General features: G+C 38.3%; 3 protein-coding genes and 1 long non-coding RNA gene across 8 annotated transcripts; all 4 read left to right on the top strand.

Annotated features, from left to right (window-relative positions):
* Nucleotides 1-16,714: 16,714 nt before the first annotated feature.
* On the top strand, nucleotides 16,715-33,638 carry LOC148132890 (uncharacterized). Its single transcript, XR_015746964.1, has 3 exons — nucleotides 16,715-17,113; nucleotides 31,367-31,469; nucleotides 33,122-33,638. It is a non-coding gene; the product is annotated as an uncharacterized LOC148132890 (long non-coding RNA).
* Nucleotides 33,639-38,642: 5,004 nt separating this feature from the next.
* On the top strand, nucleotides 38,643-103,985 carry RGS17 (regulator of G protein signaling 17). Of its 4 annotated transcripts, XM_087969914.1 has the most exons (6): nucleotides 38,672-38,772; nucleotides 55,158-55,224; nucleotides 74,264-74,407; nucleotides 93,675-93,764; nucleotides 100,265-100,499; nucleotides 102,317-103,985. In XM_087969914.1, the coding sequence occupies exons 3-6, from the start codon at nucleotides 74,289-74,291 to the stop codon at nucleotides 102,503-102,505; spliced, it is 633 nt and encodes a 210-aa protein (XP_087826040.1). In that variant the 5' UTR covers nucleotides 38,672-38,772; nucleotides 55,158-55,224; nucleotides 74,264-74,288; the 3' UTR covers nucleotides 102,506-103,985. The 4 variants fall into 4 exon arrangements, with proteins under 4 accessions (XP_087826028.1, XP_087826044.1, XP_087826033.1 ...); XM_087969902.1 differs by lacking the exon at nucleotides 55,158-55,224 and having other exon boundaries at nucleotides 38,643-38,768; XM_087969918.1 differs by lacking the exon at nucleotides 55,158-55,224 and having other exon boundaries at nucleotides 38,643-38,768; nucleotides 93,687-93,764.
* A 12,960-nt stretch (nucleotides 103,986-116,945) lies between these two features.
* MTRF1L (mitochondrial translation release factor 1 like) lies at nucleotides 116,946-130,413 on the top strand. Of its 2 annotated transcripts, none has more exons than XM_026680306.2 (7): nucleotides 116,946-117,323; nucleotides 119,905-119,984; nucleotides 120,558-120,741; nucleotides 121,385-121,548; nucleotides 121,773-121,890; nucleotides 122,781-122,917; nucleotides 124,179-126,207. In XM_026680306.2, exons 1-7 carry the CDS (start codon nucleotides 117,029-117,031, stop codon nucleotides 124,392-124,394), a joined length of 1,194 nt encoding a protein of 397 aa, XP_026536091.1. In that variant the 5' UTR covers nucleotides 116,946-117,028; the 3' UTR covers nucleotides 124,395-126,207. The 2 variants fall into 2 exon arrangements, with proteins under 2 accessions (XP_026536091.1, XP_087826012.1); XM_087969886.1 differs by lacking the exon at nucleotides 124,179-126,207 and adding an exon at nucleotides 130,307-130,413 and having other exon boundaries at nucleotides 116,969-117,323.
* On the top strand, nucleotides 130,340-134,752 carry FBXO5 (F-box protein 5). Its single transcript, XM_026680309.2, has 4 exons — nucleotides 130,340-130,980; nucleotides 131,740-131,830; nucleotides 132,487-132,672; nucleotides 133,891-134,752. The coding sequence occupies exons 1-4, from the start codon at nucleotides 130,340-130,342 to the stop codon at nucleotides 134,140-134,142; spliced, it is 1,170 nt and encodes a 389-aa protein (XP_026536094.2). The 3' UTR covers nucleotides 134,143-134,752.
* The last annotated feature ends 9,427 nt before the right edge of the window (nucleotides 134,753-144,179 follow it).

Consider the following 144,179-nt stretch of genomic DNA (forward strand, 5'->3'; position numbering starts at 1 on the left):
GTCTAGTAAAGAGAAGAACCAGGGGAGACATGATAGCAGTCTTCCAATATTTGAGGGACTGCCACAGAGAGGAAGGGAAGCTATTTTCTAAAGCTCCTGTAGGCCAGACAAGGCCAGACAATGGATGGAAATTGAACAAGGAGAGATTTAACCTGGAAATAAGGAGAAACTTTCTGACAGTGAGAACAATCAACCAATGGAACACCTTGCCCTTAGAAGTTGTGGGAGCACCATCACTTAAGACTTTCAAGAAGAGATTGGACTGCCATATGTCAGAAATGGTGTAGGGTCTCCCGCTTGGGCGGGGGTTTGGACTAGATGACCTATAAGGTCCCTTCCAATTCTGATTATCTGTTAAATCTGTTAAATTCACAGAATTCCCCAGTCAGCCATGCTGGCTAGGGAATTCTGGGAAATGAAGTCTACTCATGTAGTAAAGTAGTGATAATGTAGTACACACTCATGTAGTGTTGATGTAGTGAATGTCTAGAATTTTACAGTTTATAGTAGCCCTGGCAGCAGTGGTGGAATTCAAATAATTTAACAACCAGTCTCTGCCCTAATCATTTCTTCCAACAACCAGTTCACCAAACTGCTCAGAAAGTTAACAACTGGTTCTCAACAAGTGGTGTGAACTGGTTGAATTCCACCACTGCCTGGCAATTATTTTTTAAAAAAGGTTCCTTAAACCAGTTTCAACAAGAACAGCAGGGAAAATTGGCATACATATTGACAATGGAAAATAGGAGGATCCGGGGTTTTTGAAACCACAATTATCCTTCTGAATTACAATAAAAAGGTTTTAAAAAATGATTCATTATTAGGTCTTGTCAACTATATTTCCCTTTCAGCTTCAAATTACAAGACATGTAATTCAGTCTTTGTGGGAAAATACAGCACTTAAACATTGAAATATAATGTGGAATTATATAGCTAAAATGTGGCATTGGAAAGAAATTTTACACAGAAGGGGAAAAACTGCTAAGGAATGAAGTCAGAATAAGTGTTTGTTATCAATTTTTTAACTAAAGAGAAGATGGAGCAATATATTTTTATGGTCAAGATTTAATGGTAAATTTGAATTTATCTTAAATTAACATTATACAGATCTTTTTCTGTATAGTTCTGTATAGTTTCTTCCTCTTCTTTACTAATTTACTTTATATTCAGTTTACTTTAATCACCCTAATGCCTGCAATCTTTTTACTGAATAACACTAATGTAGCATTTTTCTTTTATTTGTTACACTTCACATTGATAAATTTTAAAAAAAATAACATTCAAGCTGTAAAACTTAGAAGACCAGCATCATACTAACAAATAAACAATTCTAGATGTGCAAAAAGCATGTATTTTTCTGAAGGAGAGAACTGTCTTAAGGGATAAAATTGAAATGAAGTTATCACCTATTCTTTGCAGATCCAAAGCAACTTTAGTTTGGCTCTAGAAGTTGGAGAGAGAGAGAGGGGGAGGGAGGGAGGGAGGGAGGGAGGGAGGGAGGGAGAGAGAGAGAGAGAGAGAGAGAGAGAGAGAGAGAGAGAGATCTTTTACATCCCTGCGTGGACCAAGGATCACTGAAATATGTGTGCCTTTCCCAGGAGTGTAGCTGAGAAGAACAATTCTATCGGGTCTATGACAATTTGTTGCAGCCAACTCTCCATGGCCAACTCACCACAGCCAACTCACCATGGCCGACTTGCCAAGGCCAACTTGCCACTACCAACTCACTGCAGGACAACTTGCCATGGTCAACTGGCCACAGGACAACTCACTGCAAGACAAGAGTTAGACTAATATTAAAGAAATGGTGGGATAGAATCATTAATGAAAGGATGCAAAAGGCTGTTAGGGATAACATTGTTTACCTAACTTAGTTTGGGTAAAATAATATATAAACTATGTTAGTGAGTTTAAGTGTTTGTATCACTTTAAACTGTAAACCAAGTTTTTGGGTGCGGTAGTAAAATCACCATAAGAGGGAGAAAGAGAGCTCACTGTTTCCCTGGCTTTTACTGGAATGCTGACAAACTGGATTGATGGTGATAACTGCGTGTTTGCTGAAAGAAGAAAAGGGGTTTGATTTTTCTTCATATCTCTGACTGCAAAAGAGATATATCACTGGACTGATTGATTGTAAGTTTAATGAACTCTTTTTCGACACTGGATTTTGCAAACTGAATAACCCCCGGACTGACTGAACTTGGTGTATGACATATGGACCGTTTGACTATGCTATAACTCTTGCTGGAATAAAAACTATTTAACTTGCACAGTGTATCTGTCTTACTGAGTGTAAGCTACTACAACATTTTGTCTCACATATCTGCCTGTCTGCTAGACTGCCATTGCACGTTCTGCTAGGGTGTATATCCCTAACAAAGGCGGGACAGAATGAAATGTGAATGGCACAAATTGTTTTTTATATTTATTTTAAATAATTAAATATACAGTAATTGTTAAATTGTCCGGCAATGAGTTGTCACCTGGCAAGTTGGCCAGCAGCGAGTTGGCAATAGTCTGCTGCTTGTGATGAATTGGCAAGTTGTCCTTTTCTCATTTCAATTCTCACTTAATCATCTCCAACCCTGAGATCTGCGACGTAGGATTGCTTCCAAAATATAAAATCAGTACACAGTTTTTAAAAATCCTAAAATATACCAAGTGCTATAATCCTAAGAATCAGGAAATATGTGGTTTTGCTATTTATTCATTGGTAAGTATGCAAAAGGTAGTTTAGAATGTCAAACATTGAAATGCAATATAGGTATTTTAGGTGGCTATAAGGCAGCAACATAAAAGCTTCTATCTGAGAGTAATTTCAAAATACGTATCAATGATAATTCCCTCTACATAAAATTCCTATTTGATCTGTAGCTTAAATAGGAATTACTGTGGGTATAATAAACAAGTTGTATTACAGTAAAAGATGGGAAATATAAATCAGATCCCCTTTTGTGTTTCATTTTTATGAGTTTACACTGCACCTAAGTAAATATTATTCTTTTGCTTAGAGAGATCTGTGACGATTTGGTCTGAAACAGTAAATTCTGGTGATGGAACAACAGCAAGAAAGCTATGATAAGAGATGCTTTTAGATATGCCATTTAGTTCCCATGCTTAAATTGGGGTCTTGGGCTGCCAAACTCCATTGCAATTTTAAAACAAACATAAGCATTTTGCACATCTACAGAGTTGCAAATTAAAAGCAGAATTTACAGGAGAAAGTTAGACAGGCTTTGGCTTGCTTATAATTTACAGGTCATGTTAGCTATGTAACACAATGAAAAAGGCACATATAAATATGGAATGCATATTTCTGGTCTTTGCATGCACTCTTTCCATTTCTCTCAAGGTTTCTATCACATTATACTTTTGCAAGAATGTAATAGTCCATGGACTATTTTTAGCAGTCAAGTACCTCAGAATTTATGGGTCAGCAAATTTCTCATGTAAGTAATTGGATTTTTAATTAGTTCTTTCAAGTTTCTTATTCTGGAATTTCCAGCAAACAAGCCCTTGTAATGCAGGCATTGTGATTGAAGAAAGCAAGTCATAATTATGAACATTTCTGACTCTCCTCGCTAGGATCATGGTCCACTTCCTAGCCTCTTTATTCACCTTTGGAGATTACAGAAATAATGCAGGTCATCATGTTCAATCAGTATTAAAGACTTGGTTAATGAAATATTCAAAGCCTTCCATTTGTAAAGAGAGGAGCCACTATTTAAGACCATCTTCATTGCACCATTTCTTTTGGTTATGCATGAGGGACACACATCCCCAAATAATGATGGGTGAACATGAATTGTGTAATCAGTAAAATAACGAACTGAAACAACACAAACTGAGAGGATAATTATGGGTCTGCTTGCTCCACTGTACAGCTTTTCATACCTGATGGACAACTTCAAAAGTGCTGGCTTTTCTTAGGATTGTCCACGTTTAACACTGTTGGACAAGGACTACTCTTCAAGATGAGAACTTTCCTCTTTAAAGTTCAGCATATGGATCCCCAAATGCAGACACGAAGATCTGTGAAACAGTATTCTGACCTCTACTTAATTAGCATCTGATTGGAGTGATAATTAAATGACATTTGTTTTGTTTTTTAAAAAAAAATTCATTATACTATGGAAGAATACGAGAATATTGGGGTACACTGTAAGAATGTTCAAGTAATAGACCAATCTTTAATCTCTTTGAAGGATGGTAGTGTTTCAGGCTTGTCTCCCCCCCCCCCCTCTTCTAGAGTTCTAGTTGAACCAATCTAAAGGTTTCTTCATAATGGTACTGTGGAAATCAGACAGGCATTGTCACTTCCTGGCCTTTGATGTTTATCTAGCTGTTCTGACCTAGGCTTCCTTAGAAAGCATAAAACACAATCTTAATCCCGGCAAAACCTCTTTTATTTCCACAGCTGTGAATTACGTTCATTCACAGCTGGCCAGGCTTCACAAACAGTCTTTCAGGGGAATGTTTATAAACACCCATCTTATCACACTTGGAGTGCGGCCAGAGAACTAATTGCCAGATGCAGGGCAAGGCCAAACTTGACACAGAGTCAGACAGAACTTTTCAAAGCTTGAACCGACCAGATGAACGAATTGCTTCCTGCAAAAGCTCACGTCCCGTTCTCTCCTCTTTTATGACCTATGGGAGGGGCCAATCATATCCAAGGTATGGCCTTACTCCTGAGTTGACCATGCTCTCTCAATTGTTCTTGTCTTCTGCTAGCTCTGTGCATACGCAGGCTGGGAACCAGTTCCAGAAGCTCTCCAGCATCACTGCTGTCCAAACACGAAGGCAGCTGCTGACTGCCAGCCTGCCCTGGCCCCATCTCTGCCTCTGATGCAGAGCCCTCCTCCGGGTCTTCCTCAGCCTCCAGACCTGGCCCAGGATCTTCCCCAACTTCCTCACTACTGTCTTACTCTGCTGCCGGCTCCGTCAGCTGCCGGCAAGCCACAACACTAGCAGCAACTTCTCCTCTATCTAATTAATGAAGAAATCAAATTTCATTTGTTAATGCAACCAGTGTAGGAAATGCTCAAACAATACAGTTCTTGTTCTATTGCTTTCCTCCAATGCATTGTTGCTAGTTTTTTATTTATTTATTTTATTTATTTACTTTGATTTGTCAATCGCTTACAAGATAGTAGGTATAAGTAAAAACATAGTTATGAATACATGAAATGGGTACATATAAGAAAAATAAAAGAAACAATAGGACAGGGACGGTAGGCACGTTGGTGTGCTTATGCACGCCCCCTACAGACCTCTTAGGAAAGGGGTGAGGTCAATAGTAGACAGTCTAAGGTTAAAGTTTTTGAGGTTTGGGGAAGAAACCACAGAGTCAGGTAGAGTATTCCAGACATTGACCACTCTGTTGCTGAAGTCGTATTTCCTACAATCAAGTTTGGTGCAGTTAACCTTGAGTTTGTATCTATTGTGTGTTCTTGTGTTGTTATGGTTGACGCTGAAGTATTCATTGACAGGTAGGACATTGCAATGTATGACTTTATATACCATACTTAGATCGGACCAAAGGCGGCGTAGTTGTAGGTTTTCTAGGTCTAGAATTTCTAGTCTGGTGGCATAAGGTATTCTACAATGAGTAGAGGAGTGGAGAACTCTTCTTGTGAAATATTTCTGGACTTTCTCAACTGTTCTAATATCAGATACGTAATGTGGGTTCCAGACTGATGAGCTGTATTCGAGTATTGGTCTAGCAAATGTTTTGTATGCTCTAGTTAGTAGTGTGATATTACCAGAGAAAAAGCTACATAGGATTAGGTTAACAACTCTTAATGCCTTTTTGGCTATGTAGTTACAGCGGGCTCTAGCACTTAGATCATTAGAGATGAGTATTCCAAGGTCCTTTACAGAGCTTGGATCATCAACAAGGTCTTGACTATTCAGCTTGTATTTTATTTTCTGATTATTATTTTTTTGCCAATATGTAAGACAGAGCATTTATTTGTTGAGCTTTGAAGTTGCCATTTGTTTGACCATTCTGTTGTCCCTTACCTCTCTGGTTTGGCTGTTCCTTCCCGAATTAAGGTCTGGAATCGGAGTCCATTGATCAGTCAAGGCACAAATTCCCATAGAATATAGGACATATATATTAATACCTGCCAATGCAGCTTGCAAGCCCCATACTTTTTAGACACCACAATTTTCCAAATGGAAAGAAGCAGGAAACACTTGTGCTGATAACTTATCTGGATATTATATGTTTTCTAATACTAATTGTAATAATAGCTTCAATTAATTGAAAAGAAGCACAGATGATTACTTATAACATTAAAAAGTCACAATCTGGTATCATTAAACTTTTTTGCAAAGGGGTCTCAATATCATCAAACAATAATACCCTGCATATTTTAACTCATCTAATTTGACCTATCTTACAGCTTACCCAATCAATGTATCAATTTGTAATACCCAGTTGCTTCCATATTCATTCATTCATTATATTCATATAATGTATTCATTCCATATATTGAATTATATTCATTCCATATAAAGGTAAAACTAATTTGTTATTGTGGATTTGTTTAACTTGCTTTCTTGTAAAGAATAAGGGTACTGGGCAATAAGGGTGTTCTATCCAGAAGAAAATAAATAATGTAGCAAAATAATTAAGCTAAATAATGTAGTCTTATGGTTCCCGCCCCCCCTTGCTAAAAGATAGGGAGACCGCAAAGTTTACCATGAAATAATTAGCTCCATACTACATAAACCTGAAATCAGACTAGGAAGCAGGTCAGCATTTCAAAAAAGTTTAATTGCAGAACTGAATAAGATGGCCTTGTTCTATCATAAAAGATTATATTAACACTGCCTTATTTGAGTTTTCATAAATTAGGATTACAATCCTTTCTTTAACCTCAGGAATTATCTGAACATTTATCAACAGGAAAAAAAATGCTATGGAATATGGAATTCTATTAAGCTCCATTTAAAAAGAGCTAATCATGTTCATATTTTTTAAAACATAACAAAATAATTTGAAATAGTTTAATAAGGAACTTCAGTTGTGCTAACTTCCCACAACTCACCAAAACAATTGTTTTATTGTTCTCTCCTATCCACAAGCTTTATGTTCTGCAAGAAAACAAAAAACAAACAAGTACAATGCAATATTATTTCAGGAGGAAGCAACTCGGAAACCACAGCAAAAAAGGAAAATAAACACCGAAAGCCTCTGAGAAACTGAACAAAAATGCTAAACATGGAAACAGAAAAAAGATGTGCCAGAAGAAACTGAAAGGGTGTTTTTGTTTTAATGTGGTTATTATATTCTTGTCCAACTTAATCACATTTGCAATGGGACACTTGAAGGGCATGTGCTTACACGTTTAGTATTTTATTATCATTCATATATTGTCCAATACTGAATGTTAGTTTTGCAACTTGATATATGCAATATGGCAAGAGTGGGCAGCCTAAGGCCTCAGGATGAATTGTAACCTGTGAAGGTGCTTCTTGCAATCCTTGATGCCCCCTGATCAAAACTGACAGGAATTGGGGCAATGCAGATTAGGGCAATGCAGGGTTCCCCACAGTGATCATTAACAACCCTCAAGAGTCAATGGGACCGTCTAAGCGGTTGTTAAATGGCTGAGGGACAAAAAGGGATCAGTAGGTGATTGATAATTGATGGAATGTTGAAAGGTGGATGGAAATTAATTTATCTTTTGAGGTTTCTGTAGAGCTCCATGGCAGTTCCTGGTTCTGAAGGTGAGGTGGCTAGCAGAAAGACAAGTGTTACCCAGGGCTGGATAGTTAGACACAAGTGAGAGCAGCCATGATTTTCCTCTATTTTTATGGTTGCACAGTAAGCCAGATGTTTAGACTGGATTTGGTGTTTTTGGCCACCTATCAAGTAGATTTATTAAATTATTTTCATATAATAAATGTTTTGGAGTCAGTGAACATCCACAGCTTCATGAAGGCATAAATGAGTTTAGGGACCCTTGGTTTAAGGTCTAAAATTGGTTTAATATGATTTATTAAAGAAAAATAAAACTTTAGACCTGCCCCTAAAACTGCAGATGGGGAAAAAAGTGGAAATAGTGGCTCCTCCTATTAATATTGTTTTTACAAAATCTCTTTTACTACACCATCACTGAGCCATGGTGGTGGTTAGAATACAATATTGCAGGATAATTCTGCTGACTGCCAGCAGCTCGATCCTGACTGGCTCAAGGTTGACTCAGCCTTATATCCTTCTGAGGTTGGTAAAATGAGAGCCTAGATTGTATGGGGCAATAGGCTGAGTTTGTAAACCTCTTAGAGAGGGCTGTAAAGCATTATTAAGCAGTATATAAGTCTAAGTGCTATTGCTGCATTCCTCTTCTTCCTCAAAAAATATTCAGGATTCATGTCTGGGAATCAAAAGGCTGTTTAGTTCTTCTAAATAGTAATATATTAACATGGGGAAAGGGAACAGAATCTGTAATTTGCTCTTCTATCCCAGTGCTGGACAACCAGGAAGAGGTCAAGGAATATACTTGTTCGTTTGTTTCCTAGCTAAAGGTTGGTGACCCCAAAAGTTAAAGAAATTCTGATGCAATAACCTGGGTATGGCCAGGAAAAGACAATAAACTATTTTTTAAAATATTTTTTCCTCTTCAAAATTCTGAAAAGGTAAAACTTCTAAAGAAAAGCCTTTAACACCGAATCAATTAAAATATTACTACGGGTATTTAAAAAGCCACTCTGTCTTTCAACTCGAGCAGGAGGAGGAGGAGGAGGAAGAGGAGGAGGAGGAGGAGGAGGAGGAGGAGGAGGAGGAGGAAGTGCTTCTGGGGGCTACCCTCAAAACTTCATGAGGCCCAGGAGCCACATATAATCTAAGAACCACAGATCACTGAACATCTCTCTTGTTCCCTTCTGCTCTCATCATCTCAACTATTAATAAAAATATCATGGAAAATCAGGAAGCAAAAATTATTTTTAGAATTCCAGATTTACTTACCATACCCAGTTCTTAATCAAGAACTTGTAGTCAGTAATGTCTCAGTGCAATTTCATTACCTAAACAAATTTCAACAGCTGAAGCCATGTACCATGAATTCCTTCATCAAAATAGAAATTTTGGCAAGTGCTATGTACGCAAATAGACAAAATGCTAACTGTACAATAAACAGAAAATCTAGATGAATATACAGGAGTATGGGAAATAGATTGTAAAAATAACAGAGATTCTAAGCAGCAGTGAAACATGTGGAATGAAGACTAATTAAAATTGGTCAAACTGGTCAAAATAAGGGAAAATAAAAAATAATGTTCAAGTAGTAAGTACCTCTCTCTTCTTTAGACATCAACCCTATCTACAATAACTCTGGTGTGCTGCCAGAGATTTGTGGAAAATGTGGTCTCTTATAAAATGACACAGAAATGGCAGATTATTAAAGTATTGAAATGGATTAGAGAATAGCAAGGTAATGGTATCCCCAAAATTGCACTCTTGAGTTTGATTAGCAAACAGAAGCATCCCTGTTAAAGAAGTGGGCACAGAGATCTGACTTTTGACAGAATACTAGAACAGGCACTTCTGGAACATTTCAGAAGAGAAAATAAATGACCGGTAAATGTTGTAAGATAAATTGCAGCATTATTACATATAGAAATAAAGATAACATAGAACGACAAGTAAAGAACATTAGGACAAAGAATCAGGTACCCAATCTTCAGGGCAATCATGCATGAGCATCAAACGATTCCAACCACATCACAGGATCAAAACTCTCCCAGATGAAACTGATTTCTGACAACTCCTTACATGTTATACAGGTAGTCCTCGACTTACAACAGTTCACTGTCTATTCAAAGTTGCAACATCCAAAGTGACTTATGACCGTTTTCCACACAACCATTGCAGCATCCCTGTGGTCAGAGGTGGCATTCAGCAGGTTCTGACCAGTTTTGGAGAACCGGTAGCGTAAATTTTAGTAGTTCGGAGAACCGGCAAATACCACCTCTGACTGGCCCCACCCCCATCTATTCTCTGCCTCCTGAGTCCCAGCTGATCGGCTGGGTCTTCTTTTGTTGCCCCACATAGGAAAACAGAGCTGGAAACAAGTTAGTTGGGTAGGGAGGGATTTTGCAGTAACCTTCCTGTTCTGACCCAAACCTTGTTCTAAGGAAACAAACATGAAACAGAGGTAATAGCAAAACTTTTTAATGATTCTTTATGAATTCCGTTCCTTCATGGTTAAAAGTCTGTTTCAAATTAATTATCTCTGATAAGAACGAGCCTTGACAAGGTTGTGTAAGACTGCCAAGAATACTAGATAAAGTTACTAAGAAATATTTCAAACACAAAGAGTCTCCAAACACCAACCAAGATACTCCGAATGTCCACAAGGCTTGAGTGCAAAAACTTCTTTGCTTCCTGCAAAGAACTCGTTTCTCAGCTGGCTTTTATCTCTTAAGGAAAGGGCCATTACCTTGCAGCCTTGCTCCTGAGTCACCCATGCTGCTGCAGCTGCTCTTTCCTTCAAGCAGCCCTGCGCGCACGGGCACTGGGCACAGGCTCCTCAGGGACCTCATCATCACTGCTGACAGCCTCCACAAGCTCCGAAGGCAGCACCCCACTCTCCGATAGTCCTGGCCCCGTCCCTGCATCACACACAGGCCCCTCGTCCTCGCTCTCTGAGACCTCAGCCATCCACACCTGCTGCCAGCAAACCACAACACTTCCCCTGCCATGCCCACCAAGCCACACCCACTAAGGCATGCCACACCCACTAAGCCACGCCCATTGAACCGGTGGTAAAAAAAAAATTGCGTCCCACTACTGACTGTGGTCATGTGATTAAAATTTGGACACTTGGCAAGTGGTTCTTATTTATGACAGTGGCTGTGTCCTGGGACCGTGTGATCCCCTTTTGTGACCTTCTGACAAGCAAAGCCAATGGAGAAAGCCAGATTCACTTAACAACCGTGTCATTAACTTAATAACGGCAGCGATTCTCTTGACAACTGTGGCGAGAAAGATGGTAAAATGGGGCAAAACTCACTTAACAAGCGTCTCATTGAGCAACATAAATTTTGGGCTCAATTGCAGTCGTAAGTTGAGGACTACCTGTATTATGGATCGTTACCATGGTTTCAGTGAGTGCTTCCAAGGTTCAAAATATATATTATAGCTTAGGCTAAGATTTGGGTGACATCCAATGAAACATCAGCAGTCTTCTGCTCACATCATGGGGCTTCCCCATCGTCTCGTCTCAGGCAATATTTATCTTCTCAAAATACCTGAGATAAGGAGTTAAACACTTACAAAGGCTTCCATACGAAGTTTCTTTATTGGATTATATCAGGCATCCTCAATGTATAACTCACAGATATGTTGAGATTCATCTAATGTCCAATCTTTGCATTGTCGTCTTCATCGTGTGAAAAGATAAGTTATCTTCCTCCCATCATGATACAGCAAAGGAAGACTCCAGCACGATGCTGGGATCCAGGTAGGGATGAACAAAATTCCCCCCAACCCAACCAGAGGTCAATTCAGTGACCATTCAGGAGTACAGATGTGACCACATGACATGAACTACATCTCCCATGAGGCATTAACTACATTTCCCATGAGGCATTCCCTTAAGGGAACATCTCTCATTCCCAAACTAACTATATACTGTCTAGACCAGGGATCCCCAACCTTTTCGACGCCGCGGCCCGGTTCCGGCGTCAGCTGGGCGCCGCGGCCCGGTTCCGGCGTCAGCTGGGCGCCGCCATCTTAAATTTTGACGAAAAATCACTTCCGGTGAGCGTCTGAATGGCTTTCTACCCGGAAAAGCTCACCGGAAGCGCTGGCGCCGCCATCTTTTTGACGAAAAATTGCTTTTTTACCAAAAAGATGGCGGCGCCCAGCAACCAGCGGCCCGGTAAGGCTTGTTCCGCGGCCCGGTACCGGTCCGCGGACCGGCGGTTGGGGACCCCTGGTCTAGACAGCACACCCATACTCTCCTCCTGCTAGCCCACCACTCCATGGGTGAACATGCCGTTTCATCAGCAGCCAGTGCTAGAAAAAAACACGCAGGGTTCGCTCAGGCCTATGCAAACATCCCTTGCTGTTTCATTATGAGACTACTGGCTTTGAAAGACAATGTGTTCCAGATGACTTTAAGAGAAACAGGCAGTTTATCTGTGGAGAATAATCAGGAATGGTTTGCTATGCGGATAGGAATTGTTCCTCGATTCTACCACCCACTCTGAGGAAAAATGCTTACAAACTGAGCCCAGGCCAGCTGAACCGGTTCAAAACCCGTTCAGTTCAGAGACTAGACCTCTCTAGACATTTTTTTTTCTTTAAAAAAAATGTAACAATTTGTGCAGGGCATCAAAGACTGGCAAATTGCAGCCATTGCTGAAAATCAAAAATGTTAATAGCAGAAAAGCGACTGATTGTTGGATCACTTTTAATTCTTAGAGAGAAGCAGCAGCTGAAAGTCTGACTATCTAGACACCAAAAGGGAAAAGTGTTGTTATTTGGTGCAAGAAAAAGAACTGTATCATAAAGGATGCATTTAATGCTACTCCCTCTTGGATAAACTGAATAATCCATGGTATTTTTTTTACTGTGGGGATCTGGCTGTTATCATGCCTAATTCATTTAAGTGTTCTAGCTTTCATTAGTTTTTCCAAAGTAATTTTGACCAAAAGAATAGACTGTTGTTGCTTTGCCCTTGACATGTTGTCTGAAACAAAAACAAAATAAAATTGTTTACCATTTGCAAAGGTTTATTTTGCTTTTTTTAAAAAAATAAAACTGTTCCCATCCTAAGTGAATAAAATGTAAAACCAGACTTCATTCCTAGGGTTAAAATCAATGAACCACAGAATGTGGTGATAGGGAATAAATTTACCAAGATTTGACCTAGAGTACTAGCAATCTCTGATTATTAAACGTTCTCATTAGCTTCCTGGACCGAATGCCTGAAGCAAAACTATCTCTAATATTTGCCCTAGGAGCACAATTACTCCATCCTGCTCCACTGAGCACTGTTTGCTCTTGGGCTGAAACCTAAACTCTTTCTCCTATTGTGATTACTTTTTATGCAAAAGACTCTTAAGCTTTCCTGAGGACATTTATTTGTGCTTTTAACTAGCAGGAAAAAAATGAGTACAAGTATTTTAAAAAATAAAAATAAAATAAAACCCATAGATTGTGTGTTTCTCCCAAAATAAGACCCAGACGGAAAATAAGCCATAGCATGATTTTTCTCGAAATATAAACCCTACCCCAAAATAAGGTTCAGTTAAGATTGTTAGCCAGACAGATGCATTTCATACCATATTTCCCTAAAAATAAGTCCTAGCATGATTTTTTCAGGATGCTTGAAGCATAAGCCCTACCCAAAAAACAAGTCCTAATTAAGATTGTCAGCCAGACAGATGCATTTAGTACCATATTTCTCCCCCAAATAAGGCTTAATGTGACTTTTGGAGCAAAAATTAATATAAGAATCTCTGATTTCTGAATGAGAATGGAGAATTTGGTTGGAACGCTGACACCAGTCTTATTTTTGGGGAAACATGGTATGATAACCATTCGTGTTTGTTGATTAGGAGGCTCTATACCTTGGCCAGACTGGTGTTTTGAAGGTTTGCTGCGTTTGAGTTCTATTTGGAGGACAGGTCCCCATTCCCCTGGGTCCTGCTTTTGTAACACTCCACAAGGTTGCATCCTTTCATCTTTATGCTCAGTGTGTATGTGCAGCTACTCAAAGTTAACCGCACCAAACTTGATTGCAGGAAATACGACTTCAGCAATAGAGTGGTCAATGTCTGGAATACTCTACCCGACTCTGTAGTTTCTTCCCCAAACCCCAAAAACTTTAACCTTAGACTGTCTACTATTGACCTCACCCCTTTCCTAAGAGGTCTGTAGGGGGCGTGCATAAGCGCACCAACGTGCCTACCGTCCCTGTCCTATTGTTTCTTATTCTTCTTTTATTTTTCTTATATGTACCCATTTCATGTATTCACAACTATGTATACACTTATACTTATTATCTTGTAAACAATTGGCTAAATAAATAAATAAATAAATGTAGTATGTATTGAAAAATACATATGCTGATGACACCCAGCTATATATTACGTAAAGGTAGTAGTCAGTGTTGTTTGCAGAAATTATAGAAGGCAACTTAATTGAATCTGATTGATTTAGAAGTGGCAAAATATACCAACTGAGATTTTTTTTTCTTGTGACACTTTTCAATGTCTTGGATTTCCTGGACAAGTGGGATTGGTGGCCAGCTTGAGTCATTTTCTGGACTTAGAGATTTGAATAAGTTCCTGAACATCCCACTAAAAAAGTACATAAAGTCCATATCGTACGACCAGGGCTTGAAACTCTCAACACTCTTTTGGAAGATCACAAGAGTGGGGTTCCATCTCATCTTGGGGGGGTAAGATGTTTCAGATGGTGGAGGCAACAGCAAAGAAGGTTCTCTTCCTGGATCCTGCCACTCAAACTTCTTTAACTGATGGGGCTTGCAACATACCCTCCCTGCCTGACCATGTGGTCAGATCTGATTAAGATAAGACAGTTCTTTAGGTAATCTGGTCCCATGCCATAAATGTCTTTAAAGGTGATAACCAACACCTCTTACTTCTTACATACAGTACTAAGCATTGGCATTTTAGGGCAGCAATGCCACCTAGATATCTGCCCAAGCATCTTTACTGAAAACAAGCCACTTTGGGTTGGTGGTCTTATTTTTCACATGAAATTTCCATCTTTTGGGCCAGTTTTATGATCATTCTACATGCTATGGTCAACTCAGAGGTGGTATTCAGCAGGTTTTGACCAGTTCTGGAGAACCGGTAGTGGAAATTTTGAGTAGTTTGGAGAACCAGCAATACCACCTCTGACTAGAGATTTTACAGTATCCTTCCCCTGCCACGCCCACCAAGCCACACCCACAGAACTGGTAATTAAAAAAAATTGAATCCCACCACTGGGTCAACTGCATATTCTGCATATTACTGTCAGGAAATAGTTCACTTTTCTCTCTCCATTTGAAAGTTAGCCCCCATAGAAGTGCACTGAATGAACTAGCCTCAGCCATAAAATCTGTAAAAAAAAAAATCTTATTGAAAATAGAACTACTTCCTCGTTGCTCTGTACTCCATGATCACAAACGATGTTACTAAATTGTTTCACTTCTACTTCCTTGTTCAGGTGTTCCACAATCTCTACTACCTTGCTTTTTCATACTACATTATTAAATTATCAACATAATGGTTCATGCTTTTTTTTTTTTAAAAAAAAAAAAAAGCTTGAATGTAGAGAAAATTCTGCCTTGCTGAAGCTCCCCTTTAAGCAACATTTGATTTAGCTTTTCATCCCACATTCTGGCGGCCTTTTTCTTTTTTTTTTAAATCCCTAAAGACTTTTCTGTACTTGACCCAGGAGCCTTGTCAGCTTGACAGAACCCAGGTGGCTGTTCCATGTAAATGTCTTCCTCTAAAAAGGAAGACAGTAATTGTTACTATCAGATGGTCAGTTTTCCCACCTCCTCCTCCTGCTTTGGGTTAAGACCGTTGTTCTGGGGCAAAGGTTTCTCAGATTTCTGGAAGAATCCCTTGCTAATAACTTTATAGTATCTGCATGGTTTCATCATCTGCATGGCCTTGAAAATCCCTCCATTTCTTATAGGAGATTATAAATTGCCAAGTCTTTTTTTTTTTTTTAACACTCTCTCTCCATATGTTATTTCTTTCTATTTCTCAACTCCATGAACCTGCACCTCCTTGTGATTCTGGCTCTTTTCCTCTCAGCTACGAATGACAGCCTGGTCTGGTAAGTATCTCTTCCTTAAGTCTGTATGGTTTTAACTGTGGCTCAGGCTCAACTGCGGTTTGTTGCAAATTTCCTTTTGCAATCTGCCCCATCTCAACTATTATTAGCCATTTCTAAAAACTGGCTGTGATATTGATTTAAAACCAGAGATAGGGAATAAGTGTGTAATATTGCCTGCTGGGGGTTACTGTCTATAGATCTTTACTACACTTTCATCAAAATAAGCCATGCTCATTTAATTCTTCGTATGATTGAATTTTGTATCCTATGCCTCTTTGTGCTAATTGTGTAACCTATCATGATGCTTTGTTCAACTCCATAGTCTACTTTCTTTTCCTTTGGAAATGTAACCATATGTTTTAGCTCCCAACATTCTAACATAATTTATACTGTATTTTTCACTGAAAAATAAATAATTCAATAGGAATGCCTTTTTGACTTCTGTTGATAAACTGTTCTGAATGTAATTAATCATTGAAATAGTTTCTCTTAATAACCTTTGTTTCTGCTTCACACATTATCCAACAAGGGATGATTGTCTCTTTCCCCTAATTAATTTTGTTTTGATGTAAAAGAAATAGATTTCTTATACATAATCTCCTTTACTCTAAATAATCCAAAATCTGCCCGTTGAAAAAATCCCGTTCAATTGTCAGAGTGCAAAATTGGTGGCTTTCTTCCAGCTTTATTCTTTCCATAAGCAACAAACCATTGGATTTGGCCAAACACTTCATTCCAGCATCTTATCAGACGTAAACTTTAAAAATAAGAAGTTGGCTCTGAATAACTTATAGAAAGTCTTCCCATTTGATTCAACGGGGAGAGATCAGAAGTCAGTGTGGATTTTTTTAACCCAGTAGATATTGTTTTTCTGTGCTTTTTACATTTTCCATGTTTCTGATCATTTTTATACTATGTGTTACTCTTGAGCACATTTCTCATATAAACGCACAAAACTGGCACTGACTGGAACATTTGCAGTTTGCAATTCTGAAATGCATAGTGAGCTATTTCCTTTGCATTTGCTAGATTTGCTCTGTGATTCAAATGGCTTAATTTCCTGTGCCAAGATTCAGTGCAATTTCTCTATTTACGTTCATTTGCTAGCTTTACAACTCATCTGATTTTCTTTTATCAGAGAATTCACAACTCATGTGGAGAATCCACTCTGAAAAGTCCAGATTCTCCATCCTTGTTACTGAGCAACCTCTATCAGTAACCACCGTATGTCTCCTTTTTTTACTAATCGCATGAGTAACACTTGGCAAGTCGAGAATTTAAATGTGGAGAGTAAGTATATATATAAATTGTTTCTTATTCATTTCAGATTGCATGTTATTATAACATCTTCAGTCCTTTGGAAGCTTATCTGTTTTTCACTTACCATTATGATCTGCCCTTTGTAAGTCAAATTAAGTTTAAGAAAGGAATCTTTACTTTTTACACATTAGAGCTGTTGTCCCACTGTCCAAATAATGTGAACAAAGCTTGCCATCTTTGGTGTTCTCACAGTGCAACATTTTTCTGATGTTTCCTTCTCTTTCCCAGAATGCATTATTTCTTCCTTTTTAGATTTAGTTCCGTTTCTTCTTTAGCCTTGTCCTATTTTATTGTCTCATGGTTTTTTTTATCTTCAGTCTGGATATGGTCTGGAGAACCCTTCAAGTTGAAAAATGGGCTTTTATACTGAAATCCTGTTCAGGCCTCCAGCCAACCAGGAAGCCTTGTCCTCCTGCAGTAGTATCCCATTCCATTTTTCTTCTTCGGTTCCGTGGCTGCAAAACATGTTCAGTCTTCATTGGGTTGGTCTCTTGCATTTTTATAACCTTAGCTTTTGCTTTTTAAAGATAGTTTTTCTACTTCAGCCACTGTTGGAAGTTCCTCTTTTTTCTTTTTCAGCATCTCGCATTTCATTTATAAATTTGCCAGTGTTGGTCTCCTAAAGTGTTTAATGAGAAAACCATTTAACCAAGCCTTCCTTCCCATTAAAAAAGAACTTTGAAGGCCAGTTTTGTTTTGGGGGTTAGCTGTTCATTTTTTCTTTTAAATGAATAGCTGGACAACTGATTTCCACATTGGTAACCTTTTTCTTCCTGTAACATAGTATTTTTTTAATAAACATAGATGGGAAAACAATAACTAGTTGTAGATGTGTTATGCAAGGGAAGAGAGAATGTATCAAATATTTTAGATGAATTTTCAGCATTAAATCAGAGTGGACATTTTATGTTGATTGTTAATGTTCATGGTATATTTGTTATTTGTTCTACACACATTTTTATGACTGTTTTTTATTTCATTGGGTGTTTTGTTTGTACTCGATGTCTTCTTTTTTCTTTTTATTCTTTATTTTAATGTTGGAGATAAATTTAAAAAAATATTGCAGGTTCCAATTTGGATCAGTCACTGGAACCAGAAGCTTACACTTTCAAACGTTCAGACTCATGCTCAGGGAATTTCTCTCTACTGGAATGTGTGCTTTGGGCTATTTTATGCATCAGATTTATGTGGTGCCTGGCTGGGTGTGGCTTCCTATTGGTTGATTGGTGTTATGATGACCGACTAGTGGCTGTTATTTCCTTGTGCAACCAAGTCCTCAGGCATAAGTACCTGATAAGCTGATGCAAATCAACACTCCTATTGACTGACAAGAGGCCCATTTCCCTGGCTTCAATGATTTCTCTGGCTATCTTTGTACCTGCTCAGCGAGGTAGCTGGTAAATTGAATGTATGCCTGTGTTCACTGCAACATGAGGCTATAAAAATAATGATTAAAGGGACTTCCGGGTTGAGCCCTCCTTGCTGATGGACCGTAGATCATGACTGTCCCCGGCTATGGTCCGTGCTCTTTCATCGGAAAGCCCGATCATTGCGATTAGGAGCTGAAGCTGCCTTGGAGGGGCAGTGGAGTAAGGGGAAGCTGCAAGCCAGGTTGAGGGGAGCTGCATCTCCCCTCCTGGGCTTGGTCTTTTCCCCCCCAAAGACGACTGAAGCGGTGGTCTAAAATGGCCACCCCGAAGAGGAGGACTCAGCTGGATTAAGATTTGCACAGGAGGGAAGAAAGAAGTGGACAACATCTGAACCGGGACAATTGGGCAAAACAATTAAACAAAAAGTACCCCGGGATTAAGGTAACATTGAACTTTTAAGAAAAGAAAAGTGAGTGGCGGAAATACAAAGGGACAGGGAAAAAAATAAGGAAATAATTTTGACAGCTAAGCGGGGCTTCGAATCGGGAAAGGAAGAAGCCAGAACTAAAGACTTAATTAAATTGGACTAAAATATTTCGGCAATAAACAGGCATAAAAAAAGCTGGACTTAAGATTGTCAAAAATAATAATAATAATAATAAAATTTACAAATTGGAGATTGGATTGTGCTGGAATATTGAGGTTCGAAAAACCCTAAATAAAAAAATAGGGGAAAAAGGTGAGGACTTTGTATAACGGAGAGTGCCATCTTCTGACAAATAACTTAAACTCAAACAAAAGGGAAAGCATCCTGTTTCTGTATGAACTTGAGTTGATATAATGTTAAAGAAATATTGAAACAAAGTAAGAATCTTAGAAAGTGAAAGCTGAACCAGAATAAAGAAAGAAGCAAGGAAAGACTAGTTGTGGGATTGATTGACGTTTTTGGTATAGGCCCTGGGCTGGAACAACTGAGAACTTTAGAAAACTGGAAGAAGAAAGAAGAAGAAAGTGTTTTTTGTGGACTTCAAAGATTATAAAATATAAGAGTGTGAAATGATGATATCTCTTCGTGAATTAAAAATGGAACTTAAAAATATGAGAGAACTACTACAGGAAAGAGGCGAATCACTTTCCTCTTCCATTTGAAGAAATGGAAATGCCGACTGAAGAACAAAAAGAAAGAACCTTAGAGGAGGAGGAGTCGATTCAAGGAAAAGCCATCTTAAATAGAAAATTAACACAAAGAACACTACAAAGACTAGGGGAAAGAAGGAAGGCTAAAAAGTTGAGATTTAAGAAGGTAATTAAAAAGCGGAATACCTGTGAAACTAGGAGAGGTAGAAAGATCCAGCAGAAAAGGGGAAAGGAAGATATCAAGAAAGAGAGGGATATAAACTGGAATGAGAAAAGATATGGGAAAAAGAGAGGGAGGAGAGGCAGTAAGAAACAGGTGCATGAAATAAAGAACTAGGGAAATAGTAAAATGATGAAAAGAAAATCATTTTTTCAGAAATAATGGTTGATGAATTAAAAAGGGGATTCTGCAGGGTGACAAGGGGTAACACGAATATATTTGCAATTAAAAAAATACTTAGAAAATAGGGTAATATAGATTATTAAAGGAGGGATAGATATTGATAACTCTTATTAGATGAATATATATTTTTATTTTTATTCTCAAAAGAAAAGTTAAGGCTTATTGAAGAAATTGTAATAATTGAAATGGATGTGAAGATGTCTAAAAATGAGGTTAATATCAGTGACTAGAAATTGAATAGTCAATTTTTTCCCTTTTACTTCTTTTGAAATTAGAAATAAAATTAGGGGGGGGGAAATATGTTGTGGAATCCAAATGAAAAGATGTAATGATTATTATTGTAACTACTTAAAAACAATGGTTTATTGGGAATTAAGATGAGGGAATAAAGGTATATTTTAACCACTGAGGTGCCACACTCAAAGCAGTAAAAGGGGGGAAACCTATACTTTTTTTTTCTCTGTTAAAACTTGTATTAACCTAGAATCTATAGAAAGAATGTCTGATGGAAAGAAAATATGACAGATTAAAGAACTACTTAAATTAATAAACTAATACAGACTATTAAAAGGATGGAGAGACATTGGTAACTTTTTTTTATTAGGCAAACATATATTGTTACTTTTATTTTTAAAATAAATATTAAAGGATTATATTTGAAATAATTGAAATGAAACGAAAAGATGTTTTGATTGAGATTAATGTAAGAGACTAGGATTAATTTGCTTGTTTCTCTCCTTTCTGAAAGTTTGAAATGGAAAAGGTAATAATAGAATTAAGTATGCATATATGAATGTATAACTACTGTCATATTTGTATGTAAAAGTGATGACCTGGAAACGTGTTGTCCACTACAAAGAGCTTTTTGTTTTTATGTGAAAAATTGAATAAAATTTGTTTAAAATAATAATAATGATTTAAAAAAAGATTGATCCAATAGTTGGAAGAAATATCCTTCTGGGTTCAGTTCCAAGTGGGGAGAAAGACACTGGAAACATGGTGACTGCTTGGAAAGATGGTTTAATGGTGGACTGGATCACATGCCTAGGAGCTCCTGGGTGAAAAAGGGAAGAGATGCTGAGAGTCCCTGGGTTTTATGTCCTCTCTAGCCTTTGAACTTGCTTCCTGTTCCTGTGGCAAGAAATGTATCCTGATTGGTTGGCAGACTCCCACGGGGCCATGCAAAGCTTGCTTGAATCTTTTTGGGTGATGCAACCCTCCCAGGTGCCGTGTGGTGAGATGGGTAGAGGGCTAATCCCATCACCCTGGTGCTGAAGTGGGGGCAGGGACCTGCAGGAAACTGCTTTGTCTTTAAAGACATGTTTCTCCTTTTCTCATCCAGGGAAATATAATATTCTGCCTTTTTAATATTTCCTAGAATATTTCATTCTTCTAGGAGAGGTGTGGGTTAGCACCCACTTTCTACACATCTTTCCTCAAATCTTCAGTGCTTATTCTCCTTGCAAATCCCCATAATGTTATTTCAGTCTTTTTTGAGGTGGCATTTCTGCCAGATTTGTCCATATTTCTCTTCCCCCTGCTTACATCTTGCTTCTCTATTCATTTGCAGCAATCATTGTGGTTTATAAAGGTTTCTTTGTAGGTAAAATGCCTCCCCCATAACTGCAGTATTTAGCATTCAGAATATTTCAAATGAATAAAATTTAGAAAAAGATGGTAACCGGCCTACTTGGCCCATTGGCTCTACCAACTTTAATTAATGTAGAAGATTGTTTAAATTGTTGATAGTGCTACATATAAAAAGCAGATTTCTAGATGAATTTCATAAATTTTTGATTGTCTTGAATGTCTTCTCCAGTCCAGCCCCTTATTATATGACCTATACTTAATTATATATTTCAGGGGCCATCCTAGCACAATGACTCTGAGTAGCTTAAAAATGTAAGAAATAAAACAGAATGGCTTCTAACAACATAAAGAATATCCATATACATAAGATCATTTCAGTAATAATGATCTCTGTGTTCCCCCAACAGCATGAAATAGAAATAAGAGGGTTCAGAAGGTGTAGCAAAATAATAAATATCTAGCACCCCAAATTTCATTGATACTGAATCATCTCCCCATCAAATTATTCTTGAGGGACTATGGCCCTTGATAAATAAATAGTTGCATACCCCTGATTTATTTCTGTGTATTCCTTTGATGAATGTTAATATTTGTGAAGAAAGAAGATAATTCCTCTTTTGAGCTAAGTGTCTGAAAATGGACAGGCCCTTGGGAATATCAAAATTCTCAGCATGGTAGAACCCCAAAGCCATAAATCATGAGTTCACTGTAGGTTTCTATCAACATTGTGAGTTGAAATGTTTTTTTAGACTGGATGCAGTCCAACTGGGAGCTAAATCAGCTTCCTGCCTCTTCTTACACATAGCTTTTCTCAGTGTATCAGTATATAGTATGAGCTCATTGCTTGCATCTTCCCCTGTTGACCCATGCTTGATTTCTACCAAGTGTTTCAATTTTGGTCACAGTACTACAAAAATCAAAATTTACAATCTCTACGTAATAACCTACAATTGGTCTCAGAAAGACAAGCGAAAACATTTTTTTTAAAAGCAGAAGATAAAAGCAATATTATTTATCAGCTCACAAAATGGATGGGTGTGAATGCACCACCGAAGAATTGTCATTAGAGATCTTTCAAAATAGGCAGGACAAAAAGACTTGGGTTTTCACATTTTATGTATGTTTTTAATCTATGCTTTAAGCAAGTTCACTAACATAAGGAAGAATTGGAGCAATAACTTTTAAGACTTGGCTGGCCTCAAGAACTAACTCAAGACTATGGGTTAAACTGGGAATTTAACTAAAACTTCCTTGGCTTACACATACTATAGCCTTTTAACTTTACCGAATAGGGTTGCTGAATCCAAATTTGCACCATGTATCTGAAGCTATCACTTAATATTCCAAACACACAATTAAGATATTAGGATCTTTTGTACATTAAGTTGACCCTCTCATTCATTCTCTCCACACACCCCCACACACACCAAGGATGTTGTCTATTTGACAGCTGCCCACCAAGATCTCTTTTCCAAGCCTGCTACTTCATCTCTTTTAGAGAATTGCAATAGATTTAGAAAGGGAAAACCTGTGTTCTACCAACAAGAATATTTTGCCTGAAATGTAAAGTGACATCTGATCTAGTCGTAAGCATGATTAACACCTAGCTTCTCTTGGGCAGGGCAACATTTGTTTAAGTGGTCTATCCAACATGTAAACTTTTGGAGCGTACAAGTTGTGCTCTGAGTCTTAACAGTCTCAACAGACAAACGGAGGCTATAATTCATAGTGATTGTTCACCACCAATGCTTAATGCTACAAGGTTTGTATAAGAAAGATTATGTACCATTGTTTTCCCTGGAGCTCTACATTAGTTGGTCAAATATTATGGTCTCACGGCTACTTAAACACAATTAGCCCATCAGATTTCAGAAAAACATCTCATAGGACTAAAAAGTCACAGGGTTGAACTGTGGGGTCCTTCGTGCTTACCGATTTGGTTGTTTTCTTGCAGGCATTTCATTACACAGCTAGGTAAGATTATCAGTGCTAATCTCCTAGCACTGATACTATTACACAGATGATGTTACCTAGATGGGTAATGAAATGTCTGGTATAGGTTATTGGAACTCCTTCAGTTCATCCCAATTGTACTGTATAATCAAAGAGGCATCAGATAAGCAATCATTTCTTAGCCTACTCTCTGCAATATATCTGCAAATCCAGCTGCATCACCAGTCTGGCACTGCATTATCATTCTTTCCTGCCTGCCAGATTCAATGAGAGAAGATGAATAGCTTAATTTACTATTATGAAGTGCATTTTTTGGAATGCACTTTCCACTATAAATCATTTTCTTGATAGATCAGATCCTGATATTGTATGGTAAGTTTTGATAGGTATGTTGCCCAACTCTAACAGAATTTTGGACAAAAATTATACCTGCTTATGAAGATTTGAATTTAGTGCTTGTTAATTCATAGCTGCATTATTGGTCAATATCTTGCATTGTGTTACACTCTTTATTTAGTTAGATGGGGTCTTGTGTTTTTGTTTTTTATTGTAGTTGCCATGGCATTCTGACTAAGACAATTAAACAAATCTATTCTAGTAACTGAATCACAATCTGTTGAATCTGTGCTTTGGTGTGAGACAGGAAACCTAATTTTATTATTTGTAGACTGACACTTCAAAAATTAAAATGGATTTTCTATTAGAAATACTAGTTTGGGATTTTCAGACCAAAACTTGTGTAATTAACTGTTTGCCACCCTAGCTCATGACAGATTGTAGCTTTCTTTTAGATTGGTTGGGGGTTTTTTCCCTAACAATCCAAGGGAGATTTAATAAATAAACAGGAGACTTGTCAAGATGACTACACATCCTTCTGTTTTCTGCTTTTTTCCACAAACCTTTTGTGTGTATGCTTTTCCCTACAGTTGGTATGATCTTGCACCAGTACTCTTAGAGAACTGCCATTATCTTCACAAATTTGAACTGAATTATTTCTTAGCAAAATAAGGATTAGTCTCTCTTCAGGAGATCCCACCTCTGTAGAACCAACTAGAGGTAAATGAGGATTACTCTGTCCTTTATAGTGGAATTTGAAGAAATTTTCCAAACCTTATTTACGCTCTGTGCATTTGGGCCTAACAGGGGAGTGGGATGGAGAGGTAATTCTCATACTTCTGTATTTTTTTTCACGCAAGGGCCAAAAACAATATGTATGTAGTCCTCAACCTACATCCACTGAACAATTGTTCAAAGTTAGGACAATGCTGACAAAAGCGACTTATAGTACAACTGTAGCTTCCCCACGGTGAGCAAAATCCAGGCTCTTGGAAACCGGCATGTATTTACAAGAGTTGGCGCACTCCAAGATCACATGGTTGCCCTTTGCAATTTTCCCAGGGGGCTTCTGATTCCAGAGTCAATGGGGGAAACCAGATTGGCTTAACTACTGCATTATTTGTTTAATGACCATGATGATTTTCTTAACGACTACGGCAAAAAAGACTGTAAAATTGAGAATGACTCATTTAACAACCACATTATCAAGTTCCAGTCCCAATTGTGATTGTAAATCAAGGATTGCCTGCAGGTTACTTGGACTCTTTCCTTTTCATTCCACTCTCCTCACTTCTCTACAGAGATAGTGTGAATACCTTAACTTTCTAGGAAGGGCCTGGAAACATTAACTCAAAGGCATCTGAATTCAAACACCCCACCTCTGCATTTCAAGGTGTTTATTCCTCTTATCTGGCTATTCATGGCTTTTGTATTTGCTCTTCTTCAATGGCTATTGCTAGAAATAATTATTATAAAATTGTTCCCCATACTTTGAAATGCCTCACAAATTTGCTGTGCATAAACTATTTTATATATGACAATATATTGTGTAAGCTGAATCCTTATTTTTCTACATACAGGGCATACAACTTTTGATTTTGGTATTATTGTCTGAATTTACATCATAATGCAAAATATTTTTATATTCATTGCTACAAAAAAGGTAATTCCCTTCTGAACTTCCCTTTGTCATGAGAAACCCACAAAAACTGTGCTTTCAATTAATTTATTTCTATGGTTTTTATTTCTTAAAAGAGTTAGATAAAATTTGGAAGCCAATCTAAGAGAATAAAGCTGAGGATCTTCTGAAATATAAATATGCAGCTGGGTAATATCCTCCTTTAAGTGTGGATGAAATAATTAACTTTTATAAATTTTTGACAGAATGATATGCACGTCTGCTCATTTTATGGCTATTCTGTCACATTTCTGTTGAATTGGTACTGGGAATTTTGTGTAAGGGAACTTTTTATGGTTTGGAGATGAATAAATCTATTTATCTGAAAACGGCCGACATTGCAGATGTGTCTTATGATTGAAAAATGTGCCAAATAACAGAAAGAGAAACATGGAAGCTTTTGCCAGTGAACTTGGTTTGGGATGAGAGGGATGGCACCAAAAAAATCAACTTCTCCCACTCTCAAACTAAAGTGACATGAGCTGCTAGTTAAATGCAGCTAGCAAGCTGTTTCACAGACTGTCACAGCAAGAAAGAAAAAATCTGGAATTTGAATTGGAAAGCTATTACAAAGGAAAAATCCCAAGCAGGGCTATCCACAAACATAAGTTTCATTTATGTCTATGGTTTTAAGTTTGGTGAGAGACAAGAGAAACCTTGTGTCAAGCACACACACACACAAAAAAAAACCCACTTAACTAAATATGGACTTTTTCATGAGAAATGGAGATAAAGGAAGACTGGCAAACAAAAACAACCTGATGCAACTTTAAACTTCTTTAGATTGGAACTTTCCCAGCATAATTTCCCTCATACCCATCCAAATGTTTTGAACCCAATAAGGGAGTAGGAGGGTTCTATACAAACAAACTAAACAAACTATTTTTCAAAATGAAAATCAAGACTGTCCAAGCAAAGGAATTAATTCACAAATCCAGAGTCAATCTCCTCACCTGTCATATGCCCAGCAATGAGCTTCCATGGGCAAGAAGACCACTTTCCCCAGTTAATAAATTTTGAAGATTGGGAGTTGGTTTGATGTCTAAAACAAATTGTGTGGTCTAGAACAAAGGTGAAAATTACAAGAGATCTGTTCCAAATCTTACCCTTTGCAAGAGGGAGCAGGGGAACACTCTGTCCATGATGTCATGTAAATGCTGTGACTTACATCTTTGTACAAGAACTCAGAATGCTAATAATAATAGTGAAATGCGCATGAAGACACGATTACATGCATCATTCAGTCAGTGCTGTAGACACTGCTGACTGGAGTGGGCTTACTTGCACTGAGCAGATGCAAAGCAATCCAAATAAGAACTTATAAGCATAAAAAAAAACATAGCAACAGCATATAACACAGCAAGGATGGCACTCATTTTCTTTGCCTTGGAATACCGTTGCCATACAAGCTCCTTATATACATGGTATATTAAATTATCTTGTTATGTTGCGTTACTGTCTGGTCTGGAAGCATTACTGCTTCAGACAGGAACGTGATGCAGAGAATGGTGAGGATGGTAGAAAAGATCATTGGTAATTCACTACCTTCTATCCAGGACATGGCATATAAGCGACGGTTGAGCAGGATCCACAGGATTGTTTGAGACACAACACATCCTCTTCACGACCTGTTTTCCTTGTTACCTTCAGGGAGGCGGCTTCGTGGTATCCAAAGCAGAGTATCTAGATTCAATCACATTTTTGTTCCATATAGCAGGGGTCTTCAAACTTGACAGCTCTAAGACTTGTGGAGTTCAACTCCCAGAATTCCTCCTCCAGTCATGTTAGCTCAGGAATTCTGGGAGTTGAACTCCACAAGTCTTAAACTTGCCAAGTTTGAAGACCCTTGCATATAGTATCAACCTTGTGAACTCTCAAGTTTCCTCTTTTCATTATGTATTCAAAATGGGTGTGGGTGTGTTGCAGATATATATTTATGTATGTATATTGCATATGTATATGTATATATTTGGGTAGATATATGCTTTCTCTTGAGAGGAGGCATTAAAATTAAAATTTTCATTTTTAATGTGGGCCGGTGTGCTTGCAGTAAAAAAAATGACAATAAAGTTGTCTGTCTTTCTATCTATCTATCTATCTATCTATCTATCTATCTATCTATCTATCTATCTATCTATCATCTATCTATGATAGTCAAACCTTAAATCCCTTCTCAGATACAGTCACTCAATAGAGATAGACACTGTATACAGCAGACAAGAAGACTTTTGCTGGGGTGGAGTGGGAAGAACTAAAAGAAAGACTAATTAAAAGGAAGGAACTGTGATTAGAGAGCCATAAGCAAAACCTGGAGATTAGGTCAGAGTGAGACAGGATTTTAATAAGATGTAGACTTGGAAAAAGATATGATCGCACATAAGACAAAACCAAGAAGGTAAAAGCTACAGAGGATTATAATTCTTCTTTGTCCTCTCCCCCCACCACTCCAGGCTGAATAAAATGCAGAGAAAGAAAATCCTAGTAGGTGGAATGAAAAAAGATAAGGGAGAAGAGAGAAACTGGGGGGGGGGAGGGATTCTGATAGGCAGGAACTCAATCAAGTGATAAAGCTTATTGGCCAGCTACTCAAGTGAATGATGCAAGGCATATTATACCACTCAGCTTGCTCCTAGCCTTCTCCATCTGGGTACCAGGGATGCAACACAGTATCCTGTCTATCAAAATCTAGCAAGAAACAACACAATAGCACTGAATCCTCAAAGCATTTCTGAGCCACCTGATTGAATTTGTTGCTTTGAAGCAGCGCCTGCTTTAATTCAGAGATCCAGTTTGAAAGGATCCGTTCATTTAAGCTTTATTGACCTAGATTAGCCATATAAAGTTAGCATAGGCAGGAAAGACCATGAAAAAAAAGATATGGAGGCCTTCATGACTATTTCAATATTAAAGAGATGAATTGGGTAATTCATAATCTTCTTCATTTACCATATTCTTTCCAAAGGCAGCATCTTTGTTTATGGTTGAAAGCCAAAGTCATTATACAAATACCCATAACACAGAATACAATTAAAACTGAGTACTTTATGTAACAGCACTGATTTAAAAAACCCGCTAATTCTGGCACTAGATCCAGGTCTTCCTTACGATAGTTACCACCAAGCAAAACTTGGCAACCTTCTGAGATAACAGATAACAGATAATAACAGATAACAGATAATCAGAGTTGGAAGGGACCTTATAGGTCATCTAGTCCAATTCCCCGCCCAAGCGGGAGATCCTACACCATTTCTGACAAATGGCAGTCCAATCTCTTCTTGAAAGTCTCAAGTGATGGCGCTCCCACAACTTCCGGGGGCAAGCTGTTTCATTGGTCAATTCAAGAGAGTCATGTGCTTACAAGAAACAAACTTCTTCCTCATTCTGCTAACCCTATCAGTCAGCCAATGGCTTCCATATTAATGTAGAGTGTCAAAACTAATAACTGAAACACTACCACGAGCTATTGATCTGTTTAGACAAGGATACTTCCTTACCTAGATGTATTTTGTTTTGACCATATGAAGGACCAAGAGTTACAGTGGGATATGCTAAAGTTCACCTTGCAGTGAAAGGATGAGCCTACAGAATAAGAGGCTGGAGGGTACAAACCTCCTCTCATGGAGTTTGTCTGTATCAGAGTATATTCATGAACTGGAATAGAGCTTAGTAACAAGATCAGCCAATGAGAGCAGAATTGAGGGCTGAAACTTAAAGAGAGAATCTGGGATTGGTTTATCTCTGTTCTGTGCTCAGCTGTAAAGTGAAAGAGAAACTAATTTGCTTGCTTGCCTTCTGAACTAAAGTGAAACTGATGTACAACGGGGCCCCTTCTCATAGGGCAGACGACCCCCCTTGGGCTTAGGAAAGCATCCACACGCGGAAACGGAGTGAACAGGGATCTGGTAATTCTTGGACACCCCGCTTTCCCCAACCAAAGCCACCAAATGCTGAGAGCAGCCGCTTCTCGGTGGCACCCCCCTTTCTTGGCCCGTGGCGATCCTTTTTCAGGGAAAAAAAAAAAAAAAAAAACTGAAAAACAGTCGAGTGTTTCATCTTCACCTCCCAACTTTTCTCAAGGGGCCCCACTGATTCATTAATTATTTCAGAGAGAGGGGGGGGGGGAGGGGGGGGGGAAATCTTCTTCCCTGGCTTTTTCCTCGTTTTCCTTTGGTGTGGTGCTTCTACAGGAGGGATAATAAACCCCGCTTGGGAGAAAGCAAAGGATGTCATTCCGCTCCTCCGCCTGTCCGGCCGCACGAGCGGAGTGGGTGGGTGGTGGGTGGGGGAGGAGGAGGAAGAGAGACTCCGGCTGGGCTTGAAGGGGCTTCGCAAGTTGCGGAGCTCCGCCTCCCGTCGCTTCTTGCACCCGAGTGACAACAACGTATTTGCCGGCGTATAAGACGACCTTTGTTATATACTGTATAAGACGCACCCCCCACTTGGAGGCATGTTTTTCAGGGCAAAAAGTCGTCTTATACGCCGGCAAATACGGTATGTTTCTGAGCTCCCGAGTTGCTGTTCTGCTCTGAATCTGTAACATGTCTACTTCTGTTTGAGTTTGCTCCATGTTGGAGGAATCTATAACTGGTATTGTAAAATTTACTTTATATGTTTATAAAGAAGTTAAATGAAGCCTCAGCCATCTGTATTTAATTTTCTGGTGCTGAATTTATGCTGCAATACTCTGAACAGTCTGGATCAATGCATCTTGACTTGCTTCCCACCTTGGTTTAATTGTTGGTGATTACTCCTGTGACCAACTACCTTTCAGGTGGTCCTTCAACTAACATAGATAAGGCTCCCGTACTTTGTCCTGTCCTTTGGACAAATGAAAGTCTACATGAAAGGAGTTAAATGAATGGATATAAACAAAATTAAACTTTGGAAAAAAAACAAGATTGAAATATAAGATATATGAAATTTGATATGCAATGGTAAATGCAGTAGTTTTGGCAAACCATAATATGATGCGTGCCCTCTATAATTAATGAGCTAGGCAGGATCTCTGCTTCCAAATTAAATTCTAGAGCACAAGAATTTAATAAATGCCAAAAAAAATCTTTGCCGTATCCAAACATTACTCAGAATACTCTTAACTGTGCAGAGAAAAAACAAAAACTCAAGGGACAGTAAGATATAACTAGCACATGTACACACACACACAAAGATTAAAATGTTCACTGTCCTGGCTAAACATGATTACTTCCTAAACAAAGCCCTTTCAAAGCAAATATTTTCTTCTTATTCTCCTGGATCTTCTTAGGCTTCTTGAGGAAAACTCCAGCCATCAGTCTGAGCTATGAGGGCATGGTACCCTTTCCCATTTCAGGCACAGCAATGTGTTACTCCATTTCTCTTCACGTTCTTAAAAGAACACTTTTTTTTTAACCCAGGCCTACATGGCAACACCATCTCTCCTGCCTGAGGGACAAAGGACAAATTTCCTTCTTAAATGTGGATTGTAGTTCAAATGCTGGCTGCTGGCCAGACAACCCATCAATAAAAGTGGGGTTGCAGCATGTGCATATGTAACATGTGTGTTACATGTGGACACTGAACCCACACGTAGGTGACAAATTGGTGTTTCTCAAAGTTGGTGTATGGAGTCATTCCCGAAGAGCTGAATTCCACATCTTAGAGTGGCCAAGTTTAAGAAATACTAATTTAAATAAAGGTATTTCATTTATTGCTTTCTAAGCCTTTCAAATTCAACAAAAAATACTTCTTATATTTACATCATGTTCTTTCCTTTGGAGCTCTAGATGGCATGCGTGATCTCTGTTACTTTTATCCGTATTATTCTCTGAGGGAATTTGGATGGAAAGAAAGTGTCTTCAGCAAAGTCATCCAGTGATGAAGGTAAACATATATTTCTTATGTCAAGGCCCAAAGCTACAACCACTATTTGATGTTGGTAGTGTGTATTACAGATATCTTTCCAAATATATTTAAAAGGTATGTGAACAGTGATGAATGATGCCCTTGCCTGCAATTAGTTTTCTGTAACAAGGGCCTTTGGGAAAAAAAAAAAAAAAAGACTGACCTTCAGGGAAGAAATGGAAAACTGATTAAGGCTCTGCTAGAAGCAATGCAGCAGTTTCCAATGGATTTAGAGTACTGGGAGATGGGGAAACAGCAATTGTGCTCAAACCATAGTTGGGTTCTTTGAAAGCCCCCTGAGTTCATATATTTCCTTTTCTAAGCACTTGTGATTTAAAATGTTGGTCCAGAAAGTTTAGTAATGGACTATGGGTCCATAATAAATTTGAAATAAGATTTTGGAATTGACTATAAAGAATCCTCCCCATGGGAAAATGCTTTTGTTTTGAATTCTTAAGAAGACTTTAAAAATTGAACACTAGAGGGAACTAGAAGGACTTAAAGGTTACAATTAAAGAAGAAAAACAAAGTTAACTTACAAATACAGAATGAAGAAAAATATTTCAACCTTAAGCATGTTGAAGAATATGTTTAAATAATGGACCCAGAAGTTAATTTTAAGAGTGTCTGTCTCTATTGATACGTTGTATTTAAAAGATATTAAGGAAGAGGAACATATTTTACCTGAGAAGATTTAGACTGATTTGAAAGTGGATTTTAAAATAACAGTCTAGAAGAAAACATAGAAAAAGATGTTATACTGTACATTCAAAGGGAATTGATTGATGTTTTAATAATTAAAAAGGATATAGAAATAACATAAAAGAAGAATATAACCTGGATAATTTTCCTAAATTGGATTTATCAAAGCTTACTTACTTAAAGCTTTGAAGAATTTTATGAGATGGGACAAAAAAAATGAAAAGAAATCAAATTCTAGAAAATTATTTTTGAGAGACTAATATCAAGATTGGAAGAAGTAAAAGGAAAGAATATAAAGTTGGCTTATCTGATTAAGGTTAAAATAGATCTGTTGTTATCTCTGGTAATCTTAATGAACATTTGCTGACATCAGAACTAATGAGAGATGGGATATGGGAAAAGGAGACCATTTGTATATTTTAAGATGATAACTTACTAAAATTGTTTCTGTTTGTTTGATGATCAAGGGAGAAGTCATTTCTTTATATATTTCTTTTTTTCTTTTCTACACTTTTGATTTTTCTTTCTTTTCTATTTTTTCTATTGTTTTCCTTTTTATCTTTTCTGCACCTTTTATTTTTTGTTTGTGTTACTTTTTATTGTTGCAATTGCAATTTTAATAATAATATTATAATAACAACTCACCAACATGTGGTGCCTAGGAAGAAATTCCCATTTCAGATTATTAACATTACTTTTTATTCCATCCTTCCCATGCAAACATCATTTTAATCTGCACAACAACACTGAATGGCTGAGCTATGGTTTGAACTCAAGAGGAACTAAATTTCCTCCCAGATTAACATTAATGGTTATACTACAGGACTCAGAATTAGTAATATAAAATTATTCTACATGAAAAACATTGTAACAAAGTGTTTTTCTGTTTGTTTGTTTTTTTAAAAATCCTGTCTCAGGTACATTTTAAGGCACATTAGTCAATTGATCTTTGCTCCATTTGAAATTCTGCAAGTATGATGAAGCTTGATGATGGAGACTTAAATACTAGAGGGAAAAAGGAAAGCTGGAGAAGCAACTTCAGAAAACAGGACAGTAGAATCCAATTACCTTCACTGTTTTGTCCTTCCATTCTGAGAATCAACGATTTGTTTACAGCCATCTTTGATTGCTAAGAAACTGATCCAATATCTTTCCAAATGATGTTGTTATTTATAACTCCAAAAATAAGTGGGTACGCTTGGAAGATTAAATGCTCATTTTCCTACTCAATAGAGTAGTTCTGAAACAATAGTTTGGTTCTGAAACACCAGTAAACATTTGTTATTCCTTCTTGCTGCATTTAAATCTTTGCATCACAAATACAATGGAAGATAAGCACATGACTGACATATGCAAATGACCAAAAATCTCAGAATTACTTACTTACTTATTTACTTACTTATCATGATTCAAGACTGCCCATTTCCCTCAAAAAGAGAGTTCTTCAGTTGCCATTTATTCTTAGTGGAAGGCACTAAATTTGTATCCATTTATTCTTAGTGGAAGGCACTAAATTTGAACCATCATAGCAATATTGCAGGCTAATATTACAAGAGATATTGTCTTTAGAAAAAAAAAAAAATGATGTTCCTTCATATAATAAAGCAACAATACCCAGCCTAGCATCTTCCCAATGAACCACACTATAATCCCCCTTATCCAACTACCCCACCTCACAGGCAATAATCGATCTTCATTCATATATAACTTCAATCTAGGGCTAGGCTTTCAACCTATCCTTAATGTCATGGCTGTATGATAGACATCAGTTGTCCATGCTATGGTCATAGCAGCCTCAAAACTTTGCCTAGAGCACGAGGAATTAATGTTTGCTTCTTTTCTCTTTATACAAGTTAGATAAGAGATCTTCCCCAAACATTAGGCCAAGGGTCTGCAACCTTAAAACACTCAAAGAGCCATTTGGATCCATTTCCCACAGAAAATACCAGGAGCCAATAATTTAACAACCAGCGTGACTGGGTGGGCGTGGCCAATTCAGCATCACTCACTCCCACCCAGTCACTCCCTGCTGTGGAATATGGAGTTATTTCCACCCTCTGCCATCATCATTATCTTCTCAGGCCAGGTGAGAAGAGACAGGGAGGGGAAGAATGGGGCCAGCCAGTGGTGGGATTAGCCAACAGGGAGCCACAGTAGAGGGCCGAAGGAGCTGCATGCTGCTCCAGAGCCACAGGTTGCACACCCCTACACTAGGCAATATGGATCCAGTGGGGAGGTGTGGGGAGAGTAGAATGAGTTCCTTTTTGCTGAATGAGACCGCAGCAGTCTAGGATGGGGTTAAAATATTATGTTAAACCATTTTAGTTTGAGGCTAGTGAACACTAGAGAAGCACTATGGTTTATAAACCATGGTTGTTGGCTTAACAATAAACCAGAAGTAATCAAACCATCATTAGCATGTGTTAATCTTGTCTACAAAAGAGTAAAAGTGCAAACACAAGGCAGAGCTTCAAAACACAAACTACTGAATTCTTGAAATCATTCTAAAGCCTGCCTTAGTCGTTTTTACTTAGCCTGCACACAGTCATTTTAAGTATTAAATGAAATGTGGATTATGAAAATGTTATGGTTACAATTACAGTCACATATAAGTAGTTGCTTGATTATATCACTTTGGTCTTGCAAATAAAGCATCAGCGGATGTTGTAAACTCATCCTCACACTCAGGTACTTCTAATTTTAAAGCTAATTCACATGTGATAACAGTAGATGATATGAAAGTTCATTTGGTTTCCTGTGCTTGGGTCAAATGGACAATAAATTAATTATCTTGGAAACTAAAAAATTAAGTCAGTTCTTGGAGAAGTATTCTTAATCTTAATGTGCAATTTAATTCTTTTAGAATGTAAGACCACGCCGGTATTAAAATTACATGATTATTGCCTTCAGAAATTGTAAGTGCTTCATCACTGGAGGTTTTTAAGAAAAGACTGGACAGCCACTTGTCTGAGTGGTATTTTATGTGATGATCGGGGTGGGATTCTACCGGTTCTATCCAGCTCTGTAGAAAACCGGTAGCTCTGAAGAGCAGCAGACATAGAACCGGTTCTATGTCTGCTGCTGTTTTGGCCCACCCACCTGCCTGGGCTCTTACCTGACCTTTATTTCCTGATTTTTCAACCGCAGCTGCTTTGTGCAGCACAGCTGCGGTTGAAAAAGCAAGAAAAAAGTGTTTTTTCAACCACTGCGCACCTACGCGCGGCGCTGCTCAGCTGTCCAGGCAGCAAGTCGTAAATCACCAAACCAGTAGTTACACTGGTCGGACTCCACCCCTAGTGATGATGTATATATGGTTATTTACCATATAATATTTAATGATCAGTAGGTATAAACATTCTCAACTTAATGAATACTACAATTCTTATGGATTAGTTCTGAATAAAGCATGTCAGATCAAGGTCCTTTTTTTACCTTAAGGGTCTTAGAATCACATTTAATCCTCGATTCAGAAGTTTTTAAATCAAAGTTGCATTGATTTTGCGTTTAAAATTTACACATGACAAGCACCTTTGTTTGTGTTTTAATTAAAATTTATTTTATTTCCCAAACCTAAGTCAAGGAAGAAAACTCACAAATGTTGAACTTGACATATTCCCCAATGCTTCTGTGCAATATGCTTAATGTTGCATTCATAACATTAAAAAAAAAAGGGAGCAGACTTAGCTAGCACATCAAACCAAAATACAGAGGATAACAATGTGTGTGGAAAATGTGATGAACCACATTATATTTCTGGCTTCCAAGAAGTTGCCTTCATGCACCAATATCCATATGTTCCACACTTGATCTGCATTTTATTTAATTAATTAGTTGCCCATCTCAGTATACATTCTTAAAAGTTGCACACCCTTTGAGGATCAATCAGGAAAGAGGAAAGCAGTAAGAACTTGCTTACACAGGTTGAAAAATATCTTACTTACTATTCTGGAGAGCTGTACCAGGGAGAACATCTCTGATTTTTTTCCCAGGATTTTTTTTTCCTTCCTGGTCAGATTGTTCCAAGTCTCTTCTCTACCAAAAAAAAATAACCTTTCTCCCTGAACAGAAAAAAATAGCAATCTGACAATGAAGGAAAATCTCTTCCTTTCTTTTTTTTTGGTGGGATGTAGACTACAATCTACTACTATCAATCAATCCTATTATCAATCTTGATAATGAGAGGAAATTAATACTAATAAGCTTAGGCCAATGGTTTGATTAATTAAAGGCAATGTTGAACACAGGACCGAGGACTTCATGGACCCCACAACTGTGCAGTCATATACTGTTTCTTTCAGGATGCTTGTTCAACTTGCCAGTCTAGCCTGAACTTAGACTTAGAATAACTTTATTGTCACTTTGAATGTACACTAATCGGCATACATTAAAATGAAATTTTGTTGCATACAGCTCTCAGAGGGTCTCTACCTCTAATATACACTACATAAACATGACAAGATAAATAAATACAAAATTATACATGTACCCCACATATCAGTGGTGGGATTCAAAAAAGTTTACTACCAGTTCTGTGGGCGTGGCTTGGTGGGCATGGCTTGGTGGCATGGCAGGGAAAGGATACTTTAAAATCCCCATTCCCTCCCCACCCCACTAACCTGCTTTCCAGCTCCGTTCTCCTGTGCAGGGCAACAAAAGAAGACCCAGCCAATCAGCTGGGACTCAGGAGGCACAGAATAGATGGGGGCGGGGCCAGTCAGAGGCGGTATTTGCCGGTTCTCCGAACTACTCAAAATTTCCACTACCAGATCTCCAGAACTGGTGAGAACCTGCTGAATGCCAGCTCTGCCATATGTATTATGTGACACGGAGAAATAACAGAATCTAGTTTGAACATATACATGCACATGGCGAGAGAAACAAATCTTGTGAGTTTACCAGAGGTCCTGCTGGAAATACTTCAAAACCTGCCCCCCACCAGAGGGTTGGAAGATTGGATTGTGTCCCTGCCAAGCACTAACCTGACCCTGCTTAGCTTCTCAGCAAAGAGGAGACAACCCTGAGCAAGCCACCAATCTCAACTTCCACCTTCCTATCCTTTCTCTTTCCCGGAATAAAAGGGCATTCAGCTTTCTCTGGAGCCAAAACAAGTCTACTCCTTGCAGAATACCTTATGCCACCAGACTTGAAATTCTAGACCTAGAAAACCTAGAACTACGCCGCCTTCGGTCCGATCTAAGTATAGTACATAAAATCATACATTGCAATGTCCTACCTGTCAATGAATACTTCAGCGTCAACCATAACAACACAAGAGCACACAATAGATACAAACTCAAAGTTAACCGCACCAAACTTGATTGCAGGAAATACGACTTCAGCAATAGAGTGGTCAATGTTTGGAATACTCTACCTGACTCTGTGGTTTCTTCCCCAAACCCCAAAAACTTTAACCTTAGACTGTCTACTATTGACCTCACCCCTTTCCTAAGAGGTCTGTAGGGTGCACCAACGTGCCTACCATCCCTGTCCTATTGTTTCTTTTTAGTTTTCTCGTATGTATCCATTTCATGTATTCATAACTACGTTTATACTTATACCTGTTATCTTATAATCGCTTGACAAAATAAAAATAAAATTAAATAAAATTAAAAATAAGTTTGTGGGGGCTCTGTTCTACAGGGACCAGGTGTGAGGACAATCAAGGGCCATCTGTTTTGCTAGTTTCTCTCCAAATCTCCCTGGGTGGACACATCCCATTCTAAACAAAAACAAAAAACAAAAACCCAAGTATGTCGCAAGCACTGATTAGATCGCCCTCCGTTAGTTTTAAACATTTTTATTTTTTTAAAGGCCTTCTGGTTAGTGTGGGTGGCATCACGCTGAGATTCCCTGCCTCTCCCCTGTCCAACTTCAAGAGTACCGTGGAAACCCTGTTCGCCTCTACGGCAGCGTTTGGGTTCCCTTCCACAGCATCTCCCTGCCGCTTGTCACACGCCGCTCACCTGTACGCGAGAGCCTGCATCCCACTAAAAAACACGTGGCCAGCCGCCCCGCCACGCAGAGGCTTGCTAGAGAGAGAGAGAGAGAGAGAGACGGAGATCTTCCAATTCCTTCCCCCGCGTCTCCTGCCCGCAGATTCTAAGGGCCGGCTGCTCTCCCTCTTCGCCGACTCCCCGCTTGCCCTCGCCCCCCACTTCCTCCGTGGAATCTCCGGGGGCAAAGGAAGAAGCCGAGGGTGGGCGGGGGCGGGGGGGGGGAAACGCGGAATGAGTCACGCTGGAGCGAAGCAGGGAAACTCCAGCTCCTCCGCCGAGGCCAACGCGATTAAAAAGCGCATGCGCGCCCGGAGCCTCTGCTCTGCTCCCCACCCTCCCTTCCTCGCTTTCCCCTCTCCCTCCTTTCCTTCCTCCCTCCCTCCTTCCTTTCCCTCCCTCCCTCTCTCTCTCTCTCACTCCCTCTCTCTCTTTCTCTCTCTCTCTCTCTTGCTCTCTGTCTTTCCCTGCCGGCTGGGTGCTGAAGTTGGGCGGATGGCAGCAAACCAGCTCCGCTAGGGACCAGCAGCACCAGCCTTTTCCCCGGGATCGTTCAGTGCCAAGCACACACCACCAGGCGGGGGTGGGTAAGATGGACCGCTTTTCTCTCTCTCTCTCTCTCTCTCTCTCTCTCCCTCCCCCCCCTCCGCCGTCTCTGTCTCCTTTCAACCCTCCGCCTTGGACAAATCGCTGGCACCAAAATGTCTGCTTTATAGACCGGTGCTTGGAAATAGACCTCGATCTCGACCAGGCGAACCGGGAGGGAGGGAGGGAGGGGCTGCCTGCCTGCCTGCCTGCGTGGAGTGCGAAAGCTAGAAACTGGTGGGGCTGACGGCGGCCAGAGGTGCACGCCTGGGTTTCTTGGGTGCGCTCAATGTGTGTGTGTGTGAGAGAGAGAGAGAGAGAGAGAGAGAATGTGTGAGCGAGGGCGCGCGCGCGCGAGTGTGTTCGAAGTGTGTGTGTGTGTGTGTGTGTGTTTTCGTGTGGTGGTGGTGTGTGTGTGGGGGGAAATGTTGTTTCTTTCCAGTGATGCAGAAAGGGGTGGGAGGGAGGGGAGAAGAGGGGAGAGGCTCGGCGTGGTGGCTTTCCTGGACCTGCCCTCCTCACGCTCGGTGCTGCCGGCGGGAAGATGCTGAGGGATGTTGGAGCGAAGGACTTGAACCTGACCGAGTCAGGAAGGAAGAAGAGATTGGAAGCGCTGGAAAAGGATCTTAGGAAAGGAAGAGAGAGAAAGGAGCGGAGGTAGGAGAGAAGGGGAAGAAGCTCCATAGGAGTACAAACGTCCTTTGCAGATGTAAAAAGAGACATCCCCTCCTTCCCACCAGGAGATAATGCAATGTTGGAACTTGCTTTGCCTTCTCCAATCTCTTTGGCAGCTATAGAATCATCTTCTCTTCTCTCCTCTCCCTTCCTTCCTTCCAAATTTTATCTCCTCTACCACTCTCCTTTCCACCAGTCTCTAAAAGGAAATGGCATTCTTTCCTGAAAACAAACCATTCTTCAAAACATGGTAGAATTGGTCAGAAGGAAAGGAAAAGAAATGAATCCTAGAGTAGCAGTTTTGAAGTGCCCACATATCACACACACACACACACACACACACACACACACACACACACACACACGTAACTGAGGAGGTGGGGTGCAGAGTTTTTCCTTGTCATTCCTAAGGTCAGCCAAGAAAACATTTCCTGCCTTTGCCAGTCCATTGGAGTTTCTTCTACTTGGCTGCCACCTATTTAGTGCCTTCTCCCCGGCTGCTCTTCTGAGGACGCATGAAGTTGGAGGAAAGGCTTGGCTCCATTTAGGGACCCAAAGATGTCAAATGAGGGTGGCGGCGGGGGGGGGAATAGTGGCTGCTGTAGAGACAGGCAACCAACAGGATGGTTGTTTCTGATTAGGCAAGAAGAGCACCAGAAGGGGGTCTAGCGAGGTTGAGTCAAAATCTGCCACACCGCTCTTGCCACTCATTGGAAGTGGCATCTGAAAGGCTGCTTCATAGATTGCCTTAGCAGGTTAGCTTGACCACTCTGCTGGTATTGAAATGCAAAGAAAGGAGGGAAGGGCCTGGATTTTTGATCGATAGCTTTTTTCCTTTCAGAATCTCCATCTTTCCCTCCAGGATATAGCAGAGTCCAATGAATCAACATGCTTTATTTGTAACTACCTACTCTGCTTCTGTTGTTCCTTTTGTAGTTTCAGATTGCTGTAATCTCTCCAGCAGGTTTAGATAGAGGGGTGGCTCAACATCTTTTCTTTCGAACTAACTTTTAAAGAGAGGGAATCAAAAGCGACTACTTTTACGTATAGTTCTCATTATAATCTGTTGTGTTACAGATCACTCCAGAATTGCTGTTATGATGCTATTTTAAATGCCTACATCAGGGATCATATTCAGACTTAATATGGGCCAGTGGGTGTGTTTCCCCCCAAAAAGCCTATTGAGCCTTCAAGTACAATATATTTGTAAATGTGCGTCACAGAATCTTACTTTCTAATAATGATTCTTGTTATTCTAGTGTTCGTAGAGGCACGTATACCTAGGGTAGCCCCTAGCCAGTCTCCAACCTGTTCTGAATGTTTATTTATTTTATTTATTTATATTTATTTTATTTATTTGGTTTGTCAATTGCTTACAAGATAATAGGTATAAGTAAAAACATAGTTATGAATACATGGATACACATAATATATATATTCTTTTATATATATAAAAAAGAAACAATAGGACAGGGATGGTAGGCACGTTGGTGCGCTTATGCACGCCCCCTACAGGAAAGGGGTGAGGTCAATAGTAGACAGTCTAAGGTTAAATGTGGTCATTTTAATAAAAGTTCCTATAAACAGAAAGCATTTGAGCCTTGATTCATCATGGTTTGGTTACAGTTTGATTTGGTTAATTTAATCTTATCTGTGGTTTTCATTAATTTGTGGGTTTCTAACACTTATGTATCTTTTCTTATTCTTATGGTAGTTTTGGCATTCAACATCAAACCCTCCTGCACTGGGTGCTTCAGCACCATCATCAAGAATGGGTCTGTGTTGGTAACCCAGTTTCGGTGTAGTTTTGGTTTCTACTTGCTGTTTCCATAGCAGTCAAGTTTTTATAGGGTAGGGTTCTAGCCCTATGCCTAACTCTCCTCCTTTATCCAGGCTTGGGATCCACCCAGTGTCCAGCTCAGATGGAGTTATCTTCTCCTATTGAGAGTCCTTAGGGATTCAGTAGCCTATAAATGTAAATAATCATCACAATGATATTCTATCATGTGTTTTAGTAGATAGTTTACTCGGAAATAGTAAGGTGGAATTTATTGGGAAATTAATATCAGTGTGGTTATTTCATTTCATCTTGTATTATCTGAAATTTACCTTCTGCTTCCTATCTCCCTTCTCTTGCATATTTATTCAAATGAGCCACACTGAGTTCAGTAAGAGTTATTTCCAGATGGATGTTGATAGGACTACAGTTTTAGATTGAAATTAGAAAAGTCAATTCCTTTATGATCCCTTTATTAAAAAAAACAGATTAGCTAAGATTAAGCATTCATGGAAGAGTTCTGCCACAAACTGTGTTTTATATGAGTGAAAACTGTATGAATAAATTTCAGTGGGTAATAGAATTTGATCGCTGTATGATCCGAAATGTTCTGTTCATGAGTGTTGGGATAGCAAAGCTTCACACAACTGTTCCTCAATTTGGCAGTCTCTTCAGTGTGACTCATTGTTAAGATCTTCCTAGGTTCCACATTTTGTGTTTCTCATGCCTGTGTGACAACGTGTCACTTTTAACTACTTTGGAAATTGTGTTGAAAGGTAGTAGGTAAAATATTTATAAACATAAAATAAAATATTTTTGAAGCTATGTGAAGTATGTGGAAGTTCTCACATTGTCCCTGTATAAATCAGACCTATTTATGATACATATAGATATCACCAGTGTCAAAAAGGCGAATTTTACATTTGAGACACCAACGAAGTTAGATTTTGCCTAACTGATACTTTATCCCATTCCACTTTTTGCTAAAAGCTAGAGAGTCACCTGAGTTATAATTTACTAGGTTTACTATAGAAGTTTCGTTTTTATTTTCCCTGTAATTCCCAGCTCAAAAATGCGGAGTATAGTTGCAGAACATAATGCTTCTTCTAAACATAAGTAATGTCACAAAGGAAAGCATTAGATATAAAAACATCAGCCTTGCCTGTCTTGCTCAATACATTTGCTCTTAGTTGGAAAAATCCAATACTTCCATTTAATTCCCAATCAGGCTGCTGACTGAGACTCTTAAATTTAAGAGATTATAAGCAAGTTGCTATTGACCCTTTGTACTAATACTCTTCTAGGATATATTCTACTTTGAGTTTAATCAATAAAGAGAGCTTTTCTCTAAGCACTGCTACTTACAAAGGAGCCAACTCTTGGTACTGTTCTACGAATATGAGTGTATCTGAACAAACAGGATAGAAAGGTAATCCAAGACAGCAATAGCAATATAACTTAGACTTATATACCGCTTCAAAATCCTTTACAGCCCTCTCTAAGCTGTTTACAGAGTCAGCATATTGCCCTCAGCAGTCTGGGTCCACATTTTACTGACCTTAGAAGGATGGAAGGTTTACTATTTTCATGGTCTGCACTTTTGATTGGAGTATTCCAAAACAATAAATCCAAACTTGTATTGCAGGAACTAGAAGCAATTCATGAAAATAATGCTAGGGGCCCCTGGAAGGATACACAATGAAATTTTATGGGAAAAAAAAATATTAAATGGCAAAAATGTCAGAAAATTACCAAATCTTTTGAGAGGTTAAAGCATTTTGCAAAATTTCAGGTAGGAAAGCTTGACATATTTTGAGATTTGGCAGTCTCGTGGTATTTCAGCCTTCAAAAAATAATATCGGGGTCTGTGGACACTGCTGAGATGGGTCATTGTGCTATGGTGCCATAGGCATTATACTGCAGATTCTTTTGGGTTTTGCAATTGTCTTCAAATAATAATGGAAGGAATGGAAATATTTAGGAATCACTGTTATGGAGTCCATAACTTTTAAAGACAGTGCAGACCTCTTTCCGCTTTCTTTTTTTTCTCTTATCTGAATGTGATTACCTTATTTCAAAAATTTCTTTGGAACTCTGCTCTTTGACATATTTATCTGAGCCACTGGACTATTTATCTAAACTTCTCAAAACATTTCTCAGGTTGTTTTTCTCTGAAAAAGAAGTGTTCTTATTTTCTGTTGTGTCATTGACCAGCACATTCTCAAATCAGATAGTTCTTTAAACAGGGTGTAGGAAAAGTTTTTTTAAAAACTCAGCAGGCAAAAGAACCACAGGGAATTTATATTGCAGCCCATTTTCTTAAAGGCGCAGTAACAAAACATCACATCTGCCTTTTTTCAATTCTGAAGTATATCTGTTTTTCTTGACTTCGACGGTGTTATCAGTACAGAGTAGGTAGTTACTAAATCCTTGACTCTTGGCGAAGCTCAGCCTCTATTTACAGTTGACTCATATTGTAGGCTTTATTCTTGTTAGGTAATCATGCAAACTCATCTTTTCAAGAGCATTGCTTGCCACAGTGGACACATGTAGCAATTCCTCCTGAGTCTTGGTTAAGAGTGGGGAAAATTAATCTCGCATCTGATTCTAAGGATTCTAAGGATTCTAATGGACTCTCGGGTGTACCATAGCAGTGGCCAAATCTCTTCTTGAATACCTTGTTTTTTCCTATATGAGTTCTATTTGGGATCAACACTCCTATAAATAGGATTCATAATGCATATCTTTGGAGTTTATGATCTCTGGATACCTTGACTGGGATGCATCTTTTTTGTCTTCCAAGTGCTGGTGATCGTCTTGGTTATGGCCTCCACTTAGTTCTTACCCACTTTCACATTACTTTAGTGATGATATGTGTCTGATGTAGTTCACTTCATTGATGATAGCAATAGCACTTAGGCTTATATCCTGCTTCACAATGCTTTACAGCTCTCTCTTTTTTAATGATAAACTGTATTTTGTCTTTGTTGAAACACCCATTGCCAGAGGATTCTCCATCACCTTCTTCAGAAGGTCATCATGCTCCGCTTTGTAGAAGCAGCAGTTATCAGATCATCATGTGCAATTCTTTGATATTTTCAAAACATTCATGGTTATTTTCTTAGAATATTTCACTGTGTTGATTTGATGATACAAAGATAATGTAATTAAACTATGCTGCCTCAATGGAGAGTTCAGTGTGCATAGCTACGTTCATGTTGCATCTAGGGATATTTATTCATAATAACCTTTCTCATCTGAGATGGTGAAGATATGGTGGGGTGGTTTTTATTTTTGGCTCCTTTGATGTTCTTTTCTGTGGGTATCAGGAATTGTTTTCCTTTGAATGCTTTGTTGAAATCTTTTGGGGCTAGACACACCCAAGAGTTGCATGCTGTTTACCCATGCTAGACACCTTGCCATTCCATATACTTCTATGTTTTTTCCATGACCCTTTAAGCTACCAATGATAGCAAAAGGAATTTTCCTGTATACAAATCTGTGATTGTAATATTTTCCTGGAAAAGAACCCAGTCTTAGTACACCTGAATTAAATCCCCTTTGTATTCTAGTTTTGGGATGTATTCTAGGTATGTGTATCATGTGTATGAGATTTATGGCAATATGAATCATGCTGATTAAGTAGCAATGGCTGATTATCAATGATTCACTACATGTGATTTGACTTCTTGTTAGCAGAACATTCTATTCACGTGATGGTCATCTTAGCAGAAGGATTTACTTTACCCATATGATAAATATCTCTTGACATGCCTTTTAGCTGAGTCCAAATTAATGGCATAGGTTCTGCAAATATCTATGAATTTGGGACAATGGTATCCTCAAGTCAGAAGAGAGGGTATCAAACACGTCAGTCTAATTAAAACAGCATTGTTCAATTGTGAGCATAAACTGGAGAACGTATGTCCAAAATGGGTAGAATTTGCAGTTGATCGTGTGACACTTTTATCATTTGGACAAAAGTAGCAGGAGCCTGAGGATGTGCATGTCCAAGGACAAAGCATGGTGATATCAAATGCAAGAAAAACCAACGATTTAGATGTTGGTTTGGCCAGAGAGCTGATTAGTAGAATCCCATAATAAAATTTTACAGGAAGGAGGCTCAGCCATTGTTTCTAGTTGAATTTATATCTTTCCCATACTATCAAGCTATCTTGTTTAGCAGAATCTGGGCTTTGTTGAATGATAGCAATGATGCATACATTAAGATTCTGGACATTTCTAATGAATCATCCAAGCATCTTGTCTGTGCCCTACCAGCAATAAGAACAGTATGAAAGGACCGAATGCTAAGCTTTCCGTTTCTAATTTTGTTTGCATTTTGCCAAAAGTAAGTAAAGCTTCTTCAGGGTGAACACATGTCTTGGTACCTTCATGACGGGACCAGGTAGTTTCTTTGGCAGCAGTACAAAAGTGTTTGCTTTTGGTTATTTTACAACTGATGTAAAATAATAAAATGTAAAACTGAGGTAAGCTCCTCAGCCCAGACAGAATTGGTCAGGTTCTATTAAACCAGTAGAAACGTTTGTGATAAACATTGAAATCAACATTTCAGGGTGTGTGTGTGTGTGTGTGTGAGTGTGTGTGTGTGTTTTTTTTAATGAGAAGAGCATTTTTATCCGTTGCTCCTCATTAACATAGAGGAAATAAATCATACAAGATATCCCCAATAAGCACAGAAAGGATGCAGGTTGCTTTTATTAAAATAGTGTCAAAGTTAAAATTACGGATGTTTTTGATATAATAATAATATGGAAATCATAAAAGAAACATACGGCTTTACATCCAATTGTCTGTATCGATGGACCTGTCATGGCCCAAACGATCAGCAGCAGCATGAAATCGCAGCTGCACCTTCTGTGGAGTGCATTAGTCTCCTTCTTCCACTTTTCTCAATTCCCAGGAGAAAAATGGTCCACAGTTATCTGCCTTTTCTTGTTATGGTTGACTTAAAGCAGGCCTTCCCAGGTTGTGACCTGCCAAGGTAAGGATATTGCACTTAGACTTGGTTTATTTCTTTTTTCCTACCTATTTGAGTTAAATGATAAAAGCAGGAGGTTATCAAGAACGAAAAGCTAGGAACAAGGATGGGGCTTTTTTGTCCTGAACTTGAAAACCATTAATATTTTCTAGGAAGTGAAACAGAAGCATGCTTCCAAGACTATATGACAATTAGTAGCTCCCACTCAGGATACATACTCTTTCTCAGAATCAATGTCAGTGGCGGAAGGACTTAATGAGAAGGATGCTACTGCAGTCATGTCCTCTTCGTAGGTTACCCTCCGACACTAGTTGGCCTTTATGGGAAAGAAAATAATGGCATAAATATGCCTTGCCTGGCCTTTTTATTTTTTTACAGCTAATTAAATGGAAAATGTTATTGTTTCTTTTCTTTTTCAATCGTGCTACAAAGACATTTAGATGTCCTGAACCCCAGTTTAGAAATGGTCCTCTAACAGTTTTTAGAGGACACATTCTCAGGATTCAGCCTTTGTCTTCTCTCAGCCTACTCTTAATTCTTAGCTGCCTGCAGTGGTGGGATTCAGCCAGTTCGCACCAGTTCAGAAGAACCGGTTGTTAACTTTCTGAGCAGTTTGGTGAACTGGTTGTTGGAAGAAATCATTAGGGCAGAGAAGCGGTTGTTATATTATTTTAATCCCACCACTGGCTGCCTATGTCCAATTTTAAAACACTGTTTTCTGTCTTTCCCAATACAATTCTGGGTGTGTCTACAATCTTCAAAATCTTGGCCACCTACCGATTTCTGTTGAAAGGCTAAAGTGTGTGTGTGTGGACATGCCTCTTCCATTCTGGCTACTAGCCCCTACATCCATGGTTGCTTTGCTTTGGATCACAGGATACAACATCACCTCACTTAAGGTGCAATGTTCCATTCAGGTATTATGCAGACTTCATATGTACAGGTAGTCCTTGACTTACAACGATTCATTTGGTGACTGCCCAAAGTTACAGCGGCACTGAGAAAAGTGACTTGTGTCTGTTTTTCACCGTTACAATCATTACAGCATCCCCATAATCATGTGATCAAAATTCAGATGCTTAGCAACTGGTTCATATTTATGACCGTTGCTGTGTCCCAAGGCCATGTGACCTTTTGTGACCTTTTGATAAGCAAAATCAATACGGAAACCAGATTTGCCTAACAACCGTGTTACTAAGTTAACAACTGCAGTGATTCACTTAACAATTGGCAAGAAAGGTGGTAAAATGGAGCAAAACTCACTTAACAAATGTCTGGTTTAACAACAGAAATTTTGGGCTCCACTGAGGTCAAAAGTTAAGGACTACCTGCATTTAAATGCTCTGCAAAACTGTTGGCGCTGTTATTGAGCACATATTCAGTGGTTTAAAAAGGATTGTTTTAAAAGATCCAGCCATTTAAACTAAGAGATGGATACATTCCTGGCCCCATCCTATTTGCATTCAACTCTGCCAAGCAGTTTTGCATAGCAATGCTTTCTGTTATTATTTTGGGAAAGAAGCAGTGTCATTTTGCCTATTCTACCAGCATTTGAAATACATTATCTTTGTGAGATACATCCGGTTGTTGTCAAATGCAGCCACTCATTGCCAGTTCTGACATTCACTTGTAAGCGTCCTTGCCAGTTTGCTTATTTAGGAACTGGGATGAAATTGTTGTGCTTTGGGCCAGTTTCCTTTTCTAGCCCAGGTGACAGGAAGTCAGTAAACCTGTCTTATCTGTTCTGGCATGTTGGCAAACCTCAGACCAAGATTAGCCCAATCAGCTGGTCTGTAGTGAAAGACAAATTGGGATGAAATGAGAGAATGCTCAACCTTACTGATCTTCCAGAACACTGGCACAGCACATATCAATTGTGTGTTGATACATGGCAATTCTGACCCATGTTCAGCCTAAGTCAGTGGCCTCCAACCTTTTGGGCACCAGGAAACAGTTCTGTGGACATAGGTTTTTCTGAGGACCAGAAGGGGCGTGATTTTGTGTACTGCCTGCATCTCACAGATAGGGCTTTGCTTATTTGCACAGCCCAGTTTCTGGCATGTTGTGGCCCGATGCCGCTCCATTGGACCAGGGGTTGGGGACCCCAGTGGCCTAAGTGACAGTTTACTGTTGTGGTGCATTTCTGTGCTGGCAATCTGTCATATCATGGATGGTGGCTGGACCTTGAATCCCAGGCATCTGTCCACATTCACCAAACCTTCCCCAGCAGCACACTTCAAAGAAAGCAATGAATGGTTATTTTTCCCAATAGCTGGGAATGCTGAGTAGGAAAGAAAACATAGCCTGAAGAATCTGCTTTGCAATTGTGGCAAGGCAAGGTTGCAAAAACAGGACCATTAAGTACAGTGGTGGGATTCAAATATTTTTACTACCGGTTCTGTGGGCGTGGCTTGGTGGATGTGGCTTGGCTTGGTAGGTGTGGCTTGGTGGGCGTGGCAGAGGAAGAATACTGAAAAAAACCCATTCCCTCCCCACTCCAGGGGGAAGATTACTTCAAAATCCCCCCTCCCAGTAACCTTCTTTCCAGCTCCGTTCTCCTGTGCAGGGCAACAAAAGAAGATGCAGTCGATCAGCTGGGACTCGGGAGGAAGAGAATAGATGGGGGTGGGGCCAGTCAGAGGTGGTATTCCAAACTACTCAAAATTTCTGCTACTGGTTCTCCAAACTACTCAAAATTTCTACTACCAGTTCTCTGAATTACTTAAAATTTCTGCTACCGGTTCTCTGAACTACTCAAAATTTCGTTACTAGTTCTCCGAACCACTCAAAATTTCCGCTACCGGTTCTCCAGAACTGGTCAGAACCTGCTGAATACCACCTCTGATTAAGTAGCCTCACTAGTAAAGCAGAACAAATCACATCCGTGAGGTCCCTGGAAATTGCATTGGTGTATTTTTCATGGACTGAAGGAACACACTTGAATATCCCGTGAGGATGAGCCCTTAGATTGTATCTTTTTAATTCTTGTTCTGAGGAGATGTCCATAAGGAAGAAATTTCCAAATGTTTCTACTAGTTTTATCTTTTGGGGGGGGGGGAAATGTCATTTTGTAAAATTTATTAGTAATGTTATGGATTGGTAAAAAGTAAGACAAATTTTGCAACTGGAAATTATGTTCTTATAGAGAAATCTTCAATTGCAAAACACTTTCTAGAGAAAGTAAGTTTTTCAGATATTCTAAAATCAAAAGAATTTTAGTTTTCATTCTTAAAATATATTTTATAAGAAAAATATTTCCTATTGAGTGGTCAGGCTTTAAAACAATTTCAAAGTGAAAATCTGAGTTTATTTGATTCTAGCTTTAAGTACCACTAAGCATTTTCATTTTTTTCCTTACCAAATATTTTAGTTGAATTATTTATTCAGTTGAAAGTTATTTAAAATAATTTTCTAAGCATTTGCTTAGAATGCAAGTTTAATTCAAATAAACCAAAGAAATTAGAACATGGCCAGCTATTCAGCAGCAGATGTTTAAATTATTTTTAATGCTTTTTTAAAAATATAGCAATATAGCTGATACTGCCCTGCAATATATATTGTTTTTAATAATTCCTCTTTAATTGCTCTTTTTTGCTGTATCTTCTCTTGGAATTATATAACAATGGGCTGGAAATTCAGCTGAGAAATCTGCCACTTAGAAGTTCTTAATATTGTTCACCACAGTGTCATATCTTTCAAGGTCTTTATGCAATTTTTTGGATGTATTAATGCTCAGATCCATATCACAAAGCAGAATATAAAAAAAAACATTTCATGCAGGGAAGCATATGTGATAGCCCTTCTATTGTTCCCCTTAGCTAAATAAGTTTTATAACTTAGTCTGGTCATCCTAAACTGGACTACTTAGTTCTAGTAGTTAGTATTCAGCTGCCAATCCAATTGCTTTTATATATAAGCATACAATAGATAAAAGCAGCATCTTGCTGAGGCAGCCAAATGATGACCTGGTTTAACTCAGAAATTACAAATTCAAATGATGATGCTATCTTTAAAACAACCTTCTGCACCTTTCAATGGGAAATCCAAAACCTTCCGACATAAAGTAACAGAATGACAGAGTTGGAAAGGAGCTTGGAGACCTTCTAGTCCAGGGGTGTCAAACTCAAGGCCCGTGGGCCTGATCTGGCCCACGGGGTGCTTAAATCTGGCTCGCGGGGTCACCCTGGAGACAGCGAAGGACCAGCCCGCGGTGCCTCTGCCAGCAAAAATGGAGCTCAGGAGGGCTGTGGGCAGCCATCCAAGTTCTGTTTTTGCTAGCAGGAGGCCGTTGCAGCCGGAAACAGAGCTCAGGAGCCCTTTTTTGCTGACAGAGCACTTGGGCCACCACAGGCGCCTCTGACATGAGTGACCTCGAGCTGGCCATGCCCCCTGGCCACACACCCCTTCCCCTGAGGTCAAACACAACCATAATGCTGCCCTCAATGAAATCCAGTTTAACCCCCCTGTTCTAGTCCAACCCTCTACTTAAGCAGAAAACCCTATATCATTCCAGACAAATTCCTATATCATCAACAATATCAAAACCCTCATCAACAATATCAAAACCCTATATCAACAATATCAAAACCCTCATCAATATCAAAACAATATCAAAACCCTCATCAACCCTATATCAACAATATCAAAACCCTCATCAACAATATCAAAACCCTATATCATTCCAGACAAATTCTTTAAAATCTCGTATTGGAACACCTACAATTCTGGAGGCAAGTCATTCCACTGATTAATTGTTCTAACTGTGAGGAAATTTCTCTTTAGTTCTAAGTTAGTTCTCTCCTTGGTTAATTTCCATCCATTGGTTCTATGTTGGAACAGATTTTCCTTAGCATCCCCCTAAGATTTAGACTGCAGAGCTCTTGAACATGCATTGATTCATGCAATGAAATTGATAGAAGAATTCAGAGCGAATGAAAAAATCCGGGTTGACAGGCTTTTACAGTAAAAATGCCTTTTGAACTCAGGAGCTGTTCATCTAGTGCACATTTTTCTTTTTACAAAGATTATAAAGGCTTCACATTGCAGACATTGGACTGATGCTGACCTCCTTCATTCACTGCATAGTACTGTTCTCCACTAATTACCATGTGCAAGGTGGTATATTTAGTTCCATTCATTTAGTTCTCGTGTTATATAGTCCCTTGGGAGGGAAGAGAAATCATTTGTTTCATTTCATCAGTTCAATACCAGGATAATTTCAGGAAGAAAGAATAGAATTCTGTATGAGCTGAGAATTGCTTGCAGAGAAAGAATGCATGTTATTTTAAAGCTTATGTTTTAACGAGATTTTGATTATCTGTTTTGTAAGTGGTTTCAAATCCTTGTGATCAGTATTTAGTATTATATAATCATAGAATGTTCAGAGCAGTTCATATACACTATTCAATATCTACAAAAATAGCAGATTTATATTTGGATCCAAAATACTTGTTTGGTTCGTGGGGGACATCGCTGTTCGCTCAATAGGGTTAATTGAACACACCACATATATAATAAGGGAGAGGAAGTGATCAAAGAGCAAAGTTTCCTGCAAAGAGACAAAGGGTTTAAAAATGAAAACTACTACTTTTATTGTGAAAGTTTGGAACTGATGTGACTGAAAACTTCTTTCTTTCTTCCTTCCTTCTTCCCTCCTTCCCTCCCTCCCTAATATCAAAAACATAGGCAACCCTTCATATTTATTGGGTGTATTAATTTGATGAGCACATCTATTTAGCCCCAAGTTCAAATCATCAATGAAAGTGATGAGCAAACCCAAACTGGGATAGGTACTTCTTGGACCTTCTTGACAATAATTACTTGATAAGTACTCAAATGATAACTACTGTTTCAAAACAGCTTGTCATCACATTAGATACATAAGTGATGATAGCTTCCTTCTGCCATAATACTTCCTTTTGAATCATAAAGGTGTCACTATAGGAATTGATGGTGGGTATCTCAGGCTACCATTCTGCACTCCAACAAAATTAAATACTTCAGCCTTTCCAATCTGGTATGTCAGCTTTCAATTTACATAAATATTAGCCAGTACTTTCAACATGTCTGGATGGATGATTTGCAGATGGCTTTCTTTTTTCCATTACTCCTTTTTGTTGAATCCCACCCACTCACTCTCTCTTTTTCCTTCCTTTCATTGCCTTCAGACAGCTTCCTTCCTCCTTCCTTTAGCTCAGTCTTGTCTTTTCTTTTTTTGGAATCTCAAGCCTATGTATTTTTTTCCCTCTTCCACCTTTCTCTCAATTTGGGATCCTCTGACCTTCATAAATTAGGTTGAAGGCCACCTGCATAGATTGCCCTGGTTGTCTCGGGAGTGAACAGCAGATCAATGAGAACATTAGATGCGTTTGATCACATTGCCAGCAATCCTGTCCCTTTCTGTATTCAATGATGTCATAACTCTTTTCAATAAATGTACTTAACTTTGGTGCCAGGAAAATAAATTTGGACACCATCCCTACATCCACTGATGCGACTTAATTCGGTGGAACTTATTACTGAATAGATCTTATTCAAACTTTTTTAATGGTTGTTTTCTCTTTAATTGCATATTTAGCCCACCTATCCCATTTTTGTCATTGTCTTGTCTCTGTCTCACAAAACTCTTTTGTAACACATTTCCTGAATATAACTGCTTCCACTCCCAAAATTTCAAACTTGGCTGTTATATTTTGGCTACATGTTTAAAAATATTTCATTTTCATAATTACATCTATTTGTAATCAACAACTGCTGAGGAGGATATGTGTTTAAGACAAGGGTAGTGAGTATTACAAAGTATCCAAATTTAGTTTATTTCACAATAAACAATTGTCTTGCCTAAATAACATTAAAAATAAAATCTAGTATTGTAAAGAGGTCCAGTGAACAAATTATATCTTGCTATATTTGAATATTTCCCAGCAGCACAACTTGCATAGAGACTCACTGACTGGCAATATTTGTTTCCTTTTTTATTTTTAATCCATAGACCAGAAGGATGTACCAGCATACTTCCTGAGCCCCAGGGGCTTCCTTCTAAAATGTTCATTTTGTGATATTACAATTATCATCATTCTTTGATATGTAATTTGTTCCCACATGTATCAGTTGGAATGGATAATTGGCCACAGACTTGGTAAGCCTTGAAAGCTGTTTTGTCATGTCCTTGATCTTGTAGACAACTCATCTTCGGAATGGTTGGGTCCAGCTGATATATGTTTGCTTCAGTTTCTCTTAGTAATGAATCACCAACTATCATGGATCCCTTTTAATTTTCTTATGGGGTACAGCAGTGTTTCTCGACTTCAGCAACTCGTATCTTAGCTGAGTAGACTTTCCAATGCAAATAGATGTGGTAGAGATATGAAGCAGAGAATTAAGGAAAAAAACAAAGGGGCAATAGGGCTGGGAAGGAGGATAAAACATTTGCCTAAAGAGAAAAGGTTCTGTCAAGTTAAAGATGTGGTCTCAACGTTACAACATTTGATGTCAATCTTTTACAAGGCTATAAGCCCCGTGAGACTTGCATCCAAGGAGATGTTGCTAAATTTTTCTTTTAATAAAATTTGTTACTGAAAAGGTGATACCAGATCCCTGCTGATTATCAGTGAACTATTACTTTCTGACATAAAGAATTGATTTCTGATTCTTAAGGAAGAGGGGGCATTTTGTTTGGGTTTGATTTTAATCTCAGGAGATTGGCAGACCTATGAGAAGGGGAGGGACCCACCAGTAAGGCATGCAATGTGCCAAAAAATACCCAGAGTTTCCCAACATTATTGATACATTCTAGAAAATGATTTGATAATTGTTTGTAGGTGTTTGAGAAGGGGGGGAGAGGGAAGTAGGGACATCTCGTATCCCTGTCTTCACACAGTCCCACATTAAAATTGCCCGTCTCCATTTCAACGTTTCCTGTCCTCTTGGGTTTTAGTCATGATTTAATCTTTCTAAATTTTTAATTGTTTTGTATTATCCTTTTATTGTGTTTTAAGGCACCCAGAGTCTGTAATAGTAAGAGGGATGGCGTATAAATTTAATAAAATAAATAAATAAAAACTTAAAGAAAATCATCCTTGATGGACCCTCACTGGTGAGGCACAATAAGGCTCAGCCATGAGGTGAGTGCAATCTGTGTGGGAATACTTTTTGTTGACTCCAGGACTAACCTGTTCATAGGAAGTGTCCAGATTATTCAGCAGGAAGCATTCATCTAACCCAACACAGTGCACAAACAGGAAGTATCCCTTGTGGGGTCCTTGGTGCTCTTTGAGCTGGCTTGTTTCCTTGCATCATGATAATGCAACATGATCATGATGTTACCTAGTTTGGGCAATATAACCATCTGCATTAAAACAAGGAAGCTCAGAGACCACCAAGGACACATCATATCAGCCCTGAGCTACAAATATTCTCCTTTCATTAGAATTCCTTGTACAGATAGTCCTCAACTTGTGACCACAATTGAGCCCAAAATTTATGTTGTTAAGTGAGAATTTGTGAAGTGAGTTTTGCCCCCTTTTTATGACCTTTCTTGTGAATCGTTGCAGTTGATAAATTAGTAATCTGGCTGTTAAGTGAATCTGGCTTCCCCATTGACTTTGCTTGTCAGAAGATGGCAAAAAGTATTCACAGGACCCTGGAACACTGCAACAATCATAAATATGAACCCCAGCTGCCAAGCATCTGAATTTTGATCGCATGATCCATGGGGATGCTGCAAAGGTTGTAACTGTGAAAAGCGGTCATAAGTCACTATTTTCAGTGCCGTTGTAACTTTGAACAGTCACTAAATAACCTGTTGTAAGTCAAGGACTACCTGTATTGAGCAGCCATTCTGGAGATTCATTTTTCATCTTTCACAGCTCGGTGAAATTACACAATTCTCACAGAACTTTTCCTGTATGTTTTTCTCTTTCTGTTCTATTAAGTTTATTGTTCACAACAATGGGAGAGCCAATTGGACAATAGCTCAGACAGTTGAAGAAGACATCCATTGTAAGTTCACCTCTCTTTTCCCTCCTGGTCATATGACTCAGAGCAAAGCACCTGCAGCCCACTCTGTGCTTCCCGGTTCACTCAAAAACATGCAATAACATGGGGAAAGCAATAACAAACCCACCCATCGTGTTACTTTGTCCCAAAGAAGATCCTTGCTTTGGCTGTTGCTGGTAAAGCAACCTGGGAAGAATTTCCAGCCACTGTATTGTGCATGCTTTCCTCACATCGTTTCTTCTTTCCAAGCCAACAGAATGTCGGAATAAAATTATGTAAAGGTGTAGGGGTGTGGGTGTGTCAGATCTCTTGTTGGCACAAAAACACTCTGAAAACTTAACAAACATGGCATAAGGAGGAATGGTGGGGAAAGAACAATTGAATTCAAAAAATGAAGGTAACAGTGGAAAAACAAATCCAGAAATACCATGCCTTCTAACGGGAAAGGCACTTACTTCAGCAGCACAGTGAAATGATGCTGATTTGAAGCCCCTTCTATCCTCCCCATCAAATGACCTAGAACTGAGCTAGTATTAAAGGACTGAAAAGAAGTCCAGAAGTCGTGATCTGCACGTGTTCCCTGACTTATTATTAACTCTCTGTTTCTATTCAGTAAGGCTGGGCAAAGATGCTGCGCAAAGCATGTTACTGCAAATAATGCCCCTCTCTTAGAAGGGAGAGAGTACTTAGTTGCATGTTTGCTTCAAAAGCCGTTTCATGGGGTTGCACACAAGCACTTGTGTTTTGCCAGCAGTCCAGTGGAAATAGTGTCTCTGCATGCACACCCATGTTCAGGCACTGCAGGCAGCTGTCAAAGCAGCTGGTGAGCCTTGCAAAGGACATGCCTGTTTTAATGCTTCAACAAGAAGTGCTTTTTCATCCTGAAGTGCCTTACAAACCATCTCTTTTATATTCTGTGCAGAGCCCAACCATTCAGTCCATTTGAGAACGTTCTCAATTAAGTCTGAACGTGGAATAATGGCAAGATAGAATTGCAGTAAATGCTATCATTCATAGCACTGAGTAAGACCTATTTACATCTTATTTGAAAGGTACTTTGGCAAACAGACACTTTATACTTTAAAAATGAATCTCCTGTACTATTATGCAATATAATTATTCCATTTAATTTCACAGTTTTTATGCCTAGTAGTCTGCCATCTTTTCCCCTGTGTTCTGCTAAGTCTTCTTGGCCATATTCTGTTGCATACTGTTCATTCCTGCAGTGGGACTGACTAGTCTTGTTAGGTACCACTACAGAGTTGTGTAGGAGAGCAAAATAGGAAAAGCATTCTGTTCATATAATCATGAATCAACCCTGATGCAATGATATTTCTTTTTTATAATAGGTGACAGATAGTTGGTTGATAGGTATGGAGAGGAGTGGGGGGACAGACAGACCAGACAGACAGACAGGAATTGATAATGCAGTACACAGTCTGTATTTCATTTGTCCTTTGAATGTTTTCTAAAGACTATAGTTGCATTGGACATTGAATTTCACTGGACTGGATTTCAGTTCATATAAAAAAAAATGCTGGGAAAGCTATTAATAATCAAGTTTGTATATTATTAGATATCCTCTGGGATTTGATATTATGTTGCAAATTGTCTGTTGCTTAGGGAGTATAAGTCCCAAGAATATTTAAACTAACCTAAATTCCAGTAAGATACAATGTCCAATGTTTTTAGTAGCCCAAAGAACGACTTGTATAATTTCTGTTTGGGTTTTCAGTCTGAACTTTCCCAGGGGAGGTGTTTTGAAAATGCTATGCTAATTTTCCTAGACTAAATTGTCCAGTCTTACAGATCTACATAGAATATGAAGATACACTAATACAGGTCTCTGAGTTTCACTTTCTAATAAACTTGCTGATACCTCTAGAGATAATGGGAAAATAATTGTGAGCATTCACCCCTGGCACATCACTATATCCTGACTTTTGAAGAGAGACAGAAAAGTTAATATCTATATTGAAATCCATGCAGAGGTAGTATTCAGCAGGTTCTGACCAGTTCTGGAGAACCGGTAGCGGAAATTTTGAGTAGTTCGGAGAACCGGCAAATACCACTATATCCTGACTTTTGAAGAGAGACAGAAAAGTTAATATCTACATTGAAATCCATGCAGAGGTAGTATTCAGCAAGTTCTGACCAGTTCTGGAGAACCAGTAGCAGAAATTTTGAGTAGTTCGGAGAACCAGCAAATACCACCTCTGACTGGATATTTTACAGTATCCTTCCCCTGCCATGCCCACCAAGCCACACCCACAGAACTGGTAGTAAAAAAAAATTGAATCCCACCACTGAATCCATGGATAGAAAAGAAAATTTCCAATGTAACTGTACTTTCAATGGAAGCTAAGATTAAATCATAGTAACAAAATCAAAATAGGAATTTGGGAATCTCTATTCTGGAAACAACCTTCCTTCCTTCCTTCCTTCCTTCCTTCCTTCCTTCCTTCCTTCCTTCCTTCCTTCCTTCCTTCCTTCCTTTCTTCCTTCCTCCATTTTTCCTTGAAAATATGTAATGTTTAATTATTTGCCTTAATTCCATAAAGTAAAAGTGATAATTCTGCAGCTTTAATCTCCCATAGCCAAGAAATAAAGCTCAGTTTATTCCTTATATGGTATATCTGAGTTTACCTTTAAGTATTTTAAGAATGCTTGGAAAATGCAAATATTTTTAGCATTTGTTAGTGTGCTTCTAGAAAGATTACTTCCAACATGCTAGATTAATTTTATGTTTAAACATAATCCAAATTGGAGTATAAATCCTTTCACTGAGAATTTCATTGCATTCTTCAATATTAATAATTGTGCTACCTTGCAAAGAGAAAGCAATATATGCTTGTAACATTACCTTGAAACATATTATTCAAAACCGGCACCTTTTGTAGTGGGGGGGGGGAATCACCAACTACATTGCTTCATGTCAGTAGAGTGTATACAAGCACATACTGTAGATGTGGTCAAAAATGCCAATTCTTGTTTGTTGTTTTCTTTTCTCTCTTATGCATCAGATCGTTTTCCATTTCTTTAGACTCAACTGCATTCTCTGGTGTTTGTGGACAAGAAGAAGGTTGGAGCACATGATTTGTATTAACCTGGGAAACAGGTTCTAGTTCCAACCTTCTACAACAGGAGTGTCAAACTCAAGGCCCCGGGGGGTGGATCCAGCCCACGGGGTGCTTAGATCTGGCCCACGGGGACACCCTGGAAATAATGAAGGACTGGACTGTAGAACTCCGTTTTCTGTAGTAGAGGGTTGCAGGAGGCCGTTGAAGCCAAAAACAGAGCTTGGGAGCCCATTTTCTCTGGCATCACAGGCGCCCCTGACACAAGTGATGTCAAGCTGATCATGCTTATCCTAGCCATGCCCACTCCACACACACACACACAAAGCCAAGCACAGCCCTGATGCGGCCCTCAATGAAGTCCAGTTTGACATCCCCGTTCTACAAAGTTAGCATCACCGTAATTCACAGAGGACTTTTTTCCTTCTTGTTGTTGTGATTAACAACTTTCTGCAGATGATAATTAAGTTACGAAGACCTGGAGTATAAAGTTTTCAGTTTCCTAAACTATGGCTAGGCAAAGAAGGGAGGAACAATGCCTTCCCCAACAAACAACTTTACCTCCCTTCCACTCTCCTTTCTTCATGTATTTTTTCCCACCAAATTGGTTTGAAAATAGCTGTGAAAACTATTTGCACAGGAATAAACTTCAGAAAGGAGAGGAATTGCGTCTCTGTGGTCCTTAGTGTTAGAATATTGAATCGAGGCAGAGTTTCCGCTTGGAAATGTACATGCCACTGAAAAGGATGTAGCACAGATAGAGAAATGAGAGCCCCATCCTGGAGTGTGGATCACGTTTCACAATGGAAAGCAGTTATTACTCATCCACAGCACATAACTTTCATTAAGTACATAAGCAGATATGCACACAAATTGACATTCTTGCCTGCCTGGCATGCAGGTGATCATGAAGCTTGATTTTGGGTAAAAGCAAAATGAATTATTTTGGAACCGTTGCACAGGGAACAGAGTAGATCAGTGTTTTTCAATCTTAGCAACTTTTAAGATGTGTGAACTTCAACTCCCAGAATTCCCCGGCTAGCCTTGCTGGCTGGGGAATTCTGGAAATTGAAGTCCACACATTTTAAAGTTGCCATTTAATGACTTTCCAAACAGCTAATTGTCAACTAAAAACATACTCCTTTGGTCTTTTTAGCTGCCAGAAAAAGGGAGTGGGGGAAAACAAGGCATTCTTGAAATGCCTAGATATCAACTCAGCAGCCCAAAGTTGTTGGAGCATAAGAAGGTTATTGGAGAGAATGATGGATGACTCTTGGAGACGGATGTGTCCTATTGAAGAAGTCACATCCAGGGGGTGGTGGAAAGACCAGGGTCAAGGGGAAAATGTATGATGTGATTTAGTACCGGCTGCACCCAGCCACACGCCAACATGGCAATTTCTAATAAACCAATTTATTTTTTTCTGAGAAGCAGCTAGAGACTTTTGCTTTGAATGAGGGGGATTTGTTGGAGCCCTGACACTAACTCTTATCCATTGTCTTGTCCATTTCTCTAATGCAGTGTTTCTCAACCTTGGCAATTTTAAAATGTATGGACTTCAATTCCCAGAATTCCCAGGCCAGCAAGGGAATTCTGGGAGTTGAACTCCCCACATCTTGCTAAAGTTGCTAAAGTTGAGAAACACTACATTAGAGAAACGGACAAGACAAGGAAGGACAGCTGATTGGACCCAGTTATCCCTCCCCCCCATTTTGTTTCATCAAAATGAGGACAAGTGTCCCATCAAATTGTCACCAAGCTAAATTGTGCTCACTACATGATCTCAGTTTGCATCACGTCCCAGAAAAAATTGGGGGGAAAAAGAGAAATTGCATAAAACAGTGTATTTGTATATCACCACTCTTTCATGAGTATATCAAAATCAGAAAAAAATAGCACTATTTCCAACAGTTAAATACCTATTTTTAAAAAATATCAGTTATATAAAACTTAGAAATATTACATTTCTATGATGAATGTTAAAATTGGCTCAGCCTATATAAAACAGTAGCAAATTAAATAGGAAAAAACTGTCCACATAACCTATCACACCATTACCTTTTGGGAATAAGCAATATTATACAAAGTGCAAAAAAGAGAAGGGGTAGTCAAAAGATAAGGGGTAAAAGAAAAAAAGAGGAAATTAACCATGTCCAGTTTAAAATCAAATTACTTTTTCATCACCGCTGTAATTGCAAACAGTCACTAAACGAGTTGCTGAAAGAAAGACTACTTATACTTCTTTTAGACTATTATTTTGTCCTCATTCGTTTATCTCATAAATGATTCTTGAGTCTATCAATTTTTATTTTAGCACATATATTTTCTACGCAAATCCTCATCACTGCATTCAACCTATTTTTGTGTTTTCGTGTACTGGAGTCGCCTTAGATGAGTCTATACATTGACTTTTACTGCTCATCATGAGCAAAATGTTTTTCAGTAAGATGGAGAAAGAAGTAAACTAGCTTCCTATCTCAGCCACAGCAATACCATATGCAGCATTTCTGTCAAGCACAGGGAAAATCAGGAGATGCAGGCAGTTCAAATGAGTATAAAGATTTATTGCAAGCTTAAGGTCTCTACAAGAATCTGACCAACTAACAGTCAAGGGAAATGAGCGGGAGATAAGACAAGCATTCAAGGTAGGCTAGACTCAGATCTCTTGTGGGCATGCAGGGACTCATGAGTTATGATGCGTTTGACCCCTCTCTCCGATTCAGCCTGATCATCTCCTACAATTTCCTGCTCTTGATAGCTGGTAGCTTTTGGCACAAGGTAGCCAGTAGATAAGCACAACCACAGCTTAGATGGGGTTTGGGTTTTTTTTTTTTGTTTTTGTGGTTTTTTTTTTTTTGTTTTTTTTTTTTTTTTTTTTTTTTTTTTTTTTTTTTTTTTTTTTTTTGTTTTTTTTTTTTTGTTTTTTTTTTTTTTTTTTTTTTTTTTTATTTTTTTTTTATTTTTTTTTTTTTTTTTTTTTTTTTTTTTTTTTTTTTTGTTAGTTTTTTTATTTTTTTTTTTTTTTTTTTTTTTAAATTTTTTTTTTTTTTTTTTTTGGTTTTTGTGACTCTGAGCATGTTCACATCATTCTACACAAGCTAGGATTTCTAATTTAGGGGTTATCTTTCCATCATCACAGTCATTTGCATTAGCCAACCAGGAAACATATAGGGTATTTTTTTATATATATATAAATTTGGTTTTTAAAAACAAACATAAACAAACAAAACATAAAAACATCAAGCTATCTTCCACAGGTGTACATACAGTGTGCCGGTTGGTTTACAAATTGTTTTGTGGTTCCATTTCATAGTCTTCAATTACAATTACATTGCATATGGTCTCATATTGTCAATCAAAAATTAAATACCTTAGTATCATTATTAATCATTTGACTATACTTTTATTAATTCATGTTTTACAGGATAATCATAATTTACTTAGTTTATTTTATAACAGTTCATATTATCATCCCAAATCTATCCTAAAATCATTTTGTAGTTATAATAAGAAAAGAGTACATCTTTATATATTTATTATTTTCTAAAAGTCTACGTATTTCATTACTGTATTTTATTGTCTAACCATTGATAGAAAAGATCCCAAATTTTATAAAATTGTTTATCCTCTTGTTCTCTAATTTCAAATGTCAATCTATTCATTTCAGCACATTCCAATATTTTCTTAATAATTTCCTCCTGTGATGGTATTTTCTTATTTTTCCAGTTTTTAGCAAATACAATCCTAGCCGCTGTTAATACATTTACAATCAGGTATTTCAAGTTTTTACTATATATTTCAGGTAAAATTTCCAATAAAAATATCTCTGGTTTCAAGTCTATATGTTTTTTTGTCATTTTTTCCAACCACATGTGGATTTTAGTCCAGTATTTTTTAGCATCCGCACAAGTCCACCACATATGGTAATATGAGCCAGGTGTCTGATGACATTTCCAACATTTTTTGGATTTATTCTTGAACATTCTTGCTATTGTTGGGGGAAAATGCCACCTGTAAAACATCTTATACAAATTTTCTTTATATGCTGTTGACATTGTCATTTTATAATTTTGAGACCACAATTTTTGCCATTTCTCTAAATCGATCCCATATCCAAAATTCTTCCCCCAAGCAATCATAGTTTCTTTAACTTGTTCTTCTTCTAGTTTAATTTCTAATAAATATCCATACAATTTTTTAATCACCTTTTCATCAGTACCTGTCAAAATCTTATCTAAGTCAGTCAGTTTATCATAGAAACCTTCTGTTTTAGAATCTTTATCATACCTTGAATGTATTTGCGCATATGAAAACCAATTCATCTTTATACCTTGTTCCTCTAGTTTTTGCATAGATTTAAGTTCACCCTTTTCATTCAGTATTTCACCATATCTAACTGTTTGTTCCTTTTTGTATATTATAGGATAAGAAAATGCTTCAATAGTCGATAACCAGACTGGAATTTTCAAATAACATTGTCTTTTAATCTTCTCCCAGTTTAACCACAGAGACTCTAAACATATAGAGTATCTTGACAAACACTTGGAACTGTAGGAGCAAATCTATGAAATCAGAAGCTTTCCATTAAACTCACTTAAAAGAACAAAACATACCATAATCATTAAGCATACAAATCTACAAGCAGTTTTTTCCTCTCTTCTTGACTTAGTTTGATACCTCTTATGCCTACTCTTCTCTGGCCATAATCCAAATCCATGCCAGCTATTTAAATCTTAATCCACACACTAATGTTCCTCAGTCTTTCTCCAACTGACACACCAAAAGGATACTTTTTGTTGGTGGAACTTACTTGACAGTCTACCTACCTTGAACCCAAACTACAGGCAGATCCACAAGCAGGGCACACAGTGGCTGGCAGAATGTGCGTTTTATCTCTTACAAGTAACATTTATGTCAATCCAGAATGTTTTGTTTCCTATGTTCCTTTTTTCTTCTTCTTAAGCTGTCTGATTTATGAGTAATCTTTCTCTCATTTTAAAGCTTTGCCCCCTTTCTCCTGAGTAATGCTCCTGTATTTTTTTTTTTTAAATTGACTCTTCTTTGCTAAGCTAGCCACTTCCTTTTCTTTTCCCAACCAGTCTTCCTGGCTTGGTCAGGCGTGGTTGGATCAGGCCCCTTGGTCTATGTGCTTTCCATGTACCTAGGTCTGCATTCATGCTTTTGCACCTACACCTCAGTGGTGGGATTCAAAATATTTTACTACTGGTTCTGTGAGCATGGCTTGATGGGCGTGGCTTGATGGGCATGGCAGGGGAAGGATACTGCAAAATCCCCATTCCCTCTCCACCCCACTAACTTGCTTTCCAGCTCTGTTCTCCTGTGCGGTGCAACAAAAGAAGACCCAGGTGATCAGCTGGGACTTGGGAGGCAGAGAATAGATGGAGGCGGAGCCAGTTAAAGGTGGTATTTGCCGGTTCTCTGAACTTTCTGCTATCAGTTCTCTAGAACTGATCAGTACCTGCTGAATATTACATGTGATGACCCAGGGCATGGCACAAAGGCAACACAGTCAGATAAGCAATAAGAGTCCCTTTATTATCTCCAACTTTGCCCCCAATGCCCAGGTAACCTTCAGGCTGGAGAAAAACTCTCCCAGAAACAGCCTTTGACTAGAGAAAATTCTGTACAAAACAAGGTACACACATACTGTTACTTAAAATCCAAACAAATCAAACTGAAGTAATTAGTTTGGCAGGGCAGGAGCAGGAATTTCAAACTTGAAAGCACGGCAAAACTCACATAATTGAGAAGATGCCAGGAACACAGATAAGCCACAATGACACAAGATAAAGTCACATTTGCTCCCAATAGCCTGCTGCACACAGCTTGCCTTTTTTATAAACTGTTCCCAGCTGCAGCTAAAGAAGGGAATCAGGGCCCTTTCTTGCCCCGTAAGGCATGCAATCTATGCTGCTCTCTTCTCCATTTCTCCCTGCGTGCCCTAGGATGAGGAGAGGGAGTGGGCCTGGGTCTTCCTCTGAATCCCTTGTTCTATCTCTCCCTTGCTTTGCCCATCCGGACTTTGCCCTTTTCCAGTTTCTTCCACAGCCGACGGAGCCACACTCCCACTTCCTGTCAGCTGTTTGGCTTCCTCCTCTGACTCAGATTCTGACAGGAGCATGGCACCACCTCTGCTACAGCTCCATATCTTTTGTATCTTTTTTTTAACTCTGAACTTCAACTTTGCTCCTTCCTCAGTTTTCTTCAGTCTCCTGGACTACTGGCCATCCACATCCCTAATGATGTGAAGAGTGCCCCGCTGTCCTTCTTTGTTTAGGTTTCAATGGATCTAGACCTGATCTCCTGTTACTTTGCTCTTCTCTCTTCCCCTAGTGTTTACTGTAACACGAATATTGATAGAAAAAGAAAACTAACCTGGAAAACAGGCTTGAAAATTTGGCTCAATCCAAAAATAGCATTTTCAGTCTGGAAATTAACTCATTTTTTTAAAAATCAGTTTGGAAATGTCAAGTGTGTAGTTATTGGCAATAACCTTTTTATAAAACAAAATGCTTTAAAGAAAAGCAAGTGCAGCATCGTTCAAAAAAAATATCTTGCACTTCACAAAGACAGGTTGTTTTGCGGAATGTACGTCTAACAACTAATCAAAGGGTTGGCAACCATGGACACTGAAAAAAAAAAAAGGCCAGAGCCTTGATTTGGAGAAAATTATAGATAGCTCTGCCTCTTGTCACAATGAAAGGTATCACCTGATTATTAGTAAGACAAATAAATTATCAGTCAACTTCCCTCTGTAATTGCAGCAAATTCCTCATTTCTTTCAGAGTGATGTTTTCCCCTGTCCTTCTAGCCATTTGCTTCCCTGACCTAATGGGACTTATATTGCCCCTGCTATAGGGTTGGCTGGAGCTTCATTTATAGCTCAGCTAGATTTTCTAGGACTTTAAACGTAGGTTAAAAACAAAAGTTTCTCTTTCTCATTGTATTTCTGCTCAGCCTAGTTGCTCACAATGGTGCAACACAATATGTTTGGTTCAGTAAGTATCAATTCAACTAGCTCAGTTTGATCTGCCACTTATTACTCAATATTTTATTACTTGATGCTTTATAAGTCGAAACGCCAGGGACTGAACCTGAGGCCTTTTCATTGAATTATCCTCTCATTCTAAGCAATGGGTTTACACTACATGTCTTATGATTTAACGTAGCTGCATTTTGGTTGATGTTATGATCTATCAATTCAACTCTTGACTCCTGGTGACCATAGGGACAATTTCCTGCAGTTTTCTTAATAAATAGTTCACCAGTATTTTCTTAGGACATAGAGACTGGCACATAGTCACCCAGCTGGCTTTTATGCCAAAGGCAGAACTAAAATTCAGAACCCCCAGGTTCTAATCAAGCACTTTTAACTATTAGATCAAACTGGCTTCCTCCAACTCTACTGTTATTCTTTATGTTAATCCTCAACAGGCTTCTGCTTAGGTCTGGTGGCGGGGGGGGGGGGACCCTGAAAGTTTTAGGAAATTCTAGTACACTGTTCAGAGAAGGACAATGTTGATGCATCCTCAAGCATTTGCCAAAAAATGGAAATAATTATAAAAGACATACTGTAATTTCTAGAATCATCAGAGTGTCTAGATGTGAAAGGAAGATGGAAAGTGAGCACTGAGGACCAGAGGTGGTATTCAGCAGGTTCTGACCAGTTCTGGAGAATTGGTAATGGGAATTTTGAGTAGTTCGGAGAACCAGCAAATACCACCTCTGACTATCCTTAACCGATTTCTAATTTTTGCACCACTAGTGAGTAATTTCATTTCAAGAAAAAAAAATTCAAGCATTACATAAATTATATAAAAAAAAAACTTTCTTAATATGAAATTACTCACCAGTGGTACAATAATTAGAGATAGAGTTAGTCTTTGAATTAAATCACTAGAAAACAACTTCAAGTCCATCACTTTCTTAAATATTGTTAGCAAAATTAATCTTGCATATTTTAAAACTGATGTACAAAGAAATTGGAAAGAATTCTACTGTCTCTAGTAAATTTTGGGAATAGCATTTAAACTGGTAGATACTGATTTTTCCTGGGCTACAAAAGATTTTACTCATTTCAGCATTGAATTCATAAAACAATTAAGGAAATGAAGTATTTTCTTTGGAGTAAACCATAATGAACTCACAAAAATGTTGATGTAGATGTCGGTAGAATTAGGGCTGGCTTTAGCCCAAAAGTGTGTAGGCACTAGCCTGGAGTGCAAATTTTTAGATCCACAGCTGTTCCACCAATGAGGCTAGGGATGCCCTTATCTTACTGTGAAGCATATCACTAAATTATGTGTGCGTGCATACACACAGTATAAATAAATGTGTGTGTGTGTGTGTGTGTGTATGTATACATATACATACTGTATACATATATACTGTATATATGTGTACATGTGCGCGTGCGCACACGCACACACACACACACGGGTTCATTTTTGAAGTGGGGAAAATAAAGAGAGGAGATATCAGCTTGGCTTTCTTGTGTCATGGCTGTCAAGGTAGCCCTTATTCCCTAACTTAAGAAAATCTGCTTGTTGTAATTATTCCAGTTTGGTACAGTATGACTTCTGGGTAGCATATCCTTTTTTCATGGTGTTAAAAGTAAGTTGAGATCAGTCACAGTGACAAGCATGTAACTTGCTCACAGCCGTCTATGATGTTTTCTTTTGATATATTGTTTTCTTAAAACTTCATACTGAAAAGATCATAGAACTTTAGTCTGTGAACCATTATACAAATCCTATTCTCCTTCATATACATTTGTTCAAAGGATGAGGAAATCATGGTCTCTTCTTGTTTGCAGCATTCATCTCAATGTTTAAATTATTTTCCAAATGAGAAAAAGCGGCAGATAAATGTACACTTGCACATGTCAATTAATTTAAGTTAAAGGGTGTCCATAACTAATGAGAATGATGTGCCATTTTTATTCTAATATGCACTTGCCCATAAATATACATAAAAGAAAGAGTGATGGGTGCCCATTAATCAAAGGTACTGAATAACAGTCAAATTTTAGATGAATTTAGAAAATTCAGTGAATTAAAGTGAAGCTCAGGAAAGAAATAGTTGAAACATTATATATGAGGGTTTCTCAAGCATACATGCAGTTTTACATAGATGACTATATTTCATTGCAATGGTCCATATAAACCACCATATAAACCTTCATAAACCACTCATTCTAGTGCCATAAATGTCATCAGCTCTTCAGTCCATTAACTAACTGGGCCATGCATTTGTCTGTCCAATGTTGAAATTCTAGTCCTTTAACAATAAGAAGGCACAAAGAATCCATTTCTATTGTCCGGCTGTCAGTAGGAATGTCATTCAAAAAGAATGTAAGCATCTAAATGTTAAACTTTGCCTCAGATCAAGATATACAATTACTTCATCCCAGAACATAATAACTTTAGGACATTACAAAAACATATTTTAATGAAGTTGTTCAAATAAGTCATAATTTCAGAACTGTTGAGATTTTTGGTACTGAGGTTAAAAGTTTTCATGTATTAGTTAAAATAGAGATCTCCTATTCCTATTTGCATATTGAATTGATTTAACATATATTTATAGAGACTATCAAGGGCTTTTTTGTTTGTATTATTTAGTGATCCTTTATAACAATTATCCTAATTTTAGACTAGGGCTGGGACAGATGACAGCATTGTTTCTCTTCTTATCACCTAGGGCTCCAAATGATTGACACTTGAGTAAATCTTCCTCTTCCATGGAATATCATCCCAAGGCTTAAGAAGCCCAAGGCTTCTTAAGGATACCAAAAAACTTTTCTTTTTAAACTAAATCTATATTCTTGATTTAATAAAAGTGATATTGGTACTTCTGTAGAGAAATGTGAATGTTGAGAGGAGGATTAATTCAAGGAGGAGTGAAAGGAATCACACATGGTATAGAAAAAAATTAATAACTTTCCCCTCTTATTCTACTATTAGGATTATCCAGAAAAACCTATATGAGACTGGAAGAGTTTTCAACTTAAATCCATTTCCAATTTCTGTTGCCCACTTGCTTTCCTTGTATTTTTCTTTATAACAATTCCATTATTTCTAGAGTATTTTCCCCTACAGCACTTTTTCTCTCCACTAGTATTGATTTTGGGAAAGGATATGGCAATTTTAGTCAAAAACATATACATTGTTCTTTCTACTAAGAGGTGGTCTTGTCATTCTAGGATGTTGTACTAGGTTTTGTATTTAAAAAAGAGGAGAATACAAAAGTAGAAAAGAATATTTGCTTCAATACATGACCACTCCTAGACAACTTTCATTATGATATTTGAACTGTCCACTTTGTAGAAAGTTCTGATCAAAGTGGGACTAAAAAAATATTCCATGTGTAATATTGAATTAAAAGTGTTATTAAATGAAGAGTGGAGAGACATATAAAAAGTGAAGGAAGCAGAAGCAAAAACAGAAAACCCAACAGTTTTTAAAGGCTATTTTCTGTCAAGAAAAAGTTTTGTGTGTATATGTGGCATAACTTCAAACAAGAAAAGTATCATTTTAAAAACTCTTCTTGTTTGCCAGATAGTGCATATTTAATATTGGTAAGCTTTGCTAATGGTTCTTTAGAATCTAATTGACAAAAGAGGAAAAAACTTGATTTAAAATGGTCATAGAACAATGGCTATCCTACTGAAGTGAAATAGGTTGAGAAGGAATACTACATTTGACTGTAATCCTGGACACATGCATTAGGGAATTGTACTCTCTGAAGTATCTGGGATTAATCTGGAGTTAAAATAACCAGTCTTTGACTTCTTTGGGAAATGAATGCAATAAGGGCTGAATGGAAGATAAATATTAAGACTATACTATTATAGATTAGTTTAGACCAGTGGTAGTCAACCTGGTCCCTACCGCCCACTAACGGGCGTTCCAGCTTTCATGGTGGGCGGTAGGGGTTTTGTCCCTTACTTTATAAATCACCATTACTGTGGAACCGGTGGGCAGTTAGAGAAAACTTTGTTACTAACAGAGATACAAAAGTGGGCGGTAGGTATAAAAAGGTTGACTACCCCGGTTTAGATGTTCAAGTCAAAGGCCCAATCAAATATTCAAATCAAACCAGCTTTCCAAATTGAATTGGATAGTTGATCTGAATTATCAAATGAGATTCTTTAGAATCAATACAGATAATTTTGTATATGCAACAACAATGGCTTTTCCTAAATTAGTTTGGTAATCTGAATTGAATCAATCTAAGCTGATGGCTTGGTATGAACATCTGAATCAAATCAGATTTATTTTTCAAATCAAATCAGTATTGAAGTTGAATTTTCTCAGTATTTTTTTTCCGCCTTTATTCATGATTTTTTTTCTGTTTGCATGTGGTAGTTGATGCTGTTTCTGGTATAATGATGCTATAATCAAAGGTCAGGTCATACCATAGCTTTCTGCAAAAGGAATTACGGCTATGACTGTAGGAAATAGAAGTGCATAGACCGAGATGTTTTAGATGCCACTTGCATAGTTCCTGACTATTGAAATTTATAAGAGTTTTAATTCAAATCACCTGAAGTAGGTTGTCTATCCTGATGCAGAAAGTCATAGACTCAGAATTTATGAAGAGGTGATGCAGTAGTTAGAATGCAGTATTGCAAGCTAATTCACTGTTCACTGTCAGAGTTTGATTCTAACTGTCTCAAGGTTGATTCAGCCTTATATCCTTCCCAGGTCAGTAAAATGAGGACCCAAATTGTTGGGGGCAATATGCTGACTCTGTAAACTGCTTAGAGGGGACTGTAAAGCATTATGAAGCGATATATAAGCCTACTGCTATTTAGTCCAATGCCTGTTCAATGGAGGAATCCATAAAATAAATTTAAAAATATTTAGAGGGAAAGGCTTCTTATCTGTTCTGTTGGGAAATACATCCTAATATTCATTCTGAATTGATTTGCTTTAAGTTTTGACCTGTTGGCCATTGTCCCATTTTCAGATTTAATAAAGAATTAAATCAATAATGCACTGGAACCAGATTTTCGCAACCAGAATCAGGATCATCTCAAGACGTTTTGCTGCTTGAGACAGAGAAATCAGCAGAATTGTGGTCTAATTCTAATTCAGCCAGGGGTGGGATTCTACCGATTCTATCTGGTTCTATAGAACCCCTTGTTAACTTTCTAAGCAGTTTGAAGAACCCATAGTTAGAAGCAATCTCCTTTTGTTTTTTTCCACCCTTATTACATTCTTGGCAGAAAGCCTAGACTTCCTGTCTCCGGAGCTTCTGAGGCTTTCTTAAAGGGAAAAGGTTGTTTTAAGATTTTTACACTGTTGTTGGGAGGAAATACTTCCCTGGACAATCAGCACTTTGAAGAAATCATTGAATAATGAAGCAAAGCTTTTAGTGACAGGGAACGAAGATTAGTGACATTCAGCAAGGCTTCTTGGCTAGCTAGAAAGATTGACATTCAAATGTGAATTTACAAACCCTTTCTGAGTTTTGGCCTAAAACTGGTGTTTGGTGAAGCTTAATTCTGTGCTTGGTGACGTTTAATCCTGTGTTTATTGGTGGGAAAATTTTCCCTATTCAGCTTCAACAAGCAACAGCTACTGTTGTGATTTAATTATTTGTATTATGTTTGAATTTTTTCCTGCCTCATGGTTTCTTTTTCTATCTGGGAAGGGGTCTTCCTTCACTGCAGTACTATCTGACACTGTCCTTTTGGGGTATACTTCCAAGAGGCAGGGTGCAAGCTTGGCACTGATTTTTTTTATACTGCCTTTCTGGGGGAATGTGACCTTTCCTTAAATCTGGATGATTTCCTTAGGATATCTTGTGAGGTGAGTGAGACCAGCTGGTATCATTAAGTGGTGCAAATGGATCTAAGGATTGCTTTTCCTGGGTGTGCTCTTTCTGGAGAGCTTAAATGACCTCTCTGCTAAAGGACTTCACTTTATGAACAAGAGTTGGCTGCTGATAATTATCACTGCATTTTAACTATTTTCATTCCTCAAGGTGCTCTGGCACCCTGCCCGATTTGTAACTCCGGCTTGCAGGTATTTTTAATCTAATGATTGGTATTTAGGGAAGGTTTTTGCAAGCAAAGAAGCTTTTTGTATTTTTGTACAGGTAATCCTTGACTTACAACAGTTCACTTAGTGACCATTCAGTTACAATGGCACTGAAAAAAATGATTTATGGCCATTTTTCACACTTATGACCGTTGCAGCATCCCCACTGTCATGAGAGGCCAGGCGAGGAGAAGTGACCCTTGACATGAGTGATGTTGAGTTGGCCATGCCTACCCATTCACATGACTACCAAGCCACACCCACCAACTAAGCCACGCCCACAGAACCAGTTGTTAAAAAAACTGAATCCCATCCCTGAATTCAGCCTTAGTAATGAAAAGCATCTTCCTTTGCCCCCGAGGCAGCAACTAATTTGTGGAATGGAATGGACAGGATAGATTTTGTGGCAGGCACAATTTTGTCTTCAGTGAGAAAGGGTTTATGGCTTCTCAGAAACTGTTATCTGAGACACACTCTGTCTAACTGTAGAACTGGCCCTGGCTACGGTCTTTACACTTTGTCTAGTCATAGAATTGTAAATGTTAATGAGGAGGGCGGAGCATGCGTGAATATATAGGTTAACAGTGCTGGTGGCAGTCTTATATCTGTCAAGATTCCATTTCATGACATTGTTTCAAGGCCACAGGGATTGTTCCATGCTAATTGCTTTTATGGGCAGAATGCAGTATGTGGAAATTAATTATTCCTAAATATGGCAGAAGGCGTTGGGCAACTTCTATGCAGTTTACAATGGACTATGCTTCATAGGGCAGCTTGCTGTTTAATTATAAAGGATCACAGAACAATCTTGGTCTATGAATGAAATTAATAATGTTTCTCTAACTTGCTTCTGCTTAATGGTGTCCATCAGTGGCTCAGGTGATTGATTGCTTCTCTAAGTAGAAATGACAATACCAATATTAGTGGCAACTAAGAGAGGATGTTGCTGGAATAAATTATAGGTGCAGTTGTGCTTCTCTGAGAAATAGAAATACTTGGTTGTTTCACTATCAATATGTTGCCCATAAACACTCAATCTATTCCTTGGACCCTATGCACCTAAAGTAGAAATCATATAAAGGTTTAGACTACTGAAATCTATAGGATATATTTTGGGACATAAGTAGATATGGATGTGAACTATAGGAAATTGTTTTATCTATTCATCCATCTATCCTTGATGGGTTTTTAAAGCCATTCATAAATTTGCTTAGGCTCCAGACAGCAACTAATATATTGGATCTTCTAAATATGGTCTTCCTGTTTCTTTAGATATTGAAAACATATATATAGGACCAGACAAAAAGAAAGGAAAAACATAACATGATATACTGAATGTGGTTATTGACAGATTTCTGCCAAAACCAATTAAGAGAACACTTAATTGGCTTTAACCCAGTTTAACTGTTATGGATATCTATCTCTAAAGGATACAAAAAATGCAGAATTGTCTCTTTAAGACTGGAGAATCTTGCTCCGATAATTTGGCGATGGGGGAGGCAGCAGGGATACTCAGCATTAAACAGTGTTACCTTCATTATACAGACCTATGCATCATCCAGCTGAATTCAACTGCTACATGTATGGACCATCAGAATCTGAACAAATATATTCTGCCTGTAATAATAATAACAATGACATAACCAAGGATCTGGCAGAACAGACTTTCTAGATGGTAGCATACATCTCATTTTGTATGTTATAAAGCTGAATTGTACAGTACCCTAATCTCCTCTATTACCTAGATATTCAATATACTTTTCTGTTGTTCATTGTCACTTTTGATGTAAACAATGCCTACATCTGTGTATCTCCAGTACAATTCTTTTTCTGAACAGAAAATGCAAAATGCTACAACAGTTTTATCACTTTGTCTTAAATATTACCTAGTGTTACATAAACTGTGAGATGCACTTCAGAGATTATGAATAAGAAAAAGAGTTCCTGGAGCTAAATGAATATTGAATAATAAGAAAGGACCTGTGAAGGATTTTAGTTAAGTTACATGGATACATATAATAAAAATAAAAATAAAAGAAATAATAGGACAGGGACGGTAGGCACGTTGGTGCGCTTATGCACACCCCCTACAGACCTCTTAGGAAAAGGGTGAGGTCAATAGTAGACAGTGTAAGGTTAAAGTTTTTGAGGTTTGGGGAAGAAACCATAGAGTCAGGTAGAGTAGAGTTCTGCAGTTTGAATCTGAAAGCCTAATATCACTGCTTCTGGGCCAATAATAGGCAGTTGGCTGTTTTTGTTCTCACAACTAATTGCCATTGGGTGGGCTGATTAGAGTTGAAGTCCAAGATCTCTGTGCAGGAACACCTTGTCTATCCCAGCCCTGCTCCTCAAAAATATCTGGGCAGGCAAAGAAGTTTGCCATGTCACCCTTTTGCTTCTCCATCCAATCTCAATACCCACACAAAGTAATTATTTTGCTGAAGGAAGGAACCATCTTCCAAGCATCTCATGGATGGATAAAATGTCCTTAAACCTGAATTCTTTCTCTCTTGGTCTGAAGGGCAAAACTTGAATTGGGAGAAAGGTAAAATTGTCCAGTGGGTAGATAAATACTACCAAGTCTTATTCCCCACAGACATGAAAGTATTTGAAAGGAAAGAAAAATCTTTTGGTTCCCTGAACATTTCCTGCAAGGATAGAGGTCCTTTATGATTACTACCCTGCCATTTTCCCTCCTTTTTTCTGCCAAAGGAAATCCTGATTTATTAATTAGGGACAGCAAAACTACTGAGATTAAATTTGGCCCCTGTTAAGTCTCTTAAACCCAGCTGTGGTTGATGGCATCTGTAGTTTTGAGCTTGAAGGTGGGTCTGAGCTATTGGGATATATTTAGCTGCATTCCCTTGATTTTCTCTTATGTCTACATTCTTGTAGCCACAGGGGTGCTGAAGTAGCTGAAATGAGAAAAAGGCAACAGTCCCAAAATGAAGGAACATCGGCTGTGTCTCAAGCTCCTGGAAACCAAAGAGCCAACAACACGTGTTGCTTCTGCTGGTGCTGTTGTTGCAGCTGTTCATGGTATGTCATGCCATCTCTTGAGTACCTTTTCCATAGGTTATATGACGGCTCCAAACCACCAGTTACCTGATGCAGAAACTAATTGGGGGAGAGGGGAACAGGGATGTTCTGCATAGAAAAGACATTGCACAACAGGTGCTCCTTTGGTGCTGATTTGTTGTGAAAAAAATGCTTGTGTTTTCCTTATGTTTTTGTTTGTTGTGACCTTTGTGTGGCTTCAAAAATGTGATTAGTTGGCAGCCCAGATATGGCAAAAGCATTGCTACCTCCAAGAATACATTCATATCTGAGGAGGTTTCGTTTGGGTGTTTTCACACTTTGTATACAACTTGGTTTTATTAATTGTTATTGTAAAAATTAGATCACTTGTAAGGTGCCTTAAAACCTGGGGTATTTGATCAGTCTTCCTTCTGTGATCTTAATATTGCTATGTTTTCATAAAATAAATATGTGATAACTCCCACTGAGTTCTCACAAAGAAGGGGAGAAAGTTTGGACCTAGCTTAGCAAACTTATGCTGAAGTTTTTTTTTATTTTTGAAGTGATTCCAATTCTTGGGGTGCAGCTGGGGTTGGGTGAGGGAATGAGGAGGAATAGAGAGAAAGCCAGTGCATGTTGAATGAAAGACAAATATGGGCAGGATCATCCTGTTTATTACTATTTGATAATTTGATTAATAACCTACAGAATATATTTATAGTCTGGAAACATTCAAATTCCACCGAGATTCTTCAGCTGGCAAAAGGCCACCATTTTAATGGGGATGGGGCCAGGAAAATTGTTGCTACTCAGCTCTTCCTAAACGAATCACCAGCTCAGGAAATCTCAGGCTGAAATCAGTGTTTATTTTCTGTCTTTAAAATAACCTCAGATAATCATGTGATATTTCCAGTATGTCCAGGGTGCCTGTCACTAAAGCATATAAAACTTTAATGTAAGAAGATTTATATGCGTGTGAAAGAGTCCAGCGACATCAACAAGGCTCTACAGCTATTTCACTTACTGAGGGGTTCCATACAACTGACATAACCTTTTCTCTCTCTTTCTCTCTCTCTTTCTGTGAAATTCCATTTCCAAAATTTCTTTGCACTGTAGCACTGGGACTGGTAAGCTGCAGCTTCCAGCATAATTTTGTAGAGCTCTCAACCCAGTTTTGAAAGACCTCTGCCAAAAAATCAGCTCAGAGCCCTGGCAGGAGCAATTTGTTCCTTCTCCAGCAGTCTCCTATTGGCAAAAAAAAAATCAGAAAATAAAATACAGGCTGAATAGTCAAGACCTTGTTGATGATCCAAACTCTGTCAAGGATCTTGGAGTACTCATCTCTAATGACCTAAGTGCTAGAGACCACTGTAACTACATAGCCAAAAAGGCATTAAGAGTTGTTAACCTAATCCTATGTAGCTTTTTCTCTGGTAATATCACACTACTAATTAGAGCATACAAAACATTTGCTAGACCAATACTCAAATACAGCTCATCAGTCTGGAACCCACATTACATATCTGATATTAGAACAGTTGAGAAAGTCCAGAAATATTTCACAAGAAGAGTTCTCCACTCCTCTACTCGTTGTAGAATACCTTATGCCACCAGACTTGAAATTCTAGACCTAGAAAACCTACAACTACGCCGCCTTCGGTCCGATCCCAAAGATGCTTTTTCAAGAGGCAACTTGAAAAACTTGAAAGAGAAAACTTTCTGGTTTTTCTTTGAAGATGTTTTGCTTCTCATGCAAGAAGCTTGTTCAGCTCTGACTGGATTGGTGGGGATGACACAGATAAACCTCCACATGGCCTCAACGCCTCTATAAAAGAATGCAAATGACCAGCTGTCTGCAAAGAGTATAAATCCTTGCATTCCCCACCATCCAGTCAGAGCTGAAGAAGCTTCTTGGATGAGAAGTGAAACAAAATGTCATCAAAGAAAAAATAGAAAGTCCAGTTGCCTCTTGAAAATGCACCTTTGGGACAACCATGACCTGGATGACCGAGAATCTCTATAGACTATGTAGAGATTGTATTGCACAAATAAAGGTTAGTCACTGATATCAGTTCTAATGCCTTGTCAACGGAATCTGTAGAATCCTAGCATGGTTAGATCTAAAGCTGTTTTCTTGGTCTGTTGTTTTGTTTTAAAACCAGAAGTGCCTATACTTTGTTTTTAATTCATGTTCTTTCAGCTAGGAATATGATTATGCCAATTGAAGACTATCTTGAATAATCAGTTCTTCTAAGTTGGGGACTGAAGAATTGAAATAAAGGAATTCCTTTTTCTTGGTAAAGGAATTCAGGAGAGCCAATTGGGTGGAATGATTAAAGCCATGAAGCTAGAAAGTGGGAGACTGGGAATTCTAGTTCTGCATTAGTCATGAAATCAGCTGGGTGCCAAGAGGAAAAGGAGAGATGCAGAGGGGGTGAAATCATAGTGGTGTAGAGAAAATGAAGCAGTTCCTTCTCCTCCCTTATCCTGTATCTTCAAAAAAGTTGGACAGGACTCTCTGGGCTGCAAAAATCCAGGTATCAACCAAATGGCAGCAGAATTTTTGTTTTTTTCATCTCTGTTGCCATTCAGTGGGCATCCGGATATTTATATCCTCATCAGGGCGTGGAATTCAGCACCAGATCTATCCTGCCATTGGGTGGCTATACCTATGCATCCAAAAGCAAGCCACTCTGAGTGATTTAAGGATGTTCATGGAAGATAGTTCTGGTGGATTAAGACACATAGATTTGATTACCAATAAAGCAAGAAAAGATCAAAGCAACTTGTTTGGAGCAGAATTCAGATCACCTTTCTCCATCTGGATCCCCCATAAACCCCAATTAATTGGCACAATAACTTTGAATACATCTGGAAAGTGCCAGCTTGGAGAAAGTCTAGATCAGAAGCTTTTTCTTCCGAGCACCTCCTCCTGTCTTAATCAGTAGCAGTGAGAATTTTCAAGTTCATATTTATTAAGGAATTATAAAATACATTGTTAATCAGAAGACAGAGTTTAATAGCTACATTTTTTGGAACAGAGCAATACAAATGAGCCAAGGGTATGCTGAATGCTTGAGCGATATTATTGATTCAGCCTAAGGCTGTATCTCTGCAGTAAACTTTTGATTGAGAGTTGGATTGGCAGAATAGAAAGGAGCGTTCACTCCAGCCACAGTTTCAGTCAGATTGAGAATGAACTGTTCTATCTTTATAGTTAAATAATTCATACCTTCTTTAGTGGATGGTACCCTTATGCCATGAATAGAAATACTAGATATGGGTGAACAGAGTTTTGCCATTTAAGGGCGCCTCTGTTTTATTCTATCTTTTAAATTGCTTTGATATTAGGAAACTACTACCGCTAGACTATTTATGCAGTAAGGTACACTGAGCCATGGAAGCTAAGAACAAAGCAAAAAGATTATTTCATTTTTTAAAAAGGACAAATAATCCTTCTTATACATCTTCTACGGGCTGGAAAGAGTTCATTATTGAATCAAGGTTCTTCAGCATTTTTGTGAACTTTCCCAATTAAGGAAGTATTAAGTCTTTTGTATTTGTATTCTGTCTAAAAGTCACCTACATATTACAGCGCCCTCCCAACTTGGTATAATTATCTTAGAGATTTGAGGCTGAAAGTGAGAGAATGTTACGATTGAGCACTTCTATACTTTAACATTTCCGGACTCTGGAAAGGCAGTATGTGCAAGATGAACAATGTAATTGGTTCTTTTTCTTCCTGTGCTGATTCACATGTTTGACATGGTTCAATTATTCAGTCACTAAATTGGGTGATGAGTCATATCTTCATTTCCTTACCAACTATCACAGTATACTTTTCATACAGAGAGGTCTATCCCTAAAAATGAGGCAGAAATAATATAAATATAAGACTTTAGTAACATAGCTTATAGTACAGTAGTAAAAATTTGGTAAAATATTAAGGAAAGGAAAAGAAGAAAGAAGCACACACAAAGATGTAAGTTTATTCAATTTTTAAAATTTTATTTTCTTGATTTCAGCTGCAAAGTAATAAATCATATCTGTATTCATCCAGTTTATATTCCATGGCTTATAGAAAGATAATAACTTTCATCTGAGATCAGCTAAGGTAGATGCTCTTTTCCCATTCAGTTAGGATGACAGCTTTAGTGGCATTTTTTTCCTCAATGGAAGCAAGAACCTCCATTCCTAAAGTTGCAGCCACCCAATCAGCAACAGTGTGTGGGAATGGCCTTGGGAGACAGGAGGAAGAGCTACAGCCTAGACAACAGTTTGATAAACAAAATCTGAGCTGGTTAAGATGGTTAAGCCTATATTTTACAGGTAGCCAGAGCCATTAGTTGCATCATACCTATTCCCCAACAATAACTAACTTTAGCCTAAACAACTAGAGGGACAAGCCATCTTCATTTCGTCTTGGATAGAAAGACTCAGCTACTCTTCCTACTGTGTAAGAAGATGTACAGCACTCCCTGTTTCTCTAATGGCAAGCAACTTCCGCTTAAGAGCCAACAATTGAGACAATGAAAGAGGAAAAAGAAACTATGTTTTTCACAAGGTGGAAAATGTCTTCTTATATTTTTGGCCTATGGCTAGGCCTTCTTCCTTGGCTGCTGTCTTTCCTTCACTACTCATATTGCGCTGGCCTTCCTGAACCCATACCAACATCTAATAACCGTTTTGCCTGTTCCAGGAAGAAATGTTACCGGGAAAGGTGACTGTATTTGTTTGAGTGAAGAGAAGAACCACTCTCAGGTAGCAAATATGAGATTTGCATAAAGGTTTTGCATAGATTTTTCACACATAGTGTTTGTAAAGCTTTGCTACGATCAAAACAAAGTATTATTCAAAATCCTGAAAGGGAAAGACTGAAAGGAAAGAGAGAGGTTGACACTTTAGCTGTACGATGTGAAATTGCAGTTTTTCCAAATTGGTTGAGGATCCCTAGCTTTCCAAATGACACATAGATATATATGTATTTTTAGCCAGCTTCGGGAATGGATATTTTGGGGCCTATAACGGCAGCATACCAGTGTTGGAACTCGAGATCCCAAAAGCTTCCAAGAGCGAACTAAGAATTTGGAATCATCAGCTGGCATTGAAACCCAAAAACAAAACTGATGTCTTTCCCTCACACTGCTTTGATAATCTGAAAGCACTTCTTCCTGACCTCATTACACAAATCTAAGTATGTTATTAAAAGGACTATTTCCCTTGTGTAGGTTTAAATCTTTGCGTTCCTTCCATATAAGTTTTATTATGATTTTTTTAAAAATCAAGTGAACAGACTTTTCCAAAACAACATGTAATTCGGTTGGTGCTGGTTTCCCTCAGAAATTTAGTATTTGTACCTCCTTGATCAGGGGGTGTCAAATTCACATCACGCTGTCATCACATGTTGTATCAGGACTTTTTCCCCCTTCGCTAAACCGGGCATGGGCATGGCCAGTGCATGACGCATCTGGCCTGTGGGCTGGGAGTTTGACAGCCTTGTCCTTGATTATGTGTATTTGCATGGTTATTATTGCAAATTATTATGCAGTTGTCCCATTTCAGGCATCACATTTTATTTGGGTTGAGACGTATACAGAGGTGTCACTGATATATCTATACATATAGGTACAACACTGATGACATCATGAGGCATATGATGTCACTTACTTCCTCAGTTTTCCCTTTGGAACCCTCCCATGCTTTCTCACAGCTTCTTTTAATCCAATCTGTCTCAAGGCATCCAGTGATTTGGGCCTCTTCCTCTGGCAAGAGCACACAGTTGTGCAAATCATTATGCAACAATCTGACTGGCAATTTGATAGAGAAGATGAGAAAATACTGCTGTGATGTTGGCTGACATTTATGACTGAACAGGGTGAACTGACTGCTTAGTATCTTGTTGTAGCATCCTTGGATTTCATTCAGCAAAGTTGTTAAGTGTTACTAGTTGCAAAATGAGAATGTGAATCATGATTTACAGCATAGGTATTTACTATCCTGCAGAGACGTCTGTGGTGCAAACACAATATACATTCCCCCCCACCCCCTCACACACACAGAGAGAGAGAGGCCAGGTTTGCTACACCCATTAGAACTAAGAACCCAACCTACTGAGCACAAACCTACTTTGTGTGAGGCAAGATTTTAGAAGAACTGAAGTAGCAATGCTTATGAATCCATTGTAAGATGTTCACTGAATAATCATTTCCAAGGAAATTTTTCCGGTCATAGGAGAATCACATTGTTGGCTTCACATTTTTAAAAACAGATCAAGAAGCTATAAGATATGATAGTGAAAATGTTCCCTGCCTATAAGAACAAAAGCCAAGCAGCGCTCCTTAACAATTATTTCAATACGCTGCCATCTACAGCTTCTTTAAAGATGGAATATATTTCCAGAAACAATTGCTACTTTTCAATTATGTTCATTTGTGTGGCATTCCTAGAATCAATCAACTTAATGTGACCAACATATTTATTTATGATTTCCTAATAAATTGAACCCATCAAACATACTGGCAATGTTTTCTTGGGCATGAATCAGAATGATTACATTCAGAGCCAAATTTGATCTTACTACTGAGAAACTCTTAGCAACTTGGGTGCGGTGCCCAAGGTTGATGGCCTATAACTCCACCTGTCAAATATTTACTCTGCAAATCTACAATAAGTTCTGGTTGAGGAACTGTTTTCTGTAAGGCATTTTTAAAATAGAAAAATCAGGCTTGGCGATAATGATTAAAATGTTAATCTCTTTTATCTGATATGAATGATTAGTTTTTGATATTTTTTTTGTCTTTTATGGCCGCCTTTCACAACAAGACTGAAATTGCATGCTGTGGTTTAAATTCAACCAATATCTCTGATGCATTTTTTAAGACCAGCTGTTCAAAAACATTTTATTAGGAATCCTCAGGCAGACAACTGTGTTTGTGCTTTGTAAGCACCATGATCTGCATCAACTTGGAGGCCCAATCCAAAAACCCATTAGGTGCCAATTTTGCTGAAGAACCATGATTCTTGATTATCACTGTGATGGGTGAGTGTGTGGAATGCTATGTGTAATTGCTTAAATTCTGCAGGAAAATGGAAAGTTTCAACACTTGATTAACTATGTCTTTTTTTGGATAGTAGATCCTTTTTAGATAGGGATCATTTTTGCAGATCATTTATTTACTGCATTTCTAATTCATTTATAGCAGGGGTCCCCAACCGCCGGTCCGCGGACCGTGCACCGGCCGCGGAACAAGCCTTACCGGGCCGCTGGTTGCTGGGCGCCGCCATCTTTTTGGTAAAAAAGCAATTTTTATCAAAAAGATGGCGGCGCTAGCGCTGGTGAGCTTTTCCGGTAGAAAGCCATTTCTACCCGAAAAAGCTCACCAGAAGCGCTGGCGCCGATTTTGACGAAAATCACTTCCGTGACGTCACCGGAAGTGATTTTCGCCAAAAAGATGGCGGCGCCCAGCTGACGCCGAACCGGCATGCGGCGCCCAGCTGACGCCGGAACCGGGCGCGGCGTCGAAAAGGTTGGGGATCCCTGATTTATAGTGTTTCCAATGCCCAGAATATCCGGAAGCTTTGCATAGAATCATAAGGTATCTCAGAGCTCTTCTAGTCCAACTCCCTGATCAAGGCAGAAACCTTATGCCATCCTGGTCAAATGGTTGTCCAGTCTATTTTTGAAAACCTCCAGTGATAGAGCACCCACAACCCAGGAACCTAGTCCATTGGTTAATTGCTTTCGCTGTCAGAAAATTTCTCTTTATTTCTAGGCTTAATTTTTATTTTATTTTTTAAAATAAGTTTAAATACCCTATATCATACCCTATATCACCAGGCTTGAGATTTTGGGCTTGGACAACCTTGAACTACGCCACCTATGGTTAGACTTAAGTGTAGCGCACAAAATTATCTGCTACAATGTCCTACCAGTCAATGACTACTTCAGCTTCAAACATAACAATACAAGAGCACACAACAGATACAAACTCAATGTAAACCACTTCAAACTCGATTGCAGAAAGTACGACTTCAGCAACAGAGTGGTCAATGCCTGGAATGCACTACCTGACTCTGTTGCTACATCCTCTAACCCCCACTCCTTTAACCTCAAACTATCCACTATTGACCTCACCCCATTCCTAAGAGGTCTATAAGGGGCGTGCATAAGTGTACCATTGTGCCTCCCGTCCCTGTCCTATTGTCCCCATTTATTCGTACCTATTCCCTGTATTCTTACTCATGTTTATACTTTTACCTATTATCTTGTAAGCCAGTGGCCCCCAACCTTTTTCGAACCAGGGACCGGTTTCATGATTATTTATTCTTCCACGGACTGGTACCTGAGTAACGTGAGACTCCACCGCCATCAGGATGGCTCTTTGTTCGAAGCCGCCCCCCCTTCGATGAAACTAAGGCACGAGCACCCAAATGCCGCTTTCCAACTGAAAAACCGGAAGCACTTTCCAACCCAAAACGCGGAAGCAACCGAAAACCCGGAAGTGCTGTCAAAACAAGATGGCAGCACCCAAGCGTTGCGGCCCGGTAAAAAATGATCCACGGACCGGTACCAGTCCGGGGACCGATGGTTGGGGACCCCTGTTGTAAGCGATTGACAAATCAAATAAATAAATAAGTTTTTAGATTTAGTATTTAAAAACTAATTAAGATATGGCAATATGACACTCCCAACATTAATACACCTAATGTAAACGTCTTTAAAATGAGACACAGAGGGGTATACTCACAAAGTATATGGGAATAGCATAATCCAGCCCTAATTCTTAGGCTGTTAGATGCTAATAGCAAAGCCTTAGATTCTGGTTTCTAGTTTCAGAAAGACAGCCAGGGCAATTGTTTGAGCACCAGGTTCCTAAGTACAGGTGGTGCTCAACTTACAACCATTTGTTTAGTGACTATTCGAAGTTACAACAGTCCTGAAAAAAAAATGACTTGTAACCATTTTTCACACTTACAATATTTTCGATTTCAACTTTCACACAGATTGAAATGCTTGATAAGTGGTGTGTATTTATGACGGTTGCAATGTCCCAGGGTCATGTGAACACCTTTTGCAACCTTCTGATGAGCAAAAGTCAATGGGGAATCCAGATTCACTTAACAACCGGGTTACTAATTTAATACCTGCAGTGATTCACTTGACCACTGTGGTAAGAAAGGTCATAAAATGGGGCAAAATGGGGCTGCTGATCCAGTTCTACAGAGGAATGATTGAGTCTGTCATCTGCACCTCTATAACTGTCTGGTTTGGTTCTGCAACCCAACAGGACAGACACAGACTTCAGAGGATAATTAGGACTGCAGAAAAAAACAATTACTACCCACCTGCCTTCAATCGAAGACCTGTATATTGCATGAGTCAAAAAAAGGGCTGTGGAAACATTTACAGACCCCTCACATCCTGGACACATCCTGTTTCAACTCCTTCCCTCAAAACGACGCTATAGAGCACTGCACACCAGAACAACTAGACACAAGAGCAGTTTTCCCCTGAATGTCATCACTCTCTGCTAAATAAATAATTCCCTCAACAGTGTCCAACTATTTACTAAGACTGCACTACCATTCCTATTAATCCTCCCATCCTTCCTTTCACCCATCTCCTCCCATTTATGACTGTATGACTGTTGCTTGTATCCTAAATATTTTATTGACTGTTTCCTAGTATGATTTGATTGCTTATTGTACCTTATGACCATTATTAAGTGTTGTACCTTATGATTCTTGACTTTTGATGAATGTATCTTTTCTTTTATGTATACTGAGAGTATTTGCACTAAAACAAATTCCTTGTGTGTCCAACCACACTTGGCCAATAAAGAATTCTATTCTATTCTATTCAAAACTCTCTTAACCACCATCTTGCTTAGTAATGGAACTTTTGGGCTTAGTTGTGGCCATAAGTTGAGGACTACCTGTAATAACCTAGCACATTTAATTCAGAAACCTGACCATGTCTGATTACCATCTGCTGTTAAATGTTTAGAGTTAAATCAGACCAGATTATCTGGTTAATATTTATTTACCGGTTTGGAGTTCTACTTATGGCACTGTTTCTAAGAATTGTTGATAAAACAGTATAAATAACAGTTCAATATTTTTAAACACTTGGAGCTAGGGCATTAAATATCTCGGAGCAGTGAAGCTAGAAATCACTACTTAATAAACTAAAAGTCTAGAGTTTCATAGGGATGCACATCTGGTTTTACTGAATAGCTGAGCAGAATTTAGTGCTTTGTGCGTTATGACCAGATAAAGAAAAATTACCATCCAACCCCCCAGCAGTGAAATGTGAAACTTTTTGACAAACTTATTATCTCATAGCCAATTTCCTACTTGCGGAAGGTATATTGTCTAACCACATATCATTCCAAATCAGCTTAATATGTCAGTTACAGCAAAAATAACAGTCTTGAATTCTGGAACTAAAGTACTATTTTTGGAAACAATAGAATTAGGCAAGTCTTTCAAGACTGCCTCTTTTCTTATAAACCAAAGAAACTTATGAAATCTCTCAGTTAAAAAGAAGCATTGCTGTCAGCTTTTGCCCTTCTTAGAAATCTGGTAGAATATAAATAACTCCTTCACTGCACAGACTCAACCGGTTTGCTTAAAGAAACTTTCACACAGTCTCACATAATGTATGTTTATTTTCATTTAAGCACCTCAGTGGCCCAGAGTTTTTTTTTTCCCTTTTCTTACTTTTTTTCCCCCTTCACGGTTGCATTTGTTTTATTCATTCAGTTGAATGAGTGTTGGAAAGAAGTTATGTAAAAGGGCCTATCTGTCAGTAGGAAACAATTATAACTAGCCCAGGGGTGGGATTCAATTTTTTTAACAACCGGTTCTGTGGGCGTGGCTTAGTTAGTGGGTGTGGTTTGGTGGTCATGTGACTGGGTGACCGTAGCCAACTCGGCGTCACTCAAGGGGCGCTTCTCCTCACCTGGCCTCTCATGACAGCGGGGATGAATGCAACGGCGGTGTGAAAAACGATCATGTCACTTTTTTCAATGCCATGGTAACTTTGAATGGTCACTAAATGAACTGTTGTAAGTCAAGGATTACCTATAGAAAAATACAAAAAGCGTCTTTGCTTGCAAAAACCTGTCCTAAATAACAATCATTAGATTAAAAATACCTGCAAGCCAGAGTTACAAATCAGGCACGGTGCCAGAGCACCTTGAGGAATGAAAATAGTTAAAATGCAGTGATAATTATCAGCAGCCAACTCTTGCTCATAAAGTGAAGTCCTTTAGCAGAGAGGTCATTTAAGCTCTCCAGAAAGAGCACACCCAGGAGAAGCAATCCTTAGATCCATTTGCACCACTTAATGATACCAGCTGGTCTCTCTCACCTCACAAGATATCCTAAAGAAATCATCCAGATTTAAGGAAAGGTCACATTCCCCCAGAAAGGCAGTATAAAAAAAATCAGTGCCAAGCTTGCATCCTGCCTCTTGGAAGTAGACCCCAAAGGACAGTGTCAGATAGTACTGCAGTGAAGGAAGAACCCCTTCCCAGATAGAAAAAGAAAACATGAGACAGGAAAAAATTCAAACACAATACAAATAATTAAATCACAAGAGTAGCTGTTGCTTGTTAAACCAATTACCAGAATAAATAGACACAGGAAGTAGCCATATTTCTCAACCCAGATTCTTTTCAGGAACAGAGATTAATCTTTTTCCTTCTAAACAAAGCTGAATAGGGAAAATTATCCCATCAATAAATACAGGATTAAGCATCACCAAGGACAGAATTAAACTTCACCAAAAACTCGTTTTAGACCAAACCTCAGAAAGCGTATGTAAACTCACATTTGAATGTCAATCTTTCTAGTTAGCCAAGAAGCCTTGCTGAATGTCACCCATCTTGGTTCCTTGTCATTAAAAAGCTTCTTTCTGCAGCTCTGCTTCGTTATTCAATTATTTCTTCAAAGTGCTGATCATTGCATGCCAGCTGGAAGTATTTCCAGGGGAGTATTTCCTCCCAACAGCAATGTAAAAAGCTTAAAACAGCCCTATTTCAATCTGTACTTAAATCCCTACAATAAGCGTTTGCCTCGGGTGATGGATAGGGAAGGACAATGGGACTCCTTGTTACCTCCCTTACTGCTCAAGTACTTTGTTCATAGCCAAGCAGTCCATCCTCAAAACAACAACCTGCCACATTTCACAGCGGTTCTATCCCTTTCCCTTCAGGCTATATGAGGAGCCATCCTTTTGCAAGCTTTCAAGGCTGATAAAATTCAACAATCAAGGCAAACTCCTTAATTTCACAATACACGGAGAGACTTAGACGTAGTTTCATCTGGGGAACTGTGACCATCCTGGACTAAGCAAAGTCCCAAAACGGTGCAGAAGCCTGGTACTCTGACAAATTGGCCATCAATGGGCACACAGACATAAACTTCATTTACATATCATTCAAAAGAGATAATCAACAAGCCAAAAAAAAGAGGGGAGAGATCAAAACAACCTCCCACCTGTAATCAACACCCAGATGAGCAGAGATTAATGCCAAGTTTAATATCAGACCAATAAACAAGAAGTAAATAATCCCAATCAAGGAACTATCAAATAAGTTAACAGTAAACAGGCCAATCAAAAAACCTCCAAGACTTCCTAACGCTGACAGAGCAAGCCACTAGAATATAAAACAAGATCAGACCTCACTCTCTTCCAGCACTGATGATGTTATCTAGTTTGGGTAATGAAAAGAAAACAATCTAGGCATCAAGTCGAAGGCTCAGTGGTTGGAACTGAAACTTGGGAGACTGGCAAGCCAAAATTGATCACAGTTCTTGTTTCCTTTAAGCAGACCATGACTCTTCTATTACACTCTGGAAATATGTCTATTTGCCAATCTCCTGGGAGAGGTTCAGCTGGCCCCTATCCTATCCAGTTGTCAAAGAACAGCTCAAGATCCTGTTCAGCTAGGCAGCATAACAACTACTCCCGGACCCATCTGCCTTTTAATTGAATTTTGTTTTAAATATTTAAACAGCTAAACAGCGTGCTTTTTTTTTTACTGTAGATTCTTTTATTGAATTGTTTTATGATTTTTGCTTTTGTATACTGTTCTGGGACATTCCCCGTTCTTCATGGGAGAAAGAGCCATATAGTAATAAAATAAACGAAAGTATTTACCTAAGATATTACCTTCTGACAAGAAAAAGCCTGGAAATACACACACATACACCAAGTGTTAACAGTTAGTGTACCTGTGCATTATTGCTCAATATCTTAATCCCCCAGAAGGCAATTTTCTCAGGAATGCCAATAGTCACAAGGCACAAGCTTCACTCAGGAAGCAGTTTCTTTACATACATTTCAACATCTGTCTCCTTACAAAACAAGCATATTCAGTCCTTTTTCCAAGTACTTTATTTTTTCTACCTGTCTCCTGTTGTTCTCAATCCACTACTGCTACTTTTCACATCAATGTGTTCACATCCACTTATATTTTTTTAAAAAATTGGCCGCAATAATAGTAGGATAATCCAGACCAAGAAACATGACCAGACCAAGAAACCTCAGAAGGTTGCAAACATTGCTGAATATATTACTATAAATATTTTGACATAGGATGCCAGTTGTCTGCATTGCTTAGACTTTGGGGGAAGTTCAGAGAAGAGCAACTAAAATGATCAAAGACCTGGAGACTGAAACGTATGAAGAATGGCTGCAGGATTTGGATTTGGCTAGTCTAAAGAAAGAAGAATTAGGGATGGCATGGTAGCAGTATTCCAGTATTTGAGGGAATGCCACAAAGAAGAGGAGGTCAAATTATTCTACAAAGCACCAGAGGGCAGGGCAACAAACAATGGTTGGAAACTAATCAAGGAGAGGAGCAACCTGGAATTAAGGAGAAACTTCCTAACAGTGAGGAGAATTAACCAGTGGAACAGCTTGCCTCCAGAAATAATGGGCGCTCCATCATTGGAGGTTTTTAAGAAGAGACTGGACAGTCACTTATCTGAAATCTGCTTGAGCCATGGCATTATTGTGTACCAACATTATGGTGCCTGGAAGGACGGAACATGTTCAGAAAATTCATACTTTGGAAAAGTACATTTTAGCACACACAGCTCAATCACAGCATAGCATCGGTTAAAGATAAATTAAAAATCTTGGAATTACAGTTTACTGTATGCACTAGACCATGGTTATAATACTTTCCAATGCAAAACCTCCACATTAGAGAATAATTTGGTATCAGACCAAGATATTCTAAGGAGTAACAAATCCTCCATACACCATTCGTTCAGTGTGCGAAAAAGCACAGGTGGCATCTAAATATAAAATAGCCAAAGACCTCTCAAAAAAATAATAATCCTTTTCTGCCTTTTCATGATTGTCCACATAAATTAGTAGTTGTCTCAATGTTTTTTCCTCAGTCTTAAAAGTGTTGTTCTTTTTCAGGGGTATTAAAATGCTATCCATGCATCCTGTTTGATTGTGATTGTAACCATTTATGGAGGGCAACGTTTCCTTTGAGTTGAACTCAACTCTTTGTAACACAAAAAATGTTTCATGTGAGCTGCATTGACTCTCAGTTTTTATTAGAAATTACTCAAACTTCTAATAAAAAATGTTGGACAAAGATATTATCTTGTGAATAATATGCCCTCATAGATATGGATCACACCACTTCCATGTTTAGCTTCTGAGAAATAAATATCTTGCTCTGGTAGAGAACATTGAGGACATGTTAAGCTTGGGATCTGTTTCTTTTGGATGATAACATTATGTTTTATTGTTTTCGTGCTTATTTTTCCTCAGATCTGTTTAGAGTGAAGTGATACAGAAATATCAATAATAAAAATATAAATACATTAGTATTTTCCAGATCTAATAATAGGAAGTAGTTTATTATTAAAATAAACAAATTTATATTGGCAAAGTTTCTGGATCAAATGCTATTCATCATTTTCATAGTATATATTGAGTACCTTCTGCCAAGGAATCCTCTCATCTTAATATATACAGTGGTGTGTGTGTGTGCCCACACACACATAATATATATATATATATATATATATATATATATATATATATATATATATATATACATATACATATACACACACACACACACACACACACACACACACACATACATACATATACATACATACACATATACATATGATTGCACGCACCTAGAGGCATATGTTTTATTCATTTAAAATGATATATAACTTGATTAATTCTCAGGACAATGTCATGAATCATTCTATGACAAGCTCTTCATACTGCTGGGGAAATACTATTGTACTTTTTCCCCTTGTTCTTACTTTTTTGGAGAATAATTTAACTCCTTACAGATATACGTTGAACACAGCTTTTGCATTTGACACAGAGGGAGTTTAGACTGGGTGTGGTTTTTCTTATCCTCAAGTCTTAATAGCTGAACCTTAACACATGTTTATGTTATGGCTATTCTGTGATCTCAGTTAGTTTGTTCTTCACTTTATCCTTCTGCAACATGAGTTTTCTGCTCTGGTCTTGGCCTATTATGGGGATGCCCATACATGGCATTTGTGCCTGTAGGGAATCCCTTCAGCAAATTTTCAACACAGAAACACTTAACTTCCAGTTCCACCGTAGCATTAATTAAAATACTGAAGACAATTTTTCAGGATTAACACTACAGCTTTGAGGCAGATTTTTATTTATTTATTTTTTATTTATTTATTTGATTTGTCAATCGCTTGCAAGATAACAGGTATAAGTATAAACATAGTTATAAATACATGAAATGGATACATATAAGGAAAATAAAAAGAAATAATAGGACAGGAATGGTAGGCACGTTGTTGCGCTTATGCACGCCTCCTACAGACCTCTTAGGAAAGGGGTGAGGTCAATAGTAGACAGTCTAAGGTCAAAGTTTTTGTGGTTTGGGGAAGAAACCACAGAGTCAGGTAGAGCAGGGGTCCCCAACCACCGGGCCCCGGACCGGTACCGGTCCGTGGATCATTTTGTACTGGGCCGCAAAGAAAATAAAAATAAAATTAAAATGGCGGCTTTCTTCACCTTTGGTGAATGCTGCTGGGATCAGGGATCAAGAACACAAAGGAAAGAAGGGGAGGGAGGAAGCAACCAAAGCCTGTCCTGCTCTCCAGCTCAGTGGCTTCGGTTTCCTCCCACCTCGTTCCTCTCTCAGTCGCTCTCTCGCTCCTCCACCAGCCCAGGAAGAAACTGCTTCAAAGAAGCCGGCAGAGTGGCTTTTCCTGTCAGCGCAGCTCCTCAAAAGCGCCCGTTCACCCCCACACAGCCGCCCGCGGTTCAATCTAGTGCTCTGTTCTGCCTGCCTGCCTGCCTGCCTTCGTTTCTGGTTGTTTCGGAGCAGCTTCGGCTGAGAAAAAGAGGCGAATAGTTATTAAAGGGAGGGAGACACCTGAGGGATGAGGCTGAGGAAGGCAGGGCCAAGAGGCGGGGCTTCTCAGCCATCCTGCAGGGACGTTGGAGGAGGTGGTGGCGCTGGCAGCGGTGAGAGGTGCACAAAACCAACCGTTGCCTCTGCTGGGAAGGGAGAGGGGCGGGAATTTCGACCACGTGCTCTGGGGCTGCGCGGCCATGCCCCCCGCGGCACCCATCGTGGCTGGCAAGCGGGAACATGTGGAGTCGGCCAACACGGGTACGATGCGCGCACCGGCCCTCTGAGAGGGGGGCTAAAGATGCGCTTCTCAATTACCCCCCCCCCCGTTAACCCTGGAGTAAAAGGAGAAAATGGGGGAGTGGGGAGAGAACTGGGGGTTGCCTTGCTCCTGGCAACGGAGCCGGGTCATAAATCCTTGAAACGGGTGCAGGTGGCCTGGGAGGGGGGGTCCTTAGGATGCGGTCAAAAAAGTCAAAATGGTGGCCATCACCTTGCCTTCCCTAATCTCCCCGCCCCTAACTGAAGACCTTGGGTCTTGAACTAGGAACTCCTTCATTTGGTTTTTTTATATATATATATCAATCAGCCATGGGCCGCCGCCGCCCAGCGCTCAGTTTTGAAGGTGCTCCTTAGCCAGGCACAGTTCCTGAATCTGCAGCTGAAACCCTCCGTTTTAAATGTCCCAATAGAAGAGAATATCTGTCGCTCAGGGTTGCAATGAGGAGGCCTTGGCGCTCCCTGAACTTGGTGGTTTGCTGGCAGATGTTTTATTACCCGACTAGGTAACAACCTAGTCAGGTAATGAAACGTCTGCAAGCAAACCACCAAACTCGGACTCCACCCCCACTAGTCGGTCCTTGAAAAAGTGTTTCTGCATGAAACTGGTCCCTGGTACAAAAAAGGTTGGGGACTACTGAGGTAGAGTATTCCAGACATTGACCACTCTATTGCTGAAGTCGTATTTCCTGCAATCAAGTTTGGTACGGTTTACCTTGAGTTTGTATCTATTGTGTGCTCTTGTATTGTTATGGTTAAAGCTGAAGTATTCATTGACAGGTAAGACATTGCAATGTATGATTTTATATACTATACTTAGATCAAACCGAAGGTGGTGTAGTTCTAGGTTTTCTAGGTCTAGAATTTCAAGTCTGGTGGCATAAGGTATTCTGCAATGAGTAGCGGAGTGGAGAACTCTTCTTGTGAAATATTTCTGGACTTTCTCAACTGTGTTAATATCAGATATGTAATGTGGGTACCAGACTGATGAGCTGTAGTCAAGTATTGGTCTAGCAAATGTTTTGTATGCTCTAGTTAGTAGTGTGATATTATCAGAGAAAAAGCTACATAGGATTAGGTTAACAACTCTTAATGCCTTTTTGGCTATGTAGTTACAGTGGGCTCTAGCACTTAGATCATTAGAGATGAGTACTCCAAGGTCCTTGACAGAGTTTGGATCATCAGCAAGGTCTTGACTATTCAGCCTGTATTTTATTTTCTATTTTTTTTTTGCCAATATGTAAAACAGAGCATTTATTTGTTGAGATTTGAAGTTGCCATTTGTTTGACCATTCTGATACATAGTCGAGGCCTTTTTGAAGGGTAGCAGTATTTTCTGTGGTGTTGAATAGCTTTACATCATCAGCGATGAGAATGCAGTTGCTCTTGATATGATCACAGAGATCATTTATGTAGAGTATGAAGAGAGTTGGTCCTAGAACACTGCCTTGGGGGACACCACTGTTGACAGGTACAGAATTTGATAGGACGCTCCCAATTTTGACCATTTGTTGTCTGTTTGACAGGAATGCTTTTATCCAGTTATGCAGGTGTCCAGAGATACCATAAGATTTTAGTTTTAGGAGTAGTTTGTCGTATACCACTGAATCAAAGACTGTACAGAAGTCTGTGTAGATTTTTCCCATCCTGCCTCTAGGATCCTCATCTGTCCACTCTTCCCTGGATTATGGGGTTTCCAAAATGTGTAAAACAGGAGTGTCAAACTCATGTCATCATGGTGGTGTCATGTGATGTATTGGTACTTTTTTCCCCTTTGCTGAACTGCGGGTGGGCGTGGCCAGTGTGTGGCGCATCTGGCCCAGAGGTCAGGAGTTTGACAGCCCTGGTGTAAGAGAACTAATGGCACAGCACAAGGACAGTGAATCATGTCTTAAATGGTGTTTGTCGCTGCCTTATGTTATATATGCATGCAATATAAAAATACAAATATTGTGCGTAAAGGATGGGAATTAAGCAGAGGCTCAGATCAGCTTTAATTTAAAGGGAAAAAAATCCAAGCCCCTTTCATAGGAAAAGGAAGGAAAATGTTATGACTTCAATTTTTTGGAAATTAAAGACCAGTAGCCACTGCAATAGAGGAGCTATGAACTGACTAATAGCACTGCTAAATTAGAGCTATTAAAATATGCAAAAAAATAAATGCTTCAGTTAGAATTTAGGTAGTGGTTTTTAATTCTTCTGCTTAGTCTTCAATTAGAGCATAATAAAACACCTATATTTTTTCCTTTCTCAGCATGTTTCTATGCATGTGATTTTACTTAATGTAGATAGAAAGATGTATCGGAGAGATTTAAATGATGCCATTGAATGAAATGTTATGGAAATTGTATGTATTTTTATAAAAAGGCATATTCTCCTTCTCTTGAACTTATTATGTCAGTTGAGGAAATATTCTAAATGGAAGCCTTCCAAGACCAGGGAAATTTCTTATGGGGGAGTCAACCATTGGTTTTCACTTGCTCACGGAAAAGTCTCGCCTTAATTCTGCCATTTCTCTTAAAGCTCTGGCTTGTTTTATATGTTTTACATTCATTACTTTACATTAATTTTCTCTAGACAAAATAAAGTGTTGTACTACATTGCAGCCTCACTGTTAGGAATGAAGACAGAGGGGACAGCACAGGAAGACCGACACACACTAGCAAACTGGAGAGCATCCAGGTCATTGAAGAGGGGTAAGTTTTTCATTTGTATTATCTGGGGAAAGTGCTGAGGTTCATTCTTACTCTCTCCTTGTTTATTAATCATATTCCATTCCAGTTTTTAAATAAAATGGCCATAAGTGAGCATATGATGGCAGGGGGTAGGAGAGGGAGGATGTAGGGAGGGAGAGGAAGAGGAAGCGAGCGGGGGAGAGAGAAAGAGAGAGAGATGCTGGGGAGAACCCAGGTTGCTATTGTCTCGTTCTATGGAGATTCTCAGTCATCCAGGTCATGGCTGTCCCAAAGGAGCTTTTTCAAGAGGCAGCTGGACTTTCTGGTTTTTCTTTGAAGACATTTTGCTTCTCATCTGAGAAGCTTCTTCAACTCCATCTCCTACCATTCAGTCAGAGCTGAAGAAAATTCTTGAATGAGAAGTGAAACATCTTCAAAGAAAAACCAGAAAGTCCACTTGCCTCTGGAAAAAGCTCCTTTGAGACTATAGTCTCATTCAGATAAGGTTCTCTCAACTTCATCTGAATGAGGAGGTCATGTCCTGTGGCTGACCTGTTTATTCACCTTTTTTGTCCCTTCACAAGGGGGAGAGCTTGCTTACATCAACTGCAGTCTTCCTCCTGAGCTACTTTTCTCCATGGCAAAGTGCTTTCTTAAGAAATGCTAATGGGAAGTTAACAAGCTGAGCTCTGTGACCTTAATTAGTTGATTAGAACATTCCTGCCTCCCACTGCTGCCTGAAACTGATCAGGCCTTAATCAGTTTCACACTGAAGGCTCTTGCTGTTATTAATGCACACACTGGTTAGAAAATGATTTTTTTTATTACTGTTTATTACCATTTATCTGCAAATAGTCACTATCTAAGGTAGTTGCTAAATCATGAGTGGCTGTATGCCTTACCTGATGTTAAGTCCACAGAGATTTTCCTATGCATACACATACATAAGAAAAAGTCATATAAAATTTCAACCAGGAATCTACGTTTTCAACTGCTTGCCTTTTTCTTTAAAAATACATTTTAAAATACAATCTAAACTAGTATACTTCAAAGTATAAAGTGATATATATTTTTTAAATTGGGAGGGGTAATAATAAATTACCTTATGTAACCAAAATGCCCCAAATCAGAATAAGCTTTTCTTCCATAACAATAAAAGAACGATTAAGGCATAGAAGAAAGAGGACATATGTACTTTACATACATACAACGACACACAATGGTTTGTTAAATAGCTTACTTTAAAATATCCCAATAAGAATGGAGGAAATGTCTAAAATTCACAGAGATTATTTTTTTCAGGTGAGATTTTTGGAAGGCAGAAAGCATTTACATCACTCTTGTAGCAAAAAAACTTCTCAACGTTTCTTTCTCAGACAGAGAATTACTCATCATTTCCTCCATTAAATTATAACAATTCTCATTTTGGTGCATTCACTTCTAACTTGGGTTTATCGGCATAATTCTGAAATATTTCTCAAATACTCTGTCTGCTATACATTTTCCAATTGTAGGTGCTTTTTTAAAGCCGCTTTTCTTAAAGTGAAAATGTATTTACAATTTTCATTCCTAGTTTTCTCTGGCTTTGCACTTCATCACAGTGCCATCTTGTGGTCAAAGTATGTTTCTGTAATACTGTGTCTAATTTCAAAGCAGTTTCCCTATTATCAACTGCCACGGATTCATTTTTTTCATCCTTTATACTATTTAGATAATGTATTTCTCCACACAAATAGATGGCAATATACATTTTGAAATTCATTCATACATATATCAGAAGTCCTGATGTGAGTATGTGGGTGTGCCCGCATGTGTGTGTGTATGAAAAGCTTCAAATCATGCTTGACTGTAAAGACACATCCTTGCTATTTTCTTGACAGCAACAAGAAACTGATTCTCCCATGCCTCCTTTCAGATTATTCCAACTTCCCAATTTAAATTACATGCCTAGAATTCCATTGTAATTTCTCATCCAAGTAGGAACCAGAGTCAACCCTGTTTAGTTTCTAAATCCAAACAAAAGTTAGGCAATTATTGCCACCTACTACTGTGAGACATTTTTTAGACTGCATACTGCAGCATAAATTACTAAAGGAGAAGGGGATGTCAGAGGAAGAGACAGTTAGGTAATATCAACAACACAATGAACATGAATTTGGACAAACTCTGGGAGATAGTGGAGGATAGAGGGGAGAGGGGCTGGCATGCTATGGTCCATGGTGTCAGAGTCGGGCACAACTGAAAAACAACGCTGTCGTCTTTATTACCAGTTTATCAGGACAGTATTTGAGTTTCAGGTTTTTTTAAAAGAATGTTCTAAATGTAAAATAAAAAGAATCATTTGCATCTTCTTATATAGAGATTTTGCACACAGTTTTCCTAATGTATTGTTGGAAGAATTATCCTTCTGGGTTCAGTTCCAAGTGGGGAAAAAGACACTGGAAACATGGAGGCTGTTTGGAAGGTTTAATGGTGAACAGGACCACATGGCCTGGAGCTCCAGAGTGAAAAGGAAGGATGATCACATGCTTCAAGGTGAAGGAAGAGATCAAGAAAGGGGCTGAGGTGCTGAGAGTGCCTGGGTTTTATAACCTTTGTTGGGATTTGAATTGAAGCTTGTATTCTGATTGGTTGGTCAGAGTCCCATGGGGCCATGCAGGGGCAACTCTGTAGGCTGTCCTGAGTTCCAGGCTTGGTTGAGCCTTGCTGGATAATGATGCACTGAAAGGGCTTTTGAGCAATTGCTATAGCTTTACCTGGAGATCTTTGTTATGTAAAGTATTCTGGCCCAGGCCTTAATGGCCCAGCCATTAACAAAGGTGGGGGTGAGCTTCTGCTTCTGAGGTGAGTTTCTGCTTCTGAGTTTCTACTCTTTTTCGGGGAAATATTCTGCCTTTTAATACCCTGTTTCTCCAACAATACGGCCTCCCCAATAGGAAGTCCCAGCATGTTTTATAGGCATGAAATGAAATTAAGCCCTCCCCCAAATTAAGGCCTATATTAAAACATGCAAAATGGGGGAATGGTGGGGGGCTTGCCATTAGGAAGTACTTTTGTTGCACACCTGGATATGATGCTGCCTGCGTTGACCCCGATCTGAAGTGCCCCACCAACGCCGAGGTCAACATCCAAGCCATCGCCGCCCGCCCAAAGATGCAAGGGGGAGGAATTAAGTCACCCCGAAAAGACGGCCTAGCCATTTTTCGGGGCTCAAAAAAATAAGACCCGGCCTTATTATATGAGAAACACGGTATTTCCCAGGATAATTCATTTTTCAAGGAAGCGGGTGGGTGCTAACTTCCTACAGTATATAAATATCCATTTCTGAAGAAATGTTTATTTTTAAAAAAAAAAAAACCACACAAAATGTCCTACTTGTTCTTTGGCACTTCAATTCTGCAAAGATAGCTTTAAAATTTAAACTATTTATAAAAGGTAATATCTGCAGCTGTTTGCACATAGCATCCATTAGCATACTTTTGAAAAGATGTTTTTGAACAAGTTTTGATCTGGGAAACATAAAACCAATAGACTATACAACAGCAAAGTCTGATGCATCCAAATTCAGAAATTCATCAGGGAATAATAAATAATAGTCTGCTTTGATGTCAATATGCCATTATAAACTCTGATAAGAACAAAGCATACAAATTTGCTCCCAGTGGAATAAATAGTGATTGTTTTTCTATCTCTTTAAGTTCACCTGTCCCTATCAATTGATGGTGATTTTTTTTTATTCCCTGATAATTCCACTGCCAATAAAGAGAACAAACAAAGATCAAAGTGCCAAAGAAACCATAAATTGTTTATTTAAAAAATTGCAATCCATATTTGGATTATAAAACTGTTTTAAAAAACATAAACATGCATAAGTTTATCAAAATGTATGGTGAATATTATCACACATACACAGAGTAAATATATTGTACATCATCAATCTTCCCACTTCTTTTAATGATAAAAGATATATTTTCTTCCTAAATAAAAGGAAGATGTTTTATTTTTCATTAAAAGCCAAGATAAACAGATTGAAGCAGAGGGACACATTAAAAGATATTTGTTACAAAAACAATGGTTGAAGCATTTGGCATTAAGGAATTTCTCATCATTCCATCATGAATTCAATTGGGAATTAATCCAATTGACTTTCTTGGTCGCAGTAGTAGGTCTCTCTCAGAACAAATGGTAGCCAGAAAGGATCAGTGAGCCTATAAACCACACAATATGAACTAAGCCGTAAGTTGCATAGGTATGATTTATAGACTGGGTACAATTTTTCATGTCACCTTGAAGCACGCATTGGTTTTTTCTCACTGTTTCCATTATGGGTGTTAAAGCTAACCTGAATAAGGTTTCAGATGCCTGTGCACAATGATGTTTTTTAAGTTAGTATTCCAAGCATATCTCAAGATGAAGGAAGCGTCCTTAATTTGAGGATGAAATGGTGGCGGTCTTCCCATTTCCTCTTCTGTATTGTGGAAACATTTATATTTTTTCTTCTCAAAAGAAATACCTGCTAATTGAATATCATTCAAGCCAGTAGGTCTAAATCAAGAGAACTATGGAGGTGCTCGGGTCAATATAAAAAAGAAACAGGTACATGTTAAATATTCATTATCTAACAAAGGTTTTTGGTAGCGCACTGGGATTTCTCTTTCCGTTGTTATTTCTTTCTTTCCCTTCCTTCCTTTCTTCCTTTCTCTGCCAACTGTTTCAACCACATATTCTTGCTGAAAAGAACTAAAAGGCAACCCTTGAGGCCAAAAAGCTATCCATTCCAAGCAGCCTTATAATGTTTCATTGGTGCATACTTGAAAGATAATTTGTGATTAGACGTATACTTTGATGCTGATGCAGGAGCAGTTTCACTGATTAGATGCAAATTTTTTTGGTGGGCTTTGACTCATAATTCACAGCGTGTGAAGCATCTTTCCTGCACAGTCTATTATTTTTTAATCCAGTTGGAAGAAAGATAAATCACTTTCAGGCCCTCTTCAAAGGAAAGTTAGAAGATGGTTCAGGTATGAGTTCATATCCTGCATTTCATTGTAAAGTCTTCCAGTGCTGTTTTTTTTTTTTTACTTCCCATGCCAATTAAATCCCAAAGAAATACATTAACAGGCAGTTCTAATGTTTTGTATTTTTGACAAGTCAGGCAAGTTGCAAAGTGGTGAAAAACTAGCTAATAAGGAGTAAAAAAAACAACAACTCAGTATCAACATACTCTACTGTCTCACAACAATAAACTCAAAAATACAACTAAAAGAAATTGAAGGATAGTGCAGTATAGTGGTGAAGATGTTGGACTGGCAAAAGGGAGATCTAGAGCAGCGATGGCAAACCTTTTTGGCACTGAGTGCCCAAACCGGAACTCGTGTGCATGCATGTTCAGGGCACGTGCCAGAGCGCCAGAAAACCGAAGACCAGCTGGTCGGTGTGTGCATACCTGGGTTTTTTTGGCTGCTTTTGGCCATTTTCAGGCCATTTTTTGGGTCAAAGCTGGCCTGAAACTGGCCTGGAAAATAACCTGATTTTGGCCATTTTGGGGGGCATTTTCAGGCTGTTTTTCAGGCCATTTTTGGGCTGTTTTGGGGAACATTTTCAGGATGTTTCCAGGATGTTTTCAGGCCATTTTTGCCCCCCCCCCCCAACAACCCAAAATGGCCTGAAACATGGCCTGAAAAAGCCCCCAAAACACCCCCAAAACACCCTGTTTTTTGGCTGATTTTTGGGCTGTTTTCTGGTGCTCCAGCACCAGCGAAGGCAGCTGGCCAGAAACTAGAAGGGCCGGTGATGATGGGTGTCCACAGAGAGGGCTCTGTGTGCCACCTCTGGCATGCGTGCTATAGGTTTGCCATCACGGATCTAGAGTCTAGTGCAGGAGTGGGGAACCATGGCCCTTTTATGACTTGTAGTCTTCAAGTCCCAGAATTCCTGAGCCAGCAACAGTGGCTCAGGAATTCTGGGAGTTGTAGTCCACAAGTCATTAAAAGGCCATTGTTCTCCACTTCTGGTCTAGTGTATCCTCAGCCACAGAAATTCTCTGAGTGACTTTGGGCCAGCCACCATCTCGCTCAGCCCAATTTACCTCTCACAGGGTGATTCTTGTGGGGAAAAAATAATAAGAAGGAGTGCTTGGAAGGCACTGAGCTTCTGACCAAGAGGCAGCAGGATGCCTCACAAATAACCATTTGGTAAGGAAAAATTGGGGAAATTTGAAGACATTTCAGCCCAGTATTATTATTAAGCAAAGTCCAATGGAAAATAAAGAGCATTTCGTGAGGTTGTAGACTACACAATGTGGCCCAGGAGATACACCTTCTAGAGAAACAAGTTAGTTGTAACTGGCTTAAACAATATGGCTTCTTCAAGGACTCAGGTTTACAACACTATGTCTACTTCATTGGGATAAATCCCATTAAACAATATAAGACCAGCTGCAAATCACACTCCTATATGGCAATATTTGTACTGGTTTGACACTTTCGGGTATTGTCTTTGTGATTGCTATTTTTTTGCAGCCAAAATCCTACTGCTGATGAAATTCTATCTTGGGCTCAGAATTTTGACAAGATGATGAAAACACCAGCCGGTAGGAATATTTTCAGAGAATTTCTTCGAACAGAGTACAGCGAAGAGAACCTCCTATTCTGGTTAGCATGTGAAGACCTGAAAAAAGAACAGAACAAGGACGCTATTGAAGAAAAAGCCAGACTTATATATGAAGACTACATCTCTATACTATCGCCAAAAGAGGTAGTTTTTAAAACCCACCAAAGAATATTGGATGTGCACAATGCTCTGTTTGCATGTACAGTGTGATACGTTTAGAATATTTCTCACCACCAGAAATCACTGTCAGAAAATGATACCATATGATGGATAGTAGGGCGGTATAATGAATAAACTGTTGGAATAATCCTAGATGTTAAGCTAAGGTTTGAATATACCTTCAGTCATGGAAGCGTGTGCGTGTGTGTGTGTGTTTATATTTAATATGTGTATAATCGGGTGGGATTCAAATTTTTTAACAACCGGTTCTGTGGGTGTGGCTTAGTTGGTGGGCGTGGTTTGGTGGTCATGTTATTGGCTGGGCATGGCCAACTCAATATCACTCACATCGAGGCATGCATTTCCTCACCTGGCCTCTCATGACTGTGGGGATGCTGCAACAGTTATAAGTGTGAAATATGGTCATAAGTCACTTTTTTCAGGGCCATTGTAACTTTGAATGGACACTCCACACAAGCAAAGTACCAGCAAAGGAAGGGAAAAAAAACTCCAGAGACGTTCCTGAGACAGGAAGTCTAGTCCTGCCAAGAATGTAATAAGGGTTAACGGAGAGGAAGTTTCTGTAAGCAACACCAGAATGTTTCCTTCCTGCCTTTTTTAGGATTAGGCCAGTAATTTCTTTTAACAACCGGTTCTCCGAATTGCTTGGAATGTTAACAAACGGTTCTAGCGAATAGGTGAGAACTGGTAGAATCCCACCCCTGTGTATAATAGGATCTTTGTAATGGATCCAGAATTTCCATGAGCAAAACTCTGAAAGCAATTTTCCGCTAATCTATCTGTCTTTATATTCCCAGAATACATGACTTCTCATCCTTCCATTTCTTCCAACAGGAGGAACTCTTGATTTCTTTCTACTAGTGACAGGAAACTCTGGATCCAAACAATTCAGATGGATTTATTCTACAGTGTAAAAGTGTTTAGGAGTGCAGGCTTACATTTTTAACATAATTTCCTCTCGCGTCCATTAAGCAATTACTTTTTTCTTTTTTTACTGTAGCATAACATTAATTACATACATTGATGTCTATAGAGATTCTCAATCATCCAGGTCATTATTATCCCAAAGCTGCTTTTCCAAAAGGCAACTTGACTGTTTGTTTGTTTTTCTTTGAAAAGATTCCACTTCTCATCCAAGAAACTTCTTGTTAGAACTAAAGAAGCTTCTTGGATGAGAAGTGGAATGCTTTCCAAGAAAAAAACCAAGTCCAGTTCCCTGTGGAACTACAGTATTTACATTGACATTAAACATCTGTAGCAAATTTAACTCACTTAGTAGAGATTGGATAAGATGAGGTAGCATTATTTAACTTACACATTTCAGAATCCTTGTCGTCAAATGAATATTAGTGTTTTGTTTCAGTTATAATTTCACTGATTTTTTAAAAAAAAACTGAAGTATGATATTTGGTACCAAGGCAAATATAAACGTTTTCCCAGTTAAAGATTCAATGGCAATTTGCTTTTGGCGATAATATGGTTTCTACATATGTCCTGGGCTTAAAGAATACTATATTTAATATCAGTGTTGTGAAGACATTACACTAAGGCAAACACTTCTCTAGTCCAGACAAGTTAAATTTATAGATTTAATTTTGGTTTCATTGATTTGAAGACACCCTGGAGAATATATATGGTGTACCAATTGCAATTGGGCTTACGAAGAGAATTCTTTATAGGTAAAGTCCCAATAAGTCCAGTTGTACTTAATTTAAAAATATGCTGATGGATCTGCAGTTCTTCGAGGTGAAAATTTTATTGTCTTTTCCTCTCTTCCTTAGGTTAGCTTAGATTCACGGGTACGAGAAGTGATCAACAGAAATTTGTTGGACCCCAACTGTCATATGTATGAAGATGCTCAACTTCAAATCTACACCTTAATGCACAGAGACTCTTTCCCTAGGTTTTTGAACTCTCAGATCTATAAATCTCTTCTCGAAAGTACAAGGAGCTCTACTTCTGAGACTTAAAAATGATTTGGGGATTTGAAATCTTGATTTAGCTTTTGGGGAATGGGTGGGGTAAGGACTATTAAGATGAAGACAGACGTAAAAATTTTTAAAGCAACAGGCTGCTCTGGAAGCACCTTCACTGCATTTAGTCCAAAATGTACCCTTCCACTCCAGAGTCAAGCTCTGGAAAATCCGGTCCTGCCTCTTGGAGCAGGAGCCGGCTATGCATGGTGCTGATTTGTGAAGCCCCACCCCCACGATGTCACCAAGAAACCTCCCCTGCCATAGCTGGAACAATTTTGCACTTTAAGAAGAGTTTCCTTTGTAAATGAAGAAGGCAGGAAATAAACAGATTAAATGGCCTAATGTCCATCTGTCCTTTTGTTTTGGGTGGACAGGGGTAGGTAGGGAAAGAGACAAGACTGGAAAGCGTGCCAGTTTTTCAATTCATTGTTCTTCACGGCTGCCATTTCAGGTGCTGATTCTGATGGGAAGATGGGTTCAACCAGAGCTAAGGGGTGAACTGAAAGCTCTCTTTTTATATTACATCTGTCTTCACCTTAGTAGTTCAATAACACCTGGAACTGAGTTCCTGGAGAACTACAGTTTGGCACGACTCTGGCTACTGTGAATCAAACAAAATACATACAAAGGTCTTCGTCTACATTTATCAAGGTCTATCATTCTTGATTTTTGGAAGGGAGGGAAAGTAGATTTGCCAAATCACACTTATTCAAATACTTTTACACCTGCAGTTAAGATTACAATGATGTTCTTGTCGTTTTAATGGAGAGTTTCCTTGTGTATCCTCACACTGCATGTGCAAAGCAAAACTGCTTCACTTTATCACTTAGTTGTTGCAATATTTAATCCAACAACATAAATTATATCTATATTTAAGAACATTGTGTGCAATATGGTCTTATGGTACACACGTAGGGATTATTGGAGTGAACCAGAAAACAATCTGACTTGGATTTAGCAATGTTATTCCCCATGTTCTGTGGAGAAAAATCCATTGCTATATAAGACAGACAACATTTCTATGTAAGAAAAAGAGCAAGAAGTGAATGTTATTTATCATCATTTATTTAAAATTCAAAACAGAGGATTCCTCTGGTTATTGACTGCCAGAATTGTGGTACTTTCATTACAGAAATGTCAAAACTAACAACAAACATCAAAGCACAAGCTACATGAAAAAAAATCAAATGGAGAGACAGAGTCTATAAGCTGACATTGTTTATAATTGTTATAAAAACAGATAATCAATGTACATTTCAGATGTCAGATACTGTAATGGATTTATTAAAGACTGGCTATCCAGTTATCTAAAATTGTTGTGTAATGTTATGTAATTCACAAAAGGAAAGAAACAAGACAAAAAAAATCTTCCATTCACAGAATCAAGTCTAGAAAAATTTATGGTTTTAATTTAAAAGATAATTTTTTTAAAAAAAATGCATAAATGTAGCATTTTGGTCAGCATTGGAGACTAGCATTTGTCTATATATTTGCTTTTCTTAAAAGTTCTGTCCTATGAAAAGGAAAATTTATATTTTTAAAGAAAAAGCTAAGGAAGAATATCTTCTGGCATTCCTAATTTGAAAGGTTCATTTATGGGTCAGTGTTGTGGAGATTTAATAAATATTAAATTCAAACCTACTGGCCCAAAAATAGTGGCAAGAGTTGTTCTTTTTTCTCTTTAAAATAAACATCTTTGTAAGCACCAGTAAAAATGAAGACAGTATGGGGTCCTCTATTTACCTTGAGTTGAATTTGCCAGGGTCAATCTTTTGCACAAACCATCCTATAATGAATGTGGATTTAGCCAAGAGCTGTTTTTCTCTTGTGAAACTCCCATTTTCCCAAATGTGCAATTGAAAAATCCCTTGGAGATCCTTTCCTTTGCTGCTAGTTCAGTTTTGTAAGTAGCTACCTGATTTTTTTTAAATCCTAATTTCCCTAAGTGCTTGCATCTTTAAAAAGAAATAGCAAAATTTCTAAACAAACAACCAAAAAAACCCCGCCCTGTTCTTAGAACCTGTTCATTTTAATATTCAGTCTTGAGATTTTATTTGAAGAATTGTTAAGGTGCCACAAAACAGATACATATTGAACGTATTATTATGAACTTTAGATTTGATGCTTGGGGACATTCTATAAACCGATTCTTCTCCTCGAAGTGAACTTCTCGTTGCTGTCCATGATGAAGATATGGTGTTAAACAAATAGAATCAAGTTCTTTAATGTTAGCTGCTTGCCTGCAAGTTATTCCTGAGTTCATCTACATCTTAATGTGGATGCATTCACTAAGCATTCCAAGTCTCATTCATTAAAGGGGAATTTTTGCTGGAGCAAAGTTGTGAATTTTGCCCTCTGTGGTTGCAGTGGCCAAAAGAAAATAATGTATAGATCACATTAAGTACTGGATTGTTCATTCTAGTCCTAAACATCTGTGCCAACAGTGCCCCTCCCCCACATGCTTGCATAATACTGGAATCTCTTGATCATCTAGTGTCCTTGAGAGCTATATTTCCCCAGTATAAGTCCTTCGTTGCTAGCAATTATGCCATTGATTTATTTTGGAAGGGACTCATTCTTTATCTCTTTCACTACCTCTTCATATTTAATTTATTGAACATGTGTCAAAGGGCAGAAGTATGTGTGGTTGGGAATATACCTATTACTTTACTTACAATACTTGAAATCTGTAAGCTTAAGAGGTGTGGTGGGGAGATGTGGATAATTTAGCTAACCATTTCTTAAGATCTTTTGGTTTTGTAATTTATACAGAATTCAGGAGACAAGACTTTTGTAAAACAAAAAAAAAGGGCTATTCTTTATTCCCTATGCAACTCTTTTAACTGTTGTAGTGTTTGACAAAATGGGATTTTAAAAAAAAGGCAAAAAAGTAAGAGAAAATTCTGCAAAGCAGGAAAAATAAAAGGTCTGTTTACACTGGCGTTTGCTGACTATCCTACCATACTCAGCACTTTTAAATATTGTCGTGTATGAAAATGTAGTTTAAAATGCAAGACAAATTATTTATAAAGGACATTCTTTTAATAAATACCTGTTTTATCTGAAAAGTGTTATTGTGTTATGATATACTTTATTCATGTTGGTTATTAATTTACCATTATGAATAAATTTAAAGGTATATTGATAGAATCATATCTTTGAAGATGTTTACAAAAACAACTTTTTTTCTAAAGGAGAAAGTAGCAAGGAAAAAAAAACAAATATCTGCCTTCTCCTACTGTGAATTTCTCATAATGAAATAATTTAATGCTCATTATCTGAAATAACTGTGGTATTACATATTTATAACACCACAGTACAAGTTACATTTCCTATGGTACTATATATATATATATATATATATATATATATATATATATATATATGTATATGTATATGTATATGTATATGTATATGTATATGTATATGTATATGTATATGTATATGTATATGTATATATATTTTCTGTCTGTACATATTTATATGACGTGGATTCTGGTTTATTATCGTGTTTGAGATGCAACTATCTCTGGTGCACACAACTAGGTCTATGTAATTAGAAAATATTGTGCATGTATTCAATTATTGAGATTTCATATTTTCAATGTTACTATTTGATGGTGACCTGTTAACCAGAAGCTATCTTTATAAGATACTTTTACTATAGTAAGGGAGATGTCAGTTTGACAGGACACCTTTCCTGAGAAACCTTAACCAAATAAAATTTGTGAGGATTTGCCAATAGCACTTAGCATTATGGTACTAGACTTCCTTTTATGAGTATTTTGGTCATGATATGGGAGATATCACTTGGAATAAGATGTCGCATTTGAACTGTTTCCAAAATTACTAAGTATGTTGTTGCAGTGAGACTATGTTACCATAAGAGCCTAAATCCTGAATTTTACTGGATTTATAGGTTGGCCTATTGAGCACTCTGCATTTTATATATCCTTCCTAGGAATGAATGTATATTTTAAATCCATCTGGCAAATAAACGTATACACCCACACCACATAACCCTTGGGTCATTTAAAGATATACAAAAACTTTCTGCAACTAAAAGGAATAGCCAAATTTATCTTATTCCACTTTTGCATACCTCAATTTTCAGTTCTCTGAAAGGAATATTGACAGTGTTTTAAATGACAACATAATCTCATTGCTCTCAGTCAATTTGCAACATATGAGCAGCCAATGATCACACTTCTAAAATGGTTATTTGTGCATGTACTATACAATACTTTTAATATAAATGAATTGCTTAATTATACTTACCACAGACAGAAATAGACTGAAGATGTATTTACTTCTTGTTTTGGGATTTTAATGAGAACACAAATATATAAAATAAATATAATGCTTTTGATTAACAGATCATTGTGACTAAGTTATATGTACAAGTGGTCATGAAAATATCATTCAGGTCTTTCATTCATCTAAGTGCAGTTGATGATTCTACAATTGTCTTTTTTTAATGTCTTCCTGGTAGGCCCTTGACCCACAAATAATGTTTTTCATAGTCATCCCTTCATAGGGAAGGGAGAATTATGGTAATTAAAAGTGGGGTCTAAGTTGTAGTTACTCCCTCTCTCCATACTGATGCCATTTCGTATCATATTTCTTCTCTTACTAAATAATCATTATGTTGTTACTAGATAAATAAAAGTCCCATTAACTTTTCTATGGATGTGGAGCAGGAATTGTTTTATTAATATCAATTAATTGAAGGTTTCCAATTTACCCAATTATAAAAGAAGGAAAAAGAAATGCCCAGCGTTAGAATCTGAATGATTCCAACATCATATAGTTACCATATGACAACAAGACAGCAACAAACCTATTTGTTGCTTGTAGAACAGTTAAAAAGTATAGATGCTAATCCTTTCATGAATTCATGCTTTCAGGAAAGTTTTCAGTTTAGGGGAAAAATATGAATCTTTGCAAGAATTAAAAGGGGACACAGTTTAATAGGAACTAGAATGGTGTGTGACGGAGTGATGGTTAAACATAGGTTCTATATTGTTGTTGGACAACATAGCCTGGACGCTATGGGTCAAATTTCACAACTAACAACATTATTGTTGTCATGAGAAGCCCATGGATATGTCTATGAAGTTACCAGGAATCGTATTCTATTTGGGTTTTGAAAATGAATGAAATCCTTTTATAATGCATTCTTTCTTTGCACTACAATATCTATAGCAGCAATGAGGTTTTGCAAAATAAGAGGCTACACTGTTTCTGGAATATTTTCTGGAGAGTAGTGGGTGGGTGACTTTTTCTTTTTTAGTTTTGTGTGTCATCTGCACTTTCATAGAAGAGCTGCCATTGGGGAGTGCTGCCCAATCACAAGGCCAGTCATAAAAGCCTTTAAAACAGGGGTGTCTCCACCCTTGGGAACGTTTAAGAGCTGTGGACTTCAACTCCTACTTCATGATGATTAGGGAGTTCTGGAAATTGAAGTCCACAGGTCTTAAAGTTGCCACGGGTAGATACCCCTGCTTTAGAAAGGAAACTAATGAAGCTGTTCTCTGCCACTTCTTCATGTATAGCTTTACTTTTTTTTTCCTCGACAAACATATACTTTCAAAGAATGCACTGGGCTATAGTCACCCAACATTTTATCTTTTTTTTTTTAATAAAGTTTTATTTGGGTTTTCACACATACAAAATACAAGTAAAACATCTTTTTTGAAAATAGCATGGTCCCGGGTTGAACTCCTTTATACAGACACAAAACTCAATTTCATGCTCCTTTTTGTGTTCTATTCCATATCTTATACTATTCTACATTTTCTATTTAGTTTTTCCCCTTTTTTAATTTTCTCAATTTTATTTTGATTATCTCATCTCAATTCAAATCATTATATTTATACTTTTGTCTGTTCTGTTTCAATTTCATATTACCTTTTCTCATTAAACAAATTTGCTCCTGTAGTTACTAATTGGAGTATGACACCTTTATATCTTTTAATTACATCCATTCAACTCTTATTTAAACTTCAATATATACCTTAAGGTTATGACCTTCAATATAATACATAATACATAACTTTCAATCGAATTTTGCTTGGTACATTCTTATAATACACACTATATTCTTAAAAAAAAAAGATTATAAATATATGTAATTATAAATCCTCATTCCATTCCAATTCAGTTCTATCATTAATAATTATTAAAATCTTAACATCTTTAACACTTCTTTTCAATTAAATATAATACTTCCTTAAAAAACATATAATCTCCATAATTAATTTCCCCCTTATTTCTCTTCACATATGTTTTATAAATCACTAAATATACCTTTTGTTACATTTATTTATTGACAAGCATTCCACTGAATTACGATAGCTATTTTATCAGACATTTTAATCATACATTGTTTCATATTTTCTAAAATTATTTCTGCTTCTAATATAACCATACTATTTTATGTACCTTTGCAGAATCCCTTTTTCCATTAAATTTTCACCCATTATTTCTAAATAGGCCCTGTTTCTCTATATTTTGTTTCTGTCCTTTATAACCTCTTTTCCTTTCTTTCTTCCCTCTCATCTTCTCCCTCCCCTTTTTACCCCCTTGGCTCTCTACTTCCAATTCTCTCTTCTGCATTTCCCTCTTCTGTTGCTTTCTGATTTTATACTTATTTTTCACTCTCTCTTTTTTTTTTTTTTTTGGAGTTGTTTTTCCCAATCTTAAACTTTCCATTCTCTTTCCCCCCTTTCCTCCCCCCCCCCATCCAAGATTACTTGTTCATTAAAGATGGCTTCTTCTTTGTCGCAATCTTCTTGTTCTGAAGACATTTCTAGTTGTTTTCTCATAATTCCAAATCTCCATTTCTAAAAACTGAAATACGAAGCCAAAAGAACCTCTCCCTTCTTGTGCATCTCCTTTGTACTTTTTAAGTTCCATTTTCAGTTCTTCTAAAAGTGGAGCCATTTTAAACAGTTTTAAACACCACCCGATTGATTTTAGTCATTCAAATACAATAACCAAAAATCCAGAAATCATCAAGTAATCCAAATAGTCCCGAGTTATATCTTCTTATTTCTTTTTCCACTTTCTCTTCCTGGGGTTTTTGTTGCGATATTTCAGTTAGAATGTATCTTTTGGAAGTCTTGTTGAGATTTTGCTGTAAGTTCTTTTTTAATTCCAGGCAGTCTCCTCCCTTCCAGATCCTGCCCTTTTATTCTTTTTCTCTCCTTTCCTGTTTTCAAAAGCTTTTGATTATCCAGAAATCTTTATTATCCCTTTGACTTTTTATTTTCAGCATTAAATGCCTATTAATGTCAAAGTGGATTTTTTTCCCAATTTCTTGCTTAAGTCTCTTAGCTGTCAGTATAGGAAAAGGAGAAAAAAACCCCAAATCTTTTCCCTTTTCTCTCTCCTTCGCAGCTTAAAATTTTTCTTAGGGAACAATGTTATTGGTTTTTTTTAATAGTTTCAATTCCAGGGTACCTTATTTGTTGCTTTTGCTGTTTGACCCGGTCAACCAAAACTTTCTCTTCTTATCTTCCTCCTGCACATTCTTTTCCGGTCGAGTTCTTCTTTGTGGTGGCTATTTCTGACCACCGCTACAACCGCTGTTGGGAAAGGGAGTAATGGCCAGCTGGGGAGGAGAGATGCGGCTCTCCTCAACCCTGCAGGCAGTCTTCCCCCCTCTTCACCACCTCTACGGGGTGGCTTAGCCCCGAAACCAGCCAGCTTGGGGCGCTCCAGCGGTGAGCACGGATCGAAGCCTCGCAGATACGAGGTTTCGGTCTGTCGCCAAAGAAACTCAAACCGGAAGACCCCAACATTTTTATCTTTTAAAATCTCACAGGCATCCCACATGCCACATGCTTTGCTGTGCCCATTCCAGATTTCTAATCCTTCATTGATTTTTTTTTCAGTTAAAAGAATCTTATAACAATGAAAACAGAGGAATGTCAAGAAAAATCTTTGCTGGCATCCCACTCTCCCCCTGTCCTAGATCAAGGCCATACATTGCAGAATGAGCTATTTGAGCCAATGTATTCCCAAGAAGACCAAATGTTGCTACTTCAATTTTAATTTAATGGAACAGAAGTGGGAAAATTCTGAATGCATGGTCAAGTACCTTTAGAGACAAGCTGAATTCCTTGTTACTTCATAGTGAGACCAAGATAGTTTTCTTGGCAGTTTTCTTCTGCCGCATTAAATTACATTGAAGTAACAACATTTGGACTTGTTAGGAAAATACAGAAGGGGTTTTCCTCTTTTCTTCCTGGGACAATTCTCACTGCCCATATCGTCTCACACTAAAACTCCTAAGAGGTCTCTCATCCAAGTACTAAGTGAAATCCACCCTGTTTAGTTTCCAAGCACAAACTAAATCTGTCTGTCTGCCTGCCTATATCTATCTATCTGTCTGTCTGTCTATTTGCTGCCCATCTCATAGTTGGAGGCAACTCTTTAAATCCAACTTAAGTTTTTATTATAAATTATAAATTATGGTATTCAGCTTTGTTTGGGTATTTTCCCACGTCATTATAGTTGTGCTTTTAAACTTGTAGCAACGTTTCGGCAGAATCTCATCTGCCATCATCAGGCTTCTGTGTTGTGTTCGTCTGATTGCGTTGTGTTCGTCTAACAGACGAACACGATACAGAAGCCTGATGATGGCAGATGAGGTTCTGCCGAAACGTTACTACAGCTTTAAAAGCACAACTATAATGACGTTGGAAAATACACGAACAAAGCTGAATACCATACATGTAAGTACTGAAAACTTAGAAAAAACAATAATATATATATATAATATATATATATATATATATATATATATATATATATATATATATATATATATATATATATCTTTGGTTATTCAGGTTTTCTCCGCGTAAGATTGGAAATATCTAGGCAACATCCAATCAAGTCACATTCCCACTAGCAGTTAAAAGGAAGAAGCAGTTGCAAGCTCACATCACTCTGAGAAGCACAGAGCTGAAGACACAAGCCTGAAGATGATGAATGAGACTTCATCAAACATTGCCTAGATACTTCCAATCTTACGCGGAGAAACCCGAATAACCAAAGATCCACATACAAATACCGCGAGAACCTCAGAATGAATGAATGAATGAATGAATGAATGAATGAATATATATATATATATATATATATATATATATATATATATATATATATATATATATATATATATATACACACACACACACACACACACACACACACACACATACATGAGCTTTTGTACATGAGCTTATGATGGCATAGGTAGTGTCCTCTTCTCCTGCTTGTCTCCACAACAATAATCCTTGGAGATGGGCTGGGTTGAGAGAGATGACTGGCTTAACACCACCTAGTGATCTTCTGTAGCTGAGTGTATGAATCCTGTCCATTTAGGCAGCCGCCCATCTGACATCCAAGAGACCTGTCCTAAGGAGCACAAACCCACAACCACAACCAGATTTCTTTGTGGTTGGAGACGCATCTCCAGACTTGAGTATCAGAAACTATCCCCTTCTACAGACCCCTAAATAATAACGGGGAGATGAAAAGATAAAAAAAGCTTAAAACAGTGGCCTGGCATGTTGCAGTGATTCCTTCCTTTTGAAAGAATCTTTTCAAGTTCATTCCTGGTTTATTTTACCTGGGCTTCTCCATTCAAGGAAAATTCTAAACAAGCTAGTGAGAGGGCATAAATTATTTCCAATGATTCTATTTCTTGTAATTATCCCTGGGGTGGGTGGGGGGGGGGAATGACTTCCCAGGAGGAAATAAGAAATACCTCTCCACAGAGACTTTCACCTGCTGGTCTGTAAACAGCAGAGCTCTTGTTTCCTCAGGAGCTCGGATACTGAGCCTTTCTTGAAAATACTCTGTAAATGTTTACTGACCGAATTAGAAATCCAAATTACTTTATACAAATCATATAATCTGCTCCCCTGGGGATTAAACAAGCTCAGAGTTCTCTCTAGTGCATTAGAAATAATTGGTTATTAAACTAGTCTTCTCTAAATTTCTCTCTAAGCCAATCTAAATTAATACACGAAGTTCGTTTAAATTGTTAATATAAAAGGGAGTGGTATAATCAGATGTAATTGTTCCAACTGATTATAGTTTAAGAGTGCCTAACAGATTTACAGATAACAACACTCAAATATAAGCAAGTTTTAATCTTCACATTTAGGTTATATACACTGCACTTTTATCGCACTTTCTCCAAAGTAAATATGTGCTGAATTGCACAATTTGCTTAAGTCTATCAGACTTTCAGATTTTTTTTGCAAGAGACACAGTAAAAGCCTGGAAGTTGGAAGAACTGTGCAGAAAAAAACACTTGCATCCTAGGTTGGGTAAACATCTGTTTCATACTAAACAGGATAAACAATGCAAGGCTCTTGTGTTATCCCTGAGTTCAGCAGCAGAGTATCAAACAATTGCTGCTTTATTTCCCTCAGATTTTCAGCAGGAAATGAAAGAAAAGTGACACACTGAAGATTTAAGGCCCTTCCTCATATCCTGGTGGGATGCCCTGCTCCCACCCTTGGGACAGGTGGAAAGTAGAAAAATTGTTGTAGTTCTTTTACCAGACCTGGAAAAGATGCTCAGCAAACTTGCTTCTCTCACATGAAGGCCGCTGAATCTAGCAATAGTAATGCTGACCTTGTGAAATATCTTCCATCAGGTCAACAGTCATAAAAAAGCGGGGTGGGGGTGATATCGGCTGCTGGAGAAGGCTGTCTTCTCTGATAGATGAGAAAGAAATGCTCACACAGCTTCGTGGTTGGATGAGAGGAAGCAGTCCTGTAGCAGGCCCAGTAAAGCAGAGGTGGTATTCAGTAGGTTCTGACCATTTCTGGAGAACCAGTAACGGAAATTTTTAGTAGTTCAGAGAACCGGCAAATCCCACCTCTGACTGGAGATTTTACAGTATCCTTCCCCTGCCATGCCCACCAAGCCACACCCACAGAACCGGTAGTAAAAAAAATTGAATCCCACCACTGCAGTAAAGCCATGCAATTGCTCGACCTCCATTATATTCTTGGGACGTTTCTTTGCAGGAAGAAGGAAGGCTTGTTCCATTCAGATGGAAAGCACTAGTTCTAAGTTGCTGATAAGTATAACAATTCTATATTTTGAAACATTTGGAACTAGGGCACTAAATACCTGAGAGCAGGGAAGCTAATAACATACAAGTTTCCTAGGGAGACGCATCTTTTCTATTGACTGACGGAACTGAATTTAGTGGTCAGCACATTGTAACTATGATGATCCAGCCCCTGCAGTGAAAGATGAAATAGGAAGATCACATCAGGGAATAGAATAAACAGAAATGGAAGGGACCTTGTAGATCATCTAGTCCAACCCCCTGCCCAAGCGGGAGACCCTACAACATTTCTGGCAGATGGCAGTCCAATCTCTTCTTTAAAACCTCCAGTGATGAAGCTCCCACAACTTCTGAAGGCAAAGCTGTCCCACTGGTTGATTGTTCTCACTGTCAGGAAATTTCTTATTTCTAGGTTGAATCTCTCCTTTATGAGGGGACTGAGTCAACACTAACTTGTTAGCACATAAACAGTCAACCCTGAGTGGACCTGAAAAGTATTAAGCCCTGCAGCACTTTTATATTCTCTTCCATGCAAATTGGGATGTTTGCAGAGAGGAAAGCTTGTTCCATTCAGTTGGAAAACACTAGTTCCCTAACAGATTGGTCTGACCCAGCTTCAGTCTTCTTATAACAGAAGAATGGTCCAATGTGAGAGAACATATCCTCAATAACAGGTAAGCTGACCACTTTGGAACACTTTTGGGAGTGCCAGTATATTTTATCAGATACACAGAATAGACAACTGAGAACTAAACTATCATTGAGAGGGGTGGAGAAGAGCAAGATCTGCCCTTAAAGACCACCGAGGAAACTTCAACTAGAAGCAGTATGTAAGTAAGTGCTATTGCTAGTAACTGGTGCTAGATATACAGCATACGTAACACCATTTGTGCATGAATTGCCCTGGTTACCAGGGGGTTTCTAGGTGCAATTCAAGGTGCTGGTGGTCACCTACAAAGCCCTACATGACCTGGGATCAGGGTACCTGAGGGATCGCCTTGTTTTCTAGAGCTTCTACCCTCCAGCTAGATCAAACAGGATGAGCATGCTGCAGATTATGTCAGAAACAATGTCAGCTGAGGGGAACTAGAAGACAAACTTTTTCTACAGCAGCCCCTACTCTGTGGAACATCCTCCCTTCGAAAATTAGAATAGCCCCAAACCTATTAGTCTTCTGTAAAGTTTTAAAAGGCCGGCTATGTTCCCGAGGCTAGGGTGATACAAGGCCTCCTGGCTATAATGTTAACAGGCCAGATGTCTTATTTGTTTGTACTTGAATTAGACGTTTTAATGTTTTTATGCTTTTTGCTTTTTTATTGTTTTTATTGTTTTAAGATGTTTTTAAGATTTTAATTGTAATATATGATTTTGAACTGTGAGCTGGCCAGATTCATTGGCTGAGATGGGCAGCTATAGAAATCAAATAAATACATCTTCAACGAGGATTAAAAAACATAAGAGCACATGAAGTTTTCCTTCCCTCCAGTATTAATGCCTTCTGGCAGACAGGACATATTCCTTTTAAATTTATTCCTCTAATTCTGTCACAGTTTGTTTGATTTAGAAAAGGGTTTTGTTTTGTTTTTAAGGACAGCTGTAACCTTTCTTTTTCTTTTTTTTAAGGACAGCTGTAACATTTCTCTATGGTTGTACTTGGGAGAGATTTAAAGATAACTCCGTATGACTTTGATCTCTTGAGGTCCCTGAGTAATTTAGTCAGCCAGTCCATTGTACCCAGCTGTTTCCCAATTCTTCCCTCTTCCCCTATTATTTGTTATGGACTGAAATGATGGTCATAATGTACTAATTAAACATATTTCTATGCCTCTGCCTTAAATATATAAATATAAATATAAATATAAAAAGAAAGAAAGAAAGAAAGAAAGAAAGAAAGAAAGAAAGAAAAAGAAAGAAAGAAAGAAAGAAAGAAAGAAAGAAAGAAAGAAAGAAAGAAAGAAAGAAAGAAAGAAAGAAAGAAAGAAAGAAAGAAAGAAAGAAAGAAAGAAAGAAAGAAAGAAAGACTGACTTTCCCTGGCTTACACAGCACCAACACAAGTTGAAATATCCATGATAAGATTAACACAACTGCAACAATATGAAAATGAAAACCATGCCATATAAGTCCAGATAAGATCTATACAAGTAGAGTTGGCAGCAGCAGTCTCATCAGGGAAAGTTCTCTGAAATAGTTTGGATTTTGTGAGATTTTGTGACTTTCTGAAAGACCAGCAAACAGGGATGCCTAAGCGCAGTTGTGGAAAAAACTAAATAAAGCTCTAGTAGTCTAATTCAATAGTCCCCCACACGCCACGTAGCTTCGGCATTCATCTCGCTTCCGACCCATCCGAGCCCGGCTAAAACCAGCGCATTTCCGATCATTGCCGAACTAACCATAGGAAGCTAGTCAAGCTTCGGAACTACCTTCGGCAATTTTCGGCATTTGTCGTAGTTCTTCGAACCGTGAACGCCATCGAGGACCAATTAGCCTGGCCCTAGCGCTCGCTCTCTCTCAGATTCTTAAATAAATTGACAAAGAGAGATGGTGATATCACCCAAACATTATACTTCATGTTCACAAGCGGGAAAAAAAAAACATCTTTGAAGACAGACAGATTAAGAGAGTTGGAAGGGACCTTTTAGGTCATCTAGTCCAACCCCCGCCCCCCCCAAGCAGGAGACTCTACACCATTTCTGACGAATGGCAGTCCAATCTCTTCTTAAAAGCCTTCAGTGACGTTTCACTTCTCAACCAAGAAGCTTCTTCAGCTCTTCTTCAACCCCATTCTTTCCTTAAGAAGATTTGGGGGTAGGGGCGACATGATAGCAGTATTCCAGATTTGAGGAGCTGCCACAAAGAAGAGGAGGTCAAATTATTCTACAAAGCACCAGAGGGCAGGGCAACAAACAATGGTTGGAAACTAACCAAAGAGAGAAGCAACCTGGAATTAAGGAGAAACTTCCTAACAGTGAGGAGAATTAACCAGTGGAACAGCTTGCCTCCAGAAATAATGGGCGCTCCATCACTGGAGGTTTTTAAGAAGAGACTGGACAGTCACATTTTTCATGCTTATGACCGTTGCAGCATCCCCATGATCAACATTTGGAAGCTTGGCAACTGGCATTGTCTGAGATTGTATAGGTTCTCCTGCTTGAGCAGAGGGCTGGACTAGAAGACCTCCGAGGTCCCTTCCAGCTCTATTCTATTCTAAAGGGCAGATGTTCCCTCTTTTGTGATATGACAGTGCCCCGCATAGAAACGCGAACTACAACCTGAACTAACTCTCGTCCTCATTTGTTTCGCATTTCTTGGTATCTATCAGCGAGAGCGGAGGAAAGAGCGGCGACTTTCGATAGTCATTGCTCCAAGCGACGGGGACGGGAAGCGGAACTTTGACGCTGAGTTTGATCCTGGCATGTGGTGGTGCTTCGGCCGGAGTCGAGCGGCCTGGCGGAAGTTCGCCGTTTCTTTTCCCTCGGCGCCTGCCGCTCGTTCGCGATGGGGCGGCCAAATCCTGCCGCGACGTTGGCTCAGCAGCCAGCCGGATTTGCGGGAGTTGTTCGCCAGACCGGCGCTTCGGCGTTTCTTGGATCAGCACTGCCAGCCGGAAGAGCAGCCCGGAGGCTTCCGTTCGGCGTTGGCGGCGCGGATTCGCCTCTTGGGAGACAAAGAAGAGGAGCTGCGCGAGACGGAGCGGCTGGCGCGAGAAGGTGAGACGGTCTCCGCCTGACGGACCGCTGCCGGATGGTTGGATTGGAAGAGGACGGTGCGCGCTGGGAATCGGGGTCTCCAACCTTGGCCACTTTAAGACTTGTGGACTTCAACTCCCAGATTTCCTCAGCCAGCTTTGAAGAATTCTGGGAGTTGAAGTCCACAAGTCTTAAAGTAGCCAAGGTTGGAGACCCTTGCGCTGGGTGACAGCAACCAGCCCGCCTGCCAGGGTCCCTGAACGGATTCGAACTGGCGAACTGTGCTTGCACTCTAACCATTGCGCCACACTACTAGCGTATTCGCGCAGCCCGATTCTGAAGTTGAAGTTTCCGAATAGAATAGAATAGAATAGAATAGAATAGAATAGAATAGAATAGAATAGAATAGAATACTTTATTGGCCAAATGTGGTTGGACACACAAGGAATTTGTCTTGGTGTCAATACTCTCAGTATACATAAAGAAAAAGTACATTCGTTAAGAATCAAGAATCATAACATACAACACTTGATAGTCATTAAGTCTTAGTCTTCAGTGGTCTTTGAGGGCAGATCTTGCTCTTCTCCACCCCTCCCCAGGATGGTTTATTTCTCAGTGGTCTATTCTAATGCAATATTCTATATTGAGATATATATATATATATATGTCTGATAAAATATATTGGTGCTCTCAAAAGTGTTTGTATAAAGTAAGGACTCGCCTGCGGGGTTCCAAAGTGGTCAGCTTACCTGTTATTGAGGACACGTTCTGTCACATTGGAGCTGCCACTTGGGCCAATCTTCTGATTAGGAAGACTGAAGCTGGATCAGACCAATCTGTTAGGGAACTAGTGTTTCCCAACTGAATGGAATAAGCTTTCCTTTCTGCAAACATCCCGATTTGCATAGAATAGGATAGGATATAGAATAGAATAAATTGAATTGAATTGGCCAAATGTGATTGGACATACAAGGTCTTGGTGCAAATGCTCTCAGTGTACATTAAAGAAAGGATACATTAGTCAAGAGTCAAGAATCATAAGGTACAAACACTTAATAGTCATAGGGTATAATAAGCAATCAAATCATACAGGAAACAGTCAGTAAAAATCCTTAGGATACAAGCAACAAGGTTACAGTCATACAGTCATAAGTGGGAGGAGATGGGTGAAAGGAAGGATGGGAGGCTTAATAGTAATAGTAATGCCGACTTAGTAAATAGTTGGACAGTGTTGTGGGAATTATTTGTTTAGCAGAGTGATGGCGTTCAGGGAAAAACTGTCCTTGTGTCTAGTTGTTCTGGTGTGCAGTGCTCTATAGCGTCGTTTTGAGGGTAGGAGTTGAAACAGTTTATGTCCAGGATGTGAGGGCTCTGTAAATATATAAATTATATATATACATACAATATAAATATATTATAAATAATATAAAGTGCTGCTGGGCTTAGTATTTTTCAAGTCCACTCAGGGTTGACGGTTTATGTGCTATCAAATTAGTGTTGACTCAGTCCCTACATAAAGGAGAGATTCAACCGAAAAATGAGAATTTTTCTGACAGTGGCAACAATCAACCAGTGGAAGAGCTTAGCCTTCAGAAGTTGTGGGAGCTTTCAAGAAAAGACTGGACTGCTTGCTACCTGTCAGAAATGGTATAGGGTCTCCTGCTTGAGCAGGGGATCGGGCTGGATGACCTACAAGGTCCCTTCCAACTCCGTTATTCTGTTCCCTGACATGATCTTCCTATTTCATCTTTCGCCGCAAGGGGCTGGATCATCATTTTTCTTTATCTAGTTATAATGTGCTAACCACCAAATTCAGTTCCATCATTCAATAAAAAAAGACGCATCTTCCTATGAAACTCAAGACTTGTATGTTTTTATGTAGTGATTTCTAGCTTCCCTGCTCTGAGATATTTAGTGCCCTAGTTCCAAATGTTTGAAAATATTGAATTGTTATACTGCTTTATCAGCAATTTAAAGAAAGCGTGCAATAAATATAACTCCAAAATGGTAAATAAACGGTAACCAGACTCACTAGCAGTGAATAAACATAAACATTTGGTCTGGTTCACTCTAAATTTAAATTTTGTTTTAAAAGCAGATGGTAACCTGAGACAGAATGCCTTGGCCAGGTTTCTGAATTAAATGTTAGTTTATTACAGGTAATCCTGGATTTATGACCACAGTTGAGCCCAAAATTTCCATTGTTAAGCAACACAGTTAAGAGAGTTTTATAACCTTTCTTGTCAGTGTTTTTAAGTGAATCACTGCAGTTGTTAAGTTAGTAATGTGGTTGTGAATCTGGCTTAAAATAATGCCAGTTGCCAAGCTTCCAAATTTTGATCACATGATCATGGGGAATGCTGCAATGGTCGTAAGCATGAAAAATGGTCATAAGTCACTTTTTTCAATGGCACTGTAAGTTTGAACTGTCACTAAATGAGTAGTTAAGTCGAGGACTAGATGTATACCTTTAATATTTGTGGTTGATATCTGAATAGGAGAAGAGTTAAAAATACTAAATAGCCAAGAGACAGGAAAGAAAGTATGAACCAGAGAAAAAAGATTAATACTATTATGATAATAGTGTGCAATCCTATTCTAGATGAAAATGAAGACTTGCGGAAGCTTGCAGAAAAGGAAATTATTTCCTGTGAGGAAGAGATAGAAGAATTGAGACATCAGGTAAATCACTTACTGAAGCATGACATTTAAATACAAGACTAACTAACTTCTATTTTGATAATGTACTGTCAAATGCTATTATTTGGCAGTCTTCCTCTGCTGCCCCATTTCATGTCTGCCCCACCCCCCCTGCTCCCGGCCCCCCACTGCTGAATTTTGGTTCTTTTCAGGATTTAGTTTCAGGGAGGAATCCCATGAATCTGGAAGAATTTTTGTTATTAATAAAAGAGAATATGTATGGTTTAGGAGTGAACCGTTATTGATGCTTTCCGAGCTTAGTTGGTTTCTTGAAGATGTTTCATTACCATTCTACAGTTTCAGTGAATTGGTAGCAATTTGATGTTGAATCTTATGTACACTTAAGTCGTCTAAATTAATTTGTCAACTAAGACTAACCAACTTTATGGTAGATGTATCCATTGGAATTAGGGAAAAATATTTTTAACAATTTTAATACATTACATAATGTTTAAAATATGTGTACTATACTCTTTTTATTTCAGCCCATTCCAGGCAGCATTCCTTGCTGAAGGAAATTTTACTTAAATAAAAAGGTATTTTTATGTATTTCAGATAGTATCACTTTTGATTCCTTCAGCGGAAACTGACAAAAATGATCTTGTCATAGAAGTGACTTCTGGAGTTGGAGGGCTGGAAGCAATGTTGTTCACTGCTGAGATGTTTGATATGTATCAACAGTATGCGGCATATAAAAATTGGACTTTTGATACGCTGACATATGCTTCCAGTGTTATAGGCAAGTAACCTTTTGAAATTCTGGCATGTACTTCCAGTCCTATCAGCGAGTTGTCTTGAGATTACAAAAGAAATTTCCAAACTCTATAGTATGTAACAGAGGGTGAAGATTCTCATCTTCAGTATCCTCCCCTAAGATGGAGAATCATATTATTTCAGTGCGGTTGTTTTAGAGAGCTTAAGAGTCTTAAGAATTCTAGAGGTATCTCATGTAGTGGCATATTTTTATTTTACTTTGACACTGCCTTTCTCCAGGTAGCTCACAATATAAGTACAACACAAACACAGCACAATAAAAATACAATAAGGGAAATAAACAAAATACTAGATCCATGTAAGGCCATTGTATGTCAGAGGTCAGGCAAATGGGACACATGCAAATGGGACACATAAACCTACATGAAAAAACTATTCTTTCTTCATGAATGCCTACATCTGCATGCCCTGCACACCATTGTAAGATATAGACCTCCAATAAACTGCAATTAGGTGGATCATAGCTCAACAGAAGACACTTATGAACACACACGATAGGTAGATAGACAGGCAAGCAGGCACTCTTTTTGTGTTTCTGAACTTTTGAATAATTTTTTTTCTAGAGACGTATACTTTGTGATTGCTTTTATTGTTTTTTTTTAATCAAGGTGGTTTAAGACATGCATCTGCCAGTATAAAAGGCCTTGAAGCATATGGACAATTGAAGTTTGAAGGAGGAGTACACCGTGTTCAACGCGTGCCAAAGACTGAGAAGCAAGGCCGCATTCATACCAGCACAACGACTGTAGCAATATTACCACAGCCAAGTGAGGTAGGCAGTTACTATAAGTATTTGGACCAACCTTCTGCATTCAGATAAGAGAATTCCATTCAATAACACTTTTTTCCTACCTATTTAGAACATGAAGACTAATTAGCAGCATTAATAAAATCACAAAATCTTACAGCATAAATAATTTATAAATTTTATTGAATTTGGGATGATTTGCAAATAGTCTGTTAGAGAATAAGCAAAGTGTCTCTTTCCTGTTCTAGATAACTCTCACAATTAATCCTAAAGACTTATGTATTGAAACTAAAAGAGCCAGTGGAGCCGGTGGCCAGCATGTGAATACTACTGATAGTGCCGTACGGATAGTTCATATTCCCTCAGGTATTGGAACATGACTTTCAAATGAGTGGACTTTTTTTTTAAACGGTCTCATGTTTTATATGATGATGCTCAGTAAAAAGATACATGCTTTATAGAAAATCTTAGCTATAAGTGTTGTCTACAATTTGGGCTGAGGATGTTATGGGATATAGAAAATTTCAGCACTGTAGCGTAAGATCAGGAAGCTAACCAACCAAGATAAGCTCTAGTGAATTCTCACTCTGAAGTTGTGGAAGTACATGACCTGGAGTCTGTTTTTTCAGTGTTCCAGTTAAGACCGGGGAACACTGAAGAAAAAAAAAAATATGAAAAATGTTCTTGCTTTGGAAAGGATGATGTAATGTATAAATTAGAGAATGCTAATTTTGCATACATACTATACATATATTATGTGAAATGAGATTATACATTGCTAACAATGCAGTCCAGTACATTTTATTTGCAGCCTTCCCTCAATAATCTCTTTCAAACTTTCTCTTTTTTTACTTGTACCTCTACTACTATATTCATTTTCTTAGAACTAATGATGTATAGTACATTATATCTTTCACTGCATACAAACTTACAAAAAAAAACCATAAAAAGATCATTGGCTTCTGGTAGAATATAAAGCACATATATAAAAATATATAACAAAATTTGTCATTCCAGTCAAGACTTGTGCTGATTTTGCTACAGTTCAATAGCATATTTGTTTCCAAATTCTGGCATCCTATTCTTAAATTTAAAAATAGAGCATAATAATTCAGTTGTATCATTTAACTAAAAATGCGAAATAGTCTTCTGTACTAATTATATCTTAACATATAACATACATTGTTGTACTTTACATGCTTCTGTTTTTGTTTTTGTTTTGTTTTTGCCTAACTTCTACATCTCCTCTGTTGTAGGTATAGTATCTGAATGTCAACAAGAAAGATCTCAAATTAGAAATAAAGAAAAAGCTATGGAGCTTCTTCATGCTAAACTATATAGCATCAAACTTGAAGAACAAACAGCAAAGATACATACTGCCAGAAAGATTCAGGTAAAATGTGCTGCATTGTTCTTCAGATCTAAGGATGTTCTGCTGTAATAACTATGGCTGAATTTGCAGCTGGGGTGAGGGATGGAGTTAAGACTGGCTAGCTTGGAGTCTTTGCAGAAGAGAAAGCAATGGAAACTTGACCACCCTCCCTCCCCCAAACATCTATCTATCTATCTATCTATCTATCTATCTATCTATCTATCTATCTATCTATCTATCTATCTATCTATCTATCTATCTATCTATCTATCTGAAGTGCTTGTCTGGTTGTTCTCAAGAGATTGCAGTTAGCCTAGGGAGATTCTTGTAGATTCAGCTCATTGTGTCATTCTGGTTCCTTGCACCTGGCACTACCAGATTTTTCTGAAAGCAAATCAGCAGTGCCCTGATACACATTGTTTCACTGAAGCCTCAGTTACAAAGAAAAATCAGAACTGGTGAGAAAAACTGTTTTTGCTAACATCATAAAAGAAATAAAAATAGTTGACAATACCTTCCATGATTTATTTGCTGTACCTTGTCAAAGAACCTCAGTGAGCATGATCTAAATAGCAGACACCAGCAGACTGCTTTGTTAACAAGCCATTTTTTGTGGTGTTGGCTAAACCAGCTCATGTTGAAAAGACCTGGATTATAATTTGGATATAGTTGAAATACAAGTGACGCAGTGTGAATCCTGAATGTTACTGAGCATTGGTAGGAGGAAAGAAGATGTGGTTATGTAGAACAGCATTCTGCCAAATTGGTGCCCTCTGTTTGTTGGTCTTTCAAAATTTCCAGCCAAGAAGCTGGGTAATTATGAAAATTGTGGCCCAAGACATTTTGAGGGAGGATAATTGTTTAAATTGTTTTGTCTTGAATTCTTTACTTTTTTCTCTTTTCCTATCCACTTTATTCAACATTTCTCCCTGATTGAGAAAAAGCATGTTTAGATGGAGATATGTACAAGAGGTATTATGCAAGTGTGTCATGCTTAAAATAATTGCCCTCTATGGGTAAATTTAACAAAAGTTCACTAACCTTCCTCCAGATTTCCTGTCCCTTTCTTGAGCAGTTTAGACTGGAAGCTCTTCAGAACAGTGTATTTATGTTTTGTGTAGTTTTTGCTTATATTCACTTTATAAAGGGCTGTATATATTGATGATTTACTTTTTTCATGGATACACAAATGCACACATTTTGTTGGATTGGGAACATTTCCTAAATACTAAACTTTCCAGACATGTAAAAACTTTACTGATTAATTTTTTCCCCTGTTTAGATTGGGACCAAAGGAAGATCAGAGAAAATCAGAACTTACAATTTTTCCCAGGATCGGGTTACTGACCATAGAATAGGCAAGTCAGTACATCACATCCAAAGATTCATGCTGGGAGAAGAACTGCTAGATGAAATGATAGAGTCTCTAAGAAGATACAGTGAATATGAGGTGTTAATGGAAGTTATTTCAGAAAATGATGCAAGCAGACCAAAATGACCTTCATCAAATCCTAGACCATAGGTAGGAAAGTGCTTTCAAACTAGTTCACTGCATATGTTTGCTTGCACAGAATTGATTTACAATCCCATATATCAATTTATTTTGGTGCTGCTTAACACCCAAACAACAAATACTGATTACCTCTAACAAGGGGGTTGAATGCACCCTACCCCATGGCCTGGGAGAAGTCAGGTATTTAAGGCATTCCTAAATGCCATGATACAAGCTGTCCATAGCTTAGGGGGAAATAATTCCACAGAACAGGTGTTACAAGAGAAGCTATGCTTCCCAGGTCCTAAAAAATGACAGTGATCAAAGGGACCTGGAGCTTGCCCACTCTGTTGTATCTTACTGACTGGGCAGAAACCACAAGAAATAGGCACTCTCTCAAACAACCAGGCCCATGCCATGTAGGGTTTTATAGGTGATAACTACGGTAGCACTTTAAATTGCATCCAGAAGCATACTGGCACCTAGAGCAACAAGCAGAAGTCAAATGGGCAAGGCTAAAAGCATGCTGAGACTAAATGGCTAAGTTTGTCTGTTTTCTATTTTGTTTTTGAAGGATTTTGATGTGTATATTAAATGTATATGCTGCCTAATTTCCAGTGACTCTGAATGGCATGAAAGTTATTACTGTTGTGAAAAAGCATCAATGTTTCAGGTAGAAACATTGTGTTAAATATATTTATTTATTTAATTTATACAGCTGCCCATCTCAATGAGTAACTCCAGCGAATCTATAATTCTGGTTAACAGAATTAAAATAGAACAAAAACAATAGCGAACATTATAAACATTAAAAATTCAGGCAGCCAAGAAACAATAACCCAAATCACTAACACAACCAAGAAGCCAAATTCTAAAAACTGGGTTATAGCTTCCATACTTGGATAATGGTGAGAAGTGGGAAAACTGAGAATATGCCAGTTTTCAAGTACTTGCTCATAGTCAACTGTGCAGTTGAAGTGTTTATGTATTTGTTTTATTTCTAGGCAGTCCATTCTAGATGGCTCTGGGCAAGTAACAGTAAGAAACACCAGTAAGCTTTCAAATAGTAAACTAAATATAGTATCAAAATTGTACAAAAAATGAACATAGACCTTGTCTGCCAAATTAACATTTTCAAACACAGCATACCCTCCTGTACTTGATGGAAATAACCAGATTTTAACCAGGTCTTGATCTAATTAAGTCTTTGCAATGTTGCATGAGTACATAAATGAAAAGGGTAGAAATTGATGGATATAAGTGAATTATCCAGACTACTTTGGATATATCGGGCAAAGTTCGAACCTTATTTTTTGGACATGTCCATGTTCAAAACTGCACTCAGTCAGCCTGATTGAAATCATTTCCCTTAAGAATTTACTGTTTGCTAATAATTATAGGTGGGGTTCCTTATCTTACATATAATAGATTTTGTCTGTGTTTCATCAAAGATGGGGGAATCCAGGACTTTACAGATCTAGCGGCTTTCATTTTTTAAAATCTTTTAAAAGGGTGCTCCTGAGTAGCAGCAACGTTTTTTCCAAATTCTTTTTCCATTTGAGGGGAAACACTCTGAGGTGCTTCCTGACCTTGTGGGCAGAAACATTTTCCTACAAATGTTTCATTACCCAAGTTAGGTAACATCATTAGTGCTAGTAATGAATTTTGCTCTCAGGTCTCCTTTTCCATTTAGGTAGTCACATATACTTGTGAAAGGCAAGTCAAAGTCTATGTTAAGAAAAGGAGTCCCTGTGTAAATGATAAGGAATGTATATTTTGTAACAATTTTTACTTGAAATAAATTACATTGAGAATTGTCTTTTGAGAATTGGATTTTTCTGAATATTAAAACAGAAAAAATTCCTTGACTATGCAACCTTTATTCAGAGGCAGATTCAGGTTTGCATTCATGCTTCTATTTATTGTCTTACTTTGTCTCCTGTTTTTGAACAAAAAAAATAAACAGGACAGTGTAAATGATGAAAACAGCTTACTTGTAAAAGATCAAACGCTTCCCAGCAACCTCTCCCATTAGACATTTAACTGTAGCACTACCCTACCAAAAATAAAGAGGATTATATCCCTTTACATACGCATTAGCTCTCTTAATGATATTGCCAGGTCATCTCCAAAGAAATTTTAATGAAAAGTTGAAGCATAGTTCAGGGATATATGTTTAACTTTACTAAATATGATGGGATTTCTTCATTGATAACATATTCTACATGGGCTCTTAAATCGCCTTGGATTTTTAAAATATATAATGTAAAAACAAAGGGAATCCTATCTTGAAGTTTTTTACGTGTGCGCTTGTTACTGTGAAAGGGTCATTTCTGATCAATGCCCTTCCTTTGAAGGATGTAAATAATTGTGGGAAATAAGTGCATCATTCTAAAGCAGGGGTCTTCAAACTTGACAGCTTTAAGACTTGTGGACTTCAACTCCCAGAATTCCTCCTCCAGTCATGTTTGCTCAGGAATTCTGGGAGTTGAAGTCCACAAGCCTTAAACTTGCCAAGTTTGAAGACTCTTGTACTTAAGTCACAAATCGTGCCTACTTAATTGAATGAGAAAGCATGATTCCTCAAATAATACTGGCAAACAGTAAGATAACGCAGGGTCACTGTGGGGAGGGTCAAGGAACTTTCTATCGGTCCAATGCTTTGTTTGGATGACCATAGCTTGCGTCCCGAATTTTTTTTTTTAAAAAAGCATTAATTTTCTTGGAAGTTTAGGGTAAAATATATAGGACGGGGTCCTCGAATATTACAGGGAATACTTTCCAAATCAGGTGCCATTCGGAATAGACTGTAGCTCCATCTTACCACATTAAAATTAAAAAAGGACCAACTTGCATCCAAGTTGAGTTACTTTAGAAAACGTGCTAAGAATCGCGGCGGCCCGAATAAACGAGTTTCCCCCTTAACGGCCAGTTTAAAAAAAAAAAAAAAAAACAAGACCGAAAAGAGATGGGATCGGTGCCTTAACAATCCGGCCACAGGCTCTCTCTCTCTCTCTTTTTTTTTTCCCCTTCGCGCCCTGTAGCCACATCCCGTCCCCGCGCTCGTCGTCTCAGGAACCCGGGGGATGGGCACGAGACACCCAAAGGGCCACGTCCAATAGAACGTCCCCGAACAGAGGGAGAGCGCGCGAGCCTTGTCGCACTCCTGGGCAAGCGCCGCAGCATCTCCCGCGCTCTGGCGGTGCCTTAAATCTACACCACCCACCACCACGCCCAAGAGAGGGCAGGAGCGCGCGCTAGCCGGCCTCTTTTTTTTCCCCCTCCCCCTTTCCCCGCGCGCGCGCTCAGTCTTTTAAATCCCTTGGCTGGAGCTGAAGGCTGGCGGGCAGAAATGGGAGGGGGGCGGGGAGAGAGGGAGTCCCTTTCAACGGCAAGGCACACCTCGCGAACCGGCATTGGCCGCCGCCACTCGCTTCTCGTTGATTGGCTGCCGGCTTTGGCTAGAGCTCCTCCTAATTGGCTCTTCGGGTTTTGGATACCAGATTTAAACCTTTTAAAAGTGCCCGGAAAGGAGATTCCACCCAGAGCAGACGGAGGCTGACTGACTGGGGAGGGGGGGAAAAAAGAAAGAAAGCGCGAAAGGAAGCAGCGCTTTTTGCCGGCTAGAAAACCAGCTACTTCAGGTACCGGGGCTTTTTGGATGCTTATTTTGCGGGAGAACCGTGGCTCTTGTTCCATGATGCGGCCCTAAGCGGATTGCTCATAAAGCAAGCTCGGCTCCGATCCCCACGACCACGAGACTCGAATGAATGGACTGGCCGATAAGGGGTACTCAGTTCTGCGGGGTGGGGGAAGAGAAGGAATACGGGACTGCAGCGATAAAAAAAAAAAAAACCCACAACCCTCCCGCCTCAATCGCCACGGATTGAGAAACTGACTCGGGCAGAAAGTCCCGCCAGCGGAACAAGCCTATCGGCTTCCTCCCGCGTCTTGGCCGGGGGTGCCTGCAGGAAAACCTGCATCACTCCCCAGCATATCCTTGATCTACTGCACCGGGTAAAAAAAACCATTCTGGGGGTGGGCGATCATTTTCTCCACCCCAATGCCCCCAATTGTCTCTTTTTTTTTTCCTTTCCAAAAATGCATCCCTGAGGGCAAAAAAAATGGGTGCCCCTTTGCGATGGGAGGGGGGAACGACTTGGATCCGGTTGTGGGACGGTTCCTTCTTTCTCTCTCCCGCCCCCTCCCAAATCTCTTTCTTGGAAGCCGCCTCGCGGAGTCAAGCGCGCCCGGCGGGCTCCATTTCTAAAGAGCTCAGGGCGGGTTTGAGAGCTCCCTCGCTTTTTGCTGGAGCGCGCCAGTAAGCCAGATTGGATGGCAAGGGCAGTTGGCGTGACTTCTGCGGCCACTGAGCTTTCCTTCCACCACCAGCCCGACCTTGATTGAGCACTTTCCTAAAAGAAACCGGGCGGGTGGGGGTGGGGTGGGGTAGAGAAGCTAGATTTTGAAAGGCCCCGAGCAAAAAACTTAGCAGGGGCAGAAAGAACTCCCGCCCTCCAGTTCGTCCTCTGCATTTAAAGGGATCTTTTCTGTCAAGCTGGAAGCTTTGAAAATTTTGGGAGGGAGAACAAAAATTAATCCCACCAGGCCAAGCAAAAAGAGAGGGTTGGTGTGTGGCCTCTTGTGCTGTCCTTCCTGGTTCCCTTATCAATAATCCCTTAATAATAAAATAATACCTTTGAAATTACCTTTATGGCTCCCCATTTTCTTTTAACTCCTTGAGCTTATAGAAATCTGAGTATTCTTCTCATCCCCATTGATTAATAAGGTATTCACCCAAAGCACATGTCTTTAAATAGCTGTTGCCATGCAGCAGTTGTGCAATTCAGGCAGTTTCAAAAATGGTTCTGAAACAGACAGACTTCATTGTCTCACATAGATGAAGGCACTATAAGTAGGTTAGAACCAAAGAGCATATCCTGATGACTGCATTATACTATCCATAAATAATACCTGCAATTGATCCTTTTTCAAATTCACTGAATGAAATGTGTAGAGCCTATTAAAATACTTCTGGAATGACTTCCATTAGCAGATTGGGGTAAGGTAATTTTTCCTCCCTTGTGTAACCTCCACATCTATACAACCCGGGAAACAGAAGGGAGAAAAAAATTGTAATGTGAATGAGAGTTATTCATGCTTAGTTGGAGTCTGCCAAATCCAGCTCTATGGAAAAAGATATCTAAATTGCATTGCTAGCTTCCTAGAAAAAAGTTTGTATTTTGAGATAAAAGAAAGTTGAGTACTAACCTTTACTGAAGCAGTTTTTAGCACAAGAACAATTGGAAAATGTTAGACAAAGCTAGTGCCATGTGTTCTGATTAAAAAAAAAAATAGATCAAAGACTATTCAATTTTGCCCATACAGGAAAACCACTGTTAGAGTCTGAAAAATGGCTGACCAAATTCAGAGTCCTTAAGCAGATGTGATTTGCTAACACCTTGCCAATGCAGGAAAACCACTGCTACAGAATGGCTTGGAAAACTCACAATCCTTAAGTAGATATGATTTATTAACTACTTAATAGGTTATTATATACCAACATTGTGTAACTTGGGTTCCTCTAATCAAATTTGTGATAAACATACCATATTTATTGCCATCTTTAATTTGAGTTCTGTTGAATTGGTCTGTATGGATATCTTACTAAGTTGCATATATGCAGAATAAAACATTATGATTACTGTTTTGTCAGAAGCCAAATACCTTGCCCCTTATATTAACCCTTTCTATAGAATGCCACATTTCTATTTACAATTATCAACAAAATAATCAAGAATTATCAAAATGAAGGCAACAATTTGTTGATTTTGTTTAAAAAAAAACCTGTTCTTTACTTTCAACCATTCTCTAGTTTAAAATAATGATTTGGACTAATATATATTTCTTAATTTCAGGGAACATTTGAAAAGCTACCCTAACCACTGAAAATGAAACGCGATTTTAATTATACCCATGTTTACTGTGGATCTTTACCATTAAAACTAACTGGAACAGAAGCAACACCAGAAGAGCCTTGCTCTGAGAGTTACAGTGAAAAATGCAAAGGCTGTACCAAAGAAAAGCTGTTCTATGGTGACCTGCATCATGGAAGTCCCAAGAATTTCAACCTCAAAAGTGGAGAAAAGCATATGCATAATAAAGAAAACAAAAAAGTATCATGGGGCCATATTGAAAGTGCCAATGAAATTGACAATGAAAACGAAGACAGTGGCTATTCCTCTTTGTTGGGTATTCAGCACAAACCCAATGATAATGATGACAGTGTGCTATTAGCAGGGAATATCAACAATATACCAAATCATAGTTTCAGTCCAAGAAAGAATTTACTACCAGTCCTCCATTTTGAAGAACTTGTCTGCTCAACTTTGAAAAAAGCTAGCAAACGGAATCCAAAGTCATGGGCCCTTGTCTTAGATAAAATGGCTTCAAGGAAAATGGAATTTGTGAATCTGATTGGCAAAAAAATGGGATTAGATAAGCTAGATATTATTGGAGAATTATTTCATGGGAAATTCAGACATCTGTTAGCAAACATCTTAATACACCTTAACCATAAAGACTTGATAAAGTAAGTTCACAATGTTGTGTTTTCCCTTGGCAAAATAAATACAGGTTAACCTATACTGTATTAAATTTAAAGATTTTCTTAAAGCCCATGATATGCTTTCTTGGGCAAAATGCTAGTTTTCATTACGTGAAAATATTTCACAAGAAGACTGAAGCTATATCAAAAATGTATTTCATAAATGGAACAAGACATGGGCTGTATGCTCACATAAAATAACTATTTTTTTTCTAGTTATAGCATTAGCGCTACAGTACTGAAGAGAATTCTGACATTTGCAAATATACTAGGATGAGCTTTAGATATAACTCACAAAGTCATTGTTGGGGCAAAAGAAAATGCATTCCTAAAGGTTAAGCAATGAAAATATTTATCATTTTTCTTTTCTACATGTTTAATGAAATGGAGACCCATTTCAGAAAAGGATGAAGAGTTTTCCAGTGTCTACATTGCTCTAGTTCAGGGGTGTCAAATCCACATCATGTGACATAGTGGGACTTTTCCCCTTTGTTAAACCAGACATTGGTGCGTGATGCATCTGGCCTACAGGCCGGAAGTTTGACAGCACTGCTCTAGTTGATACTTTTCTATATCTTTAAGGAAGCAAGTTCACTGAAAGCAGTAAAGGACTGTTTTTTTAAAAAAACAAACAAACAAACGCTTATATTTATGCTATATGTATATTGGATGTTTCTATGGTTTCTGTTAAGTAATAATTAGAATGCTGCCTGATTTTAACTATGCGTTTTCTTTCCACAACAGCATGGCTAAAGTTAGCATTACATGGAAGAAAATTCTTCTTAGTGACAAGTGGGCTTTCCAGATGTATAACGAAGCACTAAAACTCAGTTTGGTAAGTCTAGAGCTTCTCAATGTTTATCACAGAGACCTGAATTTTTATAAACCAAATCCCTGTAAATCATACAGCAGGATGTAGCTGTAACATTCAGTTTCTGTTTCTAAACAGTAGAAGTGGTTAAAATAATATAAAGAACAATGTATCACAAAAATTTAATTTTTGTATGTAAATATTTTTTTAAACTGAAAAATGATGTGCAAGAAAATAAATTTGCCAAAAGAGCCATCAGGGAGATCTTCCTGGAGAATTGCTTTCTCCAAACATTACTGTTTATACTGAATGTCTGCCTGAAGGTGTAATGGGTAGACAATATCATCCAATATGTGGTCCCAAACTATGACTGGTTTGAGGTCGAGTGGGTAAAAAGGCTAAACTAAGAAACCACTTTAAATTCTATAACATAGGTTAGTTTTATGACAAACAGACTTTTCTCCAGAGGGAATCAAGTTGGGGATTGTAAAGGAAAAAAAATATTAGTTAAATGTTCAATTCCCCAGTCATTTCTGAAAGGCTTATTTACTATGCAGTATATGGAGAGATGAAAACATGTTATGTGCAAGTATAGTAATGAGTTACTGTATTTTCAGACAGAAGCAAATCATTGTTTAATGATTTACTAATGGTTTATTAAAATTTTCTTTTCTCCACAGAATAGCAACACAGTAGCTGCCAAACAGTCTGATACACGGGAGTATGCTCTCCATCGTGAACCATTAACGTATATTCAGAAAGTAGCATCGACACAAATCAACTTTTCTAAAAAAACATCCCGAATGAAAGCAAACGCCCAGAAAAATCAGAGCTCTTCTTTCAGCCGGCATTCACAATTTTCTGAGGTAATATAAAATACAAATATTTTAATCTTGATTTAATATATACTGAAAGTACAGGAAACCACTTATTAAGATTGTCAGACTGAGCTGAAGAATCTTTTGGAGCATAAGCAAACTCAAAGGCAGGAGAAAAATTTGACTATGCCTTTGGGCACGCTCATAGCAGGGAGTTTTAGTATCACAAAGTTTGGGAACCTTTGATATACACTGATTAACATGTCACAATGAAAAGTGATAAACTTAGTTTGAATGATTCAATCAAATCATTGGCAACGTGGACAAGAAGTTGCCCCAATTCTTAATTTTAATGTTTTAAACAATTTGTAAATTTCCCAGAGTCCCTGGGAGCTGAGCAGTAATTACATTTTACAATGGTAAATTATTGGTACAATACTCCAATTTTAGGGACTACCATAGCTAGTGACCATTTGTAAATAAGACAGTAATAAAAAATCATTCCCCAACCAATAGCAATAGCATTTAGACTTATATAACTGCCCCATAATGCTTTAGAGCAGTCCCTGGGTGTTTACAATGTAGAAGCAGTATTTGCATATTACCCTCAACAATCTGGATCCTCATTTTACTGATCTCAGAAGGATGGAAGGGTGAATCAATCTTGACCTCTGTCAGGATAGAACTCAGAATGCGGGCAGAATTTTGCCTGCAATACTACATTTTAACTACTGCACCTCCAGAGCTCAGTGGAGTATATACAGCCAAATTTCACGTGTCTGACAACAAAAGCTTTCAGTGTGAAACTGATTATCATCTGGTCAGTTTGAAGCTGCAGTGCCAGCTGGCTAGAGACTTAATCAACTAATTTAAGGTCACAGAACTGAGCTTATTAGCTTGAAGTTAGGGCTTAAGAAAATGCTATGTTACAAAGAAAAGCAACTCTGGAAGCTATAGCCTATTTAGGCAATCTCTATCTTGTGATGGAGGGAAAATAAATCAGGCACAAGGCGTTGTACAAGAGAACTTCATCTGGATGAGATGGCAACAACCAGTGATCTTTACAGCATCTTTCTCAATCACATGTTGGTTAGGAGTCATTTTACCTATTGAGAAAATCACAAACAGATTGGTCATTAAACAAGGACAGAGTGAACCTATCTTAGAATTTTCTAAACATGTTCCATATGGTTTATTCTAGGAAATTGGTTAAAAAAAACAACTTCAAAAATACATGCTGGATTATGTGTTTTGTTTTGTTTTTAGGTTGCAAAGACTTTGAAAAATACTGAAAGTCTGAAAGTTTGCCATCGCTGTGGTTCCCCTGCAAAATACGATTCCCATCTGCAAAGGGCAACGTGTGTCCGAGAAAGCTGTGGTTTTGACTTTTGCACAAAGTGCTTGTGCAGCTACCATAGTGCCACGGATTGCATCATTGGAAAGCCTGTAAAAACGTCTTTCAGACTAGGACCTCTTCCTTGTAGCAAAAAAAGCAAACAGAATTTACGGAGGCTATAATTTTCCTGACATAAATTTTAGCTCGGGTATCATATTTTGCTTATAGGTTCAGAAGAGGAGTGAATGTGAAAGTTGTGGTCTAATTTAAAAAATGCAGTGATATTTTTAAAATCAATTTTAAATTTTTTTTCAGATGTCTTCCTCTCCCCTTTTTAGAAGGATGTTCAACAGAATTTTTAAACTACTAGGTTTACATGGGAATTGAACATGACAACCCTGACTTAGCAAATAGACTAACAGTGGATTTTAATTAAATGTTACCGTTGCTACCCCCAAATTATTTTTTAAAGTTTTTATATGGCCTCTAACTTCATGCCTTTATAAAATGCCTTTCAGAGTTTTTACAGTACAATCTATAATAAGCAAATGATATTTAATGTATTTGCAATGCCAAATTTTTATTAACTGAATTTCATCTGATTAAAAGATTAAATATATAAATAGGAGAAGTTTTTATAACCACACTTGTCCTGATAGCTGCTGAAATAGTGTTGTCCTGTACCATTTCATTTTCATTACTAGGTAAAGTTGCCTAGAAATGTATATAATTGTAAATACTTAAATATTTGTTTGTCTACATGAAAAATAAAAACTATCTTTATAAATAAAACCGTCTCTGCTATGTGAATGTGACAGCCTTTAAAGATTAATGATGCCTCCATGGTGGCCCACTAATCACTTCAGTTCAATGCTCATTAGGTTGCTCATTGAAATACCTTCATGCATTTGGAAGCTGGGTGCTTAGCATGAGCACTGATTTGCTCATGAGGTGTACACAGGTCTTTTCTAATTACTAAACTATGCTATATGAATAGGAAGGAATAAATAGAATCTCCCTGATAGGTCCTTTGCAGAGAATTATGTTGATAAAAGGATAGATATGTTACTGTAATTTTCCAGAGGTTGAGGAATAAAGCTGTCAACATACTTTACCATTGACAACCATCTGAGGCTGCTGTGAGTTATAATTTGGTAATGCCTTAGTTTTTCACTCCTGTTAGAACAGATCTTTTTCCCACCATATTTAGGGCAGGACAATGCATTATTCCCCTTTGCCCTGAGATCTGGTATATTCCGTTTTGGCTGGCTTTTATTTTGCAGAACAACACAAAACATTTCACACCTAGAGAAAGCAATCACAAATCAAGGAAACTTCCCTCTTTTTTTTATCCCAAAGCTTAAAAATACATGAGTTCATACTGACAAACTGCTACTTTACCACCCAGTAAATAGAGTTTAAAAACTAGCCAAGGTGAAGGTTCTAAAAAAATCTCTTAGCCTAACTCAACCTCACAGGATTGTTGTGAAGAAAATAGGAAGAGGAAGGATTATTAGATAATGTTTTCTCCCTTGAGTTAATTAAAGCAGCAGCCCCTAACCTTTTGTCACCAGGGACCGGTTCCATAGAGGGTTTTTTCCACAGACCAGTGGCATTGTTTCATGTGCTGCCTCATCCTGTGGATGGGGCTTCACTTGTTTGTGCAGGCTGGTTTCTGGGCTGCGGGTTGGGGACCCCTGATATATATAGAATAAAGGTGGGATTAAAAAATCGCTTTCTAAATAATACGAAAGCAACCAAACCAGTGTAGATCTTTTTTCACTTTTAAAAACTGTTCAGAAGCTCAGCCAAACACATATCATTTTTAAAAGACAACACTGTTGAACTTCATCTACTGCTTTGTGTAAAGCAACACCTACTTGGGTTTGGCTCTAGCAGGACGGAGGTCCCGTTAGTCACTATAGGAGTAGCTTAACAATGCCATCATATAGACCAGGGGTCCCCAACCACCAGTCCGCGGACCGGTACCGGTCTGTGGAACAAGTCCTACCGGGCCGCTGGTTTGCTGGGCGCCGCCATCTTTTTTTGATGAAAAAGTGCTTCCGGTGACGTCACCGGAAGCACTTTTTCATCAAAAAAAGATGGCGGCGCCCAGCTGATGCCGGTACCAGGCTGCGGCATAAAAAAGGTTGGGGATCACTGATATAGACAATACCTGATTGAAAGAATTCAATTGCCCAATAATCTAGCACAGAACTTGGAGGCAGAGGAGAAATATATTATTAACTAAGTTGATGAGCACGATGTCTGGAAACAAGGCTGTTTTGAAACAATTTTCCAACTTCATAAAAAGAATTCATAAAAGAATGGCAACCAGTCTGATGTGACGCAAGGTGAAGAGAAGGAAAAATGGGACTTCAGGATGCACACAAAAAATGAGATCCCTCCCCCACCCCTTCAATTGTAACAGTCCTTCAGATACCCAAAAGAACACGCCAATCACAGGACTTGGGATGATTGTAACACTTGAAACAACACTGAAATTGGTGTTTGTTCTGAATAGAGGATCAAACAGTATCTTTTGGGGTGTTGACCCAAATGAAAGTCTGATTAAACTATGTTCTTTTCTATTGGTAAAATCGAAATGACCACTTCAAGCTCCAAACATTTTGTACACCCTTAGATTTAGAAACCATGAGATCTAATTCCATTGTATCTTGTGTGACCTTGGGCCAATCCATCTCTCTTAGACCTAGGACGCAAGTAAAGAAAATCTGTTTTCAAAACCTTGTCAAGAAAAGTGTAGACCTTAGCAGAATAACAGAGTTGGAAGGGACCTTGGAGGTCCTCTATCCAACCCCCTGCTGGAGCGGGAGACCCTATCCTTCCAGAAAATGGCTGTTCAATCTCTTTTTTAAAAGCTCCAGTGTTGGTGTTTCTACAATTTCTGAAGGCAAGCCGTTCCACTGATTAATTGTTCTCACTGTCATCAAATTTATTCTTAATTCTAGATTGGATCTCTCTTTGGTAAGTTTCCATCCATTACTTCTCTTGCCATCAGGTGCTTTAGAGAATAAGTTGTCTCCCTCCTTCTCTGAGACAGCCCCTCAAACATTAGAAGAAGGCAGCTTTCATGTCATCCCTAGTCCTTTGTTAAACTAAATATCCCCGGTTCTAGGGGTAAGATTCAAATTTTTTAACAACTGGTTCTGTGGGCATGGCTACGTGGACGTGACCATGTGACTGGGTGGGTGTGGCTTCTTGAACTGGAACAATTGCTTATTCTTAAGCAATGTTCAATTTTCTTGGAAGTTTTACATTCTTAGCAATCCCATAGTCTGAAAAGAAAAAGACCACAGGATGGTGCTGTTGCCTATTTTATGACCAAAGGAACGCAAACACGACTTGAGGGAAGCAATTTCCGTAATCTCAGGTGAATATTAGGGAATCAGAAAAGGCCTTATTCATTGTTTTCTTTATGGTGCTATTATGTGCTAGGGTAGAGCCATCACCATCTCAAAAAAGTTATAGAAAGTTATAGAAGACCAGAAAGGAAAGAAGTGTAGGGAGAGAGGAAGACATGGCAGTGGTGGGATTCAAAAAAATTTATTACCGGTTCTGTGGGCATGGCTTGGTGGATGTGGCAGGGGAAGGATACTGTAAAATCTCCATTCAGAGGTGGTATTTGCCGGTTCTCCAACTACTCAAAATTTCCGCTACTGGTTTTCCAGAACTAGTCAGAACCTGCTGAATACCATCTCTGAGACATGGACTTATTTGTAAGATTCTGAAACTTCACAATCTTCTAACCAGGGTATTATTGAGATTCTATTGATACATCTACACATACATATATATATGGCAATTTCTGAGAGGGGGCTGGGGCTAGGCTATAGTCATATTATATTACATATCTTACCAAAAACCCTTTCACACGTTAGCTAAAAATACAAAACAATTTTAACGGTATTTCGGTCATTTTTAATGCTGTTTGGATAGTTGCTAGAGCATAACACCTCAACCACATGAAGGCTGTATTTTTTTTTTTGGACAGGTGCCAAAAGGTTGTGGCGGCATAAGCAATCATAAGAGTATTACATTTTTCTATTTCCCTTCTCTTTTGAAATCTAGCATAGTAGAGTGGTTAAATATAAGATATTATGGAAGCTCACAATTTAGTTTTTCTTTCTGACCATCAATTGATTATCCAAAATGTAAGAATGTTTGGTGTTTTTTTTAAAAGAAAAACAGGATTAAAATATAAAAACTCTTGTGCTAGCCATTCTGTCATTTATTCTTTTTTTTTAAACAAATTTTATTAGTTTTTAAAGACAAACAAAACATAAAACATAACATAAAACCTCTTTTCTGAAAGCTACTTGTAAATTTTAACAAGGCAAATAAAACATTGTTTTATGCAGCATTAACACATTTCCATATAAACACATACATATCTTTTTCAAATTTCTCATTATTTCTCCCTTTACTTTTATTCAATTATATTTCTTTTCTATATTTATCTATTTTATATGTTTTTATTCATTATACTTATATTTTCATCTGACTTGTTTACAATTATTCTCTTCTAACATTCCTCCAAGGTTTTATTAATTCTCAATCAAACATAAACACACAGAAACACAAAACATAGAAACATAAAACTTCTTTTTGGAAAGTGGCTTAACCCTGGGTTACATCTTTTTGTACAGACCTAAATCAAATTCATGCTCATCTTGTATACCATTACTTATCTTATTTACCATTCTATATTTTCTATATAACTTCTCCCCTCTTTTCACTCTCTTAATTCTATTTTATTTATTTCATCTTAATTTAAATCATTATACTTGTATCTTTTGTCCGTTCTTTTCCAATTATCTATTTATCTCTTCTCTTTAACACAAAATTTCTCCTGTAATCACTAATTGAAGTATGACGCCTTTCTATCTTTCCCCAAAATTTAACATTTAAAATAATACATAATTTCCATTCTAATTCTGCTTAGTACACTCTAAATACTACATTTTAAAATAAGAAAACAACAAACCTATAATATAGTTAGATATATAATTTCCATTCTGATTCTGCTTAATACATTTTAGATACTACCCTTTAAAATAAGAAAATAAGAAAATGACAAGTTTATAATGACATTAAAACAATAGCAAATTAAACTCTATCATTAAATCTTGGACATTTTACACATTCCCTTTAATATTTTATTAAATATTAAAATCTATCATTAAATCTTAAGCATTTTAATATTTTAACATTTTATTAAATCTTATAATATTCCAATTTTCTATTTCAAATACAAATACTACAATACAATCTTGTGTATTTTTGCAGAATCTCTTTTTAATTATACTTTACCCTTTGTCTCTAAAAAAATTTTGCTTTTTCCCATCTTGTTTCAAGCCTTTATGACTTCTTTTCCCTTTTTCCCTTCCTTTCTTATCCAATCTGGCCTTTTTACCCCCCCTCTCTTAACCTCCGCCTTTTAACCTCCCCTCTCTGTTGTATTCCTCTTTTCTGTTGCTTTCTGACATTGTATTGATTTTTCACCTTATTTTTCTCTTTCTTGGTTGTTTTTTTGAGTCTCAGATTCTCCATTTTCCTTCCCCTCTTCCTCCCTTCTTTCTTGGCTAAAGTTATTTGTCCATTAAAGATGGCTTCTTCTTCTTGTTGTTGTTGTATTTGCTGGTAGGTAGAAATCGCCATTTCTAAGAAATGAAAAACAGATCCAAAAGAGCCCTTGCCTTCTTGTTCCTCTTCTTTTAATTTTTCAAATTCCATTTTTAATTCTTCCACAGATAATGCCATTGTAAGTTTTTTTCGTCTTTTTTTTTAAACTACCCAAATGTTTTTAATCTTAGAGTAGGTTCCAAAAGTCCCAAAGTCATCAAGCAATCCAAACAAACACAAAATGTTTCATTTAGCACTTTCTTCTCTTCACACTTTCTCCTCCTGGGGCAATATCAATTACAAAGTTCCAAAATATATTTTTGAAGTCTTATTGCAGTTAATTTCTAATCTTATAAATTCCAAGCCGTCTCCTCCAGCAAGATCTTAATATAAGTTTTTTTTTTTACCTCTCCCTTCCCACTTATAGCAAAAAAAAAACTTTTGATTTTTACCTTCTGTGCCAAAGCAGGTTTTTCAATGTCCATTTGCTATCTCCGTAAGGAAGGAGAGTGAACTTTCCCTTTTAACACTTTCATTCACCGCTTTCACAGTCTCCTTTGGAAACAATATATCATTCAAAAAAAAAATTTTTTAGTTCCAGGGTTTTTAGATATATCTTAGAGTCCCGGTTCAGCCAAAGAACCTTCACTTTCTGACACTTCCTCCTGCGCGATCTTGTCCGGCTGAAGGTTTCTTTGTGGCGGCCATTGCTGACCGCCGCTCCACCGCCTTAGGAAAAAGGAGTCTAGCCGGCTGGGGAAAGGGGTTGCGATATCCCCAGACCCCTGCCCGGATCTCCTCTGTCTTCCATTACCTCTATGGGGTAACGACAGCCTCCAAACCCAGCTGGATTGGAGGCACTTCAGCAGCGAGCGCAGCAGGAACTGCGCACGATCGCGGATTCCTGCCGCCGCCGAAGCCTTGCAACCGGAAGTTCTCTCCATTCTGTCATTTATTCTTGTTTCCATCCCTAGTTAGTGCGATGTTTCTAGAAGGTCTCAGAATATAAACAAAAAGTAGTCCTCGCTTAACAACCACAATTGGGACCAGCAGCTCTGTCGTAAAATGATGTAGTCATTAAATAAAACATCATGTGAATGCACCTGATGTATGCCGTCAGTTTAGCTGTGATCGTTAAGCAGATCACCCACAACTGTTAAGCGTAACTTCATGTGACTATGCCTTGCGACATCCCGCCAACTTCTCTTTGACTCTGAGAGGCACAAAATAGCAGTACATGACGACAGGACGCTGCAATAGTTGTGTGTTCCAGTTGACAATTACCCAAACTTCAATCACATGACTGCAACAGCTGTAAGGCTGAGGACTGCTAATAACTCTATTTTTTCAGCACCATCATAAGTTTGAATGGTCTTTGAACAAGGCAGTCATTAACTAAGGGCTATCTATATAGAACAAGGCTGTCAAACTCGTGGTCCGTGGGCCAGATGCATCACGCACTGGCCACACCCACACCCGGTTTAGCGAAGGGGGGGAAAAGTTGCGATATATCATGTGACGCCACGAGTTTGACATCCCTTAAAAATAACTTATTTGCTGATGTTTAGCATTATACAGTACTTCCTCTGACTATTCTGATTATCATAAGCATTCACCAGATTATTATAGTAAAATAATATATTCAAAACATGTGAGTGAGAATAAGTGAGAACTGAACTTCACAGGTTGGAAAGAGGCCATAGTTGTCCACCCCTGATCTAGCTGATTACACCCTACACAGAGAAGATTCAAAGATTCAGATGTTAGTCCAGGAAGGAAATGACCCATGGTTAACCATCTCTTAGTCAAAAAAGCAGGCAGATTTTTTTAAAAAGAAGGAACAAGCAATCAAGTCTTTGCCCTGTATCTACAGCCTCCTGGTGAGTAGGTCATAAGCGGCAGAAGCGTTAGTGTCACTGAATTCACATTTCCAATTGATGACACAGGTATCACTGTGTGTGTGTATATGTGTGTGTATTCCATTCTCTTCTCTGTGGTTCTTCCAGCACATGTTTGTCTCTCTAATTTTGAATGTTTGATGAGTGTGTGATCCAATGGTGTGATTCAAATGTTTTTACTACCAGTCCTATGCGCATGGCTTGGTGGGCGTGGCAGGGGAAGGATAATGTAAAGTCTCCAGTCAGAGGTGGTATTTGCCGGTTCTCTGAACTACTCAAAATTTCTGCTCCTGATTCTCCAGAACTAGTCAGAATCTACTGAATACCACCTCTGGTGTGATCTCAACTACTAAGCAATATCTGATTTGTATTCCCTCTTTCAATCAATAATTAAAGCACTTGTCCCCGATCCCAGGATCTGTCTTATTCTGTCTCAGCCTTTCTTCCCATTCATTTTGCCTTCTTAAGCTTTTTGCTGCATGACCTCTCATATTTTACCCAAATAATTTCAAACACAGAAAAGTTTGCTTCTTTGACTCCCATGTTCACCCTATCCTCATAGGGTCACTCTATCATTTCGTTTTCCCCCCCAGAAATTTAACTCTTTACTCTTTTGCTAGTTGTACAGCACTTGCAAACAAATAAATAAACAATTTTGTTTCTTTGTTCCAAAAATACCAGAGTAATGTCATGAAAATCTGTGGGTTCGAAGGGATGGGGGAAATAAACATCTGAAGATAGCTGGTGTGGCATCACACTTGAAGCCCTGCCCATTTTTTTATGCATCTACATCAGTAGTTGGGTGATAGATACTTACATGCTAACACAAAAAGAAAAATGGGGAAAATGAAGTGTGAATTATACAAATGTCCCTGTTGTTTTCAGATGAAAAAATTGGAAGGAAGATATGTCTATACCAAAACCAGTTTGATTGTATGTTTCCTCAGGAAGGAGTTAGCAACCTTAATAGCACTAATTTCTATAATCAGTCTTGAGAGGAATTTAAGAAGTTTTCAGTAAGCATTTTGCAGCATTGGTATATTGATGAAAATAAAAGAAATGAATGCTTTGTCTGAAAAAAAAACAAGATAATATATAGTTATAGGATGATATTAAATTGTGGTAGGGCATTAAGCGAGAAAACTGGCACAGGACTCCATAGTCCATGAAGTTGGAACTTAACAAGGCTCTTTTTATCACCAGTGTAAAATCTTTTTCCTTCTCTTTCCCACTAGAGGGCCCCCTTCATCTTTTATTTTGCATCTTGTCAAGAAGGAAAATCAGTTAAAAGATGTGTCCAAGATAATTATATTCATGGTTAATCAGGCTTGAATCATAATATAATCTAAGTACCATGTTATGTTTATGATTATTTTATAAGGACTTGCCTGAGTCTTACTGAATCATAAATATAAAATGGCCTCCCAATATCAAGTAACAACAAAACAGTCAGTCACACCTTGCAAATATATTTTATGCATCAACGTGTTTATCATTGTGTGCAGAATACATCTCAGGTTGAAACACCATAATCATTTGGATTAAGCCATGGAAGCATTCTTTGCACTATATGCCCAGATCCTTAATTATATCCTCAAAATAAAAATTAAAAAAGGAAAAGTTTGAATTTTATGATCGGTCTAAATAAATGCTTGTTTACATTTTTATTCATCCAGCTATCTATTCATTCTGAGCATTTTTATGTTGTTCAATAAAAAAAGACCTCCAGAATGGCTTGAAAAATATAGTAAGTCCATGTCATCCACTTTTTAACCAAGAAGACAAGATCCATAAGCAGATGCATTAGAAGGAAGAAGGAAACAAGGCAAACATAGGTAAGGATTCCATCAGGCATTTAGTAACCAGACCTACATCTATAAGGTTCAAACTCAGTACTTTATTATATTCTGCATATTATTCAGGTATCTCTCGAGAATGCTAGCTTTAACCTGGGAACAGATAGATAAAATTCCAGGGAGCTTAAGAGGGAGTCAGTTCTGGACCTCTTGCTGCTACACAAAGACTTGACAAAATTCTGTACTTTGAGGCTCCCCCCTTACCTACTTAGGTGGGTGTTTCCCAAAAATATCCCCAAGAAAACTGCAGGAATTTGTCTAGGCACTTTCAGGAATCAATACTAACTCCAAAACAAAAGGAAAGGAAAAGAAAGAGGAAAGGAAAGGAAAGAGGAGAGGAGAGGAAAGGAAAGAGGAAAGGAAAGAGGAGAGGAAAGAGGAAAGGAGGAGGAAAGGAAAGGAAAGAGGAGAGGAGAGGAAAGGAAAGAGGAAAGGAAAGAGGAAAGGAGAGAGGAAAGGAAAGAGGAAAGGAAAGAAAAGAGGAAAGAGGAAAGGAAAGGAAAGAGGAAATGAAAAGAAAGAGGAAAGGAGAGAGAAAGGAAAGAGGAGAGGAAAGAGGAAAGGAGAGAGGAAAGAGGAAAGGAGAGAGGAAAGGAGAGGAAAGAGGAAAGGAAAAGATAGAGGGAAGGAGATGAAAGGAAAGGAAAGAGGAAAGGAAAGAGGAAAGGAAAAGAAAGAGGGAAGGAGATGAAAGGAAAGGAAAGAGGAAAGGAAAGAGGAAAGGAAAGAGGAAAGGAAAGAGGAAAGGAGAGGAAAGTAAAGAGAAAGGAAAGAGGAAAGGAAAGAGGAAAGGAAAGGAAAAGAAAGAGGAAAGAGGAA

The sequence above is a fragment of the Notechis scutatus genome, chromosome 1, assembly GCF_049901735.1.
Source record: "Notechis scutatus isolate UNSWTSFEM ecotype Mainland chromosome 1, rNotScu1.2, whole genome shotgun sequence".
In the NCBI taxonomy this organism is placed as follows: Eukaryota; Metazoa; Chordata; class Lepidosauria; order Squamata; family Elapidae; genus Notechis; species Notechis scutatus.

What these genes read in the sequence shown, in the direction of transcription:
- RGS17 (XM_087969902.1), top strand. Translation starts at nt 74,289, where the DNA reads ATGAGAAAAAGGCAACAGTCCCAAAATGAAGGAACATCGGCTGTGTCT. An exon ending in ATCCAGGTCATTGAAGAGGG is followed by an intron (nt 93,765 to 100,264) that starts GTAAGTTTTTCA and finishes ATTTTTTTGCAG; the next exon opens with CCAAAATCCTACTGCTGATG. An exon ending in CTATACTATCGCCAAAAGAG is followed by an intron (nt 100,500 to 102,316) that starts GTAGTTTTTAAA and finishes TCTCTTCCTTAG; the next exon opens with GTTAGCTTAGATTCACGGGT.
- MTRF1L (XM_026680306.2), top strand. Translation starts at nt 117,029, where the DNA reads ATGTGGTGGTGCTTCGGCCGGAGTCGAGCGGCCTGGCGGAAGTTCGCC. An exon ending in GGAGCGGCTGGCGCGAGAAG is followed by an intron (nt 117,324 to 119,904) that starts GTGAGACGGTCT and finishes ATCCTATTCTAG; the next exon opens with ATGAAAATGAAGACTTGCGG. An exon ending in ATATGCTTCCAGTGTTATAG is followed by an intron (nt 120,742 to 121,384) that starts GCAAGTAACCTT and finishes TTTTTAATCAAG; the next exon opens with GTGGTTTAAGACATGCATCT.
- FBXO5 (XM_026680309.2), top strand. Translation starts at nt 130,340, where the DNA reads ATGAAACGCGATTTTAATTATACCCATGTTTACTGTGGATCTTTACCA. An exon ending in AAGCACTAAAACTCAGTTTG is followed by an intron (nt 131,831 to 132,486) that starts GTAAGTCTAGAG and finishes TTTTCTCCACAG; the next exon opens with AATAGCAACACAGTAGCTGC. An exon ending in GGCATTCACAATTTTCTGAG is followed by an intron (nt 132,673 to 133,890) that starts GTAATATAAAAT and finishes TTTTGTTTTTAG; the next exon opens with GTTGCAAAGACTTTGAAAAA.